Here is a 144179-nt window from a genome sequence, read left to right as displayed (position 1 = left end):
GGAGAGAGCAACAGCAATACAATCATATTAGGGGACTTTAATACCCCACTAACACCACTGGATAAATCCTATAAAGAAAAAATCAACAAATAAACACCAAACCTAAATGACTCACTAGATCAGATGGACTTAACTGACATCTTCAGAACATTTCACCCCAAGCCACAGAATATACATTCTTCTCAAGTGCCCATGGGTCATTTTCAAAGATAGACCACATATTGGGTCACAGGCAAAGTCTCTTCAAATTCAAAATAGAAATCATATCAAGCACCTTTACAGATCATAACGGCATTAAATTAGAAATCAACTACAATAAAAACAATGAAAAAAATCAAACACTTGGAGGCTAAATAGCATGCTATTAAGCAATGATTGGATTGCCAAAGAGATCAAAGAAGAAATAAAAAGCTTCCTGGTAACAAACAACAATGAAAACACAACAATTCAAAATCTATGGGAAACAGTGAAAGCAGTCTTGAGAAGGAAGTTCATAGCTCTACAGGCCTACCTCAAAAAAAAACAAGAAAAAGAGTAATAAATTATCTAACACTACAACTCAAAGAGTTAAGATGAAGAGCAACAAAAATGGCCAGCATAAGCAGAAGGAAGGAAATAATAAACATCAGAGTAGAAATAAATGACATAGAGGTAAAAAAAAAAATCAATGAAACCAAATGCTGGTTCCTTGAAAGGATAAATAAGATTGATGAACCTCTAGCCAGGCTCATCAAGATGCAAAGAGAGAGGACCCAAATAAGCAAAATCAGAAATGAAAGAGGTGAAGTAGCAACCGATCCCACAGAAATACAAATGATTATGAAAAAATACTTTGAGCAATTCTATTCCTTCTAACTGGACAACCTAGATGAAATGGATATATTCTTGGAAAAATACAAGCTTCAAGAACTCAATCAGGAAGAATCCAAAACTGGAATAGGCTGATAACTACCGAAGAAATTGAAGCAGTAACCAAAAATCTTCCAGTAAACAAAAGCCCTGGTTGGGATGGCTTCACATGGGAGTTCTACCAAGCATGCAAACATGAACTAAAAACGTATCCTCCTCAGACTATTCCAAAAAATTCAAGAGGAAGGCACACTTCCAGCTCTTTCTATAAAGCCAGCATTACCGTAATTCTAAAAACAGATAAAGAGACCACAAAAAAAAGAGAACTACAGGCCAATATACTGATGAACATAGATGCTGAAATCCTCAACAAAATTCTAACAAATCGGATCCAGCATTACATTAGACAGATCATACACCATGACCAAATGGGATTTATTCCAGGGATGCAAGGATGGTACAATATCCCCGCAAATTAATAAATGTGATACATCACATAAACAAATTGAGAGACAAAAATCACATAATCATATCCATTGATGCAGAAAAAGCATTTGACAAAATCTAACACCCTTTCTTGATAAAAACTCTCAACAAAGTGGGAATAGAGGGATCATACCTCAAAATAATAAAAGCCTTATATGACAAACCTACAGAGAACATCATATTCAATGAGCAAAAATGAAATTCATTTCCCCTAAGAACAAGAACAAGATAGGGATGCCCACTTTCATCACCCCTGTTCCATATAGTACTGGCAGTGCTAGCCATAGTGACCAGACAAGAAGAAAAATAAAAGGCATCCAAATTTAAAAAGACAAGATAAAACTGTCCTTATTCGCATATGACATGATACTGTACATAGAAAACACCAAACAATCTATCAAAGAAACTACTAGACTTAATAAATGAATTTGGCAATGTAGCAGGATACAAAATTAACACCCAGAAATCTATGGCCTTTTTATAAACCAATAATGAACTCACAGAAGGAGAAATTAAAAAAAACAATCCCATTTACCATTGCACCAAAATTATTAAGATACCTAGAAATAAGCTTAACTAAGGAGCTAAAAGACCTATATTCTGAAAACTATAGGACATTGAAAAAGAGATAGAGGAAGACGTAAACAAATGGAAGAACATACCATGTTCGTGGATTGATAGAATCAACATCATTAAAATGTCCATACTACCCAAAGCAATCTACAGATTCAATGCAATGCCCATTAGACTGAAGGGTCCCAGGTTTGATTCTGGTCAAGGGCACATACCTGGGTTGTGGTCTCTATCCCCTATAGGAGGCATCCAGGAGGCAGCCAATCAATTATTCTTTCTCATCATTGATGTTTCTGTCTCTCTCTCCCTCTCCCTTCCTCTCTAAAATCAATAAAAATATAATTTTTAAAAAACTCATCCTGGAAAAACCAAGTGTTATCAATTGTTTAGTACATACTGTAGATCCTAGCTGATTGACAGACTTTGCTGCCTTTTTCTCCCTGCAGTTGAGATAGGCCTCCTTGCCACACCAACAGGCTAAACCTCTTATTTTAATTTAAATACAAACTAATTCTCCATTTAGGCAAAAAGCATTTACGCTCTATCAACCCACATGACTCAGTATCCTAATGAAATGGTCTTTGAAATCCAACAAATTATTGTTGGAATGTCATTTCATTCCCTTTTGAGAATTGTTACTTCTGTAAACCATTTAATCTCTTTAAGCCCTAGTTTCCTCTTCTACAAAATGAGGGTAGAAATATCTATGTTAGTGTGTTGTTGTAAGGGTTTAATATGATTATGTATGTAAAGCAGAGATTCATAGATGTAGAAGGGTCTAGTTAAATATTAGTTCCTTTTATTAGTTCTCTTTTGCTCTCATCTTTTCTCCTTTCTTTGTCAGTTGCTGCTAGTGTCATACATCTCTCTACCTATAGTGTTTCAATCAAGTGGCAGTCTTTTTACAAATACTTTTCAGGATCTTAGAGATATCTTGAATGCCTTTTCCCACAAAATATATAATTTTTTCTGTGCCTATGGGTAGTTTGCTGATTCATTCAGTAAATATATTTTGAAGTTTTATATAGACACTATTTTAAGTTCTGTGAAAAAAACAGCATTCAACAAAGTAGACAAGTCCCCATACTTGTGATGCTTATTGGTCAATGGAAAAGTAGACATCAAAAATAATAATAATCTGACTCTTTCACCATCACCCCCCAAAAATTACAACTACTAACTGAATAGTTATGATAACAAGAATGGTGAGCCAAGGGTTTTTCCAGGGTCATGTCTTGTGATGCCAAAGAATGAGCTCCTCGAACCAGAAGATTTAAGCAAAAGTGTGGACAATTTATTACAAGCAGATTCAGACTCTCCAGTGGGGAAGGGGGCCAAATAATGGGTTGCTGGTGAAGCCTTATAGTTCCAGGGGTTTATATTTGCTAAAAGCCTGCTCTATGTCTACCTGTGTCACCATCTGATTGATTTCCTTATTGTTCTTGCCCAGCAAAGGACCTGGACTTTCCCTGCTTGTGTGTGTGTGCATCAGTACACCTTGTTGCTGCAGGCCCACCCTTGCTTCCCCATGCTTCCTGCTCTGTGTCCAAAAATATTCTATTATTTCAGCATGGTTGGTTTTTGTGATTAAGCTTGCTCAAACTGTCATGTCTGCACCTGCCTTTGTTTCCCACTGGACCCCTGCCCTATCTGCCTGCTTTTCAAGCTAACTTTTCTCAGTTATGATAAACAAAAAGTTCAAAGTCCTAAGAGAGGAATGCTTACCAAATTTGGGGGAGCTGAGTTGGGGTGATTATCAGGAATAATTTTTCTGAGAGGTAATATTTTGTTTTCCTAATATCTCAGGAATAAATGAAAGATAACCAAACAAAAAGGATGACTGAAGAGCATTCCTGAAGCAGAATCATTTGAAGAATTTAGAGGGAAGTGTCCCTAGTGTAAAGTGATGAAGGATTAGCACAGTGGGTAAAAAGAAGTAAGAATGTTACAGGTTATTTTAAGAATACACATAAATATGGAAGACATACATCTGGTCTATCAATTTTTTAACCTGCTTTCTATTGTTTTAGTGTGCACTAATTACAACATTTAAAATTCAGGATATTAATTTTTTTATAACCCCATAACTATAAGATTTGGCCACATTGGGCCTGCATTTCCACAGGAAGACAATAGATGAATATCACCAAGTAAACAAGGCATGAGCCCTCAGATCCAGCCCCAATTTTGTTACTGCTATGGTGAGTAAATTACCACCTTGCTTCTTGTGACTACATCTTGATATCTAGCTCTTCTGAAATATTTTCTAAGATAAGTGTCATCCTCCTGTACATCTAGCACAGGGATCTATGACTATGGCAAGCTCTCCAAGTTGCTATTTTCTACCCACCTATTGGGAGGTCCTGGCTATATTTATTTATTCTACCAAATGTTTTCTTTGACCATACTCTCCAGATATTCATTTGCCTTCCAGTGGATTTATAGTTCAGTAGTAGTCCAGTAATATACTAATCCCAGCCAACAGATATAACCACATCTGTCTTCCCATCCCTCTTTTCCATCTTTTAATTTCATTAGGCAATGAAACATCAGTTCTCAAATTATATTAGGTAGCTTGGATTCAATAAGCACTCTTTAAAAAAATAAATAAAACATATGAGGGGATGAGTTTGTGATAAACACCCAATTATTTAGAGCTCAACTATACAGTCCCCTCAGTTAACAAAATTTTTCTTAGTACTTTACTTCTACAAAAAAAGAAGCAAATAATGTGTTAAACACAAAGTTATATATTTCCAGAGGTATAGAGTTCAGTGTAGTCTCACCTTTTACAGTAATTTCTGAACAAATTTTCAAATAGAATAAACATTCAGAATGAAGGCTACAGGACGCACTACTAGTTCCCAGGTCATCAAAGAAATTACTGTTATATTCAATGCATTTCCTACATACCAAGACAAGAAAGTTCCTGGCCTTATGCAGAGTCATGTCCTAATTTTTTATGAATACAATGAAATACAGACTAATATATTTTACAGAGTTGCAATGTTAAAGTGAACCATAAAATTCAATCACCTAGGATATCCTAACATTTCTAGGAAAGTAAAGATTTTATTAACATTGAATCATTCTTTTAAAGGTGTTAGTAAGCAGGTATATGTCACATATACAGCATAATTTCTGGGATTTGATAAAGAAAGATTGTCTAACAGATTTCCCTTAGAGATTCACTGAAATCACTTCCTGTTTTGGTCTACATTGCTGTATTTGTTAGCATCCTACTCACAGCTCTTTTTCCTATTTTCCAGTGTTAATGGCCCAAACAGCATCAAAAGAGAGGCCCAAACTCCATCAGCTTTGTGTCCCTGGCCATTGTGGTTCCAATCTGTATCACTGCAGTCTTTATCAATTTGCTCAGCAATCCTGAGGTAACTGGGCATTTCAGGATTCTGCTAACATTTTGTCTCTTGCTACAAAGAGCTTTGGGGGGAGGAGGGATGATTATTCCAAATGGCATAACGGATGTTTTAGTCACTAAGTTTCTTGGGAGTTTAAATTAAAATAAAAATGATACACTTTGTACATGGATTTTCTTGTACTTAAGCCTTTAATGCCAGCTAAATAACAATGGGGGCCATTAAAGTAAAATTCAGCCTAAAGTCAATTGTATTACAAGCACTCTTAATGCTTGTACATTCTTAATGTAACAAGAAGACTGAAAGGCACTTAACTGGATACAGCTGTATGCAAATTTGCATTAAACTACTGAAGGTTAGAAAGAGACATTATTTTAATCCTGAAAAAACCACTAAGTATCTAGCATTTGGGTGTGTTAAGCTCATCTACTAATGATTCCCCCATTAAACCATAATAAAAATGTTTGAAAGTTGATCCAGCCTTTTGCACATGGTAAATAAAGAGACTGAAACTACAGCAGGCTCTTCCAAACCCAGCAAGAAAATTATTGAATATACACATTCTCATGCAGCTGTCACTCACCCCTGCTGTAGTATATATTTTGAGATAATTAAACAAAAATACATGCCATTTATCTAAAATTCATAAAGTTGCCTTTTGGGAATGTAGCATAAGCCATAGTCTGATTCAGAAAGCTATAATTCAATACACGGTGAATCAGGTTTTTACAGATAAAAGAAAAAAACCGTCACAAATAAAATTGTGGGTAGAAGTACAAAAGATTTGCCGATTATAAGTGTGGTCTTACAAGGAAGCACACAAAGTAATACCATTACCATTTTCAGCCACACTACATTATGCTACCTATAGTTCTCAAGCAGAAAGCTAAGGTGTGCCTACATGTATATGTAAAAATATTGTTTATTAAATCATGAGTTACATAGATAGTTTTCTCAAAAAACTGAAAAATATCTTATTACATACATAATAGGAAGTAAGAAATGGTCTGACAGAATGAATGAATCATTCCTTGCTGTGTTTACAGTCCTTAAGCAAGATAAAGGGACTCCTTGAACATTTGTAAAATGTTGTCAAGTTAAAGTTTATAATACCCTTAATTTCTTTTTTTATATACTTAATATATTTTGCACCATAAACTTCCAAATAAATATACCTCAAAATTAAACATTGCTTGACATAATAATATCCAGGTTAATCCATACTATTGCAAAGGGTAAGAGATCCTTTTTTACAGCATCATAGTATTATATTATATTACTAGCGATATTATATGCTAAGCGAAATAAGCCAGTAGGAGAAAGACAAATATCACATGATCTCACTTATATGTGGAATCTAATGAACAAAATAAACTGACAAACAAATTAGGTCCAGAAGCATTTGGAATAGAATGACAGATCACAGAAGGCATGAGAATGGAGGGGATGGGAAGAGATTATCCAAAGAACATATAGACGTAACCCATTGACATAGACAATAGTGTGGAGAAGGCCTGCGGTGAAGTGGGGACTGTGTGGAGGGGGGCAATGGGGAAAAATGGGGGATATCTGTAGTACTATCAACAAGAAATAAAAAAATAAATAAACATTGTTATTGCAATGGCCACTGTAAGTATAACCATTTTATTAATTGAAAACTGAAAGGTTTTTAAATGATTATTGATCTTGTCTGCATTGTTTTCTTGATTAATCCAAAATAAAAAGAAGAAAGAAAGAAAGAAAGAAAAAAGAAAAAAAGAAAGAAAGAAAGAAAAAAGAAAGAAAGAAAGAAAGAAAGAAAGAAAGAAGAAAGAAAGAAAGAAAGAAAGAAAGAAAGAAAGAAAGAAAGAAAGAAAGGTGTTTAAAGGTGTTAATAAGAAGGTAGATGGCACATATACAGCGGAAATAAAGAGGAAAAAAGAAAGGAGAAAGAAAGGAGAAAGAAAGAAAGAAAGAAAGAAAGAAAGAAAGAAAGAAAGAAAGAAAGAAGAAAGAAAGAAAGAAAGAAAAGAAGAAAGATGAAGAAAAGGTAAGGCAAAGAAAGGGAAGAGAAGACAAAGGAAAAGCATTCATTTATTCAACAAGTATTTAATTATAGCATACTATGTGTCAGGTGAAAAACAAGGGATGTGACAGAGACCACGCCATCTTGAAGACCAGGACTGCTTGCGACTATGACCCTAGCCTCACCACCACCCAATTTGGTCTCAGACGCAAGCTGGGACCCTACAATCACTCGGGACAAAGACCTGCAGACCCACAGACACCAAAACTCCAGACATCCCTTCCACAGATTACTATGAGTCACAGATCCTCTCCCACTCCCCGCCATCTCACTGCAGTTGCATAGGACCTGCCAGACCCCCTCCACACAAGCAGGCTTCCTGCCAGTACAGGGCGGCTGTACAACTTAACTTTGATTCTGGGCGCAGTGCGCACATGGTGGGCCTCCCACCGACACAGGGCGGCTGTGCAACCCGGCCCCCCACACAGACCGGGAACTCTGATTCTCTGTGCTAGAGGTAGCATTGAGCACCAGTGAATGACACTCGGTGCGCACACATGGAAACTCTGTTTCTCATCCTGCAGGCATGGGATCCCTGATTCTCAGTGCACACACACTGAGTGCCTATGACTGCAATTCTCAGTGCACATGCACACAGGGACCCTGATTCACGGTGTGAGGCCTCACAAAGGAAAAAGACTCTGATACTCAATTCTTGGCACATGCACATAGGGTCTCTGACTCCAGGTGTACACCCACAGAAACTTGTTTTCAGCATGGAGCATGCAGGGTCCCTGATTCTAGGTGTGTACACGAGGTGGTACTGAGCGCTGGTGACTCTGATTCTCAGGGTGCTTGGCTCCCACTGACCCACAGCAGCCACACGTCTTGGTGTCGGAGATCTTCAGTGACACACAGGTAGCATGATGCTCCAAATGCACATGACTCAGGCCCCAGCAGCTCGGCATTGGAACCTTCTGGTGATAGAATGGGGAGACAGCAAAACAATCCCTAGAGGAAAGAAAAAGAGGGATCTCCAAGAAAGGACATAAGTGAAACTGAGGCATGCAATATGACAGAAAAAATCATTCAGAGTAATGGTCATACAGTTCATAAACCAGATGGACGAGAAAATCAACAATCTATGCAAAAAGCAGGAAGAAATCAAAAGTGATATAACTACAATCAAAAACGCTATGGAAGGTTTCAACAGTAGACTAGAAGAAATGAAGGACCAAATTAGTGAGTTAGAAGAGAAGGTAGAGAAACAAGTCCAATCTGAACATCAACTGGAGAAAATAAATTTTAAAAAAAGCAGGAGGAGAGCCTAAGCGATTTTGGGACAACACGAAATGAAGTAACATATGTATAATAGGGGTGCCAGAAGGACAAGAAGAGCTGCAAGGATTAGAGAATGTATTTGAAGAAATAATAACAGAAAACTTCCCTGATGTGGGGAATAAAATAGTAGCACAAGTACAGAGAGTCCCAAGCAAGATGAATCACAAAAGACCTAACCAAGACACGTCATAATTACAATGGAAAATGTTAACAACAAAGAGAGAATTTTGCAGGCTGCAAGAGAGAGACAAAGAGTTACCTACAAAGGATCTCCTATTAGCTATTAAACTGATTTCTCAATAGAAACATATCAGGCCAGAAGGGAATGGAATGAAGTATACAAAGTAATGCAAAGGAAAGAACTGAATTCAATAATGCTCTATCCAGCAAGACTATCAATTAAAATTGAAGGGGAAATCAGGGGTTTTGCAAAAGAAAACAAAAAGGCTAAGAGAGTTTATCACCACCAAGCCAGCAATGCAAGAAATGCTAAAGGGAATGCTGTAAAAAGAAGAAATCCAAAGGGTAGAAGGAACACAGGCACAAAAAATAAAAATGGCTACAAACAATTATCTACCAATAATAACATTAAACATAAATGGATTAAATGCTCCAATCAAAAGACATCAAGTGACTGAATAGATAAGAAAACATGACCCATATATATGCTGTTTACAGGAGACCCAGCTCAGAACAAGGGACTTACACATACTGAAAGCAAAGAGATGGAAAATATCTATCAGGAAAATGGAAATGAAAAAAAAGCTGGGGTAGCAATACTTATATCTGACAAAATAGAGCTCAAATTGAAGACCACAAGAGACAAGGAATGCGACTTCATAATTCTAAAGGGATCAAGACAACAAGAGGATATAACTCTGGTAAACATATATGCACCCAATGCAGGTGCACCCAAATACATAAAAAAAAACTTCCGGAAAATATCAGGGGAGAGATTGACAGCAATAAAATCATAGTAGGAGACTTAATACCACATAAACATCATGGATAAATCCTCTAGAAAAGAAATAGCAAAGAAACAGCAACCCAAAAAACTCACTAGATCAGATGGACTTAATGACATCTTTAGAACATTCCATCCCAAAATACAGAATATACATTCTTCTCAAGTGCACATGGGACATTTTCAAAGATAGACCACATATTGGGACACAGACAAAGTCTCTCCAAATTCAAGAAGATTGAAATCATATCAAGCATCATCTCAGACCACAATGGCATAAAATTAGAAATCAACTACAATAAAAACAATCACAAAAATTCAAACACTTGGAATCAGAATAGCATACTATTAAAAAATGAGTGGGTTATCAAGAGATCAAAGAATAAATAAAAAACATCCTGAACACAAATGACAATGAAAACATAACAATCCGGGACAACCAAGATGGTGACATAGGTAAACACCTGAATTTGCTGCCGCACACAACCACATTAAAGCTACAACTAAAAGACAAAACGAATAGCATCCAAAACCATGGTAAGGCTGGCTAAGTGGAAATTCTACAACTAGAAGGAAAGATAAAAGCAATTGAGTCTGGTAGGAGGTGCAGAGGTGTGGAAGTGTGGAGGTACGGAGGCGTGCGTGAAGGGGCTGGCAGCTGGGAACGCTGTTGTCTTTTTCAACCAGGAGGGAGATACAAGCTCCCAACTGCTCTGAACTCCAGCTCCGGGTGAAAATTTGGGAAACCAGACTCATACGGAGAGAAACTGTACTGTCTGACATCAGACCGGGACGTGAAGGCGGCTTTCTCACAGAGGTGCTTGTAGCGGTCATTGTTCCTGCATGGGGCCAAGGGACACAGAACCCAGGACCTCTCTGAGGCAGTGCAGACTGGCAACCATTAAGGTTTTCTCTGTCCTAGTGATTCCCTGAGAACCCGCCTCACCCAATTTACAGCCCCACCCAAGCTGTGTGCAAAAGCTTTTGCATATGAATGGCCTGGCCTTTCTCTGCCTAAAAACTTGGCAGACTCAGTGAGTGCCAAAGCCCCACTGAAGTAAGAACTGCCCATAAGGGTGTCTCCAGCTAAGAAGTTCTCCCATTGTAGACACAACTGGCCCTCACAGACAATTGGCCTCGAGGTCAATTCCTCCCAGTGATACCAACAGCAATCAACGCTTGACTACAATAAGACTGCGCACACAGCCAACAAAGGGGTGCACCAAGAGTGTCCACCTCAGGTAATTAAGGAGGCTGAGCCACTGGGCCCTATAGGACACCTAGCATACAAAGTCACTCTATCAAAACAGAGAAGCAGCCAAAATGCGGAGACAAAGAAAGAGGTCACAAATGAAAGAAATGGAGGAAAGAAAACTACTGGATATAGAGTTTAAAACCACGGTTATAAGGTTACACAAGAATAGTCTAGAAACCTCCAAGAAATATAGTGAGACCTTCAAGGATATGAAAAAGGAACAATTAGAAATTAAGCATACATTGACTGAAATAAAGAATAATATACAGAGATCCAACACCAGACGATAAGATACCAAGAATCAAGTCAAAGACTTGAAATACAAAGAAGCAAAAAACACCCAACCAGAAAAGCAAAAGGAAAAAAGGATACAAAAATATGAAGATAGTGGAAGGAGCCTTTGGGACAACTTCAAGTGTACTAACATCCGAAATACAGGGTTGCCAGAAAAAGAGAGAGCAAGATATTGAAAACCTATTTGAAGAAATAATGACAGAAAACTTCCCCTACCTGGTGAAAGAAATAGACTTACAAGTCCAGGAAGTGCAGAAACCCCAAACAAAAGGAATCCAAAGAGGACCACACCAAGACACATCATAGTTGAAATGTCAAGGGCAAAAAACAAAGAGAGAATATTAAAAGCAGCAAGAGAAAAACAGTTAGCTACCTACAAGGGAGTACCCATACGACTGTCAGCTGATTTCTCAACAGAAACTATGCAGGCCCGAAGTGAGTGGCAAGAAATATTCAAAGTGATAAATAGCATGAACCTAAAACCAAGATTACTCTACCCACCAAAGCTATCATTTAGAAATGAAGGTCAGATAAAGAGCTTCAAAGATAAGAAAAACCTAAAGGAGTTCATCACCACCAAACCAGGATTATATGAAATGCTGAAGAATATTCTTTAAGAAGAGGAAGAAGAAAAAGGTAAAGATAAAAATTATGAACAACAAAGTGACCACAAATGAATCTAAAAATCAAGTGAATAAAAAATCTGATGAACAGAATAAACTGGTGAATAGAATAGTATCAGGGGCATAGAAAGGGAGTGGACTGAATTCTCAAGGGGAAGAGGGTGCAGAAAGAGACTGGACAAAAATCATACACCTATGGATGAGGACAGTGTGGGGTGGGGGGAGGCAGGAGGTGGGGTTAGAACTGGGTGGAGGGGAGCTATGGGGTGGGGAGAGGAACAACAGTAATAATTTGAACAATAAATATTTATTTTTAAAAAAAAGAAGAAGAAAGAAAACATGACAATCCAAAATCTTTGAGACACAGTGAAAAAAAATCCTGAGAGAGAAATTCATAGCATTATAAGCCTACCTCAAAAAAAAAAAAAAAAAAAAAAACAAGAAAAACTGGTAATAAACCATCTAACTCTGCAACTTGAAGAATTAGAATGAGAGCAACAAGAAAAGCCCAGTGTGAGCCAAAGGAAGGAAATAATAAATGACATAGATACCCCGCCCCCCCCCCCACAAAAAAAATATTAAAGATCAATGAAACCAAGAGCTGGTTCTTTGAAAGGATAAACAAGATTGATGAACCTCTAGCCAGGTTCACCAAGAAGCAAAGAGAGAGGAACCAAATAAAGAAAATCAGAAACAAAAGAGATGAAATAACAACAGACCCCACAGAAATGTGAAGAATCGTAAAAAAATAATATGAGCAACTCTCTCCAACAAACTGGTCAACCTAGAAGAAATGAATATATTCCTTGAAAAATAGGACCTTCCAAAAATCAACCAGGAGGAATAAAAAAATCAGAATAGTCCAATAACTATGGAAGAAATTGAAGCAGTCATCAAAAACTTCCAACTACAAAAGCCCTGGACCAGACGACTTCATGGGGGAGTTTTATCAAATATTCAAAGAAGAAATAAAACCTATCTTCCTCAGGCTATTACAAAGGATCCAAGAAGAAAGAGCACTTCGAAACTTTTTCAACGAAGCCAGGATTACCCTAATTCCAAAACCAGATAAAGACACTACAAAGAAAGAGAATTTCAGGCTAATATTCCTCATGAACATAGATGCCAAAATCCTCAACAAAATTCTACCAAATTGTATCCAGCATTACATTACAAATATTATAGACCATGACCAAGTGGGATTTATTCTGGGGATGCAAGGATAGTACAATATCAGCAAATCAATAAATGTGATACACCACATAAACAAACTGAGAGATAAAAAAAAAAACATATAATCATATCCATTGATGCAGAAAAAGCATTTGACAAAATGCTTGATAAAAACTCTCAGCAAAGTGGAATAGAAGGATCATATCTCAACATAAGAAAAGCCTTATATGAAAAACACACAACCAACATCATACTCAATGGGCAAAAACTAAAACCATTTCCCCTAAGTACAGGAACAAGACAGTAATGCCCCATCTAATCACTCGTGTTCAACATAGTACTCAAAGTACTAGCCATTGCGATCAGACAAGAAGAAATAAAAGGCATCCAAATTGGAAAAGAAGTAAAACTCTCCTTATTCGCAGATGACATGATATTGTACATAGAAAACCCAAAAGACTCCATGAAAAACTACTAGACTTAATAAATGAATTCGTCAATGTAGCAGGATACAAAATTAACACCTAGAAGTCTATAGCTTTTCTATACACCAATAATGAACTCACAGAAAAAGAAATTAAAAAAGCAATCCCATTTACCATTGCAACAAAAAAATTAAGATATCTAGGAATAAACTTACCCAAGGAGACAAAGGATCTGTACTAGGAAGTTTCAGGATGCTTAAAAAAAAAGAGAGAGAGAGAGATAGAGGAAGACATGAACAAATGGAAGAACATACTATGTTCATGGATTGGTAGAATCCACATCATTGTAATGTCCATTCTACTAAAAGCAATCTAGAAATTCAATGCAATCCCCACTAAAATACCAATGGCATACTTCAAAGACCTAGAACAAACTTTCCAAAAATTCACCTGGAAAAAAAAAAAAGACCCTAAATAACTGCAGCAATCTTGAGAAAGAAGAACAATGTTGGAGAGATCACAATACCAGGTATCAAGCTATACTACAAAGCCACTGTTCTCAAAACTGCCTGGTACTGGCACAAGAACAGACATATAGACCAGTAGAACAGTACAGAGAACCCAGAAATTGATACAAGCCAGTGTGCTCAATTAATATTTGACAAAGGAGGCAAGAACATACAATGAAGACAAGACAGTCTCTTCAATAAATGATATTGGGAAAATTAGACAGATACTTGCAAAAAAAATTAAACTTGTTTATTATGAAAATTTAAAGTAGGGGGTTAGGTAAGGTGTCCTGGAGGAGTGAAGGCAGAAGCAAGATTTAAAGATTAAGTGGGTGGAGAGGAAGAGCAGAGGGGTAAGTGGTGTTCCCCGCAAATAAAAGATGTGAAAAGGCCTTTGGCTGGTTTGAAGATTAAGTAAAGGAACTGAAATAAAGATAATATGGCATCAAATTATGTTACTATATAAGGCTAGATATGTAGGTCAATGTTAGGTTACAAAAGATTTTTGTGGGCCGTGTTCTAGGTCTTGGTCTTTATTCATTGGAATAAATCTGACTAATGGGAATCCATTGAAGAACAAAGTTTGTGTGTTTTTTTTCATTGAGGTAACATTTTTTTGTAACATTACATAAGTTTCAAGTTTGCAACATTATAATTTGACAACTGTGTATACTATATTGGCTCACCACCAAAAGTCTAGTTTTCATCTATTATTATACAATTGACCCCCTTTACCTGTTTTGCCCTCCCTTCATACCCCTTGCCCTCCAGTAACCAAAAATCTGTTGTGGGCTTCTATTGATGTGTTGTTTTTTTTTTATTTCTTTGTTTGCTTGTTTGTTCATTTGTTTTGTTTTTGTTTATATTTCACATATGAGGAAAATCATGCACTATATGTATTTTTATGTCCCACTTATTTAGCATAATACCCTCAAGGTCTATCCATATTTTCCTAAATGGCAGGCTTTTACCTTTTTATGGCTGAGTAATATTCTACTGCATTTATATACCACATTTTTTTCTATTCATCTGCTAATGAATACTTAAGTTGTTTCCATGTCTTGGCTATTGCCAATAATGCTGCAATGAACATAGAGGTGCATATATCTTTTCAAATAAGTGTTTTTGTATTCTTCAGATAAATGCCCTGAAGTCGAATAGCTGAATCATATGGCAGTTCTATTCTTAACTTTTTTGAGGAATCTCCATACTGTTTTCCATAGTGGCCGCACTAAATTAAAATCCCACCAGCAGTGCATGAGGGTTCCCATTTTTCGCATTTTCTCCAACATCTGTTGTTTCTTGTCTTTTTTGAGGTGGCATCTCATTGTGGTTTTGATTTACATTGCCCTAATAATTAGTAGTGGTTAGCATCTTTATATGTGCCTGTTGAACGTTTGTGATGGTAGACTATTTTAAGTAAGAATTTGACTCACCAGGACCCAGCCAGTGGCTCAGTTGATTAGAGCATCATCCCATACACCAAAAGGTTGTAGGTTCAATTCTCCTTCAGGGCACATACCTAGGTTATGGTTCAATGTTTCTTTCTCACATAGATGCCACCCCCTCTCTTTTTATCTCTCTCTCCTTTTCTCCTTCTCCCTTAGTCTCCTCTAAAATCAATAAACATATCCTCAGGTGAGGATTAAAACAAAGAAAAATTTGACAAACCAGTACGGATTTCCAAATAATATATCTAGCTATAGTGAAAGAAGACAAGAGTGACTATAAAAAGATTAGTTTGGGTCCTAACCGGTTTGGCTCAGTGAATAGAGTATCGGCCTGCAGACTGAAAGGTCCCAGGTTCGATTCCAGTCAAGGACATGTACCTTGGTTGCAGGCACATCCCCTGTAGGAGGTGTGTAGGAGGCAGCTGATTGATGTTTCTAACTCTCTATCCCTCCCCCTTCTCCTCTGTAAAAATCAATAAAATATATTTTTAAAAAAGATTAGTTTGGGGGAGAGACGGGAAATGTTTTTTTGTAATTGTTTACTAGAAGAGGAAGAAAAATAGATACATTGAAGAAATATATCAGAAGTAACATTGATAAGAATTAATGACAAATTGTCTTTGGGAGTTATGTTTCTGACAGGTATCTATAATAATAAAAGCATAATATGCTAATTAGACTGGGCATCCTTCCTGACGACCTTCTGGACAAAGCTGGGGCTGCAGTTGCGGGATCGAGGCAGCCACCATGGTTGCAAGGGAGGAATCCAGGCAGCCACTGTGGCTGTGAAGGCCTACTCTTGCATGAATGTTCTGCATTGGACCTCTGGTAATTATATAAGTGGTAATACATTCATTGACAATGAGAAAACTAGAAGGAATGGAGCAGAGAAGAAAAAACAGATTGAATTTGAGGTGTCTTTTGTTACACTGCTTAATAAATAAATTTAAAAGTATTAAGTTGCACATTATGAAATTTATATTAGTAATAATATAAATATCCCTATAAGTTCATTTTAAAAGGTGAAAATCAATTTAAAATATGTTCAACATCAAAAGATTTCCAACTACAGTCCTATATCTAGTCTAACCAATCAAGTATGAAGCTAGAATAAAACCATTTTCACACATCCAAATTCCCAAATATTCATTCCTTTAAAGATTCTTTAAAGAAGCTAATGGATTGGTGAGACTACATTGCACCCCTATGTTCATAGCAATATTATTTACAACTAGAGTCCCAGTGCATGAAATTCATGCACTGGAGGGTGTCCCTCAGCCCAGCCTGCACCCTCTCACAATCTGGAACTGCTGGCTCCCAATTGCTCACCTGCCTTCCTGCCTGATTGCCCCCTAATCACTCCTCTGCCAGCCTGATTGAGGCCTAACTGTTCCCCTACTGGCATGATCACTCCCAACTGCCCTACCCTGCTAGCCCAATAACACTCAACTGCCCTTTCCTGCCAGCCCAATCGCCCGCAACTGCCCTCCCCTGCAGGCTCAGTCCCCCCGACTGCCCTCCCCTGCAGGCCTGTTCGCCTTCAACTGCCCTCTCTTGCCAACCATCTTGAGACAACATGGGGCAGCCATCTTGTGATGACATGGGCATGGCCATCTTGTGACCACATGGGGGTATCCAACTTTTGACCACATGGCAGTGGCCATCTTGTGGTGACATGGGTGTGGCCATCTTGTGATCACATGGGGGTAGCCATCTTGTGACCACATGGGGGCGGCCATCTTGTGACCACATGGGGGCGGCCATATTGTGCAAGGTGTGATGGTCAATTTGCATATTGCCTCTTTATTATATAGGATAGCCAAGATCTGGAAACAGCCCAAGTGTTCATCAGTAGATGAGTTAATAAAAGAGTTGTGGTGCATTTACACAATGGAATACTACTCAGCTGTAAAAAGAAAAAGAAGGAGGTGGAGGAGGAGGAGGAGGAGCAGAAGGAGGAGGAGGAAAAAAATCTTCCTTTTTCAACAGCATGGATGGGCCGGGATATTATTATGCTAAGTAGTCATAGAAATACTAATACCATATGGTCTCACCTATATGTGAAATCTTTCTTTTTTAAATCTTTTTTTTAAATATATTTTATTTTTTTTTTACAGAGAGGAAGAGAGAGAGATAGAGAGTTAGAAACATCGATGAGAGAGAAACATCGATCAGCTGCCTCCTGCACATCCCCCACTGGGGAAGTGCCCACAACCCAGGTACATGCCCTTGACCAGAATCGAACCTGGGACCTTTCAGTCCGCAGGTCGACGACGCTCTATCCACTGAGCCAAACCGGTTTTGGCATGAAATCTAATGATCAAAATAAAGTGATGAATAAAATAGTAACAGAAGCATGGATACATGGAACAGACTTAACAGCTGTCAGAGGGGAGGGGTTTTGGGGGGACTGGATGAAAAAGGTGAAGAGATTAGCTAAATAGCAGATATGCATAACCCATAGAAGCAGAAAACAACATGGTGATGGCCAAAGGGAAGTGGATATGGAGGCTGGGTGGAAGTGGGCAAAAGAGAGGTAAATGGGAACATCTGTAATAGTGTCAATAATAAAATTTAACTTAAAAAACTCCTCTGATGTGCAATTAAGGGTTTTTCTCAAAGAACAGTTTTCCAAAATGATATTTTTACTTTTCTATTAGAAAGTTAACTGTTCACATTGATAAAAAGTTGCATCTACCATCTCTAAATTTTTGCTACTAAATATGGACTATGGATTCAATGTTTTAAGCAAATGTTTGTAAAAGAGGCAATGAAATGCCACAGACTTACCATATAGCATTTTGTGATGTTTCTCATTATTGAGACACAGTAGGACTATAGACCTTTGTATGTATTTAATAAGCTTATAGTGGAATCAAAAATAAAAATAAGTTAATGGAGAATGTGTTCTGCCAAATGGGGTATGAATCAAGATTGATGTAATTATCAGATTCAGAAAGAGAGGACCTAAACATAGAAAATAAATTATTTCCATGGGAAGTTTTTACAGAGCTTTTTTACAGCATGGAAATACTTGGCTGCATAAAAGTACTGGAGGTGCAAGGAAATTAAGCAAATAAAAAAAATAAAACAATTATTAACTCCAAGGTAAAAAACAAAAAAAGTTATATAATCAAAATGTAATGGGGATACTACTTGGTTCAAGAGTAAACAATATTTATAATAAGGGAAACAAAATTTTGTTAAATTAAGGAATGAATATTATGAACAATACTAGCAGCCTAATGTACGAAATCATGCACAGTGGGAGGGTATCCCTCAGCCCAACCTGCACTCTCTCCAATCTGGGCCTAAACTGGCAGTTGGGACATCCCTCTCAAAATCCGGGACTGCTGGCTCTCAACTGCTCGCCTGCCCACCTGCCTGATTTCCCCTAACTGCTCCTGCCTGCCAGCCTGATCACCCCCTAACCACTCCCCTGCCAGCCTGATCGAGGCCTAACTGCTCCCCTGCTGACCTGATTGCCCCCAACTGCCCTCCCTGCTGGCCCGGTTGCCCCTAACTGCCCTCCCCTGCTGGCCTGGTTGCTCCCAACTGCCCTCCCCTACAGGCCATCTTGTGGCAGCCTTCTTGTGACCACATGGGGGTGGCCATCTTGTTATCACATAGGGGTTGCCATCTTTGACCACATCAGGGTGGCCATTTTTGACCACATGGGGGCAGCCATCTTGTGAGATGGTGTGATGGTCAATTTGCATATTACATCTTTATTATATAGGATAAGCAAGAACCCATCTTTCTGAAACTATGTCAGAGCAATGTCCGGCAGACACATACACCTACTCTGTGTGATTAAACCTGTCTAGAGTGCTGAGAAACCATGAGCCCTAACCTTCCTTCCCTAGAAGTCACAAGTATCTCTTCTCCTCTCTACTCCATCTTGGGTGGCTGATGGGTCATTTCATTAAAGCTTGCTTTCTCTGCATTTTGTGAGAACGTCTTTACCTCTCCATAAAGTGCATCCCAGCTTCATTTCTAAACTTTGACTATACTATGCAATTGAAGAAAATGTGTTGTTAAAAAGACCAATACAGAAAACAGTTAACTCTTTGCTGACACTTCAGAATTTAGTGTTTGTTGTCCAACGTCCAACTGAATTGGAAGGAGTATTAACGAACCAACTTTCAAAAGAGGAAGTGCAGCAATGTGAGTGAACAGCAAAGACATTAAAGAACTAAGAAGAGGAGGAACTAGAGGAAAGAGACCTAATGAGGAGGATGTGGAAGACCCACCCTAAGAGATTAGAATTGAGTATCCTGTAAAGAGATGCTCTCAAAATCATGGCACTCTATGAGTATGTGTGGTTTAAATTATACCACTGAAACCTGAAGAAAAGAACTGGTAAAACCTTCTATATTTTGTGTATTTTTTTCAGGTTTTTGGTTTTTATTTGTATATATATATTTTATATGTATATATATGTATATATGTATATATATGTATACACATATATATACATATATATATACACATATATATACATATATATTCCTCCTTTTCTCCTTAATATGAGAACAATGGGGGAGACAAAATGGCAGCGGAATAGATGGATGTGTCCTGAGCCTTGTCCCAGAGCAAGTAGAATGAGCAGCTGAAACGAATAACATCCAACCTGAATTGACAAAGACTCAGTTGGGAGACAATTTGCAGCTGGGAAGGGCAGAGGACCCCAGAAGAAAGGTAAAATCATGGATCTAAGCAGGGGAGTCTGCCAAAGTTCTGAGCCCAGAGGGTCAGAGGGAATCCACACAGCACTGAGACATGTCCCTTGGGAAAGGCACATTGTCTGACTGTGGAAAGGAGTTCTGCAGGACTGGTGGATGGCAGGGGACTCTAGATCTGGGCCCACAGTCATGAAAGGCTGAGCCCAGAGAGGGCAGCCTGAAGGGCTGACCAACTGTGCAGTGCTGGCAGGACAGGAGCTCACAGAGGTGTAGCCTTTCCCTTCTCTGTGGCCTGTGTCTTTCTTCACTGAACCTAGTTCATGGGACCTTTTGGATACGGAAACTAACCCATGGCTGAAGTGTGGGAGAAGGTGCAGACTTGTGGAAACTGGAGAGAAGAGGGGATCCAGGAGAAGTGGCAGCAAGTCTGGTGCTGAGTCATACCTGAGCCCAGGACATGGGCAGAAATTTTGTCCTGAAGAGATAACCCCTACCTCCAGTATCCAGGCAACCAATACAGACACACCCAGATTCCACCCTGAATGGCACAAAAGATTTTAAAAAATCTAAATAGTCCTTGAGAGATAAAAGGGGCTGGCCTATGGAGAGACCTTCAGTCCCAGCAACAGGAACCTGAGAAACAGTACAATACAGAAGACTGGGATCTTAAGCCAGCCAAAGGAATGACACTTTACTTTTTCATTTTTATTTTTTTATCATTATTTTGTTATCTCTTTTTTTTCCTTCTTTTTTCTTTGTTTTCCTGTTTTCGTTTGTTGCCTTATTTTCTATTTCTTTTCCCATTATTTTTCCAATATTTTATTTTATTTTATTTTTATTTACTATTTTTTATTTATATACCATTTTGAAATCATTTTTTGTAAATTTATTATTATTATTATTATTATTATTATTTACTTCTCGTTCTCTTAATTCTTATCCACCCATCCCCTTTATACTTCCTCTATACTGACCTGAGGTCCTCCCCATATTCATCCAATTCTTAACTTTATTTTCTGTATATAAGCTCAACCTCTACAGATTCTTCTCCTACCCTCTTTGCTGGGTGTTTGGTGTTTGTATTTTTTGTTGTTGTTGCTTATCTATTGGTTCTGTGGTTATAGATAGATAGATATAGATTAGATATAGATATAGATATAGATATAGATAGATATATAGATATATATATATATCCTCCTTTTTCTTCATTTTTCTTTTCTCTCTTATCTTTTTTCTGTCTCTTTGATATCATTTGTGCTCTTTTCTCTCCCCTAATTCTCTTTTCTCAGGTGGTCACTTAGAGTGGGGTTATTATTGTCTTGAGTACATTCGTGCTTTGTTCCCTTTGTGTTGTGTCTTGTTGAGGTGAATTTTATCCTGTCTGGCCAGGTTCTAGAGAGCGAGCCACATAACCAGACACCTGGAGAGGAAACTCCATCCATGAACATGTCAATAACACCCCAGACCGAACTACAGAGGCATAAAGTAGGCGGCAGTGAGGAAGAGAGCGTGAGTCAGTGAGGGAGCAAAAGAGGAGTGTGTGGTCATATGGGCTGTGTCTGTGTGTGTGTGAGTGAGGTAGTTAGATCCTGCAATACCTTCTGGGGAAGGCTAACTAGGCTTGCCTAACTAGGCAGCCTCTACCATTGTAAACAGTATCAGGAGGCTGGATCGTCCTCAGAGGCCTAGCCTTTTTGAAGGGGAGAGCTTCTGTAACTGGGAGCCCAGGCTCACCTCCTCCCAGGGTGCCCTCAAATAACACCTGGGACTCTACAGCCATCACTTCCAGGGACCTGCTACCTCGACTGTGGTCCCACAGTCAATGAGTCTCCAGCCAGCCAAGGCACAGGCTCCTGTGAGTTCTAAAGCACACTCCCCTCTGACTGGCCCAACGCTTTAGCCCAGGGCACTGCAACCATGCAAGCAGCAGACACATGAGCAGCCCACTCTTGTCCAAGAGCAGGTCTAAGAGCAGCAGCCTCACATGGTCTGCCCCTGTCCAAGGAGCAGCAGCTGTGTGAGCGGCCCCCTTGCCCGTCCAGTGAGCAGCAACCACACGAGCAGTGCGCCCCGTCTGAGGAACAGCAGCCACATGAGCAGCCTGCCTACGACTGAGGAGCAGCAGCCCGTCCCTGTGCGAGGAGCAGCAGCTATGCGAGCAACCTGCCCCAGTCCGAGGAGCAGCAGCTGTATGAGCAGCCCACACCGGTACAAGGAACAGCAGTGCCGTGAGCAGCCCACCCCCATTTGAGGAGCAGCAGCAGCCTGAGCAGCCTGACCCATCTGAGGAACAGCAGCCACACAAGCAGACTGGCCACATCAAAAGAGCAGCAGCTGTGTGATCACCCCACCCCCATACGAGGAACAGCAGCACCGTAAGCAGCATGCCCACATTCAAGGAGCAGCAGTGGCCCAAGAAACCCACTCCAGACAGAAGAGCAGCAGCCACATGAGCAAACTGCCCACATTCGAGGAGCGGCAGGCCTGCACAGTCCGCACTAGTCCGAGGAGCAGCAGCCAAATGCAGCCTGCACCTGTCCGACGAGCAAGAGCTAGGTGAGTGGCCCATCCCCATATGAGGAACAGAAGCCGAATGTGAAGCTCAGTCCCGCCTGAGAATAAGCAGCTATCCAAGCTTCCCATTCCCTGTATGAGGAGCAGCAGCTGCACATGGAGCTCACTCCCACCAAAGGAGCAGCAGCTGCCCGAGTAGCTCGGCCTGGTCTGAGGAGCAGCTGCCACATAAGCAGACCGCTCACATCTGAGGAGCAGAAGCCCTGTGAAGCATGCACTGATCCAAAGAGCAGCAGCCACACACAACCTGCACCTGTCTGACGACCAGCAGCTGGGTGAGCAGCCCACACCCATACGAGGAGCAGCAGCCACACGTACAGCTCACTCCTGACAGAGGAGCAACAGCCACACAAGCATCCTGTCCCACCTCAGAGGAGCAGCAGCTGTGCGAACAGCCCGCATCTGTACAAGGAACAGCAGACCTGCAAGCAACTTGCCCCTGTGCAAGAAGTGGCAGCCTCACGAGCAGCTGGCCTCATCTGAAAAATGGCAGCAGCATGCATCCAGCCCTGATCCAAGGAGCAGCAGCCACGTGAGCAGACTGCCCCTGTCTGAGGAGCAGAAGCCATGTGAACAGCCTACTCCCATCCAAGGATCAGCAGCTGCACTCAGCACACCCCAATCTGAGGAGCAGCAGCTTAGTTATCAGACCACACCTGTCCAAGGAACAGGAGCTGTGCAAGCAGCCTCCCCCACCAGCCAAGGAGACATCACTGCTGTGAACAGCACTCACCAAAGAAGCCACTGCCAACTGAGGAGTAGCCGCTTCTGCAACCGCCCAAGGAGCAACCACAGCCCAAGGAGTCACTGCCACCTAAGAAGCAGCCCCTGCACCACTCTACATCTACATCAGTTAGTGAGAACAAAAATGGGTAGACAAAGATACCCCAAAAGGAAAGAAAAGGAGGAATTGCCAGATAAGCAGCTAAGAGAAACAGAGGCATACAATACGTCAGAAAAAGAATTCAGAATAAGGGTCATACAGTTCATAAAACAATGGATAAAAAATCGACAACTTGTGGCGGAGATAGATAAACCTGGGCAGGAAGGTAGGGAGGGAGAGAGTGTGAGAGCATAAGGAAGTGATAGAGGAGTGTGTGGACGTGTGTGGTGTGTGCGTATGAGCTAGGGACAGTTAGATTCTGCAGAACTTCTAAGGGTCTGCTAAACCGGTCAGTCTTAGGCAGTGGACCCTGCTCCCTGCGCGGACACTCTTGGGCAGACAGCATGGGCCCAGCAACCACGCCATCTTGGGAAACAGAGCTGCTTGAGACTAGGATTTTGGCCTCAGCACCACTCAGTCTGATCTCAGATGCATACCAGGACCCTGCAGCCACTGGGGACAGAGACCAGTGACCACAGCTACAGACCTGCGGACACCAAAAGTTCAGAAATCCCTGCGTTAAATCCATGAGTAACAGAGCCCATCACCCCTCCATGCAGGCTTGTGGGCAGCACCATAGTAACTGATAGACCCACCCCTTGCCTGGACCTCAGGGTTACTACAGGAACTTAAGCCTGGAAGTGTGCGAGCACCTTGGAACTGATCCCACATAGTGCCGGGTTAAGGAGTCCTGGGTTGTGAGCAAATGCACAAACACCGGGAACTGATCCTATGTGCACTGCCGGCATCAGAGCCCTGGGCTGGGAACAATCACATGAACACCGGGAATTTGTACCGTGTAGCGCAGGCCCATGGACCACGATACTCGGGGAAGGAGGCAGCACCAAGCACCAGTGACTTGACTGTGTTTTTTATCACTTGCGCCTGAGATCCCTGATTCCCTGTGCATTCATACTAAGAGCCAGTGACTCCAATTCTTGGTGCAAGGGCACACAGGGACCGTGATTCTCAAAGTGAGGTCGGGCGAAACAACAGAGATTCTGATATTGGATTCATGGGGAACTCTGACTCCTGGTGCATACTAGGGGGCGCTGATCTTCAACACGCTCCAGGGGGGTCTCTGTTTCAGCACGGTGCAGGCAGGGTCCCTGATTCTAAGGGCGCGCACAAGGCCACAATGAGCTCTGGCAACACTGACTCTGAGCGAGCCTGGTTCCCACCAACCCACAACAACAACACATCTTAGTGTCAGAGCTATTCAGTGACACTAGGGTGGTATGAGGCTCCCACTGCCCACGGCCCAGGCCCACGCAACTCGAGGTTTGAACCATCTGGAGATAATCAGAATGAAGAGACGATACAACACCCAGCGGAAAGACAATGAGGAGTCGCCAAGAAAGGAAATTAATGAAGTTGAAGCATGCAACATGACAGAAATAGAATTCAGAATAATGGTTGCACAATTCATTCACCGGATGGATGAGAAAATCGACAACCTATGCAAGAATCAGGAAGAAATGAAAAGTGATATAGCTACAATCAAAAACACCATGGAAAGTTTCAACAGCAGACTAGAAGAAGCAGAGGACCGAATTAGTGAGTTAGAAGATAAGGCAGAGAAACAAGCTCAATCTGAACAGCAACTGGAGAAAAAAATTAAAAAACAGGAGGAGAGCCTAAGGGAGCTTTGGGGCAACAGGAAACGAAGTAACATACGCATAATAGGGCTGCAAGAAAGACAAGAAGAACAGCAAGGATTATAAAATCTATTTGAAGAAATAATGACAGAAAACTTCCCAAATATGGAGAAGAAAAAAGTTACACAAGTATAGAGAGTCCCAAGCAAGATAAAACCCAAAAGACCCACACCAAGACACATCATAATAATGATGGCAAATGTACAAGACAGAGAGAATCTTAAAGGCTGCAAGACAGAAACAGAGAGTTACCTAGAAAGGATCCCCCATCAGATTATCAAATGATTTCTCAACAGAAACACATCAAGCTAGAAGCGAATGGAAAGAGGTATACAAAGTGTTGCAAAGCAAAGGACTGAATCCAAGAATATTCCATCCAGCAAGACTATCAATCAAAATTGAAGGGTAAATCAGGAGCTTTGCAGACAAAAAAAGGCTAAGGGAGTTTATCACAACCAAGCCAGCAATGCAAGAAATGCTAAAAGGAATGCTGTAAAAATAAGTATTATAAAGTTAAGATAGAACACAGGCATGAAAATAGAAATGAATCTAAACACATATCTGTCAATAATAACTTTACATGTAAACAGACTAAACGATCCAATCAAAACACATTGAGTGGCTGAATGGATAAAAAGACATGACCCATATATATGCTGTCCATAAGAGATACACCTCAGAAAAAGGGACTCACACAGGCTGAAAGTGAAGGGATGGAAAAATATTTTTCAGGCAAATGGAAATGAAAAAAAAGCTGGGGTAGCAATTCTTATATCTGACAAAATAGACCTCAAAGTGAAGACCATAACAAGAGATAAGGAAGGCCACTTCATAATGTTAAAGAGATCGATACAACAAGAGGCTATAACCCTTATAAACATATATGCACCCAATGCAGGAGCACCCAATTACATAAAAAAAACATCCTGGAAAATAACAAGGGAGAGATCAACAACAACATAATCATAGTAGGGGACTTAAACACACCACTGACATCACTGGATAAATCCTCTAGACAAAAATTCAGCAAAGAAACAGCAATCTTAAATAACTAACTAGATCAGATGGACTTAATTGACATCTTCAGAACATTTCACCCCAAAGCCACGGAATATATGTTCTTCTAAGTGGACATGAGACATCTTCAAAAATAGACCACATATTTGGTCACAAGCAAAGTCTCCCCAAATACAAGAAGATTGAAATCATACAAAGCATCTTCTCAGATCAAAAGGGCATAATATTAGAAATAAACCACAATAAATACAATCCAAAACACTCAAACACTTGGAAGCTGAATAGCATGTTACTAAATAATGCTTGGGTTACCAGTGAGATCAAAGAAGAAATTAAAAAACCTGGAAACTAATGACAATAACAGTACAACAACCCAAAATCTATGGGACACAATGAAAGCAGTCCTAAGAGGGAAGTTTATTGCACTACAGGCCTACCTCAAAAAACAAGAAAAAATGATAGTAAATCATTTAACTCTACAACTCAAAGAAGTAGAAAGAGAAAAACAAAAAAAAAAGCCCAGAGTGAGCAGAACAAAGGAGATAATAAAGATCAGAGCAGAAATAAATGACATAGAGACCGAAAAAAAAAATACAAAAGATCAATGAAAGCAAGAGCTGTTTCTTTGAAAGGATAAACAAGATTGATGTGCCTCTAGCCAGGCTCACCAAGAAGCAAAGAGAGAGGACTCAAATACACAAAATCAGAAATGAAAGAGGTGAAATAACAACAGACCCCTCAGAAATTCAAAGAATTGATAAAAAAAAAAAATACTATGAAAAACTCTAACAAACCTGACAACCTGGAGGAAATGGGCATATTCCTAGAAAAATACAATCTTCCAAAACTCAATCCAGAGGATTCTAAAAATCTCAACAGGCCAATACGATGGAAGAAATTGAAGCAGTCATCAAAAAGCTCCCAGCAAACAAAGGCGTGGGGCCAGATGGCTTCACAGGGGAGTTTTACCAAACATTCCAGGAAGAACTAAAACATATACTCCTCAGACTCTTCCCAAAAATTCAAGAAGAAGGAATACTTCCCAGCTCATTCTATGAAGCCAGCATCACTCTAATACCAAAACCAGATAGACACAACACAATGAAAGAGAATTATAAGCCAATATGCCTCATGAACGTAGATGCCAAAATCCTCAACAAAATTCTAGCAAATCGGATCCAGCAATACATCAGGAAGATCATACACCATGACCAAGTAGTATTCATCTCAGGGATGCAAGGATGGTACAACATCACAAATCAATAAACGTGATTCATCACATAAACAAAATGAGAGACAAAAACCACATAGACATATCAACTGATGCAAAAAAAGCTTTTGACAAAATTCAACACGCTTTTTTGATAAAAACTCTCAACAAGGTAGGAATAGAAGGATCATACCTCAACATAAGAAAAGCCATATATGACAAACCCACAGCCAACATCATAATCAATGGGCAAAAACTAAAACCATTTCCCCTGAGAACAGGAGCAAGACAGGGATGCCCCCGCTCACCACTCCTATTCAACATAGTACTGGAAGTACTAGCCATTGCGATGAGACAAGAAGAAGAAATAAAAGGCATCAAAATTGGAAAAGAAGAATTAAAACTGTCCTTATTTGCAGATGACATGATACTGTACATAGAAAACCCTAAAGACTCCATCAAAAATTATTAGAGTTAGTAAATGAATTCGGCAATGTAGCAGGATACAAAATTAATGCCAAGAAATCTATGGCATTTCTTTACACCAATAGTGAACTTACAGAAAGGGAGACTAGAAAAGCAATCCCATTTATGATTACACCAAAAAAAATAAGATACCAAGGAATAAACTTAACCAAGGAGGTAAAAGACTTCTATGCAAAAAACTACAGGACAGTGAAACAAGAGATAGAGGAAGACATAAACATATGGAAGAACATACCATGTTCATGGATTGGTAGAATCAACATCATCAAAATGTCCATACTACCCAAAGCAATCTATACATGCAATGCAATCCCAATTAAATTACCAATGGCATATTTCACAGATGTAGAACGAATGTTCCAAAAATTCATCTGGAATAAAAAAAGACCTCAAATAGCTGCAGCAATCCTGAGAAAGAAGAACAAAGTAGTTGGAAACTCAATACCAGATATCAAACTGTATTACAAAGCCGCTGTTCTTAAAATATCTTGATACTGGCACAAGAACAGACATATAGATCAATGGAATAGAATAGAGAACCCAGAAATTGACCCAAAGAACTATGCCCAATTAATATTCGACAAAGGAGGCAAGAGCATACAATGGAGTCAAGACAGTCTCTCCAATAAATGGTGTTGGGAAAATTTGACAGATACATGCAAAAAGATGAAACTAGACCACCAACTCAAAAAATAAACAACTTCACAAAAATAAACTCAAAATGGATAAAAGACTTAAACATAAGACTGGAAACCATAAAAATACTAGAGGAATCCATAGGCAGGGAAATAGCAAACATATGTTGAAGGAATTTCTTCTCTGATAATGCTCCTAGAGCAATGGAAACTAAGGAGAAAATAAACAAATGGGACTACATTAAAATAAAAAGCTTTTGCACAGCAAAGGAAACCATCAACAAAACAACAAGAAGACCTGCTGCATGGGAGAACATATTTGCCAATGATATCACCGATAAGGGTTTAATCTCCAACATTTACAAGGAACTCATGAAACTTAATAATAGTAAGATAAACAATCCAATCAAAAAATGGGCAATTGACCTAGATAGACACTTTTCGAAAGAGGATATACAGAGGGCCGAAATACATATGAAAACATGCTCAAAGTCACTAATTATAAAAGAGATGCAAATCAAAACGACAATGTGGTATCACCTCACACCTGTCAGAATGGCTATCATCAACAAATCAACAAACAACAAGTGTTGGAGAAGATGTGGAGAAAAAGGAACCCTTCTGCACTGCTGGTGGGAATGCAGACTGGTGCAGCCACTGTGGAGAACAGTATGGAACTTCCTCAAAGAACTAAAAATGGAACTCCCATTTGACCCAGTGATCCCAGTTCTAGGAATATATCCCAAGGAGCCAGAAACACCAATCAGAAAGGATATATGCACCCCTATGTTCATAGCAGCATAATCCACCATAGCTAACATCTTGAAACAGCCTAAGTGCCCATCAGCAGATGAGTGGGTTGAAAAACTGTGGTACATGTACATGGTGGAATACTACGCTGTGGTAAAAAAGAAGGAACTCTTGCCTTTTGCAACAGCTTGGATGAAACTGGAGAACATTATGCTAAGTGAAATAAGCCAGTCAGAGAAAGATAAATACCACATGATCTCACTCATTTGTGGAATATAGAGAACAGCATAGACTGATGAACAGGGACAGATCCAAAGACAGAGAAACAGCAATCAGACTATTAATCCCCAGAGGGAAAGTAGGGAAGGGTGGGGGTAAGGGGAAGAGATCAACCAAAGGACTTGTATGCATGCATATAAGCCAAACCAATGAACATGGACAACAGGGGGATGAGAGCAGGAGTGGTGGGCAGTGTGAGGATGGGGTTTAATGGGTGGGAATGAGGACACATTTGTAATTCCTTAACTAATAAAGAATTTAAAGATTTTTAAAAAAAGAATAAGGAAAAAAAGGTACAAGTTTATTTATAATATTTTCTTGAGATTATCTCTATTCCTTTTCTATGCTTGGACATATATAACACACATATTTTATAAAAACAAGAATATGACAAAAATATTGCTTTGTAATATGCTTTTCACCTGATATATTGTGAACATATTTTTATATTAAATCTTTATCATTGTTATTAAATTCTTTGTTGACATTGAAAAAAATTGACAACTTGTGTAAAAATCAACAAGAAATGGATGAAAATAATCAATAACTTATGTAAGAATTAAGAAGAAATGAAGAGTGATATAGATGCAATAAAAAACACCATGGAGGAGGAGAACCAAGATGGCGGCATAGGTTAACGCCGGAGTTTGCTGCTTTGAACAACTACTTCAAAAGTGAAACTAAAAGTCGGAACGGACATCACCCAGAATCACTGGAACGCTGGCTGAGTGGAAGTCCTACAACTAGGAGGAAAGAGAAATGCATACGGACACTCAGAGGAGGCGCAGTGCTGAAGTCAAATTCTGAGGTGCGGAGTGCGTGGAGCGGGCTGGCGGCGGAGGGCGTGGTTGGCGTTTTCAATCGGGAGGGAATCGCAGACTCTGAGCTCCAGATCCGGGCGAGTCTTTAGGGACCCAGACTCAAACGGGAGAAGCGGGACTGTCTGGCTTCAGTCAGAGCGAGTGCAGCTTTCTCTCCGAGCTTTGCAGCGGGTGCTGGGACTCAGAGAGGCAGAGCCCCTGGGGACAGGACTGAGAGCCACCATAACTGCTCTCTCCGGCCCACCCTGTTGATCCTGTGCGAACCGCCCCGCCCAAGCCCTGCACAGAGGCATTTGCCGGATAGCCTCAGGCAAACGCCAGATTAGCACCACCCTAGAGGACGGAAGTTCTCTCACTGCTGACACAGCTGATTCTCATAGCCACTTAGCCTGGAGGTCAAACCCTCCCTGGAATTAGCTACAACAATCAAGATTTAACTATAAGACCACGAACAAAGACCACTAGGGGGTGCACCAAGGAAGCATAACAAAATGCGGAGACAAAGAAACAGGACAAAATTGTCAATGGAAGATATAGAGTTCAGAACCACACTTTTAAGGTCTCTCAAGAACTGTTTAGAAGCCACCGATAAACTTAATGAGATCTACAAGAAAACTGAGACCCTCGATGTTATATTGGGGAACCAACTAGAAATTAAGCATACACTGACTGAAATAAAGAATATTATACAGACTCCCGACAGCAGACCAGAGGAGCGCAAGAATCAAGTCAATGATTTGAAATGCGAGGAAGCAAAAAACATCCAACCGGAAAAGCAAAATGAAAAAAGAATCCAAAAATGCGAGGATAGTGTAAGGAGCCTCTGGGACAGCTTCAAGCGTACCAACATCAGAATTATAGGGGTGCCAGAAGATGAGAGAGAGCAAGATATTGAAAACCTATTTGAAGAAATAATGACAGAAAACTTCCCTCACCTGGTGAAAGAAATGGACTTACAGGTCCAAGAAGCGCGGAGAACACCAAACAAAAGGAATCTAAAGAGGACCACACCAAGACACATCATAATTAAAATGCCAAGAGCAAAAGATAAAGAGAGAATCTTAAAAGCAGCAAGAGAAAGAAACTCAGTTACCTACAAGGGAATACCCATATGACTGTCAGCTGATTTCTCAACAGAAACTTTGCAGGCCAGAAGGGAGTGGCAAGAAATATTCAAAGTGATGAATACCAAGAACCTACAACCAAGATTACTTTATCCAGCAAAGCTATCATTCAGAATTGAAGGTCAGATAAAGAGCTTCACAGATAAGGAAAAGCTAAAGGAGTTCATCACCACCAAACCAGGATTATATGAAATGCTGAAAGGTATCCTTTAAGAAGAGGAAGAGGAAGAAAAAGGTAAAGATACAAATTATGAACAACAAATATGCATCTATCAACAAGTGAATCTAAGAATCAAGTGAATAAATAATCCGATGAACAGAATGAACTGGTGATTATAATAGAATCAGGGACATAGAAAGGGAATGGACTGACTATTCTTGGGGGGGGGGGGGAAAGGGGTGTGGGAGATGCAGAAAGAGACTGGACAAAAATCGTGCACCTATGGATGAGGACAGTGGGTGGGGAGTGAGGGCGGAGGGTGGGGCGGGAACTGGGAGGAGGGGAGTTATGGGGGGAAAAAAGAGGAACAAATGTAATAATCTGAACAATAAAGATTTAATTAAAAAAAAAAAAACACCATGGAAAGTTTCAACAGTAGACTAGGAGAAGCGCAGGACCGAATTAGCAAATTAGAACACAGGGAAGAAAAACATACAAACTGACCTGCAATTGGAAAAAAAATTAAAATACAGGACAAGAGTCTAAGGGAGCTATGGGACAACATGAAACAAAGCAACATATGAATATTAGGGGTGCCAGAACATCAGGAAGAGGAACAGGGGTTAGAAAACCTAGTTTAAGAAATAATGTTAGGAAATTTCCCTGACCTGGGGAAGCAACAAGTCACACAAGCACAGAGTCCCAAACAAGATGAACCCAAAAAGACCCACACCAAGACACATCATAATTACAATGGCAAATGTTCAGGACAAAGAGAGAATCTAAAAGGCTGCAAGAGAGAGACAAAAGATACATGAAACGGATCTCCCATAAGATTATCAAATGACTTCTCAGCAGAAACACATCAGGCCAGAAAAGAAAGGAAGGAAATTTACAAAGTGATGCAAAGCACAGGAATTAATCCAAGAATAATTTATCCTGCAAGACTATCATTCAAAATGGAAGGGGAAATACGGAGCTTGACAGACTAAAAAAGGCTAAGGGAGTTTATCATCACCAAGACTATAATGCAAGAAATGCTAAAGGGACTGGTGTGGAAAGAAGAAATAAAGAGCTAAGAAAGAAAACAGACACAAAAAATAAAAATGGCTACAAATAAGTACCTTGCAATAATAAATTTTAATGTAAATGGACTAATTGCTCCAATCAAAAGACATCGAGTGGCTGAATGGATAAAAAAAACATGACACATGTATATGCTGTCTAAAAGAGACCCACTTCAGAATAAGGGACTTACAGAGACTGAAAGTGAAAGGATGAAAAAATATATTTCAGGCAAATGAAACTGGAAGAAAAGCTGAGGTAGCAATACTTACATCTAACAAATTAGACCTCAAAGTGAGGGCCATAACAAGAGATAAGGAAGGCCACCACATAATACTAAAGGGATCAATACAACAAGACAATATAACCCTGATAAACATATATGCACCCAATGCAGGAGCACCAAATACATTAAAAAAAAATACTCCTGGAAGATATCAAGGGAGAGAGCGACAACAATACAATCATAGTAGGGGACTTTAATACACCACTGACATCACTGATTAAACCCTCTAGACAAAAATCAGCAAAGAAACAGCAGTCCTAAATGACTCACTAGACCAGAAGGACTTAATTGACATCTTCAGAACATTTAACCCCAAAGCCATGGAATATACATTCTTCACAAGTGCACATGGGACATTTTCAAAAATTGACCACATATTGGGTCACAAGCAGTCTCCCCAAATTGAAGAAGATTGAAATCACATCAAGCATTTCCTCAGACCACAATGACATAATATTAGAAACAAACTACAATAAGAACAATCAAAAACATTCAAACACTTGGAAGCTGAAAAGCATGCTATTAAACAATGATTGGGTTACCAAAGAGATCAAAGAAAAAATTAAAAACATCCTGAAACTAATGACAAAAAAACACACTACAATCCCAAATCTATGGGACACAATGAAAACAGTCCTGAGAGGGAAGTTCATAACTCTACAGGCCTAACTCAAAAAAAAAAAAAAAGGTAATAAATCATCTAACACTACAACCCAAAGGATTAGAAAGAGAGCAACAAGAAAAGCCCAGAGTGAGCAGAAGGAAGGAGATAATAAAGATCAGAGCAGAAATGAATGACAAAAGACCAAAACAAAACAAAACAAAAACAAAAAACACAATACAAAAGATCAATGAAACCAAGAGCTGGTTCTTTCAAGAATAAACAAAATTGATGAAACTCTAGCCAGGCTCACCAAAAACCAAAATAAAAAAAATAAGAAATGAAAGAGGTAAAATAGCAACAGAACCCACAAAAACAGAAAGTATTGTTAAAAAATACTATGGACAACTCTATTCTAACAAACTAGACAACCTGGAGGAAATGGACATTTTCCTAGAAAAATACAACCTCCCAAAACTCAATCAGGGAGAGTTTAAAAATCTAAATAGGCCAAAAACTGTGTAAGAAATTGAAACAGTCATCAAAAAGCTTCCAGCAAACAAAAGCCTGCGGCCAGACAGTTTCACGGGGTAGTCTTACCAAACATTCAAGGAAGAACTAAAACTTATCCTCCTCAGACTATTCCAAAAAATTCAAGAGGAAGGAACACTTCCAAGCTCATTCTATGAAGCCAGCATCACCCTAATACCAAAACCAGATAAAGACAACACAATGAAAGAGAATTATAGGCCAATATCCCTCATGAACATAGATGCTAAAATCCTCAAAATAAATTCTAGCAAATCAAATCCAGCAGTACATCAGGAAGATCATGCACCATGACCAAGCAGGATTTATCCCTGGGGATGCAAGGATGGTACTATATCCACAAATCAATAAACATGATACATCACATAAACAAATTGAGAGATGTAAATCACATAGTCATATCAATTGATGCAGAAAAAGCATTTGACAAAATCCAACACCCTTGTTTGATAAAAACGCTCAGCAAGGTGAGAATAGAGGGATCATAATTCAACATAATAAAACTATATTTGACAAACTCACAGCCAACATCATACTCAATGGACAAAAACTAGAACTATTTCCCCTAAGAACAGGAAAAACAGGAATGCCCACTTTAACCACTCTTGTTCGATATAGTACTGGAGGTATTAGCCATCGCAATCAGACAAGAAGAAGAATTAAAAGGCATCCAAATTGGAAAAGAAGTAAAATTGTCCTTATTCACAGATTACATGATTCTGTACATAGAAAATTCTTAAGACTCCATCAAAAAAATATTAAACTTAATAAATGAATTTGGCCATGTAGCAGAATACAAAATTAACACCAAGAAATCTATGGCATTTCCATACACCAATAATGAATTTACAGAAATATAGACTTAAAAAGCAATCCCATTTATCATCACACACAAAAAATTAATATACCTAGGAATAAACTTGACTAAGGAGGTAAAAGGCCTATATGTGGAAGACTACAGGACACTGAAAAAAGAGATAGGGGAAGACTGAAACAGATGGAAGAACATACCGTGTTCACGAATTGGTAGAATCAACATCATCAAAATGTCCATACTACCCAAAGCAATCTATAGATTCAATGCAATCCCCATTAAAATACCAACAGCATATTTCACAGATCTAGAACGAACTCTCCAAAAATTCAACTGCAATAAAAAAAGACCTCAAATATCTGCATCAATCCTGAGAAAGTAGCTGGGGTCTCAATACCAGATAGCAACCTGTATGACAAAGACACTGTTCTCAAAACAGCCTGGTACTGGCACAAGAACAGACATATAGATTAATGAAATAGAATAGAGAACCCAGAAATCAACCCAAACCACTATGCTCAATTAATATTCGACAAAGGATGCATTAACATACAATGGAGTCAGGACAGCCTCTTCAATAAATGAGGTTGGGAAAATTGGACAGATACATGCAAAAAAATGAAACTAGACCACCAACTTACACCATACACAAAAATAAACTCAAAATAGATAAAGGACTTAAACATAAGATGGGAAGTCATAAAAATATTAGAGGAATCCACAGGCAGCAAAATTTCAGTTATATGCCGAAGCAATTTCTTCACTGATACTTCTCCTAGGGCAAGGGAAACGAGAGAGAAAATAAACAAATGCGACTACATCAAAATAAAAAGCTTTTGCACAGCAAAAGAAACCATCAACAAAACAACAAGAAAGCCCACTGCATGGGAGAACATATTTGCCAATGTTATCACTGATAAGCGTTTAATCTCCAACATTTACAGGGAACTCATACAACTTAAAAAAAGGAAGATAAACAACCCAATCAAAAAATGGGCACCAGACCTAAATAGATACTTTTTGAAAGAAGACATAAGGTAGACCAAGAGACATATGAAAACATGCTCAAATTCACTAATCAAATGAGAGATGCAAATCAAAACAACAATGAGGTACCATCTCACACCTATCAGAATGACTATCATCAACAAATCAACAAATGACAAGTGGTGTCAAGGGTGCAAAGAAAAAGGAACCCTCATGCATTGCTGTTGGGAATGCAGACTGGTGTAGCCACTGTGGAGAACAGTATGGATCTTCCTCAAAAAACTAAAAATGGAAAAAGAGCGGAAGATGGCGATTGGCAGGAAGGTAGGCAGGGAAAGTGTGTGAGAGAGTGAGGGAGCGATAGAGGAGTGTGTGGATATGTGTGGTGTGTGTGTGTATAAACTAGGGACAGTTACATTCTGCAGGTCTTCCAAGGGCTTCCAAACTGGACAGTCCTTGATGGTGGAGCCCCACTTCCAGCGCGGACACTCCTGGGTGGCCAGTGCAGGCACAGAGACCACGCCGTCTTGAGAAACAGAGCTGCTTGAGATTAGGATCCTGGCTTCAGTACCACCCAGTCTGGTCTCTGGACCAGACCTTGCAGCCACTGGGGACAGAGAATCTAGTCCACAGCTACAGACCCACAGACACAAAGAATCTAGACATCCTGGCCACAGATTTCTGTAAGTAACAGATCCCATCCCCCTCCCCGCAGGCTTGTGGGCAGCACCATAGTAACTGATAGACGCCCGCTTGCAAGGGTTTGCAGTGCCACTACAGGAATTTGAGCCTAGGAGTGGGTGGACACTCAGAATCTGTTCCCTGCAGTGCCGCTACAGGAATTTGAGCCTGGGAGCGTGCCGACACTGGGAATTTGTTCCCCGCAACACAATCGGGCGACCAAACCAGAAGCCCATGCAGGGTGGCAGTGCCACCTGACTTCGATTCTTGGCAAGTGCTCGCTGAAGTCTGCTTTCTGCAGCACAGGAGCAAACCTCCTGCAAACACAGTGCTACTGTGCAACCCAGTCCCCCAAGCTGAATGGGACCCCAATTCTTCAGGCCGGAGGCAGCACTAAGCACCAGTGACTTGACTCTGTTTCTTATCATATGTGCCTGGGATCGCTGATTCCAAGACCATTCACACTAAGAGCCAGTGACTCTAATTCTTGGTGCATGCGCACACAAGGATGCTGATTCTCAGTGCAACGCCGCATGAAGCAACAGAGACCCTGATACTAGATTCTTGGGGAACTCTGGCTCCTGGCACATGCTAGGGGGCTCTGATTTTCAACACACACCAGAAGGGTCTCTTTTTCGGTGTGGTGCAGGTGGGGTCCCTGATTCTAGGTGTACACAAGCCACACTGAGTGCTGGTAATGACTCTGGGCGAGCCTGGTGCCCACCAACCCACAAACAGCCACGCATCTTAGTGTTGGACCTCTTCAGTGACACTAAGGTGGTGAGAAGCTCCCACTGCACATGGCCCAGGCCCATGCAACTTGACCTTTGAACCTTCTGGTGGTAGTCAGAATGGGGAGATGACACAATCCCCGAGGAAAGAAAATGAGGAGTCACCAAGAAAGGAAATCAGTGAAATTGAACCATGCAACGTGACAGAAAAACAATTCAGAATAATGGTTGAACAATTCATTCTCCAGATGGATAATAAAGTCAACAACCTATATTAAGAATCAGGAAGAAATGAAAAGTGATATAGCTACAATCAAAAACACCATGGAAGGTTTCAACAGTAGACTAGAAGAAGCAGAGGACTGAATCAGTGAGTTAGAAGATAAGGCAGAGAAATAACTCAATCTGAACAGCAACTGGAGAAAAATATTAAAAAGGAAGAAGAGAACCTAAGGGAGCTTTGGGACAACAAGAAACGAAGTAACATATGCATAATGGGGCTGGAAGAAAGATAAGAAGAGCAGCAAGGATTAGAAAATCTATTTGAAGAAATAATGACAGAAAACTTCCCAGATATGGGGAAGAAAAATGTTACACAAGTATAGAGAGTCCCAAGCAAGAGGAATCCTAAAAGACCCACACCAAGACATGTCATAATAACAATGGCAAATGTTCACGACAAAGAGTGAACATTTTAAAGACTGCAAGAGAAACAGAGAGTTACCTAGAAAGGATCCCCCATCAGATTATCAAATGATTTCTCAACAGAAATACATCAAGCTAGAAGGGAATAGAAGGAGGTATACAAAGTGTTGCAAAGCAAAGGACTGAATCCAAGAATATTCCATCCAGCAAGACTATCAATCAAAACTGAAGGGTAAATTAGGAGCTTTGCAGAAAAAAAAAAGGCTAAGGGAGTTTATCACAACCAAGCCAGCAATGCAAGAAATGATAAAGAAAATGCTGTAAAAAGAAGAAATAAAACGGTCAGAAAGAACACAGGCACAAAAATAGAAATGACTACAAACAAGTACCTTGCAATAATAACTTTAAACATAAAGGGACTAAATGCTCTAATCAAAAGACATCAAGTGACTGAATGGATAAAAAGACATGATCAATATATATGCTGGTTACAGTAGACCCACCTCAGAACGAGGGACTTACACAGACTGAAAGTGAAGGGATGGAAAAATATCTTTCAGGCAAATGAAAATGTAAAAAAGAGCTGGGGTAGCAATACTTATATCTAACAAAATAGACCTCAAAGTGAAGGCCATAGCAAGAGATAAGGAAGGCCACTTCATAATACTAAAGGGACCCATACAACAAGAGGATATAACCCTGATAAACATATATGCACCCAATGCAGGAGCACCCAAATACATAAAATAAACTCCATGAAGATATCAAGGGAGAGATAGACAACAATACAATCATAGTAGGGGACTTAAACACACCGCTGACATCACTGGATAAATCCTCTAGAATAAAAGTCAGCAAATAAATAGCAATCCTAAATGTCTCACTAGATCAGATGGGCTTAATTGACATCTTCAGAACATTTCACCCGAAAGCTACGGAATATATGTTCTTCTCAAGTGCACATGGGACATTTATAAAAATAGACCACATACCCTAACTAGTTTGGCTCAGTAGATAGAGCTTCAGCCTGTGAACTCAAGGGTCCCGGGTTTGATTCTGTTCAAGGGAATGTACCTTGGTTGCGGGCACATGCCCAGTAGGGAGTGTGCAGGAGGCAGCTGATCGTTGTTTCTCTCTCATCGATGTTTCTAACTCTCTATCGCTCTCTCTTCCTCTCTGTAAAAATATCAATAAAATATATTTTTAAAAAATAGACCACAAATTGGGTCACAAGCAAAGTCTCCCCAAATTCAAGAATATTTAAATCATACCAAGCATCTTCTCTGACCACAATGGTATAATACTAGAAATAAACTATAATAAAAACAACCCAAAAAACTCAAACAATTTGAAGCTGAATAGCATGCTACTAAATAATTACTGGTTTACCAATGAGATCAAAGAAGAAATTAAAAACATCCTGAAAACTAATGACAATAAAAACACAACAATGCAAAATCTACGGGACACAATGAAAGCAGTCCTGAGAGACAATTTTATAGCTCTACAGGCATACCTCAAAAAGCAAAAAAAAAATGATAGAAAATCATCTAACTCTACAACTCAGAGAATTAGAAATAGAGCAACAAGAAAAGCCCAGAGTGAGCAAAAGGAAGGATATAATAAAGAACAGAGCAGAAATAAATAACATAGAGACCAAAAAAAAAAAAAATACAAAAGATCAATGAAACCAAGAGCTGGTTCTCTGAAAGGATAAACAAGATTGATGAACCTCTAGCCAGGCTCACCAAGAAGCAAAGAGAGAGGACCCAAATAAACATAATCAGAAATGAAAGAGGCAAAATAACAACAGACCCCACAGAAACAAAAAGAATTGTTAAAAAATACTATGAACAACTGTACTCCAACTAACTAGACAACCTGGAGGAAATAGACATATTCCTACAACAATACAGCCTTTCAAAACTCAATCAGGAAGATTCTAAAAATCTCAACAGGCCAATAACTATGGAAGAAATGGAAGAAGCCATCAAAAAGCTCCCAGCAAACAAAAGCCCGGACCAGATGGCTTCTCAGAGGAGTTTTACCAAACATTCAAGGAAGAACTAAAATAATTCCTCCTCAGACTATCCCAAAAATTCAAAAGGGAGGAGCACTTCCAAGCTCAATCTATGAAGCCAGCATCACCCTAATACCAAAACCAGGTAAAGACAACACAATGAAAGAGAATTATAGGCCAATATCACTCATGAACATAGATGCTAAAATCCTCAAAAAAAATCTAGCATATCAGATCCAGCAGTACATCAGAAAGATCATATACCATGACCAAGTAGGATTTTTCCCTGGGATGCAAGGATGGTACTATATCCACAAATCAATAAACGTGATACATCACATAAACAAATAGAGAGATAAAAATCACATAGTCATATCAATTGATGCAGAAAAAGCATTTGACAAAATCCAACACCCTTACTTGATAAAAACTCCCAGCAAGGTAGGATTAGAAGGATCATACCTCAACATAATAAAAGCCATATATGACAAACCCACAGCCAACATCATACTCAATGGTCAAAAATTAAAATCATTTCCCCTAAGAAAAGGAACTAGACAGGGATTCCCATTCTCACCACTCCTGTTTGACATCGTACTAGAAATACTAGCCATTATGATCTGACAAGAAGAAGAAATAAAAGGCATCAAAATTGGAAAAGAAGAAGTAAAACTGTCCTTAATCGCAGATGACATGATACTGTACATAGAAAACCCTAAAGACTCCATCAAAAAATTGTTAGACTTAATTAGTGAATTTGGCAATGTAGCAGGATACAAAATTAACACCAAGAAATCTATGGCATTTCTATACACCAATAGTGAATTAACAGAAAGAGAAACTAAAAAAGCAATCCTATTCACCGTCACACCAAAAAATTTAAGATACCTAGGAATCAACTTAACTAAGGAGGTAAAAGACCTATATGCGAAAAACTATAGGACACTGAAAAAAGAGACAGAGGAAGGCATAAACATATGGAAGAACATATCGTGTTCATGGATTGGTAGAATCAACATCATCAAAATGTCCATACTACCCAAAGCAATCTATAGATTCAATGCAATCGCCATTAAAATACCAACAGCATATTTCACAGATGTAAAGCGAACATTCCAAAAATTCATGTGAAATAAAAATAAAGACCTCGAATAGCTGCAGCAATCCTTAGAAAGAAGAACAAAGTAGGTGGGATCTCAATACCAGGTATCAAGTTGTATTATAAAGCCACTGTTCTCAAAATTGCCTGGTACTTGCACAAGAACAGACATATAGATCAATGGAATAGAACTGAGAACCCAGATATCAACCTAAACCACTATGCTCAATTAATATTCGACAAAGGAGGCAAGCACATACAATGGAGGCAAGACAGTCCCTTCAATAAATGGTGTTGGGAAAATTGGACAGATCCATGCAAAAAGATGAAACTAAACCACGAACTTACACCATACACAAAAATAAACTGAAAATGGATAAAGGACTTAAACATAAGACAGGAAACCATAAAATTTTAGAGTAATCCACAGGCAGCGAAATCGCAAACATATGCTGAAGGAATCCTTTTTCACTGCTGGTGGGAATTCAGACTGGTACAGCCACTGTGGAGAACAGTATGGAGTTACCTCAAAAACTAAAAATGGAACTCCCATTTGATCCAGTGATCCCACTTCTAGGAATATATCCCAAGAATCTAGAAACACCAATCAGAAAGGATATATGCACCCCTATGTTCATAGCAGCACAATTCACCATAGCTAAGATTTGGAAACAGCCTAAGTGCCCATCAGCAGATGAGTGGATTAAAAAACTCTGGTAAATCTACACAATGGTATACTACACTGGGGTAAAAAGAAGGAATCCTGGCCATTTGCAACAGCATGGATAGAACTAGAGAGCATTATGCTAAGTGAAATAAGCCAGTTAGAGAAAGATAAATACTACATGATCTCACTCATTTGTGGAATATAGTGAACAACATAATCTGATTAACAAAAACAGATCCAGAGACAGAGAAACATTGATGAGACCATCAAACCTCAGAGGCAAGGTAGGGAGGGTGGGGGTAAGGGGAAGAGATCAACCAAAAGACTTATATGCATGCATATAGGCCTAACCAATGGACACAGACAATACAGTTTGAGATCATGAGGGGGGGTATGGGGGTAATGTAGGGATAAGGATACATATGTAATAACTTAATCAATAAAGAAATTTAAAATAATATGAGATCAATGTATGGCTTTGACTACTGATTTTTCAGGTTTCCAAGTAAGTTCCACCTGGTCCACAATACCTTCCATATCACTTCAAGTTCTCACAGAGATACTGTCTGCCCTCATACTTTAACACTTCATTCTTCATTAATCACTCTTTTGTCTTAAAGTTTTTCATGCAAAATTCTTATGAGGTCCTAAAGTTTTAATGTTTTTGCATTTTCCACAAATATTAACACAAAGCTAAGTACCTCAAGGCCCTGGGTAGACATTTTATAGTTTGATGTTAATGCACATACACAGCAACCTACCACATGCCTATGTCTATAAATTGTGTTCAACCCATTATAAAAGTACTCTGTATGTATACATATTTACATATATCTACACTAATAAAAGAAAAACATGCAAATCGGTGTCACTCCACTACGACCACCAGCCAATCAGAGCAACTATGCAAATTAACCCAACAAAGATGGTGGTTAATTTGAATAAGCAGGCATGGAAAGAAGACTGAAGGCTCCGGCGGGAGTGAAGACTGAAGACTGAAGACTGAAGACTGAAGTCTGCAGACTAAAGACTGAAGAGGCTTGGCTTCTCCACTGTGGCCGGACCAAAGGCCTGGGTCCCAGGTGCCGGAGAAAAACTGGTGCCGGCAGCCAGGGGAAGGAAGGCCTATTGTGCAAATCTTCGTGCAACAGGCTTCTAATATATATATATATATCACAGGGGCAGGGAGTCCCTCAGCCTCATCTGTGCCCTCTCACGTTCCGGGACACCTCTGGGGATGTCCAACGCCAGCAGTTAGACATCCCTCTTCCAATCTGGGATGCTGCATGCATCAGTGACCATACTTTTTATACATGTGAAAGACATCTTGCTGTTGCATGGGCAGCTACATCTTTTTGCCCTGATTATAAAAAGTAGTACATAACATGATCCTTCTGAAGCAATAGTACCATTTTCCCCATCTTATGGGTGGAAAAACTGAAGCAGAGAGAAGTAAGTAATTGTCTTTGTCACACAGTTATAAGTGTCAGAATCAGGCTGACCACAAAATGTATAAGCTAGAGTCCATGCATGTCATCACTGCAACATCCTGTTTTTTCAGTGTTAGCCTTGCCAGGTTTTAATTTTTAAATCTAAGAGACTGTCCCCAATATATAGGGTAGGGTCCCTAGGCCTGGCCAGAGATCAGAACTGATCTGTGGGGCAACTGGAGGGGTGATCAGGGTTCCCCACTGGCACCCATCTTGTCTGGTGGCCTGGCACTGCCCACTGGCTGGCCTCACACCCGACCACCACTGGTTGCCTCCCTCTGTAGGGCGACCAGTGGGCCGAGCAATCGGGAGGCACCCGCTAGCACCCACCTTGGCTGGTGGTCTGGCTCCACCCTCTCACCAGCCCCCACTGGGCCAGTTCCTGCATTGAGTGTCTGGCCCCTGGTGGTCAGTACACAACATAGTGACCAATCCTTCTGCCAGTCATTCTCTGGTTCAGTTGATTTGCATATTAGGGTTTTATTATATAGGATAGTCTTTTTATATATATTATCTTAATAATTTTTAATATTTTTTAGTATGAATTTTAAATTAATATTTAAATTGTTAAACTTTCAAGAATTTTGCAAGTCAATGTTAAAACACAGCCATTAAAAATTAAGTTGTTTTTAAATATAAATTACCTTATATATTTAAAATTATCAAAATAAATTTTCTTAAAGACAAAGTTAATAAATACACAAAATCATCCTTGCCTAGTTATTTGCCACATTTTACTAATATCTTGATCTTCAGTTTATTTACATCTATCATATCACTAGGGTGGAAATAAATAATTGTGCTCAACTGGGCATCCCTTCCCAACTCTGCTTTAAGTACATCATATTGGTGGCTTGAAACTGGCTAAGGTGGAGTGTTCACACCATGAAATTTTTTTAAATGCCATAAAATAGGCCTTTTTATTTTGTTGATTTTAATGTTTATGTTGTCAAATGCTGATTAAAATTAAAAGTATAACATGTCTATAACCAAGACATTGTGCATAACACATAAAATTGAAGAAATATTCTTTTAATTTTTAAAAGTTTTTATCTTATTCAGCAAGAACGTTGCCTAACAAGGGAGTTCCAATATTTTCATCATTGGTTCATTTTTGTCTTACCATAAACAAAAATATCAACTAAGAGTCATGGAAAGATATTTGTTCATCAGCTGCAACTGTAGTGTGCCTGCAGATAAGAGTTCAGCAAAAGTTAAAGAAATCATTCTGTGAAAATCAATTGGCTATATAAAATTTGTAATAAAGAATATTGCATATTTTATTATTTTTAAGTTGTGCATTATATATTCTTTATATCTAACAACTTTATAATATGTGTATATATGTATAGATATACATAAATTTTTTATAAAACAAAATTTTAAATTTATAATGAAATAAATGTATATATGTTTATACACATGCACATGAACTTTTTCATGGAACAAGTTATTAAACATTTTCCAGCATAGTACGGCGTAGGATAATTGTTTACCATGAAATTCCCAGGACTCAATCCCTCAGATTCTAAACCAGTGCATCTGGGGTGAGGCCCAGGAATCTTTTCTTAAAACATTTCTTTTCTACAGTATGAGCCTTAGGTATGATTAAGGAGAAGAGAAAAATAACAGAATGAAATATATCTTGTTTGAGTTTAGAAGAGTTCTAGATATCAGTAAATGCTTTCTTTAAGAAGAAATCTACAGGTACCAATAAAAGGGGTTACATTCTCTCTTTGAGGATGGAAAATAATCTATGTTCATGATTTTCCACTGGGTATTAGACAAAGAAAATCTATTTTGTAAATTAAGATTAAAATATTTTTCTTCAAAAAATGCTTATTTCCTATATTATTCATTTAACACTGCCACTGCAGTCAAAACCAGTATGAAAATAAGAAGCTATTTCAGAATTATTCGTGAAATATGAATGTTTATTAAACTGTTTTTTAAGATTTTTAATTGATTTTTAGAGAAAGAGGCGGAGAGAGGGATGGAGAGAGAAATATGAATGTGAGAGTAAGACATCAGTTGGCTACCTTCTGCATGCCCCCTACTTGGAATCAAACCCAAAACCCAGGCATGTGCCCTGACCAGGAATTGAACTGCCAACCTTTCCCTGAACTAACAATGCCCAACTAAGCCACACTAGCCAGGCCTATTATAAGGTTTTTTAAATATTATTATTCTAGAAAACTAATACTATTGACAGTTGTTTTCAACCCTAAGGTAAAGATAGATCACAGAATGTTGTACTAAAGTATTCTCTATTCAGAAAACTTACCTATAACTCACCATTGAAATTTATAACTTCCATATTTCTAATTGCCCCTTTACTATTTTATCAATATTTCCACTCCCATAGTGAAAAATATTTTGAAACTTTTTCTCCTGGTTTCATGATGTGATAACCTTAGATTATGACAATCTAAATGACTTTATCCATACACATGGGTTTTGAAAACAGTTCTAAATAAATCATCTAGTCATTTCTGATGAGAAGCCATTAGATATCCAATTACTGATTCCATTCAACTCTGCTACTCCCTTTTATGTGTTTACATAAAAATCCCTTGTAATGCTATGTTCTTATTGTTCAATAGTTCCCTGCATATAAATGTAAAGAAGGGAATAGTGAGCCTGCCCAGAAAGGCCAGCAAAAACATTTAAATGGATAAAGAAAGGTATTGATACACTTACCAGAATTCTTACAAAGAGATGGACAGTAACTCATCAAGTAAATTCAAACCTATTTCTTCACTTCTCCCCAAAATAAAAGGCACATACTGCACCTCCATAACTAATGTTATACATTCACTGTCCCAATGAATTGCACATGGGAACATAATCATTATTTGGATGAAATATAACATAGTGGCCTTGCTATGATTAGATGCAGTTACCTTTAAAAGGCCAGATTCTCTGATTCCAACATGGGGCCCGCAGGACTGGAGTGAGGGAGAAAGAGTAGGGGATGGAGGGAGTGAGAGAGCATTTGTAGACGTGTGTGTGTGTGTGTGTGTGTGTGTGTGTGTGTGTGTAGAGGGGGGGGCAGTCTGATCATGCAGGAGTCTCGAGGGAGTGTGGTTCAGGCTCTCCTGGCCAAAGAGCCCCTGCTACTGCCACGAGCACTCATTGGGCATAGCTGTGGCTCAGAAACCACAACGCCATCTTGAAGGGTTTACAAGGTCCTCCGTGGAAGGAGGCTGCCAGGTGCAGCAGTGGCTAGGCAGCCAACCTTGCTACCATTAGGACTCACCATGGCTTGAGCCCGAAATCACATGCACCCCACCTTGTGCCCACAAAGATCACAACCAGCACTCTCATGCCTGCAACAGATTCTGGCAGGGCCTTTGTGCTCCTGGCAACACATCCAGCCTGAAACCGTGTGCCTGGCAGGACACAGTGCCACCACCCTGCGACCACCACTGACGTGTCAGGGCTCTTGCCCTCTGTGTACTCACCTACTGCCACTGCTACTGTGCTGCCACTGAAGCCCTAGAGTCCAGTAGCTGGGCTCCAAAGCCAGGCTTCTGGGGCAGGAACTACATTGAAAGCCATGAGATGGATGTAGCTTCCCCTGACCTGAACCTATTGAACTGAGGACCGGAGGAGACTGAAGAGGCTGCAGATCTGTAGGTGAGACTAGAAGGACTGGGACTGAGAGAGGAGGCTTCCAGGACACTAGCTGTGCAGACTGCAGAGTGAATGAAGCAGTGGAAGCTTGGGGCTGAAGTCTCTGGATAGAGTAGCACTAGCGCCTGTCATGCTGCAGCCTGGGAAGCTCCTCTGACCAGTAGGAAGGACCACACAGTGGAGCTAAGGGCCAGCATACATAGGAGGGGTCTGAAGAACACACTTAACATTCAATCTGGGGGGCCTTCTATTTCTTGGAGGAACTTATGCAGGTGAGCAGAAAGGAGGCTGGTTAGTAGGTCCAAGAATATCGACCCTGCCCTCCTAGAATTCAGGAGAGGTCTCCTCTTTCCATTCAGCAAAACAGCTGCTTCTGACTGACCTTCAGTGACTGAACATAAGGGGGAACACCCTGGGGCATGAAATCTGTGCCCCTGCAAGTGACAGAGAGGAGGTGTCAGGAAACCAGACAGAATTGAAGCATTAGAAGGAGAAGAAGGGCCCACACCCTCTTCTGCAAGCCTCTGTTGCCACCCCCAATATGTGTTTGATCAAACCATCCCAGTCAAGAACAAGAAACCTTCATAAAGCCCAGCTCCATGGGGGAAGGAAGTAAAGCTTAGAACAGGGTCAATCAAGGCATGGGGCTCGAGGCAGACCCAGCCACTGGGCTAAAGAGTCCCCACCTACTGGACTACTAAGGGCTTCAACTCCTTAGACCTCAATCAGGTTGCTCAGGGCCAGAAAAGGATAATAACTCAGAATGACCTGCAGAAGAGCTTCCAGGGGGTCCAGGATAGACCAGATTCAACAACATCACAGCAAAATCTAGTGAGCTACACAAAGAGTGGACCCAAAGATTTTTTAGTGTGTGATTATGTGTGGTTTTTTTTCTTTTCTTTTCTTTTCTTTTGTTTGTTTTTTGGTGTGTGTGTGTGTGTGTGTGTGTGTGTGTGTGTGTGTATGAATTCTTTTGTTTTTTGTTGTTTGCTTGTTTTTCCACTTTTTAAAATTCTTCTCTTTTTCTTGCATATCTCTAATTTCTCTTTTCCCTTTGATTTGATTCTACTTTTATCTATTCTTATTATTATAAACTAGAGGCCCGGTGCACGAATTCATGCACAGGTGGGTTCCCTCAGCCTGGCCGGCGATCAAGGCCCATCAGGGGGCTGGCTGGCTGTGGGGAGGGGTCATGAGAGGTTGGCTTGTGGGAGGGTAGGGGCTGCAGTAGGTTGGCTGTGAGAGTGCACTGACCACCAGGGGCCAGCTCCTGCATTGACTGTCTGCCCCGTGGTGGTCAGTGTGCATCATAGCTACTGGTTGATGGGTTTTTCCAGTCATTCTGGTTGTTGGGTCATAATGGTCACTTAGGATTATATATATATATAGATTTTTCTTATTTCATTTTGTTTTTCTCTTTTTTCTCATTTTTCCCATTTTACATTTTCTATTTATATCTTATATCCATTATCACTACATTTTAAATTCATTATTTTATGTGACTTCTTTTCTGTTTCCTTTTATTTTTTCCTCTTATACTAGTTCTTTTAGCTTCCTCTTTGCTTCCATATAGCCATTTCTTCCTCTTTCTCTCTTTTCTTATATCCCCTGTAAGTCTTTGTGTGTATTTTACTATTCAATTTTGTTTGTTTGTTTGTTTTGCTTTGCTTTTCTTTCTCTTCTTTTTTCTTCTTATTATTTCCTGTTGTTGTTGCATTGAGTAGCTTGATGTTTGTGGTATTTTTGTTTTGGTCCTATTTTGTCTTATTCTGTTCTGTGAGCACCTGTATAATAGCTGGAATGACAATGTTGGCATTGAATCATACTGGCAGCCAGTAGGAGGGGAGACAGCTCTCACAAATGGGACATCAACAATCAAGTCCCAAGTACAACAGGAGAACCCAAATAAGGCATACAAGGGGTATTCCTAGAGAATTCAGCTAAGGTGAACAAAGAGACTGCACCATTTGACTCCTCAAGACACTTTCAACATAAAACTCCCCCACAAAGACTGGGAGGCATAACAGTTCTAATACATAGAAGCAAAAGAAAACAACTAAACTGGGGAGACAAATAAACAAGCCCCAAATGAAAGGGGAAAAAAAAGGAATCTCCAGAAAAAGAATGAAATAATATGGAGACAAACAACCTATCAGACATAGAGTTCAATGCAATGGTTATAAAGATTCTTAAGGAAATTAGTGTAACTAAAATAGCATATAAAGGGAAACAGAGGCCATGAATAATAATCCAACAGAGAAGGAGACAAAAGGTGGCTTAATAGGCAGGCATGTCCCTAGCCTTATCCTGGAGCAGATAGAAGGAGCATCTAAATCAAATAACATCCACCTGGAATTGGCAAAGTAGACGCAGCTGGTGAGACAATTCACAGCCAATAAGTGCAGAGGCTGCCTGGAGAATGGTAAGATCGGGGATCTGGGCTGGAGAGAGTTGCAAGACTTCCAAGCTGAGAGGGTCAGAAGGAAGCCACACAGCACCAAGTCCTTCTCCCTTGGAGATAGGCATAACATCTGACTATGGAAAGAAAATCCACAGGGCTGCTGGTAGAAGGGGATTCTAGATCTAACTCTACAGCCATGAGAGGCTGAGCCCAGAGTGGGCAGCCTGAAGAACTGCCCAAGCCACATGGTGCCAGGGGAGAGAAACTCGCAGTGGTACAGTTGTTTTCCCTCATTTTGGTCTTTGCTTTTATTTGTAAAACCCAGTTCATAGAACATTTCAAATACAAACACTCACCTGTGGCTGAGGTGCAGGTGGAGGTGTGGACTTGTGGAGTCTAGACAGAGGCTATGGAGAAGACAGGTTCGGGAAGAGGTGACCAGAAGTCCAGCACTATGACATTCCTGACACTCTAGACCTAAGCAGCCATTTTCTCCTGAAGAGGTAGCCCCTCCCAGCAGTCTCAAGACAACCAACACAGCCACACCCAGACTACACCCTGAATGATACAAAGGAGACAAAAAATCTTAATAGCCCCTAAGTGCCCTCAGGGACTGGGTTGAAGAGCGGCCTTCCAGTCCTGGAAAGCGATAACAGCAACTTCCCTAACTATAGCCCTGTCAGAAACTGCCGCTTGAGACATTAAGATTGACAGTGGGCAGACAGACTAAGTGGGCAGATTGGTCTTGCCTGCTGGCAGTCAAGGCAGTGGAGATAGACATAATAGGGGAGTTGGAACTTCAACATGGTGCTGATTACCTAACAGGAAACTGAGAAGTGCCAGACAGTACAGAAGAGTGGAATCTTAAACCAGCCCCCATGGGGCATTAAAACTTGGCTGAAACCAATCACACTTCCCTTTTTAAAATTTTATCTTTTATTTAAAAATTTATTTAATTTTATTTGGGTTTTTTATTTGTTTCTTTATTTTTGATTTTTTTATCATTATTTTTTCATCATTCTATTTTTATTTTTTATTGTTATTTTATCTTTTTTTATTTCTCTTTTCTTCTTATCCACTCATCCTCTTTCTATCTCCTCTATACTGAACTGAGGCTCCCCCCCCACCCATATTCATTCAATTCCCTAACCTTAATTTCTGTATATAAGCTCTGCCTCTACAGATTCTGTCCCCACCCTCTCTTCTGGGTGTTTGTTGTTTGCATTATTGGTTCATCTGTTTGTTCTGTGCTGTTTTCACCATATATATTTTTTCTTCCTTTTTCTTCTTTTACTTTTCTCTCTTACCATTTTTTCATTCCTCGATATCATTTTTGCCCTCTTTTCTTTCCCCTAATTATCTTTTCTCTGGTGCTCACTAATATTGGGGTTATTGGTGTTAGGAGTACATTAGTCTCTTGTTCCCTTTGTGTCATGTCTTGACAAGCTGTATTTTGTGCTGCTTGGTCAATGTGGTAGAGAGCAAGCCACATAACCAGACACCTTGAGAGGAGACTCCATCCACAAATGGGACAATAACACTCAAGACTCAACTACACCAAAAAAACCCAAATATCCCAAGTAGGAGGCATCCCTAGATTGCCAAGCCCAGAAGAGCAGGGAGATTGCATCACTGGGTCCCACAAAACATCCATTATATATAAGAAACTTAAAAAATATGGGTGGCAGAGCAGTTTGATCTGACATGTAGAAATAATCACAAAGGAACAGCAAAAATGGAGAGACAAAGGAAAAACCCCATTTGAAAGAAGAGGAGGAAAAAACAGAAAAGGAAAGAAATGAAATCGAGGCAAGCAATTTGTCAGACAGAGAATTAGGAGCAGTGGTTTTAAGGACACTGAAAAGGATGGAAGACAAATTCATATGTGTAAGAATCAAGAGGAAATGAAGAATGACATAGCCACAGTACAGAGCACAATGGAAGGCTACAACAGTAGACTAGAAGAAGATGATAAAATCATCAGTGAGTTAGAATAGCAGTTGCCAACCTTTTGAACCTCATGGACCACCAGTGGTCCACAGACCACAGGTTGGCAACTGCTGAGTTAGAAGACAAGGTAGAAAAAACCACCCAAGCATAGCAGCAACTGGAAAGAAAGCTTAAAAAACAGGAGGAGATCCTAAGGGAGCTTTGGGAGAACACGAAATTAAACAACATCCACATAATAGGGGTGCCAGAAGGAGGAGAAGCTGAGCAAGGAACAGAAAACCTGTTTGAAGAAATAATGACAGAAAATTTCCATGATGTTGAAACTACAATTGCCGTACAAGTCCAAGAAGCACATAGAGTCTCAAACAAGATGAACCCAAAAAGATTAACAAGACACATAATTAAAATGGCAAACATCAATGACAAAGTGAAAATCTTAAAGGCTGCCAGAGAGAGACAGAAAGTTACCTACAATGGATCTCCCCTTAGATATCAATGGATTGCTCAACAAAAAAACATCAGGCCAGAGGAGAATGGAATGAAATATACAAAGTTATGTAAAGAAAAGGAATGGATCCAAGAATACTATACCCAGCAAGGATATCATTCAAAATTGAAGGTGAAATCAGTAGATTCACAGACAAAAAAGGGTTAATGGTGTTTATTACCACCAAGCCAGCAATGCAAGAAGTGCGAAATGGACTGCTGTAAAAAGAACAAATAGAAAGAGAAGAAGGAACACAGGCAAAAAAAGAAAAATGGCAACAAACAAGTACCTACCAATAATAACCTTAAACATAAATGGATTAAATGCTCCAATCAAAAGACCAAAGGTAGCTGAATGCATAAGAAAACATGACCCTTATATTTGCTGTCTAAAGGAGAGCCACCTCCGAACAAAGTACTCACACAGATTGATAGGGAATGGATGGGAAAAAAATTTCAGGCAAATAGAAATGAGAAAAAATCTGGGGTTGCAATACGTATATCTGACAAATAGACCTCAAAGTGAAGGCGATAACAACAGATAAGGAGAGCCACTTCATAATACTAAAGGGAGTAATTCAACAAGAGGATATAACTCTGGTAAACATATATGCACCCAATACAGGAGCACTTAATACATAAAAAATATTTCTGGATAATATCAAGTGAGAGATCGAAAGCAATACAATTATAGTACAGGACTTTAATACCCCATTGACACCACTGGATAAATCCTCTAAACAAAAAATCAGCAAAGAAACAGCAATCCTAAATGACTCACTAGATCTGATGGACTTAATTGAAATCTTCAGAACATTTCACCCCAAAGCCACGGAATATACATTCTCCTCAAGTGGACATGGGATATTTCCAAAGATAGACCACATATTAGGACACAGGTAAAGTCTCTTCAAATTCAAGGAGCTAGAAATCACATCAAGCATCTTCTCATATCAAAATGGCACTAAATTAGAAATCAACTACAATAAAAATAATCCAAAAAAATCAAACACTTGAGCGTTAAATAACATGCTATTAAGCAATGATTGGTCTACCAAAGAGATCAAAAAAGAAATAAAACAAATATGAGAGAAACCAAGATGGCGGCATAGGTTAACGCTGGAGATTGCTGCCTCGAACAACCACTTCAGAGATATAACTAAAGGACAGAACAGACATCATCCATAACCACAGGAAGGCTGGCTGAGTGGAAATTCTACAACTAGGAGGAAAGAGAATATCATACCCAGACTCAGAGGAGGCGCAGTGCTGAAGTGAAATACTCAGGTGCGGAGTGCGCGCGCGGAGCGGGCTGGCGGCGGAGGGCTCGGTTGTTGTTTTCAATCGGGGGGGAGTTTCAGACTCTGAGCTCCAGATCCCGGCGAGTCTCTAGGGACCCAGACTCAAACGGGAGAAGCGGGACTGTCTGGCTTCGGTCAGAACTCGAAGGCAGCTTTCTCTCCGAGGTTTGCAGCAGTTGCTGGGACTCTGAGAGGCAGAGCCCCTAGGGACGGAACTGAGAGCAGCCATAACTGCCCTGTAGATCCCCGGGGACCTGCCCCACCCAAGCCCTGCGCAGCGCCATTTGCTGGATAGCCTCAGGCAAAGGCTAGATTAGCACCGCCCTAGAGATCCAGCACAGAAGCTCTCCCACTGCAGACACAGCTGACTCTCATAGCCAGTTAGCCTGGAGGTCAAATCACCCCTGGTATTACCGACAACAATCAAGGCTTAACTACAAGACTGCGCACAAAGACCACTAGGGGGTGCACCAAGAAAAGATAAATAAATGCGGAGACAAAGAAACAGGACGCAAATGTCAGAAATGGAAGATATAGAGCTCAAAACCACACTTTTAAGGTCTCTCAAGAACTGTCTAGAAGCTGCCGATAAACTTAGTAAGGCCCTCGAAAAGACTGGTGAGACCGCCGATAAATGTAGTGAGATCCTCAAGAAATCTAATGAGACCCTCGATGTTATGATAAAGAACCAACTAGAAATTAAGCATACACTGACTGAAATAAAGAATATTATACAGACATCCAACAGCAGACCAGAGGAGCGCAAGAATCAAGTCAAAGATTCAAAACACAAAGAAGCAAAAAAACACCCAACTGGAAAAGCAAAATGAAAAAAGAATCCGAAAATACAAAGATAGTGTAAGGAGCCTCTGGGACAGCTTCAAGCGTACCAACATCAGAATTATAGGGGTGCCAGAAGATGAGAGAGAGCAAGATATTGAAAACCTATTTGAAGAAATAATGACAGAAAACTTCCCCCACCTGGTGAAAGAAATAGACTTACAGGTCCAGGAAGTGCAGAGAACCCCAAACAAAAGGAATCCAAAGAGGACCACACCAAGACACATCATAATTAAAATGCCAAGAGCAAAAGACAAAGAGAGAATCTTAAAAGCAGCAAGAGAAAGAAACTCAGTTACCTACAAAGGAATACCCATACGACTGTCAGCTGATTTCTCAACAGAAACTTTGCAGGCCAGAAGGGAGTGGCAAGAAATATTCAAAGTGATGAATGCCAAGAACCTACAACCAAGATTACTTTATCCAGCAAAGCTATCATTCAGAACGGAAGGTCAGATAAAGAGCTTCACAGATAAGGAAAAGCTAAAGGAGTTCATCACCACCAAACCAGTATTATATGAAATGCTGAAAGGTATCCTTTAAGAACAGGAAGAAGAAAAAAAAGGTAAAGATACAAATTATGAACAACAAATATGCATCTATCAACAAGTGAATCTAAGAATCAAGTGAATAAATAATCTGGTGATCATAATAGAATCAGGGACATAGAAAGGGAATGGACTGACTATTCTTGGGGGGGAAAGGGGTGTGGGAGATGCAGAAAGAGACTGGACAAAAATCGTGCACCTATGGATGAGGACAGTGGGTGGGGTGTGAGGGGGGAGGGTGGGGCGGGAATTGGGAGGAGGGGAGTTATGGGGGGGAAAAAGAGGAACAAATGTAATAATCTGAACAATAAAGATTTAATTAAAAAAAAATAAATAAAACAGATCCTAAATTTATGGGACACAGTGAAAGCAGTCCTGAGAGGGAAGTTTATAGCTCTACAGGTCTGCCTCAAAAAAACAAGAAAATCATAATAAATTATCTAACCTGCAACGTAAAGAATTACAAAGAGAGCAATAAGAAAATTCCAGAGTGAGCAGAAGGAAGGAAATAATAAAGATCAGAGAGGAAATAAATGACATAGAGACCAAAACAAACAAAACAAAAAAGAAATACAACAGATCAATAAAACCAAGAACTGATTCTTAGAAAGGATAAACAAGATTGATGAACCTCTAGCCAGGCTCACCAAGAAACAGAGAGAGAATCCAAATAAACAAAATCAGAAATGAAAGAGGTGAAGTAACAACTGACCGCACAGACATACAAAGGATTGTAAAAAATAAATAAATAAATACTATGAACAACTCTACTCCAACAAACTGGACAACCTTGGTAAAATGGACATATTCCTAGAAATATACAAGCTTCCAAAACTCAAACTGGAAGAACAAAAAACCTGAATAGGCCAATAACTACTGGTGACATTGAAACAGTAATCAAAAAACTTCCAGAAAACAAAAAAGCCAGGGACCAGAAGGCTTCACAGGACACTATTATTAAACATGCAAAGAAAAACTAAAACCTATCCTCAGATTATGCCAAAAAATTCAAGAGGAAGACACACTTCCAAGCTCTTTCTATAAGGCCAGCATTACCCTAATCCCAAAACCAGATAAAGACAACACAAAGAAAGAGAATTACAGGCCAATATCCCTGATGATGCTAAAATCCTCAACAAAATTCTAGAAAATCAGATCCAGCATTACATTAGAAAGATAATACATCAATGACCAAGTGGGATTTATTTCAGGTATGCAAGGATGGTGCAATATTCAGAAATCAATCAATGTGATACACCACATAAACGGAGAGACAAAAATCACATAACCATATCAATTGATGCAGAAAAGGTATTTGACCAAATCCAACATACTTTCCTGATAAAAAATTTCATCAAAGTGAGAATGGAGGGATCATACTCAACATAATAAAAGCCTTATATGACAAACCTATAGACACCATCATACTCAATGGACAAAAACTACAACCTTTTCCCCCTAAGAACAGGAATGAGACCAGGATGTCCACTTTCACCACTCCTGTTTGACAGAGTACTGGAAGTGCTAGCCATAGCAATCAGACAAGAAGAGGAAATAAAAGGCATCCAAATTGGAAAAAAGAAATAAAATCGTCATTATTTGCATATATGATATTTTACCTAGAAAACCTCAAAGACTCCATCAAAAAACTACTAGAACTAATACATGAATTCGGCAATGTAGCAGGATATAAAAGAAACACCCAGAAATCTATGGCTTTTTTATACACAAATAATGAAATCACAGAAATAGAAACTAAAATTTTAAAAAAAAAAATCCCATTTACCATTGCAACAAAAACATTAAGATACATAGGGATAAATTTAACCAAGGAGATAAAAGACCCATACTCAGAAAATTTCAGAGCACTGAAAAAAGAGATAGAGGAAAACATAATCAAATGGAAGGATATAGCATGTACATGGATTGCAGAATAAACATCATTAAAATGCCCATACTACCCAAAACAATCTATAGATTCAATGCAATCTCCTTTAAGATACTAACGGCATACTTCAAAGTCTTAGAACAAACTCGCCAAAGCTTCATCTGGAAAAAAAAATGACCCCAAATAGCCACAACAGTCTTGGGAAAGAAGGACAAAGTTGGAGGGATCACAACACCAGATATCAAGCTATGCTATAAAGCCACTGTTCTCAAAACTGCCTGATACTGGCACAAAAACAGACATAGAGAACTCAGAAACTGACATAAGACAGTATGCTCAATTAATATTTGACAAAGGAGGCAAGAACATACAATGGAGTCAAGACAGCCTCTTCAATAAATAGTGTTGGGAAATTTGGATAGATAGATGCAAAAAATGAAATTAGACCACTATCTTACACCATTCACAAAAATAAACTCAAAATGGATAAAGGACTTGTTGTCAGAAGGGAAACCATAAAAATCTTAGAAGAAGCCATGGGCAGCAAAATCTCAGACACGTGCTGAAGCAATATCTTCACCGATACAGCTCCTAGGGCAATGGAAACTAAGGAGAAAATAAACAAGTGGGAGTGCATCAAAATAAAAAGCTTCTGCACAGCAAAAGAAACCATCTACAAAACAACAAGAAAGTCCACTGCATGGGAGAACATATTTGCCAATGTTATCTTCGATAAGGACTTAATCTCCAAAATGTATAGGGAATTCATACAACTTAACAAAAGGAAGATAAACAATTCAATCAAAAATGGACTAATGACCTAAATAGACACTTTGCAAAAGAGAACATACAGAAGGCCAAGAGACATATGAAAACATGCTCAAAGTCACTAATCATCCAAGAGATGCAAATCAAAACAACCATGAAGTACCATCTCACACCTTTCAGGATGGCTATCATCCACAAATCAACAAACAACTGCTGGAGAGGATGTTGAGAAAAAGGGACCTTCTTGCACTGATTGTGGGAATGCAGACTGGGGCAGCCACTGTGGAAAACAGTATGGAGTTTCCTGGAAAAATTAAAAACAGAACTTCTAGTTGACCCAGTAATCCCACTTCTAGAAATATATCCCAAGAAATCAGAAACACCAATCAGATAGGATATAGACACTACTATGTTCATAGCAGCACAATTTACAATAGCTAGGACTTGGAAATAGCCTAAGTGCCCCACAAATGACTGGATTAGAATACCATGGTACATCTATACAATGAAATACTATGCTGTTGTAAAAAAGAAGGAATTCTTACCATTTGCAACAGCATCGATAGAACTGCAGAGCATTATGCTCAGCAAAATAAACCAGTCAGAGATAGATAAATATCACAGGATCTCACTCGTTTGTGGAATATCATGAACAACATAAACTGACAAACAAAAAGTAGAACCAGAGACATAGAAGCATCAAACAGACTGTGCAATCTGTGAGGGAGGTGGAGGGTGAGGGAGTTGGAGATCAACCAAAGGACTTGTATGCATGTATATGAGCATAAGCAATGGACACAGACAGTAGGGGAGTGAGGGCATGTGCTGGCGGGTGGGAGTGGCCATGGAGAGGCCAATGGGAGAAAAGGAGACTCATGTAACACTTTACATAATAGAGAATTTAAATTAAAAAGTAAAAATAAATAGGTATGAAGAATGATATATCTGACAAAGAGAACACACTAGAAGGTATTAAAAGTAGATTGACCCTGCCACTGTCAGTGATTGAGAGTTGACCTCTGAATCAGGAGTACACAGTTCAATTTCCAGTCAGAGCACTTGACTGGGTTGTGGGCTCAATCCCAAGTGTGTGGCATGCAGGAGGTGGCCGGTCAATGATTCTCTCTCATTATTGAAGTTTCTAGCTCTTTCTCTCCCTCCTCCTTCCTCTCTGAAATCAATAAAAAAAAATTTTGAAAAAGATTGCATGAAGCAGAGAATAGAATCAGCTATTTGGAAGAAAAGGTAGAAGTAAATACCCAAGATTTTACTTCAGGAGAGAAGAAAAATGGCAGCCGAAAATGCAGACATGCCTTGCACCTTATGCTGGAGCAGATAGAAGGAGCAACTAAATCAAATAACATCTACCCAGAATTGGAGAATTTCTAGCCAGGAAGGGCAGAGGAGGCCTGAGAATGGTAGGATCAGGGATCTAGGCTGGAGAGAGATGCATGACCACCAGGCCAAGAGGGTCAGAAGGAAGCTGCATGGCACCAAGTCCACATCCTTTGGGGACAGGTGTAACATCTGACTGTGGAAAGGAAGTCCACAGGGCTGCTGGCAGCTGGGGAATCTAGTTCTAAGTCCACGCTGTGAGAGGCTGCACCCAGAAAGGCCGCCTGAAGAGCTGTCCAAGCCATGTGTTACTGTGGGGAGAGAAACTTGCACTTGAGTGGTTGTTTTGCCTCTGTTTTGTCTTAGTTTTATTCACTAAACTCAGTTCATAGGACCTTTCAATTACAAACACTCACCTGAAGCTACAGTGCAGTTAGAGGTACAGATTTGTGGAGCCTGGGGAGAGGCTGTGAAGGAGAGCAGGGCAGGGAGAGGTACCCAGGGATCCAGCAATGAGACATTCATTACGTTCCAAACCTAAGCAGCCATTTTCTCCTGAAGAGCCATCCCCTCCCAGCAGCCTCAAGGCCACTAATACAGCCACACCCAGCCTACACCTTGAGCTTTACAAAGAAAACACAGACTCTGAATAGCCCGAAAGAGCCCTCAGGAAGTGGGTTGAAGGGGGCCATTCAGTCCCTGAAAGCAATACAGCACCACACCCACCTAAAGCCCTGTCAGAAACAGATGCTTGAGTGATTAAGATTGACAGCAGGCAGATAGGCAAAGCGGGCAGATTGCTCCTCTTGCAGCCAAGACTGTGGAGAGCTGTGGATCACTTGGAACTTCAACACGGTGCTGACTACCTAAAAGGAAACTGAGAATTGGCAGACAGAACAGAAGAGTGGGGTCGTAAACCAGCCCTCGCGGGCCATTAAAACTCAGCTGAAGCGAATGATACTTCTCTTTTTTATTTTTTATCTTTTATTTCAATTGTTTTCTTCTCTTATCTTTTTTTTTCTATTATTTTTCTTCATTCTATTTTTATTTTTTATTGTTTTATTTTATCTCATTTTTTTAATTTTTTCCTCCCTTTTCTTCCTCACTTTTCCCTTTTTCATCCTGTTTTCTCTTCTCCTGTCCCAGCTTTAGTTTTTCTCTTTCATTTCTTTTTACCCCTTGTCAAAAATTGGTATTCTTTATCTGCTTTATTGACATATTATTATTATTGTAGTCTCCATTGGCTTACTCATATAGCTAATTTCTTCTCCCCTGCTCCAAGTCCATGCACCCTTCTCTTTTCTCTTTCTTCCATATTCAATTTTTTTATGCTTTTGTTTTTCCTTTCCTCTCTTGCTCTCTTCTTCTCCTAATTGTTTTAGTTTCACTCACTGAACTCAAGCCTATCTGCTCTCTCTTCTATTCTCCTTTTCCAAAAATAAATGAATTAATAAATAAATAAACTTTAAAAATATTTTGTTGTTTTATCTTTTTATTTTTTATATATATTTTTTCTTCTTATCTACTCACTCTCTTTATACCTTTTCTATACTGAACTGTGGTCCTTCCCCTATACATCCAATTCCTTAACCTTACTTTCTGTATATAAGCTCTGCCTCTACAGAGTCTGTCACCCCCTTTTTCTGCGTGTTTGTTGTTTGCATTATTTTGGTTTATTTATTTTTTTTGTGGTGTTTTCTCCCCATAATTTTTTTCTTCTTTTTCTTTTCTCTCTTACCTTTTTTTTCCTTTTCTTTTCTTTTTCTCAGTATCATTTTTTTCTCTTTTCTCTCTCCTAATTCTCTTTTCTCTGGTGGTCACTTTTGTTGGGTTTATCGATGTCACGAGTATATTCATGTTTTGTTTCCTTTGTGTCATGTCTTGTAGAGTTGTACTTGTGCTATTCAGTTAATGTGTAGAGAGTGAGCCACATAACCAGATACATGAGAGGAGACTTCATCCACAAATGGGACAATAGCACTCAAGACCAAACTACACCAAGAGAACCCAAATATCCCAAGTAGGGGTAATCCCTTGAATACCCAACCCAGATGATTTGCGAGATTGCACCACTGGGTCCCAAAACACCAATCAGACAGAATATACATACCCCCTAAGTTTATAGCAGTGCAATTTACAGTAGCTAAGATCTGAAAATAGCCCAAGTGCCCATCAGTAGATGAGTGGATAAAAAAGCTGTGGGACATTTACACAATGTAATACTATGCAGCTATAAAAAAAGAGGGATCTCTGCCCCTTTGAGCAGCATGGATTGACCTAGAGAATATTGTGCTATGTGAAATAAGCGATTCTGAAAAACACAAATATCACATGATCTCACTTATTTGTGGAATCTAATGAACAAAATTAAAAGAGCAACAAAATAAGACCCAAAGCATGGAGTCATGGAACAGATTGATATATCTTGTTGTGGGGATTGGAGGATGAGAAGAGATAAACCAAAGAACTTAGATACTTACTAGATGCCCGGTGCACAAAATTCGTGCACTGGCGAGGGGGGTCCCTCAGCCCGGCCTGCACACTCTAGCAGTCCAGAAGCCTTTGGGGGATGTCCGACTGATGGCTTAGGCTTGCTCCCCACAGGGAGTGGGCCTAAGCAGGGAGTTGGACATCCTTAGTACTGCTGCAGAGTCATGAGAGGCTCCTGCTACTGCTGCTGTGCTCACCAGCCATGAGACTGGCTTGTGGCTGAACAGAACTCCCCCTGTGGGAGCACACTGACCACCGGGGGACAGTTTCTGCATTGAGAGTCTGCCCCTGGTGGTCAGTGTGCGTCATAGTGACTGGTCATTCTGCAATTTGGTCAATTTGCATATTCGCCTTTTATGCCTGTAGGATTGGGCCAAAAACAGCTTTCCAACATTGCCCAAGGGGTCCCGGATTGCAAGAGGGCACAGGCCAAGCCAGGGGACCCCACCAGTGCACGATTGGGACAAGGGAAGGATGAGGGAGGTTGGCCAGCAGGGGAAGGACCGTGGAAGGGCTCCAGGGTATGTCCAGCTCATCTCCCTCAGTCCCAATAGGCCGGACCCCAGCAGCAAGCTAACCTACCGTTTGGAGTGTCTGCCCTCTGATGGTCAGTGCACATCATAGAGAGCAGTTGAGTGGCCTTTGCATATAATTAGCATATTATGCTTTGATTGGTTGAATGGACAACCAGACGACCAGACACTTAGCATATTAGGCTTTTATTATATAGGATTTGCATAGGCCATGGACATGGGAAATATGTTGGTTGGTTGAAGAGCTAGTGGGGAGGGGTTGCAAGGAGGGGGGTATAGGGAAGAAAAACAGGAGACATCTGTAATACTATCAATAATAAAAATATATTTATATAAAAAAACAATAAATAAATAAATAAAAGGCCACATTCTCTCATTTTGTAACATAAAAGAAAATTTCTATATCAATTACAAGAGAAAAATGAATGATTTCAGACATCATTAAGTAGATCCTATTTCCTGACATCCTCACTTCTGGGAGCCTTTGAAAATCAAAATATGATGAATCTTCACATAGAAGAAGCCAAGCAGGTTCATCATTTTATCTGTCCTAAAACATCTAATTCAAAAGTAACCAGCTATGTTCACAGCAGGGCTTAGAAGATAAATTAATTCAAAGGCCTTAGCAACCTTACAATAATTAGAATTAAACTTTCCTTGTCAGAAAACCTTTAAGTAAGGTAAAATTTAAATTAAAAAATGTCTCTGTGAAAATTTTGAAATTAATAAGCATAATTCATTTGTGATAATAAAGACAATTTGAGTTTTTGTAATTAAATAATCGAATGAAAAATTATTAAAAATATTTTTTTCTGCATGTCTCAAAAGTTGAAAAATCATGCTTAAGTAAGAAGTTCTGTGTTTTCCACTTGTGATAAGTTGTATCTTGGTCATAATATTAATATATTTCTAATCATTAAATTTTTAATATAATAAAAAAAATTTAATATATTTATTTAGTTACAATTTCTTTAATACACTATTAAGCACACAGAATAAGAAGTATGGTTAAACATTTATAAGTCAAGTGATTATTTGGAGGTTTAAATTACATATATTTAGAAGACAGTATTATTTTTATAGTCCTAGAAATTAATGGATTACTTTCCCACTGTTAATTACTTACAAAGAAAAATCATCAGAATAATTTGTTAATATTAACTTTCTTTTTGTTTTACTCTCTTATTTGATAAGAAGAAAAGGACTTTTGAAAATATATGCACACATAAATTTTATTATAGATAATAATTAATAAAAAGGTAATTTTAATGTACATTATCCAATTTTATATTTTTCACTTATTTGATTAGAGATGTAAGAATTTAAACTCATCGTTTGTCTTAATGTTAAGGTATTTTTTAGAAATATGTTTTAAATATTTTTTGGATCAAATGAAGATGTCTCACCTACTCTTACTAGAGCCAAACCTATGATTTACACACAGTTTAATTATTCAGATGTTTATTATGTTCTACATAATGAAATTTGGACCCTCATATTTTCTTCCTACATGCTTGATGCAGGCTGCAATTATAGCCACAGATATCTGTTTATTTGATAAATTTTGCATCTTCTGCATAGTTTGATAAATATGGAAATAAGTCAAAACCTACTTTATATACAGTAATTAAAGTGAAAAATCTAGTCATGATGCAAATCCTTAATTGGACTCCAGGAGAGATATGCAGAATTTCTCTTTAATAATATGGGATGACTGGGGACAGAAAAACAAAGCACACTAAAATATGGTTTAGAAGCACAATTAATCACAAAACAGAAAACAACCAATTTAGCATAGCTCATTCAGTGACTCTCATGGCTCAGGTAATGTTCTTTTAATCATCTGGCTCTAATATTAAGGTTGTGTCATGTGCATCCGAAACAAAATACAATATATATGCTGATCTTCAGTGTGAAACATGTTCTTTGGTCTAATTTGTAAACAGAACCCTTTCATAACACAATGCTTGGACTACTCGATGACATGTAAGTGAATGATCAAAACGGCATAAAATGGTTTTAACTGAATTCTTTAAATATATTCATTCTTTAGAAATAAGAAAATAAATAAATAAATAAATAAATAAATAAATAAATAAATAAATAAGTAAGTAAGTAAGTAAACCTTCAGAGCTCATGATAAATAGGTGGTTTCTAATAAAGTGGAAACAACTAGCCAAGGTATGCTTTAGGTTTATGACAATAGGAAGGATATACTTATTAAGCAAAATTAACTTACTGCATGCACCCTGAGATGGTACAGATGTGGCTGGAAAATAAAAACATCAAAGTAATCTACCACCATAAGTATTTGTTCTCATGAACTCCTTTAATCGGGTAAAAATTAGCCATAGCTGTCCCCTAATTTCATTGTAAAGATATTATTTTCCATGTAGGTTATTATAATGCTCCATAAGGTAAGATTATATGAATCAGTTTTAAAAGAATATAAATTAAATTTATTGTGCTACTTTGTTTAAAAAGAAATCCCATTATTCTGTTCTTCTGTAGAAAATGTCTCTGCAACATGTTAAGCAAATGAGAGTAGTGCATTAGAATTTGGATATGGTCCCTCTCCAAATTTATCCTGAGTTGCTGAAGTATATAAAAAATACCCTTGTGTTTGTGTCCTGAGAGGACCCACACAAAAAAGGTGTATACCTCCATGCCTCATAGACACTCGACATAATCACAAGGATCATTTTTCTGTTCCCCAGATGTGTCCATCAGGAGAGACCATGACTGCAGCCTCCATGCTGAGAGCAACTGAAATCAGAGAAGCTTGATGTCCAGTATTCGTCACTGCAAAACTTTCTAACCAAGATGCCTACTTTCCCAAACAGATGAAAGGAAGCAGACAATTGAGTTTAGATGGAGTCTTGTCCTTGTTTCCCAAGATGAACTGACATCTCCATGAGGCACCTGCCATAAAACTTAAAGGCTTCAAGGAGGCTGCCCTTTGATGTCTTTTAATGACAGCTGGACAGCCTTTGATGTCCTCCTATAGCACACGTTCTAGTTTGCAAACTGAAGCACAGTTTAATAGCAAACAATTTCTATACCTTATCAAGGCAATGGTGATGTTGCTCATCTCTAAAACACTTTTGCAACATGCAAAAATGTATTTTGCTTTTATATGTACACAAAACATGTATATTTAATTGTAATTGACCTGATAGTATTAATATCTAAACTTACAATGGAAAATGTATTTATTGTGTAAATTTCACATTGGCCAGAATGCTTTTCTAATGTACTAACAACAATAATAATAATGTCCTGATTCTTTCAGATAAATATAAAACCTTTAGAAGTAAATGTGCTATATTTCACTATTATATACTCAATAACATTCAGAAATATTTAAAAGATAGATATGTGCTTTCTTATTTACTGAGTTTTTGCTTCCCCACTTCCATTATAATTTGGCTAAAAAACTATTTACATTGTTTTCTCTTTTAATTTCCCATTTTCCAATGTCAAATGTTCCTAATCTCAAATTCTGGAAATATTAATTGCAGAATAAAGGTAATTAAATCTTTTTCATGCCTTTAGACAAATTTATAATTTATATTTTTCTGCAGTTCAAATTAAATGTGATCGTATACCTGGACTATTCCTGTGGTGATCATAAAAATAAAAGGCAAGAAAATAATGTCTCTCAGTATGCCTAGAAGGCAAATTTCTAGTTGCATTAGATAGATGCTTTTGAATTACCTACATCCACTTGATTTTATCAGATGAAAATAAAACTATGATGTATTAAAAAATGCATCTGCATTATTTAGGGAGCAATCAAATAATACAGGGTAATTCCTTGGTAATTAGTCATTTAATTCATTTGCTATTTTAAACCAAAATTACTTTATTGGTCACATACTGTAGAAATTGTTTAATTACTAAGAAAGTCTAACATAGATTTAATTTTTAAATGTCATATAGAATTGCCTTAAGATTCCATAATATTTAAAATATGATAGAACTACAAAATGTGATAGGTCTTTATTGTCAAGATAAAATTATCTCTCCCAAGTCTAAAAAACTTATTACTGAAATTTAGCCTACAGTGATGTATTCCTATAGAGAGAAATTTATTTGGAAGATTATTACAAACATTTATAGATTTATAGTTTACTAGCAGTTGTTTTTGTTTGTTTGTTTTTTGTTTTTTCCATAGCAAAAGAATCTTAAAGTTTCACTCTGCCTACTAGAGTGATTGTGTTACTAGTCATATAGCTCTTTATTAGGTGCCTATATGGCACACATACCTATGCTGGAGGTACTATTTTAAACTTTTTAAAGGGTAAAATTATGTCTCCCTTTTAAAAGCCCAATAGATTATTGCCATCATTGCCAAAATATGGGGACAGGGCAGAGAGAGGAGAGAGAGAAGAAATTAGTAAAACAATATTTCTTGGTTTTTGACAATAACACTGACACCACAATGTGGAAACAATCTTAGCCTTCTCTTTGGAATGCATAGGCTTAATTGCATGTTATAAAGCCATTTTTGATCCTGTGAGGCTTCAAAAATGCCTATAAATTATTATTTCTCTTTAAATAATTTATAGAAAGATCAACAAACCAGGCATCTTAAATTCAAAATGTGTTATTTTTAAGAAAAAAAATATAGGTTGAGTATTTATCTAATATCCCTTACCATTTAAAATATCTTAGAGGTTTTAAATATCAAAAAGTGAATACACAAAACTATATAACATATGGTTAACACATATAACTAGCATTTATACCTCAACATGTTACATGCCAATTATAACCAACAAAATAGCCTCTCCTCTTCTTACAGGTTACAAATGCATATGAGATTGTCAAGTTTTAAACAACAGATAAACACACACACTCCATAAAATGTGATAACAGAGGATTCTAGAAGTTTCATGATCTGAAATAAAAACTATTGTTCTCTAAAGGCATGCTTTACAAAAGCAAAACAAAAAGCTTTCATTTTCTCCCCAGCTATCCCCACCATCCACAATTTGGGTAGTTTGTAAAAAATGTGTTAATTATTTCATAAATTTCTAAAGCTATGCTTTGAGCCAAACTCAAAACTCTTTTGTCACTTCCCTTCAAAATATTTCAAATTTTGAAAATGGAATCTAATTCATGTAGTACCAAAATTTGATTGCTATCTTTCAATATTTCTCTTTCATATTTTACCATATGAGCAACTAAATTGAAGAAAAAACTATTCCCTTGCTCATCATAATATTACAGTTCTACTAGGAGTGGTAGTTCCCTTTCATTGAATCTGGAAATGTTAGGAATCCTAAATCTTATACAAACTGTTCCTGCTAAATGTCCATCTCCCTGGTACAATAATGAAGGTGGTGCACCACCACCATCACCCCTCAAAAAAAGTGAATTCTATAGTTCTGGGTGAAGCATAAATTCAAGCCACATAATTTCAATCATTATTTCAGGAAAGAAGACGTATATTTTACAGCCTAAAGATGTCATTATAAAACATGTTGCCATGAAATGAAATTAAGCTTAGTATTACTTCAGGATATAAAATACATATTACGACCATGAGTGATGAAAATGTCTCTTTCTAACCTTACAATCCAACAAGCATATATGCCCATAATTTATACTCCTAGATATTCTCTTGAGAGAATAATAATAAAACTAGTAAACCTTCTGTGGCACTTTCTGTGTGCCAAACACTGTGCCATTCATTTCATCCCCAGTCATCCTTTCTCAACTCATTTTAACTTTGGACAATAGGTGGAAATCACTACTCATATATGATAAAGAAGGCAACTGAAGCACAGAGAGATTAAGTACTTTACCCCAGGTTACAACAGTCAGTAAGCAAAAGTATATTGAGACAGTGCTTAGTTGGTTTCCTGGATCAGAAAAATGGGCATAAGCTTCTAAGAGGGCCTGTAGGCAACTAGACATTTTTAGCTTCAATCTCCAAAGAAGGGAGATAGACCTCCCATGAAAGAAAGGGGGAAAGTCAGAAAGAGAAGGCCAATGAAATTGGAGTGAGTGGCCACTAACCTCCTAGTCAGTCAGATGCCCTAAGAACCAACCTTTTTTTTTTAAATATATTTTATTGATTTTTTACAGAGAGAAAGGGAGAGAGATAGTTAGAAACATCGATGAGAGAGAAACATCGATCAGCTGCCTCCTGCACACCCCCCACTGGGGATGTGCCCACAACCCAGGTACATGCCCTTGACCGGAATCGAACCTGGGACCTTTCAGTCCACAGGCCGATGCTCTATCCACTGAGCCAAACCGGTTTCGGCAGAACCATCCTTTTTAAATGGAAATGATCAGAGAGTTCGGCCTCCGTGATATAAAAGCCTCTCTTTTCCAACTATGGGTGATACTATGAATAATGAGTGGGTATATGCCATGAGTCACCAAGAGACAAACACTGAAGCACTGGCTCAGCTCAGGATGAAAGCCACGATGGGACAGAAAAGGCTGGAGCAGCATGGACAGACAGCTCAGTAGTCATGAAATGCCTAGTGACAACTGCATGAGACAGACATTCAGTAGTGGGAGCAAACACATTCAGTACAGAAAAGGAGAAGCAAACAAACTTGTAAAGATTTGTACTGAGAGTAACAAAGCCTCAGTCTGATAATTAAATGAGTGTGAGACTCCAAAACTCAGCCCCAAAAACCACAAAAGGGCAGATTCACGCCAAAGAAATGGAAGGTATGTGAAAAAAAAAAAAAAAAAAAAAAAAAAAAGCTGATGGAGATAGCAAAAGGCCATAACTTAGCCATCATCAGAAAATATTTACCCACTCCCATGTGGGAGCAGGTAATGTGGTCAGAGAAAGGGTTGCCCTGGCACAGTCTCTATTAATTGTAATATCTGATTTCATAAATTGTAAATGGAGTAAAGAGATTTTCCACAGAGCCATTAGAATGTTCTCTAGACAATCTGTTTTTAATTGTAAGTTAACGAACCTCAATAAGGAGTTTCTTATATTCAACTAGCTAAATAAATCTGGATCTTAATAAGAGGCTGGACACTGGACAAATGCGTAGAAAAAGATAATCCAGTTTGCCTATTTCTCACAGACTGATGGAGAAGGGTGAAAGAGACCAAACAGTGCAAAGACCCTTGGTGCTTCCTGGCCTTGTAGAGTAAATTACCAAGTTTATGCTTTCAGTTTATTCTCCACTGAGCATAAGAATACCTGGTATGGGGTATAAGATAAGAGCATAACAAGATAAGTATGCTGATTACAATTAAGTAAATACTTGTGCAAATTGAGATAGGATTATTGTTTGAGCTTAAATTCCTTTGAGCATTTTCCTTTTGCTATCTTCACCCTGCTTATTATTTTTCTTCTTTAGTTTTCTTTTATCAGTCCCTTTTTGTTTTTATCACCCTTAAGGATTTCTCTCCTCTAGATATGATTCATAACAGCCTGACTACTTCCCTCCCTGCTCATCTATGTCAAACAAATAGACCAGTGGATAAAAAAGCTATATATATATTGCAATATTACTCATCCATAAAAAAAGAACAAATTCTTACCATTTTTGACATCATAGATGGACCTAGAAGGTATGATGCTAAGTGAAATAAGTCACACAGAAAGGAAAATACCATATAATTTCACATATATGTGGAATCAAAAGAACAAAATATGCAAACAAACAAAATAGGAACAGAGGACAATAGACACAGAGAACAAACTGATGGTTGAGAGATGAGAGGGGGTGGGCAAAAAGGGTGAAAGGATTAAGAAATCCAAATTGGATAGGAAAAAAAGATGGTGGCTGGCAGGACAGAGGTGAGGAATAGGAAGTGAGTGAGAGGATGAAAGGAGAGTGTGTGGATGTGTGGTGTGTGTGTGTGAGTGAGTGAGGGACAGTTAAATCCCACAGGAGCAGCAGAGGCTGGCGGACCAGGCTCTCTGGGACAGGGAGAGACTACCACTGCTGCGGACACTCCCCAGACTGCTGGACTCCAGCACAGAGCCCACGCCATCTTAAAGGGGAGAGCGGCCTCTTCTAGGAACTCATCAGCACCACCACCCAGACAGGCCTTGGAGACTGCCCTTGACCCAGCAGCCACTCCAGCCAAAATCCTGCTGCCCCACCCGCAGACTCACAGACACTGGGATCTCCACCTCCAAAGGAGCACACCACCCCCGCAGCAGTAAGTGCAACCTCCCCCATCCCCAGCTGCAGACCTGCAACAACGCATTCGCGCATCTCTAGGTCTCCGAGGCACACCACTCCATAGACTTCTCTTGGGAGTCATGTAAGCCCCAGCTGGGTGTGATTTTGTACAGACACAGATGCACTGCCCCCCAGTAGAAATTCTGAATTACTTCTGCCTGAATAACTGCCCACACACACCCAGCAGTGCAACTTTAGTGCCAGGTCCCTTTACCACCAGGGCCCCTCAGAGTGTGCACAGTTGCTCATTCCCCCTGAGCCCATCTATCCACAGGGCACTTTGAGAAGCCGCAGTGAGTCTCCACTGGGTACGATCTTGGATGAATAGCAACGCACTCCCTTGGGCAGTAGAAATTCTGAATTCACCCATCCTGAATACCTGCCCCCAAACACCTCAATTAAGCGTGCCAGGGCCCTTCAGAGTGCTTCAGTGTACCTTCTCTAGCAAACTCAATGAGGGTGCTCCTGTGTGCCACCACTGAGAACACGCGCCTATCCACCACAGGTGCATCAGCAAAAACTGAGTTACCCCACCCCACAGCTGCAGAACTCTGGACACGAAAGTTGCATGCTTTTCCAGCGTGCAGGTCTCCCAAGACCACTGCTCCACAGGCAGCCCTGGGGTCCCGCCCTGAGCCCTGATGGACACGCACTTAAACAAGCAGGAGTGCACTGCTAAATGTAGAAACACTGAATTCCCTATTCTGGGATACCTGGCCACAGACACTGTAATCCAGTGGCTTCAGTGCCAGGGCCCTTCAGAGTGTGTCAGTACATCCTCCTGGCAAACATACCACAGGTGCCCCTGTTAACTGCCACTGGGATCGCCAGTATCCAACCAAGGAGGCAGCACCTAAAGCTGACTCTGCCCACTCCACAACTACAGAACTCTGGAAACCACAGTCACACCTTTCCAGAACACAGGCCTCCGGAGCCCCACCACCACAACAGACAGTTCCTGGGTGCCACTGTGAGTCCCCGCTGGGCACGCATGATTTCCACCAAGGGATCAAGACAGGAAAAATTGGGACACCACCTGGACGGCTGCTGACTTCTAGATCTCTCAGTTGCACCTTTCCAGCTCACAGGCCTATATCAAGAGAACCCAAATAGCTCAAGTAGGGAGCTATACTAGACTACCAAGCCCAGGAGGCCTGAGAGGTCACACCAGTAGCACCGTACCCAAAAGAAGCTGGGTAGCAAAGCAATCAGAGCTACAATCAAAACATTACAGCAAAACATGGAAAGACAAAAAAGCAACCCACAAATGAAAGAAAAAGAGGAATCACCAGAAAGGGAGTTAAATGAAATTGAGGCTACTAACTTATCAGAGAAAGAATTCACAGTAATGGTTATAAGGATGCTCAAACGGATGGATGACAAATACACACAACTCAATGAGAATTATAAGGAGCTGAATGAGAATGTCACCAACATGAAAAAGGAACCAAGAGGAGATGAAGAATGACATAGCTGCAATAAAGAACACAATGGAAGACTTAAATAGCAGACAAGAAGAGGCTGAGGACCGCATCAGTGAATTAGAAGACAAGGTAGGAAAAAGCACACAAACACAGGAGCAACTGGAAAAAAACTTAAAAAGCAAGAGGATAGCCTGAGGGAGCTTGGGACAACACAAAATGAAACAACATTCACTTAATAGGGGTACCAGAAGGAGAAGAGGAGAAGCAAGGAATAGAAAATCTGTTTGAAGAAATAATGACAGAAAACTTCCCTGATACTGGCAAGAAAAACAACTACACAAGTCCAAGAAGCACATAGAGTGCGAAACAAGATGAACCACAAAAGACCAACACCAAGACACATCATAATTAAATTGGCAAACACCAACAACAAAGTAAATATCTTAAAGGCTGCCAGAGAGAGACAGAAAGTTACCTACAAGGGATCTCCTCTTAGAATATCAGCTGACTTCTCAACAGAAACACACCAGGCAAGAAGGGAATGCAATGAAATATACAAAGCGATGCAAAGCAAGGGAATGAATCCAAAAATACTATACCCAGAAAGGCTATCATTCAAAATTGAAGTTGGAATCAGGAGCGTCACAGACAAAAAAGGGCTGAGAGTTTATTACCACCAAGCCAGCAATGCAAGAAATGCTAAAGGGACTGCTGTAAAAAGAAGAAACAGGAAGACAAGAAGAAACACAAACATTAAGAATAAAAATGACCATAAACAAGTACTTTCCAATAATAACATTAAATGTAAATGGATTAAATGCTACAATCAAAAGACACAGGGTAGCTGAATGGATAACAAAACAAGACCCATATATTTGTTGTCAGCAAGAGACCCACCTCAGACCAAAGGATTCACACAGACTGACAGTGAATGGATGGAAAAAAATTTTTCAGGCAAAGGGAATTGGGAAAAAAGCTGGGGTTGCGATACTTATATCTGACAAAATAGACCTCAAAGTAAAGGCAATAACAAGAGATAAGAAAGGCCACTACATAATATTAAAGGGAGCAATTCAACAAGATGATATAACTCTGGTAAACATATATGCAACCAATACAGGAGCACTTAATACATAAAACAACTTCGGGAAGATATCAAGGGAGAGATCAATAGCAATACAGTCATAGTAGGGGACTTTAATACCATACTGACACCACTAGATAAATCCTCTAAACAAAAAATCAGCAAAGAAGCAGGAATCGTAAATGATTCACTATATGAGATGGACTTAATTGACATCTTCGGAATATTTCACCCCAAAGCTTCAGAATATACATTCTTCTTTAGTGCACATGGGATATTTTCAAAGATAGACCATATATTAGGACACTGGAGAAGTTTCTTCAAATTCAAGAAAATAGAAATCATAGCGAGCATCTTCTCAGACCACAATGGCATAAAACTAGAAATCAACTTCAATAAAAACATTGGAAAAAAATCAAACCTTGGGAGGCTAAATAGCATGCTATTAAACAATGACTGAGTTACCAGAGAGATCAAAGAAGAAATTAAAAGCATCCTGGAAACAAATGACAATAAAAACACAACAATCCACCTTAATGCAACAAACAAGACAACCTGGAGGAAATGGATATATTCCTAGAAAAATACAGTCTTCCAAAACTCAATCAGGATGATTCTAAAAATCTCAAAAAGCCAATAACTATGGAAGAAAGTGACGCCGTCATTAAAAAGCAACCAGCAAACAAAAACCCAGGGCCAGACTGCTTAAAGGGGAGTTTTATCAAACATTAAAAGTAGAACTAAAACATATCCTCCTCAGACTATTCCAAAAAATTCAAGAAAAAGGAACACTTCCCAGCTCATTCTATGAAGCCAGCATCACCCTAATACCAAAACCGAGTAAAGAAAACACAATGAAAAAGAATTATAGGCCAATATCCCTCATGAACATGGATACCAAAATACTCAACAAAATTATAGCAAATCAGATCCAGCAGTACATCAGAAAGATCATACACCATGACCAAGGAGGATTAATCCCGGGGATGCAAGGAAGGTACAATATCTGCAAATTAGTAAACGTGATACTCCACATAAACAAATTGGGAGATTAAAATCACATAGTCAAATCAATTGACACAGAAAAAGCATTTGACAAAATCCAACACCCTTACTTGAAAAAAACTCTCAGCAAGATAGGAATAGAAAGATCATACCTCAACATAATAAAAGCCATATATGACAAACCCACAGCCAACATCATGCTCAATGGACAAAAAACTAAAACCCTTTCCCCTAAAAACAGGGACAAGACAGGTTTGAACACTCTCAACACTTCTGTTCAATGTAGTACTAGAAATAATAAACATTGTGATCAGACAAGAAGAAATAAAAGGCATCCAAAATGGAAAAGAAGTAAAACTGTCCTTATTTGCAGACATGATACTGTACATAGAAAATGCTAAAAACTCCATCAAAAAATTATTGGACTTAATAAATAAATTTGGCAATGTAGCAGGATACAAAATTAATGCCAAGAAATCTATGGTATTTCTTTACAACAATAGTGAACTTATAAAAAGAGAAACTAAAAAAGCAATCCCATTTACCATCACACCAAAAAAATCAAGATACCTAGAAATAAACTTAACTAAGGATGTAAAAGACCTCTACCCAGAAAACTCCAGAACGTTGAAAAAAGAGATAGAGGAAGACATAAACAGATGGAAGAACATACCGTGTTCATGGATTGGTAGAATCAACATCATCAAAATGTCCATACTACCCAAAACAATCTATAGATTCAATGCACTCCCCATTAAAATACCAATGGCATATTTCACAGATCTAGAACGAACGTCTGAAAAATTCATCTGGAATAAAAAGACCTCGAATAGCTGTAGCAATCCTTAGAAATAAGAACAAAGTAGGTGGGATCTCAATACCAGATATCAAGCTGTATTACAAAGCCACTGTTCTTAAAACAGCTTGGTACTGGCATAAGAACAGACATATAGACCAATGGAATAGAATAGAGAACCCAGAAATCGACCCAAACCACTATGCCCAATTAATATTTGACAAAGGAGGCAAGAGCATACAATGGAGTTAAGACAATCTCTTCAATAAATGGTGTTGGGAAAATTGGACAGATACAGGCAAAAAGATGAAACTAGACCACCAATTCATACCATACACAAAAATAAACTCAAAGTGGATAAAGGACTTAAACATAAGACAGGAAACCATAAAAATACTAGAAGAATCCACAGGCAGTTAAATCGCAAGCATATGCTGCAGAAAGTTCTTCACTGATACTGCTCCTAAGGCAATGGAAACTATAGGGAAAATAAACAAATGGGACTACATCAAAATAAAAATCTTTTGAACAGCAAAGGAAACCATCAACAAAACAAGAAAGACAACTCCGTGGGAGAACATATTTGCCAATGTTATCACTGATAAGGGTTTAATCTCCAACATTTGCAGGGAACTCATACAACTTAACAAAAGGAAGATAAATAATCCAATCAAAAAATGGGCAACAGACATAAATAGACACTTTTCAAAAGAGGATATACTGAAGGCTGAAAGACATATGAAAACATGCTCAAAATCACTAATTATATGAGAGATGCAAATCAAAACGACAATGAGGTATCATCTCACACCTGTCAGAATGGCTATCATCAACAAATCAACAAAAAAACAAGTGTTGGAGAGGATGTGGAGAAAAAGGAACCCTTCTGCACTGCTGGTGGGAATGCAGACTGGTGCAGCCACTGTGGAGAACAGTATGGATTTTCCTCAAAAAACTAAAAGTGGAACTTCCATTTGATCCAGTGATCCCACTTCTAGGAATATATCCCAAGAAAACAGAAACACCAATCAGAAAGGATATGTGCATCCCTATGTTCATAGCAGTACAATTTACAATAGCTAAGATTTGGAATCAGCTTAAGTGCCCCTCAGCAGATGAATGGATTAAAAAGCTTTGGCACATCTACACGATGGAATACTATGCTGCTGTAAAAAGGAAGGAACGCCTACCTTTTGCAACAGCATGGATGGAGCTGGACAGCATTATGCTAAGTGAAATAAGTCAGTCAGAGAAAGATAAATATCACATGCTCTCACTCTTTTGTGGATTATAATGAACAACATACACCGATGAACAAGAATAGATGTAGAGACAGAGAAGCATTGATCAGATGCTCAAAACTCAGAGGGAAGGTAGGGGAGGGTGGGGATGAGGGGGAGAGATCAACCAAAGGACTTGTATGCATGCTTACAAGCATAAGCAATGGATGTGGACAACAGGGGGTGAGGGTGAGGGCAGGATTGGTGGGAGGAGGGGACATTGGGGTGATAAGGACACATTTGTAATATCTTAATCAATAAAGGGGGGAAATGTGGTATAACAAAAAAAAAGAAATACAAATTGGCATGCACCTGTCTGACAAGTAGAAGCTGGATGAGTGGCCTGCCTCCCTCCAAGGAGCAATAGCCACTCATGCAGCTCGCTCCTATCCAAGGAGCAGAAGCCATGCCAGCAGCCCATCTCCTGTCCTAGGAGCAGCATCCACGCAAGCAGACTTCCCCCGTATGAGGAGCAGTAGCCCTCTAAGCAACCTTCCCCTCTTCAAAGAGCAGAAGCCTCACAAGCAGCCCACCCCATCTGAGAACAGCAGCAGCGTGCAGCCAGCCTCGATCCAAGGAGCAGCAGCCATGTGAGCAGCTTACCGCTGACTGAGGAGCAGCAGCTACATGAGCAGACTGCCCACATATGAGGAACGGCAGCCCTGCGCAGCCCACACTGGTCTAAGGTGCAGCAGCCACACACAGTCTGCACCTGTCTGATTAGCAACAGCTGGGTGAGCATCCTGCACCCATCTGAGGAGCAGCAACCGCACATGCATCTCAGTCCTGTCTGAGGAACAGCAGCCATGTAAGCAGCCCATTCCCCATCTGAGGAGCAGCAGCTGTGCAAGCAGCCCGCACCCATACGAGGAGCAGTAGCCCTGTAAGCAACCTTCCCCTGTCCAATGAGTGGCAGCCTCACGAGCAGCCCGCCCCATCTGAGGAACAGCTGCAGTATGCAGCCAGCCCTAACCCAAAGAGCAGTAGCCTCGTGATCAGCTCATCCCTGTTCAAGGAACATTAGCTTTGAAAGCAGCCTCCCCTACCAGCCTGAGAAGACAACACTGCTGCAAACAGCATCCAACCGAGGAGCCACTGAGAACTGGGGAGCAGCCACTAGCATGACCACTGGCAGTCCGAGGAACCACTGACACCCAAGGAGCAGCTCCTGCATGACTCAACATCTAGATCAGTTGGTGAGACCAAAAATAGGTAGACAAGAAACCCCAAAAGAAAAGAAAAGGAGGAAGAGCCAGAAAAACAGCTAAGTGAAACAGAGGCATGCAATATGTCAGAAAAGAATTCAGAATAAGGGTCCTAGAGATCATAAACTTAATGGAGGAAAAAAAATCAACAAGTTATGTAAGAATAAGGAAGAAATGAAGAGTAATATAACTGCAATAAAAAAAAAAACATGGAAAGTTTCAACAGTAGAATAGAAACGGAGGACTGAATTACCGAATTAGAAGACAGGGAGGCAAAACACACCCAAACTGAACTGCAATTGGAGAAAAAAATTGAAAGGCAGGAGGAGACCCTAAGGGAGCTATGGGACAACATGATATGGAGCAATATATGAAGAATAGGAGTGCCAGAACAACAGAAAGAGAAACAAGGGTTAGAAAACCTATTTGAAGAAATAATGTGGAGTAACCAAGATGGCGGTATAGGTAAACAACAGAGATTGCTGCCTCGCACAACCACTTCAAAAATACAACTAAAAGACGGAACGGACATCACCCAGAACCACAGGAAGGCTGGCTGAGGGGAAATTCCACAACTAGAAGGAAAGACAAAAGCATACCGAGACTCAGAGGAGGTGCGGTGCTGAAGTAAAATACAAAGGTGCGGAGGTGCATGCGGAGCAGGCTGGCAGCTGAGGGTGCGGTTGTCGTTTTCAATAGGGAGGGAGTCTCAGGCTCTGAATTCCAGTTCTGGGCGAGTCTCTAGGGACCCACACTCAAAAGGGAGAAGTGGGACTGTCTGGCATCGGTTGGAACTCGAGGGCAGCTTTTGCTCAGAGGTACTTGCAGCGATTACCAGGACACTGAGAGGCAGAGCCTCTGGGGATGGGACTGAGAGCAGCCATAACTGCTTGCTCTGCCCACCCTGTTGATCCCCTGGGACCGCCCCCCCCCCAAGCCTTGCAGGGTGGCATTTGCTGGTTAGCCACAGGCAGAGGCTAGATTAGCTCCGCCCTAGAGATCCAGGAGAGATGTTCTCCCACTGCAGACACAGCTGATAATCACAGCCAATTGGACTGGAGGTCAAATCCCTCCCAGTGTTACCTACAACAATCAAGGCTTAGCTACAACAAGACTGCATGCAAAGACCACAAGGGGGTGCACCAAGAGTGTCTACCTCAGGTAATTGGGACAGTTAGCACAGAAAGCCACTCTATTGACACAGCAAAGCATAAAAAATGCCGAGACAAAGAAACAGACCACAAATGACAGAAATGGAGGAAAGCAGGATGCTGGATATAGAATTCATAACCACACTTTTGAGGTCTTCCAAGAGTCTACTAGAGACTGCCAATAAACTTAATGAGACGTACATGAAATCTAATGAGACCCTCAATGTTGTGATAAAGGCCCAACTAGAAATTAAGCATACTCTGACTGAAATAAAGAATATTATACAGACTCCCAACAGCAGACCAGAGGATCACAGGATTCAAGTAAAAGATTTGAAATACGAAGAAGCAAAAACACCCAACTGGAAAAGCAAAATGAAAAAAAAAATCCAAAAATACAAGGACAGTGTAAGGAGCCTCTGGGACAGCTTCAAGTGTACCAACATCAGAATTATAGGGGTGCCAGAAGATGAGAGAGAGAAAGATGTTGAAAACCTATTTGAAGAAAATGACAGAAAACTTCCCCCACCTGGTGAAAGAAATAGACTTACAAGTCCAGGAAGCACAGAGAACCCCAAACAAAAGGAATCCAAAGAGGACCACACCAAGACACATCATAATTAAAATGCCAAGAGCAAAAGACAAAGAGAGACTCTTAAGAGCAGCAAGAGAAAGAAACTCAGTTACCTACAAGGGAGTACCCATACGACTGTCAGCTGATTTCTCAATAGAAACTTTGCAGGCCAGAAGGGAATGGCAAGAAATATTCAAAGTGATGAATACCAAGAACCTACAACCAAGATTACTTTATCTAGCAAAGCTATCATTCAGATCTGAAGGTCAGATAAAGAGCTTCACAGATAAGGAAAAGCTAAAGGAGTTCATCACCACCAAAACAGCATTATATGAAATGCTGAAAGGTATCCTTTAAGAAGAAGAAGAAGAAGAAAAAGGTAAAGATACAAATTATGAACAACAAATATGCATCTATCAACAAGTGAATCTAAGAAGCAAGTGATTAAATAATCTGATGAACAGAATGAACTGGTGATTATAATAGAATCAGGGGCATAGAAAGGGAGTGGACTGACTATTCTTGGGGGAGAAAGGAGTGTGGGGGATGGGGGAAGAGACGGGACAAAATTCATGCACCTATGGATGAGGACAGTGGGTGGGGAGTGAGGGTGGAGGGTGGGGCGGGAACTGGGAGGAGGGGAGTTATGGGGGAAAAAAAGAGGAACAAATGTAATAATCTGAACAATAAAGATTTAATTAAAAAAAAAGAAATAATGTCAGAAAGCTTCCCTGCCCAGGGAAGCAAAAAGTCACACAAGCACAGAGAGTCCTAAATAAGATTAACCTGAAAAGACCCACACCAAGACACATCATAATTACCATGGCAACGGTTCAGGACAAAGAGAGAAAATTACATACAAGGGATCTCCCATTAGATTATCAAATGATTTCTCATCAGAAACACATCAGGCCAGAAAAGAATGGATGGATATTTAAAAAGTAATGCAAAGCAAGGAATTGAATCCAAGAATACTCTATCCAGAAAAGCTATCATTCAAAATTGAACGGGAAATAAGAAGCTTCAGAGACAAAAAAATAATGGGGCGGGGGGTGGGTAAGGCAGTTTATTACCACCAAGCCAGCAATGCAAGAAATGCTTAAGGGACCAGTGCAAAAAGAAGAAATAAAAAGCAAAGAAAGAAAACAGGCACAAAACATAAAAATGGCTACAAACAAGTACCTTGCAATAATAAATTTAAATGTAAATGGACAAAATGCTCCAATCAAAAGACATCAAGTGGATGAATGGTTAAAAAGACATGACCCATATATTTGCTGTCAACAAGAGACACACCTCAGAATAAGGGACTCACACAGACTGAAAGTGAACGGATGGAAAAATATCTTTCAGGCAAATGGAAATGAAAAAAACTCTGGAGTATCAATACTTATTTCGGAAAAAATAGATCTCAAAGTGAAGGGCATAACAAGAGATAAAAAAAAGGCCACTTCATAATACTAAAGGGATCTGTACAAGAAGAGGATATACCCCTGATAAACATATATGCACCCAATGCAGTAGCACCCAAATACATAAAAAAAAAAAAACCCTGGAAGATATCAAGGGAGAAATCAAGAACAATACAATCACAGTAGGGGACTTCTTTAATAAACCACTGACATCATTGGATAAATCCTCTAGACAAAAAAATCTGCGAATAAACATCAATCTTAAATGACTCACTAGATGAGATGGACTTAATTGCCATCTTCAGAACATTTCACCCCAAAGCCACAGAATATACATTCTTCTCAAGTGCACATGGGACATTTCCAAAAATAGACCACATATTGGGTCACAAAGTCTCCCCAAATTCAAGAAGATTAAAATCATACCAAACATCTACCCAGACCACAATAGCATAATATTAGAAATAAACTACTACAATAAAAACAATCAAAAACACTCAAACACTAGGAAGCTGAATAGCATGTTATTAAATATTGATTGGGTTACCAATGAGATCAGAGAAGAAATTAAAAACATCCTCGAAACTAGTAACAATGAAAACAAGACAATCCAAAACCTATGGGACACAACGAAAGCAGTCCTGAGAGGGAAGTTTATAGCTCTACAGGCCTACCTCAAAAACAAGAAAAAATGGTAGTAAATCATCCACCTCTACAACTCAAAGAATTAGAAAGAGAGCAACAAGAAAAGCTCAGAGTGAGCAGAAGGAAGGAGATAATAAAGATTAGGGCAGAAATAAATGACATAGAGACCAATATATATATATATATATAAAATATCAATGAAACCAAGAGCTAGTTCTTTGAAAGGATAAACAAAATTGATGAACCTCTAGCCAGGCTCACCAGAAGCAAACAGAGAGGACCCAAATAACAAAATCAGAAATGAAAGAGGTGAAATAACAACGGATACCACAGAAATACAAAGGATTGTTAAAAAATACTATGGAAAACTCTACTCCAAAAACTAGACAACCTGGAGGAAATGGACATATTCCTAGAAAAAAAACAACCTTCCAAAACTCAATCAAGATGAATCTACAGCCCGAACCAATATGCTCAATTAATATTTGACAAAGGAGGCAAGAACATACAATGGAGCCAAGATAGTCTCTTCAATAAATCGTGTTGGGAAAATTGGACAGATATATACAAGAAAATAAAACTAGACCACCAACTTACACCATACACAAAAATTAACTCAAAATGGATAAAGGACTTAAATGTACGACAGGAAACCATAAAAATTCTGGAAGAATCCAAAGGCAACAAAATCTCAGACATATGCCAAAGCAATTTCTTCACTGATACAGCTCCTAGGGCACTTGGAACTCAAGAGAAAATGAAGAAATGGGACTACATCAAAATAAAAAGCTTCTGCACAGCAAAAGAAAACATCAACAAAACAACGAGAAAACCCACTGTGTGGGAAAACATATTTGCCAATGTCATATCTGATAAGGGCCTAATCTCCAAAATTTATAGGGAACTCATACAACTTAACAAAAGGAAGATAAACAATCCAATCAAAAAATGGGCAAAGGACCTAAATAGACACCTTTCAAAAGAGGACATTCAGAAAGCCAAGAGACATATGAAAACATGCTCAAAGTCACTAATCATCCGAGAGATGCAAATCAAAACAACAATGAGGTACCATCTCACACCTGTCAGAATGGCTATCATCAACAAATCAACAAATGACAAGTGCTGGAGAGGATGTGGAGAAAAAGGAACACTTGTGCACTGCTGGTGGGAATGCAGACTGGTGCAGCCACTATGGAAGACAGTATGGCGTTTCCTTAAAAAACTGAAAATGGAACTCCCATTTGACCCTGTGATCCCTCTTCTAGGAATATATCCCAAGAAACCAGAAACACCAATCAGAAAGGATATATGCACCCCTATGTTCATAGCAGCACAATTCACCATAGCTAAGATCTGGAAACAGCCTAAGTGCCCATCTGTAGATGAATGGATTAGAAAACTGTGGTACATCTACATGATGGAATACTATGCTGCTGTAAAAAAGAAGGAACTCTTACCATTTGCAACAGCACGGATGGAACTGGAGATCATTATGCTAAGTGAAATAAGCCAGTCAATGAAGGAAAAATACCACATGATCTCACTCATTCATGGATAATAGAGACCATTATAAACTTTTGAACAATAATAGATACAGAGGCAGATCTGCCTCAAACAGATTGTCAAACTGCAGCGGGAAGGCCGGGGAGGGTTGGGGGGCAGGAGGTAGGGGTGTTAGAGATCAACTAAAGGACTTGTATGCATGCATATAAGCATTACCAATGGACATAAGACACTGGGGGATAGGGGAGGCTGGGGGACTGTAAAAATAAAAGAAAAAAATAAAATAAAATAAAATAATAATAAACAAAAAAATAAAGAGTAAAAAAAAAAGACGAATATAAAAATCTCAATAGGACAATAACTATGGAAGAAATTGAAGCAGTAATAAAAAGCTTCCCGCAAACCAAAGCCTGAGGCCTGACAGCTTCACAGGGAAGTTTCACCAAACATTCAAGGAAGAACTAAAACATATCCTCCTCAGACTATTCCAAAAAATTCAAGAAAAAGGAACACTTCCCAGCTCATTCTATGAAGCCAGCATCACCCTAATACCAAAACCAGAAAAAGACAACACAATAAAAAAGAATTACAGGCCAATATCCCTCATGAACATAGATGCCAAAATCCTCAACAAAATGTTAGCAAATCGGATCCAGCAGTACATCAGTACAAGTAAGATTTATCCAAGGGATGCAAGGATGGTACAATGTCCACGAATCAATAAACATGATACTTCACATAAACAAATTGAGAGAAAAAACCACATAGTCATATAAATTGATGCAAAAATGCATTTGAAAAAGTCCAACACCCATTTTTGATAAAAATTCTCAGCAAGGTGGGAATAGAAGGATTATACCTCAACATGATAAAAGCCATGTATGACAAACCCACAGCCAACATCATACCCAATGGGCAAAAACTAAAACAATTTCCTTTAATAACAGTAACAAGACAGGAATGCCCACTCTCACCACTCCTGTTCGAAGTAGTACTAGACGTATTATCCATTGCAATTAGACAAGAAGAAGAAATAAAAGGCATCCAAATAGGAAAAGAAAAGTAAAACTGACCTTATTTAGAGATTATATGATATTGTACATATAAAACCCTAAAGACTCAATCAAAAAATTATTAGACTTAATGAATGAATTTGGCAATGTAGCAGGATACAAAATTAACACGAAGAAATCTATGGCATTTCTATACACCAATAGTGAACTTACAGAAAGAGAGACTAAAAAAGCAATCCCATTTACCATCACACCAAAAAAATCAAGACACCTAGAAATAAGCTTAACTAAAGATGGAAAAGACCTCTACTCAGAAAACTACAGGACACTGAAAAAAGACATAGAGAAAGACAAACAGTTGGAAGAACATACCATGTTCATGGATTGGTAGAATAAACATCATCAAAAGGTCCATACTACCCAAAACAATCTATGAATTCAATGCACTCACCATTAAAATACCAACGACAAATTTCACAGACCTAGAATGAACTCTCCAAAAATTTATCTGAAATAAAAACAACACCCCGAATAGCTGCAATGATTCAGAGGAAGAACAAAGTAGGTGGGATCTCAGTACCAGATATCAAGCTGTATTGCAAAGCCACTTTCCTCAAAGCTGCCTGGTACTGGCACAAGAACAGACATTTAGATCAATGGAATTGAATACAGAACCTAGAAATCTACCTGAACCAATATGCTCAACTAATATTTGACAAAGGAGGCAAGAACATACAATGGGGTCAAGACATTCTCTTCAATAAATGGTGTTTGGAAAATTGGACAGATACATGCAAAAATGAAAGTACACCACCAACTTACACCATACACAAAAATAAACTCAAAATGGATAAAGGACTTAAATATAAGATGGGAAACCATAAGAATACTAGAGGAATCCAAAGGCAACAAAATCTCAGACATATGCTAAAGCAATTTCTTCACGGATACAGCTCCTAGAGCATTGGAAACTGAAAAGAAAATAAACAAATGGGACTACATCAAAATAAAAAGCTTCTGCACAGCAAAAGAAACCATCAACAAAACAACAAGAAAGCCCACTGCATGGGAGAACATATTTGCCAATGTTATCACCGATAAGCGTTTAATTTCCAACAATTATAGGGAACTCATACAACTTAACAAAAGGAAGATAAAAAATCCAATCAAAAAATGGGCAAAGGACCTAAATAGACACTTTTCAAAAGAGGACAGTCAGAAAGCCAAGAGACATATGAAAACATGTTCAAAATCACTAATCATCTGAGAGATGTAAATCAAAGCAACAATGAGGTACCATCTCACACCTGTCAGAATGGCTATCATCAACAAATCAACAAAGTACAAGTGCTGGAGAGGATGTGATGAAAAAGGAACACTCGTGCATTGCTGGTGGGAATGCAGACTGGTGCAGCCACTATGGAAGACAGTATGGAGTTTCCTAAAAAAGTTAAAAATGGAACTCACATTTGACCCAGTGATCCCACTTCTAGGAATATATCCCAAGAAACCAGAAACACCAATCAGAAAGGATATATCCATCCCTATGTTCATAGCAGCACAATTTATAATAGCTAAGATTTGGAAACAGCCTAAGTGCCCATCAGCAGATGAATGGATTAGAAAACTGTGGTACATCTACACAATGGAATACTATGCTGCTGTAAAAATGAAGTAATTCTTACCATTTGGAACAGCATGGATGGAACTGGAGAACATTATGCTAAGTGAAATAAGCCAGTCAATGAAAGAAAAATACCACATGATCTCACTCATTTATGAATAATAAAGACCATTATAAACTGATGAACAAAAATAGACACAGAGGCAGAGTAGCATCAAACAGACCATCAAACTACAGTGGGAAGGCCTGGGAGTGTTGGAAGGCGGCGGGGAGTAGGGGGTAAAGATCCACTGAAGGACTTTTATGCATGCATAGAAGCACAACCATTGGACACAAGACACTGGCGTGTAGGGGAGGCCGGGGGAAGGTCATGGAAAAAAAAAAAGTAGACCTATGTAATATTCTTTGTAATACTTTAAGCAGTAAAACAAAGTGGGGGGAAAAAAGAAATACAAATTGGTAGTTACAAAATATCATGGGGATATAGCGTACTGCATTGGGATTATAGTTAATATATATAATATTGTAATAACTATGTATGATGCCATGTGGGTACAGAAAGTATCAGGGAGATCACTTGTAAAGTATATTATTGTGTAACCACTGTGCTGTACATCTGAAACTAATACAAAATAATATTGAATGCCAAGTGTAATTTTAAAATTTAAAAGAAATTCTCAGGTCACGAGGTTGAAGGAAGATGGCGGCAGTGTAGGCCGAACTTTCTTGCACCTTCTCCCAGAGCCAGACTGGAAATAAAACTAAATTGGGGAACATTTCCCCAGAATGACTACCTGAGGTCCACTTGAGCACGAGACTTATAACAAGGAATGGCAGAAACCATCTGAAGACTGGTAGGAAGGGCAAAGTTGCAAGAAGGACTGCTCAAGGTTCCACAGTTGCAGACCAAGAGTGAGGAAAGATATCTTGTCTGTTGCGGGGGGGGGGGGGGGGGACAGGATTCCCAGAGAAGATCCAAGCCTGGAACCCAGGCACCAGAGCCAAGAACAGCACCCATACAATATCCAGCTATGAAAGGGGGCAAGACTTCTGGCCACTGTTGGGGAGACTAAAGCTGGTCTGAGATAAAGACTGTTTTTGTTTTTTTTTTAATCCGAAGGCACAGGATTTTCATTTGCAGCTACTCACCTGAGGCTTCAGGGGAAGGAGGGCAGTGCAGGCTGAAGTTGCTAAGGAGATGCTGAGGTGGAAAGCACTCGGGGGAGACATGGAGAAGCAGCAACCAGGAGACCTGCAATTGGTCGTACTCCACAAAACCAGCGTGGCCATTTTTCCTGAGAGGCCCCTCCCAAAAGCCACAGCTCAGGAAAGAGCAAATGACCCATCCTAGGAGATATAGCTCACCCACCCACAGGAAACCAGTTTGCCACACCCTGCATTTTGACCCCTACAAAGGAGACAGCAGCAGAGGCCAACTCTATGGGTTTGAACAGTCACAGGAAGCATTAGTGAGTGGTTTGGGGGATGGGGACATCCACCACACTGTACTGAGAATCTGACTGGTGCTTCCCCCTCATGGGAGAGCTGATAAAAACTCCCAGTTTCCGGCAGATCCCTCCCGACTGCATACGAGGATCTGCGCCCAGCTGAAGACAGGGAAATATTCTGGGACACTCTCAGAAGAAAGCTCTGAGACAGGAAACCACTCTCTCCCTTTACCTTGAAATCCGAACAGCATCTCCTTCTCATGGGAGACCGAGAGGTCTCATATTCTCCATTTCATGAAAAGCCTTTTCAGAAAAAAATCTTTTCAATGATTAAGACTGACAGTTGGCCTACATGTGAAGGCAGGCCTAAATGGAGCCTAGGGAACTTGGGAAACTTTTCTGACCCATCCATGAGCCCTGTGCTGATAACAAACCAGCCTTAGAGTGCAGCTTGGCCTCACCTGTGGCCAAGTCCTATGAAGGTAAACACAAACTGTGGTTCACTTACAGGTTAGAACAGTTTGCTGAGAGCCGAATATGGACAACTTCTGACAGTGATTGGCACCAAAGTACCTTCCAAGAGGCCTAGAAATGACAGACAAAATAGTCAACCTCAGTCAACAAAGACCAAGATCCAAAGGGAGCTCCAAACAGGAACTAAACTCTACTGAGATAAATGCCATTTCACTTATTTTTTTTTTAATTTTCAATTATCTTCTTTATTGCTTTATTACTTTTGCCTCTTTTTTCTTTAATATCCCTAATTTTCCCTTTTCTTTTCTTCTGTATTTTTTCCTCTGTTTCCTGTTTTCTCTTCTTTTTTCCTTTTCTTCTTTTTGGTCTTTCTTAGTTATTCATAATTATTTTTCTGCCTGTTTTATTTATACTATGTTCCTTCCCTCATCCTTTATTATTTTCTTTCTTTACACTCTGCCCTTTCATATTTCTTTTTTTTTAAAGGCTTTATACACAAATTCTGAGCTTTATAAACATGAATTCTTTTTTTATTATTGCTTAAAGTATTACAAAGGGTATTACATATTTCTTTTTATCCCTCTTTTTTTCTTCTCATATTTTTTTTCTTTTACTATTCTCATTCTCTTTCCTAATTCTCTTTTCTTTTGTGGTGGCTTTTATTGTTGTTATAGAGGTCTTTTGTATGGTATGTTTTTTGTTTTGTTTCTTGTTTTGTTATGTTGTGGTTTGTTTTGGCCTGTCAGCACCTGCACAATAGCACAAATGATGTACTCGGGGTGAGCCTCACTTATGAACAGGACAACAACAATAAAGAACCAATTACAACAAGACAGCCCAAATAACCCACCAACAGGACATTTCTAGATCATCCAGCTCAGGAAATAAAAGTGACTGTACCACAGGATCCTACAGAACACTTACTACATAAGGCCATCCTACAAAGACTGGGAGGCTTAGCAGTTTGATATAATAAATAGAAACAAATACAAAGGGATAAAAAAATGTGGAGACAAAGAAAAAGCCCCAAATGAAAGAAAAGGAGGAATCTCCAGAAAAAAGAGTTAATGAAATAAAGGCAAACAATTTATCAAATATAGTGTTCAAAGTAATGGTTATAAAGATGCTGAAGGAATTCAATAAGCATTCCAAGGAACTTAGTGGGAACTACAACAGCATGAAACAAGAAATAGCAACCATAAACAAGAACCAGGGAGAAATGAAGAATAGCATAGCTGACATCAAGAATACACTGGAAGGAATCAAAATCAATAGAATAAGGAAGAAAGAATCAGTGATTTGGAAGACAAGGTAGAAAAAAATCTCCCAATGAGAGCAACAGAAAGAAAAATGAATTAAAAAGCAGGAGGATAATATAGGGCAAATTTGGAACAACATGAAATGTAACAATATCTACATCATAGGATACCCAAAAGGAGAAGAAATTGAGCAAGGAATAGAGAACCTGTTTAAAGAAATAATGACAGAAAATTTACCTAACGTGGTAAAGGAAAAAGTCACACAAGTTCAGAAAGCAGCAGAGGTTTTGAATCAAGTTGAATTCAAAGAGACCCAACATAGAAGGACACATCATCTTTAAAATGGTAAATATTAAAGACAAAGAAACTTAAAGACAGCAAGAGATAGAATGTTACGTACAAGGGTGTACCCATTAGAATATCAGCAGATTTTTTTTTTTTACAAAAACTTTAGGCCAGAAGGGATTGGCATGAAGTATTCAAAGTAATGAAAAGCAAGGACCTGAACCCAAGACTACTCTATCCAGCAAAGCTGTCATTTTAAATTGAAGGTGAAAAAAGACCAAAAAAAAAAAAAAGGCTAAAGAAGTATCACGTCAAAGAGAACCAAGATGGCGGCATAGGGAGTAGACCTGTGCATGCTGCCTCCCACAACATCATTGAAACTACCAACTATAAGACAAACAACCACCATTCAGAACCATGGGGAAGTTGGCCCAGTGGGAGTTCTACAACTGGAAGGAAAGAAATAAGTGCAGTGAGACTGAGTAGGTGCTACAGAGGCACCAAAAACAGAGGTACACAGTCGCGTGCCAGGAGTGGCTGCAACTGGATGCGCAGTTTTTTTTCAATCGGAAGTGGTTACGAACCCTCGAATCCTCTGGGCTTGCTCGGGGCGGGTCTCTGAGGCCCAGACCCCAGAGGGAGAGGCAGCGCAGGCTTGCAGCAGTCAGAAAGCAAGCAAGGCTCTGGCATGCAGCTGCTCGTTGGCACTGGGGATGCGAAGTCCGGGTGTCCCAGAGAGGCGAGGAGCCGCAGAGACGTCGCCATTGCTATTTGCTCCACCCTGGCGACTCCTGAGACCCTGTCCTACTCAATTTACATTCCCATCCAGGCTGTGCCAGAGGCACAAGAGAAAACGCCTGTGCTTTTACAAACTCTCGAATCCACTGAGCTGGTTCAGGCGGGATCATGAGGCACCAGACCCTACAGGGAGAGGCGGCACAGCTGAGCAACCGTCAGAAAGCAAAGAAGGCTCTGTCGAGCAGCTGCTTGCCAGCACTGGGGGACGTGAAGCCCCAGTGTCCCAGAGAGGCGAGGAGCCACGAGACACCACCTTTGCTATTTGCTCCACCCTGGCGACTCCTTGAGACCCAGCCCTAATCAATTTACATCCCCATCCAAGCTGTGCCAGGGGCACAAAAAGACCCACCTACGCTTTTGCAGCCTAACCCAACAAATTGCAGACTTCAACTCCTCGCACCCATGGGAGACACACTCAAGAAGCAGACCCAGGAGAACCAAGATGGCAGCATAAGGTACAGACCTGTGCATGCTGCCTCCCACAACAACATCAAAACTACCAACTATAAGAAAAACAGCTATCATACGGAACCATGGGAAAGCTAGCCCAGTGGAAGCTCTACAACTGGAAGGAAAGAAAGAAGAGCATTGAGACTGAGTAGGATGTGCAGAGACACCAAGTACAGAGCCCAACCTAACAAACTGCAGATTTCAACTCCTTGCATAGAAAGAAGAGCATTGAGACTGAGTAGGATGTGCCGAGGCACCAAGTACAAAGCCCAACCCAGCAGGCTGCAGATTTTGGCTCCTCACATCCGGGAGGGACGCACTCGGGGGGCGGAGTCGGGTTCAGGGCAGGCCGGAACCGCTGTACCAGCAGGCACACAAGCACGCCCACCGGCTCCAGTCTCGAGTGGGATGCTGGGGGAAGGCAGACGGGCAGTCTGTGCACTTGGTGGAGGGCAAAGTCTGAGCAGGCGTACTGGATGTTCAGCCACCAGGAACACCTGGAGATTTTGTCTGGTGGGGAGCCGCCCGTCAGGGGACAGAGTGACAAACTTCGTGTTTCCCCGGTGAGGCTGGAACGGCCCCAGTGAGGTCGGGACGGCCCAGGTGAGGCCAATACAGCCCTGGTGAGGCCGGGACGGCCCCGGTGAGGTCGAGACTGCCCCGGTGAGGTCAAGACTGCTCGGTGAGGTTGGGAAAGCCCTGATGAGGCCAAAACGGCCCAGGTGAAATCGGAATGGCCCTGGTGAGGTTGAGATGGCACCGGTGAGGTTGGGACTGCCCCATTGAGGTTGAAGCGGCTCCAGTGAGGTCGGGACGGCCCCGGTGAGGTTGAAACAGTCCCAGTGATGCCAAGAGGGCCCCGGTGAGGTTGGGATGGATCCAGTGAGGTTGGGACAGATAATGGGGACCAGTATAGACTGATGAACAGGGGTAGATGCAGAGGCAGAGCAGCATTGAACAGACTGTCAAACTTCAGTGGGAAGCCTGGGGAGGGTTTGTGAGGGAGGTTAAGAGATCAACCGAAGGACTTATATGCATGCATATAAGAATAACCAATGGACACAAGACACTAAGGGGTAGGGGCCAGGGGAATGTCAAGGGGGGGGGGGGAAGGAGACATATGTAATACTCTTTGTAATACTTCAAGAAATAAAAATTATTTTTAAAAAAGTATCACTTCTTTTAGAAGAAGAAGAAATGGAGAGAGAGAGGAACACAAGTATAAAGAAATAAATGGCAATAAATAAGTACCTATCAATAATAACCTTAAATGTAAATGGAAAAAAATGCTCCAATCAAAAGATATAAGGTAGTTGAATGAATAAGAAAACATGACCCATATGTATGCTGTCTACAAGAAACCCACCTTAAAACAAAACATTCACACAGACTGAAAGTGGGGGAATGGAAAAATATATTCTATGCAAATGGAAATGAAAAAGTGCTGGGGTATCACTACTTATATCTAATAAACTTCAAAACAAAGACCAACAAAGACAGAGAAGAATACTGAATAATACCAAAGGGATCAATCCAACAAGAAAATATTATCCTTGTAAACATATACACACCTACAATAGAAGCACCTAAATATATTTTTAAAAACTCTTGGAAAACTTTGAAGGAGAGATTGATAGCAACACAATCATAATAGGGGAATGCAACATACCACTGACATCACTGGATAGATCTTTTAAACAAAAAATCAACAACAAAACAGTGGCCTTAAACAACACTAGATCAGATGGATTCAATTGATATTTACAGAAAATTTATTCCCAAAGCAGCAGAATACACATTCTTCTCAAGTGCACATTGATCATTCTCAAAGATAGACCACATGTTAGGACAAGAAATAAGTCTTAACAATTCAAGAATATTGAAATAATATCAAGCATCTTCTCAAATCACAATGTCATGAAACTAGAAATCAATTACAATAAAAAAAGCACTAGAACATATGGAGATTAAGTAGCTTGTTATTAAACAATGAATGAATTACCAATGAGATCACGGTAGAAATAAATTTAAAAAAATCTTGGAAGCAACCGAGAATGAACCACCCAAAATCTATGGGACACAGAAAAAGTAGTTCTGAGAGTGAAGGTCATAGTATTACACACCTACCTCAGGAAACAAGAAAAATCTCATATAAACAATATTGCCTTACAACAAAAAAATTTAGAAAGAGAACAACAAGAAACCCCTGAGTATGTTGAAGAAAGGAAATAATAACTATCAGAGTGGAAATAAATGACATAGAAACTAAAAAAGTAATATAAAAAAGTTAGATCCAGAGACATAGAAGCATGAAACAGACTGTCAAATCTCAGAGGGAAGTTGGGGGTGGGTGGGTGGGAAGAGATCAAACAAAAAACTTGTGTGCATATATGCATAATCCATGGACACAAAGGATGGTAAAGGACAATAGGGTGGTAAAGGCCTGGGACAGGGGGGTGAGGGAGGACTAGAAAGGGTCAATAGATGAAAAGGAGGGACATATGTAATCCTTTCAATAATAAAAATTTTATAAAATAAAAAATAATTAAATTTTAGAAAGTAATGAAATCAAGGGCTGCTTCTTTGAAATAATGATAAACAAGATTGATAAGCATTTAGTCAGACTTATCAAGAAACAAAGAGAGAAGACCCAAATAAATAAAATCTATATATATAAAAGCCTAAGCTACCATTATGACCAAACAACCAAAACAACTGATCAACCAATCACTATGATGCGCACATACCACCAGAGGGAAGATGCTCAATGCAGGAGCTGCCCCTGGTGATCAGTGCTCTCCCACACTCAACCAACCACAGTCGGCCAACCTCCCATGGTCCCTTCTCCTGGCCAGCCAACCTCCCGAGGTCCATCCCCCCAGCTGGTCAACCTCCCTCAGTCCCTCCCCCTGGCTGGCCAACCTCCTGCTATCCCTACCCCAGTCCCTCCCTTCAGCTGGCAGGCCCCAATCTACCCAGCCCCTATCAGCCTGGCCTCAATCAGCCCTGATCACTGGCCAGTACTAGGGCCTCACTCATGCATGAGTTTCATGCACCGGGCCTCTAGTCAGAAATAAAAGAGGTGAAGGAACAATTGACATCACAGAAATACAAATGATTGTTAAAAAAAAAATACTTGGAACAACTATATGCAACAAAGTGAACAACCTGGGCAAAATGTACAAATTCTTAGAAACACATTCTGCCAAAAGGAAGAATCAGAAAACTTGAATAGGCCAATAACAACTAATGAAATTGAAGCAGTAATTAAAAAAACAAAAACAAACAAAAAAAAACCTCCCAGTAAACTAAAGGTCTGAAATAGATGGCTTCACAGTTTTACCAAGCATTCAAAGAATTAACACCCATCCTCCTCAAACATTTCCAAAAACTTAAATAGGAAGAATAGGAAGAAAGATTGCAAAGCATTTTTCATGAGGCCAGCATTACCTTAATTCCAAAACCAGACAGATGCTACAAAGACAGAAAATTATAGGCAAATAATGAACATAGATACTAAAATCCTCAACAAAATATTAGGAAATTGGATTCAGCAATACATTAAAAAGATTGTACATCATGACCAAGAAGGATTTATTCTGGGGATACAAACATGGTTCAATATCTGCTTATCAATAAACATGATACACCACATAAACAAAATGAAGCATGAAAACTATATATCAATAGATGAAGAAAAAGCATTCAACAAAATCCAGCACCCATCCTATATAACAAAAGGCTAATATGCAAATTGTCCCTATGACCGGGACTTTGACCAGGAGTTTGACCAGGGTTTGGGGCTGGCCGGCCAACAGACCATGGCCCCTCCCCCTGGCCAGCCCCACCCCCAGAGAGCCTCCCCCCCCCCCCCCGATATGGGAGAGGGCTGGCTGGCCAATCACCTGGAGCCCCTCTCCCATCCAGCCCTGCCCCTGATCAGCCCAGATCGAGATGGGCTGGCCAGACCCCACCCATGCATGAATTTGTGCACCAGGCTTCAAGTTTATGATAAAAACACTGAACAAAATTGGACTACAGGGATCATACCTCAACTTAATAAAGGCCATAAATGACAAACCTACAGCCAATGGGCAAAAACTGAAAACATTTCTCTAATATCAGGAACAAGACAAGCATTCCACTTTCACCATTCTTATTCAAAATAGTATAGGAGGTCCTAGCCACAGCAACAAAAAAAGAAGAAATAGAAGGCATCCAAATTGGAAAGGAGAAAGTAAAACTGTCATTATTCAATGATGACTTGATACTGTTCATAGAAAACCCTAAAGACTCCACCAAAAACTGCCAGATATAATGAATAAGTTCAGCAACGTAGGGGGATGAAAATTAACACTTGGAAGGTGTTGGCATTTTTAAACACCAATACTGAACTCTCAGAAAGAGAAATTTAAAAAATAATAATCCAATTTACTATTGCAACAAAAAATATAAAGTACCTAGGAATTAATCAAGGACATAAAAGATCTGTACTCAGAAAACTATAGTACATTGAAAAGGGAACTAGAGGGAGATACAAACAAGTGGAAGCAGTGTTCATGGATTGGAAGAATTAACATCATTAAAATATCTATATTATCTAAAGTTATGTTCAGGGCTCACTTCACCAGCACATATACTAAAATTGGAATGATACAGAGAAGATTAGCATGGACACCTACACAAAGATGACACACAAATTTGTGAAGCATTCCATATTTTTTTTATATATTTTTTATTGATTAAGATATTACATATGTGTACCCTCTACCCCCCCCCCCCGCTCATCCCCTCACCCCCCTGTTGTCCGTGTCCATTGGTTAGGCCTATATGCTTGCATATAAGTCCTTTGGTTGATCTTTCCCCCTTGCCCCCACCCTCCCCTACCTTCCCTCCAAGGCCCAACCGTCCAATCAATGCCTCTTCATCTCTGGATCAGTCCTTGTTCATCAGTTTATGTTGTTCATTATATTCCACAAATGAGTGAGATCCTGTGGTATTTATCCGCTCTCCAGTTCCATCCATGCTGTGGCAAATGGTAAGAGTTCCTTTTTCTTCTTCCTCTTCTTAAAGAATACCTTTCAGCATTTCATATAATGCTGGTTTGGTGGTGATGAACTCCTTTAGCTTTTTCTTATCCGTGAAGCTCTTTATCTGACCTTCCATTCTGAATGATAGCTTTGCTGGATAAAGTAATCTTGGTTGCAGGTTCTTGCTATTCATCTCTTTGAATATTTCTTGCCACTCTCTTCTGGCCTGCATGGTTTCTGTTGAGAAATCAGCTGACAGTCGAATGGGTACTCCCTTGTAGGTAACTGACTGTCTTTCTCTTGCTGTTTTTAAGATTCTCTCTTTGTCTTTTGCTCTTGGCATTTTAATTATGATGTGTCTTGGTGTGGTCCTCTTTGGATTCCTTTTGTTTGGGGTTCTCTGCGCTTCCTGGACTTGTAGGTCCATTTCTTTCACCAGGTGGGGGAAGTTTTCTGTCATTATTTTTTCAAAAAGGTTTTCAATATCTTGCCCTCTCTCTCCTTCTGGTACCCCTATAATTCTGATGTTGGTACGCTTGAAGTTGTCCCAGAGGTTCCTTACACTATCTTCATATTTTTTGAATCTCTTTTCTTTTTTCTTTTTCGGTTGGGTATTTTTTGTTTCTTTGTATTTCAAATCTTTGACTTGATTCTTGGGATCCTCTTGTCTGCTGTTGGATCTCTGTAAATTATTCTTTATTTCAGTCAGTGTATGCTTAATTTCTAGTTGGTCCTTTTTCATGTCCTCCATGGTCTCACTATACTCCTTGAGGGATTCATTAAATTTATTGGCAGTTTCCATAAAATTCTTGAAAAACCTTATAAACGTGGCCTTGAACTCTATATCCAGTCGTTTGCTTTACTCCGTTTCTGCCATTTGTGACCTGTTTCTTTGTCTCTGCATTTTGGCTGCTTCCCTGTGTTGATAGAGTGGCCCTGCGTGCCAGGTGTCCTGTAGGGCCCAGTGGCTCAGCCTCCCCAGTTACCTGGGGTGGACACTCTTGGTGCACTCTTGGTGCCTTGGTTGTTGTAGGATCACTGGGAGGAATTGACCTCCAGGCCAATTGGCTGTGGGAATCAGCTGTGTCTGAAGTGGGAGAATGGTCCCCCTCTGACCACTGGGTACAGTGGCTCCTGGATCTAAGAAGGTGCTAATTCAGCCCCTGCCTGAGGCCACACAGCAGGAGCCACGAAGAGGCTCAGCTGTGAAGCAATGCAAGCCGCTGCGGGGCCTTGGGCCTTCTCTTGGAAGTTCCGGGTCTGCCTGGCTGGGCTGTAGTTAGGTACATTCACATGGAAAAGCCTCTGCCGCAGCCTGGGTGTGGCAGGGTCTCAGGGAGTCAAAGGGTGGAGAAAGCAGCTATGGTGATTCTCCACGCCCGGAGTCGCGCGTCTCAGTGTCCCGGTAACGGCTGCAAGCACCTCTGAGGGAAAGCCGCCCTCAAGTTCGCCCGCTGCCGCCTGACAGACCAGCGTCTCCCCGTATGAGTCCTGGGTCCCCAGAGACTTCCTGGAACCGGAGTTCAGAGCAGTCTGGAGCTTGTGATTAAAAAAGACAGCCGCGTCCTCAGGTGCCACCCCCTTTCCGTGCGCGCGAGCCGCCGCCGTACCTCTGCACTTCACCTCCGCAGCTCCTCTGGCTCTCAGCGTGCTTTTCTTTTCTTCTAGTTGTAGAAATTACACTCAGCCAGCGTTCCTGTTGTTCTGGACGATGTTTGCTCCGTCCTTTGGGATATTTTTCAATTGTTGTGTGAGGCGACTATTTCCCAGTGTTTATCTATGCCGCCATCTTAGTTTCTCTCCAGCATTCCATATTTTTATCAAATGATTTCTCAATAGAAACACATCAGGTCAGAAGGAAAAGGAAAAGGAATGAAGTATACAAAGTAATACCAAGCAAGGGACTGAATCCAAGAATACTCTATCTTCAAGGCTATCCTTCAAAATTGAAGGGGAAATCAGGGCTTTGCAGACAAAAAAAAGGCTAAGAGAGAGAGAGACAAAATGTCGGTGGTATAGAGGGACGTGCCCTGAGCCTTGTCGCGGAGCAGATAGTGTGAGCAGCTGAAATGAGTAACATCCAGCTTGGATTGGCAAAGGAGACTCAGCTTGGAGATGGTTTGCAGCCGGGAAGGGCAGAGGATAGGTAAAATCAAGGATCTGGAAAGGAGAATCTGCTGGCCCTCTGAGCACTGAGGGTCAGAGGTAATCCACATGGCACAGGCACTGAGCCACAGCCCTTGGGACAGGCACAGTGTCTGACTGTGGAAAGAAGGTCCGCAGAACTGCGGGACTGCAGGGGACTCTACATCTGGGACCACAGTCAGGAAAGTCTGAAGAGGAATGCTGGCAGAAGAGGAGCACGCAGAGGTGCAGCCTCTCCCCATCCTGGGGCCTGTGTCTTCCTTCATTGAGCCTAGTGCATAGGACCTTTTGGATACAGACACTTACCCATGGCTGAAGTGCAGGAGAAAGTGTGGACGTGTGGAATTTGGGGAGAGAAGGGGTTCCAGACGAAGTGTCAGCAAGTTTGGTGCTGAGTCATGCCTGAGCCCGGGACCTGGACAGTTATTTTGTCCTGAAGAGATAGCCCCTCCTTCCGGTATCCAGGCAACAAATACCACACCCATATTCCACACTGAATGGTACAAAGGATTAAAAAAAAATCTAAATAGTCCCTGAGACTCCAAAGGGACTGTCCTAAAGAGAGAGCATCTGTCCCAGCAATGGGAACCTGAGAAAGAGTACAGTACAGAAGACTGGGATCTTAAGCCAGCCAAAGGAACATTTTACTTTTTCATTTTTATTGTTATTTTATTATTATTTTCTTATCTCTTTTTTCTTCTTTTTACTTTGTTTTCCTGTTTTTGTTTGTTGCTTTATTTTCTATCTTTTCACATTATTTTTCCCTCACTCTACTTTATTTTATTTTTATTTCCTATTTTTTATTTTTATACTATTTTGAAATGAATTTTTTGTAAATTTATTATTATTTTTTATTATTATTTTCTTCTTGTTCTCTTAATTCTTATCCACTCATCCCCTTTCTACTTCCTCTATACTGACCTGAGGTCCTCCCCATAGTCATCCAATTTTTAACCTTATTTTCTGTATATAAGCTCAGCCTCTACAAATTCTGCCCCTATCCTCTTTGCTGAGTGTTTAGTGTTTGTATTTTTTTTGTTGTTGTTTATCTATTGGATATATATATATATATATATATATATATATATATTCTCCTTTTTCTTTGTTTTTCTTTTCTCTCTTATCTTTTTCTCTCTTTTAAATATCATTTGTGCTCTTTTCTCTCCCCTAATTCTCTTTTCTCATGTGGTCACTTAGAGTGGGGTTATTGGTGTCGTGACTATATTCATGCTTTGTTCCCTTTGTGTTGTGTCTTGTCAAGGTGATTTTTATCCTGTCTGGCCAGGTTCTATAGAGCGAGTCACATAACAAGACACCTGGAGAGGAAACTCCATTGACAAATGGGTCAATAACACCCCAGACCTAAATACAGAGGTAGGAAGAAGACGGCAGTGAGGGAGAGAGTGTGAGTGTGTGAGGGAGAAAAATGGAGTGTGTGGTCATGTGGGATGTGTGTGTGTGTATATGAGTGAGGCACAGTTAGATCCCAAAGGATCTTCGGAAACAGGCTAACTGGAATTGCCTAAAGAGGCAGTCTCTGCTACTGTAGTAAACAGTACTGGCAGGCTGGTTCATCCTCAGAGGCATAGCCTTTTGATGGGGAGAGCTGATGTAACTGGGAGCCCAGGCTCACCTCCACCCAGGGTGCCCTCAGATAACACTTGGGACCCCACAGCCACCCCTGCCAGGGACCTGCTACCTCAGCTGTGGTCCCATGGTCAACGAGTCTCCAGCCACCCTGGATGCAGGCTCCTGTGAGTTCTGAATCATGCTCCACTCTGACCGGTTCAACACCTTAGCCAAGGGCACTGCAACCATGCAAGCAGCAGACACATGAACAGCCCACTCTTGTCCAAGGATCAGCAGCCCTGCGAGCAGCCTGCCCCAAGCCTAAGAGCAGAAGCCTCATGTGGCCTGCCCTTGTCCAAGGAGCAGGAGGTGTGTGAGTGGCCAGCTCCCCCATGTGAGGAGCAGCAACCACACAAGCATCCCAGCTCCCATCCAAGAAACAGCAGCTGCAAAAGAGGCCCCCACCTGTATGAGGAGCAGTAGCCCTGTAAGCAACCTGCCCCTGTCCAAGACAAGGCGACCTCAAGAGCATACTGCCCCATCTGAGGAACAGCAGCAGCGTGCAGCCAGACCCAATCCAAAGAGCAGCAGCCATGTGAGCAGTCCACCCCCATCTGAGGAGCAGAAGCCACTTGAACAGCCTGCTACCGCCCGAGGACCAGCAGCCATGCTCAACCCACCCCCATCTGAGGAGTAGGAACCTCGGGATCAGCCCACCCTTGTCCAAGGAACAGCAGCTATGTGAGCTGCCTCCCCCACCAGCCAGAGGAGACACCACTGCTGTGAACAGAAATCAACAGAGGTGCCACTGCCAACTAAGGAGCAGCCCCTGCAGGACTCAATATCTAGATCAGTTGGTGAGACCAAAAATGGGTAGACAAAGAAACCCCCAAAGGAAAGAAAAGAGATATCACCAGAAAAGGAGCTAAGTGAAATAGAGGCATGCAATATGGCAAAAAAATAATTCAGAATTAGGGTCATACAGTTCATAAACCTGATGGAGGAAAAAATGAACAACTTATGTAAGAATCAACAATAAAAGGATAAAAAATTTAATAACTTCTGTAAGAATCAAGAAGAAATGAAGAGTGATATAGCTGCAATAAAAAAAGCACCATGGAAAGTTTCAACAGTAGACTAGGAGAAGCTGAGGACCAAATTAGCAAATTAGAAGACAGGGATGCAAAACACACCCAAACTGAACTGAAATTGGAGAAAAAAATTAAAAGGCAGGAGGAGACACTGAGGGAGCTATGGGACAACTTGAAACAAAGCAACATACGAATAATAGGGGTGCCAGAATGACAGGAAGAGGAACCAGGGTTAGAAAAACTATTTGAAGAAATAATGTCAGAAAAATTCCCAGAGGTGGGGAAGCAAAAAGTCACACAGCACAGAGAGTCCCAAGCAAGATGAACCCAAAAAGACCCACACCAAGACACATCATAATTACCATGGTAAATGTTCAGGACAAAGAGACAATCTTAAAGGCTGGAAGAGAGAGACAGAAATTTGCATACAAGGGATCAACTGTTAGATTATCAAATGATTTCTCAACAGAAACACATCAGGCCAGAAAAGAATAGAATGAAATTTAAAAAGTGATGCAAAGCAAGAGACTGAATCCAAGAATAGTCTATCCAGCAAAGCTATCATTCAAAATTGAAGGGGAAATAAGAAGCTTCACACACACAAAAAGGCTAAGGGAGTTTATCACCACCAAGCCAGCAATGCAAGAAATGCTAAAGGGACTGATGTAAAAAGAAGAAATAAAAAGCTAAGAAAGAAAACAGGCACAAAAAATAAAAATGGCTACAAACAAATACCTTTTAATAATAACTTTAAATGTAAAGGGAATAAATGTTTCAATCAAAAGACATTGAGTAGCTGAATGGATTAAAAAAACATGACCTATATATATGCTGGCTACAAGAGACCCACTTCAGAATATGGGACATACACAGACTGAAAGTGAAGGGATGGAAAAATATCTTTCAAGCAAATGGACTGAAAAAAAAGCGGGGTAGCAATACTTACATCTGACAAAATAGACCTCAAAGTGCAGGGCATAACAAGAGATAAAAAGGCCACTTCATAATACTAAAGGGATCGATACAACAAGAGTATATAACCCTGATAAACATATATGCACCCAATGCAAGAGCACCCAAATACATAAAAAAAAACTCCTGTGACATATCAAGAGAGAGATTAACAATACAATCATAGTAGGGGACTTTAATACACCACTGACATCATTGAATAACTTCTCTAGACAAAGAAACAGCAATCCTAAATGACTCACTATATCAAATGGACTTAAATGACATCTTCAATAGATTTCACCCCAAAGCCACAGAACACACGTTCTTCTCAAGTGAACATGGGATATTTTCAAAACTAGACCACATATGGGGTCATTAGCAAAGTCTCTCCAAATTCAAGAATATTGAAATCATATCAAGCATTTTCTCAGACCACAATGGCATAATATTACGAATGAACTGCAATAAAAATAATCCAAAATATTCAAACACTTAGAAGCTGAAAAGCATACTATTAAACAATGTTTGGGTTACCAAAGAGATCAAAGAAGAAAGTATAAACATCCTGGAAACTAATGGCAATGAAAACACAACAATCCAAAATCTATGGGACACAATGAAAGCAGTCCTGAGAGGAATTTTAACCTCTACATGCCTACCTCAAAAAACAAGAAAATATGGTAATAAATCATCTAACTCTACAACTCAAAGAATTAGAAAGAGAGCAACAAGAAAAGCCAAGACTGAACAGAAGGAAGGAGATAATAAAGGTTAGGGCAGAAATAAATGAAATTGAGACCAAAAACAAAAAACAAAAAACAATACAGAAGTGCAATGAAGCCAAGATCTGGTTTTTTGAAAGGATAAACAAGATTCATGAACCTCTAGCCAAGCTCACCAAGAAGGAAAGAGAGAGGAACCAAATAACAAAATCAGAAATGAAAGAGGCAAAAAACAACAAACCACACAGAAATACAAAGGATTGTTAAAAAATACTATGGACAACTCTATTCGAACAAACTAGACAACCTGAAGGAAAAGGACATATTCCTAGAAAAATACAACCTTCTAAAACTCAATCAGGAACATTCTAAAAGTCTCAATAGGCTGATAACTATGGAAGAAATTGAAGCAGTCATCCAAAAGCTTCCAGATAACAAAAGCCTGGGGCCAGACGGCTTCACGGGGAAGTTTTACCAAACATTCAAGGAAGAACTAAAGCCTACCCTCCTCAGACTATTCCAAAAAATTCAAAAGGAAGGAACATTTCCAAGCACATTCTATGAAGCCAGCATCACCCTAATACCAAAACCAGATAAAGACAACACAATGAAAGAGAATTACAGGCAAATATCTCTCACGAACATAGATGCCAAAAATCCCCAACAAAATCTTAGCAAATCAGATTCAGCAGTACATTGGAGAGATCATACACCATGACCAAGTAGAATTTATCCCAGGGAATGCAAGGAAGGTACAATATCCACAAATCAATAAACGTGATACATCACGTAAACAAATTGAGAGAGAAAAATCACATAGTCATATCAATTGATGCAGAAAAAGCATTTGACAAAATCCAACACCCTTGCTTGATAAAAACTCTGAGCAAGGTGGGAATAGAAGGATGATACCTCAACATAATAAAAGCCATATTTGACAAACCCATAGCCAACATCGTTCTCAATGGGCAAAAACTAAAACCATTTATCCTAAGAACGGGAACAACAGGGATGCCCACTCTCAAAACTCCTGTTTGACATACCTGCCCTCAGACACCTTCGTCATGCAGCTTCAGCACACGGTCCCTCAGAGTGCATCAGTGAGCCACTCTGGCAAATGCACTGCAGTTGCCCCTGTGAGCCGCCACTGGGAGTGTGTGGATTCAACCATGAAAACAGCAGCAAAAACTGAGACTTCCCATCCCACAGCTACAGAACTCTGAACACCACAGTCGCAACTTTCTAGAGCTCAGGCCTTCTGAGCCCCACCACGCTGACAGACGGTTCCTGGGTGCCTCTGTGAGCACCCACTGGGCATGTGTGAATCCAACCAAGGGCACAAGGCAGCAAAAATTGGGACGTCCCCCTGCTTCTGACTTCTGGACACCGAAGTAGCACCTTTCCAGCTTGCAGGCCTACATCAAGATAACCCAAATAGCTTAAATAGGGACCTATGCTAGATTACCAAGCCTGGGAGACCTGAGAGATCACACCAGTAGCACCATCCCTAAAAGAACCTAGATAGCAAAGCAGTTGGATCTAGGACACAGAAACAATTAAAACGTTACAGCAAAACATGGGGAGACAAAAAAGCAACCCACAAATGAAAGAAAAAGAGGAATCACCAGAAAGGGAGTTAAATGAAATTGAGGCTACTAACTTATCAGAGAAAGAATTCACAGTAATGGTTATAAGGATGCTCAAATGGCTGGATGACAAATACACACAACTCAATGAGAATTATAAAGAGCTGAATGAGAATGTCACCAACATGAAAAGGAACCAAGAGGAGATGAAGAATGACATGGCTGCAATAAAGAAGACAATGGAAGGCTTAAACAGTAGACTAGAAGAGGCTGAGGACCACATCAGCAAATTAGAAGACAAAGTAAGAAAAAAACACTAAAACACAACAGCAATTGGAAAGATCATTTAAAAAGCAAGAGGAGAGCCTAATGGAGCTCTGGGACAACACAAAATAAAAAAACATCCGCATAATCGGACATTCCTCTCCACAGAAGGAGAGGAAGAGAAGCAAGGAATAGAAAACCTGTTTGAAGAAATAATGACAGAAAACTTACCTGATATTGGCAAGAAAAAAACTATGCAAGTCCTAGAAGCACATAAAGTCTCAAACAAGATGAATCCAAAAGACCAACACCAAGACACATCATAATTAAGTTGGCAAACATCAATAACAAAGTAAGAATCTTAAAGGCTGCCAGGGAGAGACATTAGAATATCTCAACAGAAACACACCAGGCCAGAAGGAAATGGAATGAAATATACAAAGTGATGCAAAGCAAGGGATGAATCCAAGAATACTATACCCAGCAAAGCTATAATTCAAAATTGAAGGTGGTATCAGGAGCTTCACAGACAAAAAAAAAGGCTAAGAGAGTTTATTACCACCAAGTCAGCAATGCAAGAAATCCTAAAGGGACTGCTGTAAAAAGAAGAAACTGAACGGCAAGAAGAAACACAAACGTAAGCATAAAAATGGTGAGACAATTCACAGCTGCGATGTGCAGAGGACACCTACAGAAAGGTAAAATCAAGGATCTGGGCTGGAGAGAACTGCGAAACCTCCAATCCCAGAGAGTAAGAGAGAAACTGCAGTGCACCAAGCTGCATCTCTTGGGACAGGCACAGCATCTGACTGTGGAAAAGAGGTCCGCAGGACTGCTGGTGGCAGGGGATTCTAGATCTGGGTCCACAGTCTCGAAAGACTGAGCCCAGAAGGGCCAACCTGGAGGGCTGCCCAGACCGCATAGTGCCAGCAGGAGAGGGGCTCACAGAAGCACAGCTCTTTACCCTCTTTGTGGCCTTTGCTTTTCTTTGCTGAACCTAGTTCATAGGACCTTTCGGATACAGACACTCACCCGTGGCTGAGGTGCAAGAGAAGATGAGGACTTGTGGAGTCTGGGGAGAGGCTGGGGCGAGGAGAGGGCCCAGGAGAAGCAGACGTGTGTCTGGCTCTGATTCATACCTGATGCATGGGACCTAGGTAACCATTTTCGCCTGAAGAGATAGCCTCTCCCTGCAGTCTCCAGGCAACCAATACAACCAAACCCAGACTATGCCCTGAGTGCTACAAAGGAAAAAAAAAAATTGAATAGTCCCTGAGACCCCACAGGGACTGGCCTAAAGAGAGGTCTTCAGTCCCAGAAACAGGAAACTGAGAAGCCACTGTCAGTACAGAAGAGTGGGATCTGAAACCACCCAAAGAAACCACACTTCACTTTTTCATTTTTATTTGATTTGATTTGATTATTATTTTGTTATCTCTTTTTTCTTTTTTATTTTCTTTTTTCATTTACTTTATTTTATTTCTTTTAGCATTATTTTTCCATAATTCCAATTTATTTTATTTTTTATCCTAATCTTTAATCAACTTTAAAAAATTTTTATTATTGTTATTATCACTTTCTGCTCTTTCTCATTCTTCTTATCCGCTCATCCTCTTTCTACTTCCTCTACACTGAATTGAGGTCCTCTCCATATTCATCCAATTCTTAACCTTACTTTCTGTTCATAAGATTCTGCCCCCAATCTCTTTACTGGGAATTTGGTTTTGTATGTTTTGGTTTACCTGTTTTCCCTCTGGTGTTTTCTCACCATATATATATTTTTTTCCTTTTTCTTCTTTTTCTTTTCTCTCATACCATTTTTTTTCTCTCTTCAATATCATTTGTGCTCTCTTTTCTATACCCTAATTCTCTTTTCTCTGGTGGTCACTTATACTGGGGTTATTGGTGTCATGAGTACATTCATGTTTTGTTCCTTTGTATCGTGTCTTGCCAAGGTGAATTGTATCCTGTTTTTGGCCAATGTGCTAGAGAGCAATCCAAATAACCAGATACCCAGAGAGGAGACTCCATCCACAAATGGGTCAATAACACTCCACACCAAACTACAGAGGCAGGAAGAAGGTAGCAGTGAGGGAAATGCATGACTGAGTGAGGGAGCAAAAGAAGAGTGTTTGGTCGTGTGGAGTGTGTGTGTGTGTGTGAGTGAGGCACAGTTAGATCCCACAGGGCCTTCAGGGGCAAGCTTACTGGGCTCGCCTAACTAGGCAGCCTCTGCTACCATTGCAAATAGTCCCAGAAAGGGCTTGTCTTTTTGAAGAGGACAGCTGCTGTGACTGGGAGCCGAGCCTCACCTCTACCGAGGGTGTCCTCAGATAACAAATGGAACTCTACAGCCAAACCTGCCATGGACTGGCTACCTCATTTGTGGTCCCATGGTCACTGAGACTCCAGCCACCCCAGGCTCAGGCGCCTGTGAGTTCCGAAGTGCGCTTACCTCTGACCAGCCCAATACTTTACCACAGGGCCCTGTGACCAACTGAGCAGCAGACAAGTGAGCAGCCCACACCTGTCTGAGGAGTAACAGCCCTGTGATCAGCCTGCCCCAGGCCAAAGAGTGGCACCCTCATGTGGCCTGCTCCTATCCAAGGAGAAGTAACTGGGCAAGCAACCTGCCCCCATCCAAGGACCATCAGCCTTGTGAGCAACCCGCCCACATCCCAGGAGCAGCATGCCCCAAACTGAGGAGTGGCAGCCCTGCACTGCCAGACTCCATCTGAGGAGCAGCAGCTGTATGCACCCTGCACCCATTGGACAAACAGCAGCGGTGCAAGTGGCTCGCCCCCATCAGAGGAGCAGCAACTACACATGCAGCTTACTCCCATCTGAGGAGCAGCAGCTATGCAAGCAGCCTGCCCCTCATCAGAGGAGCAGCAGCTGTGCAAGCAGCCTGTCCGAATCCGAGGAGCAGAAGCTGTGTGAGCAGCCTCCCCCCATTAGCCAGGGGAGCCACCACTGCTGCAAAAAGCACCCACCAGAGGACCTGCTGCCAACTGAGGAGCAGCCACTGCTGCCACCACCCGAGGAGCAACTGCTGCCCAAGGAGCCACTGCCACCCAAAGAGCAGCCCCGCACAACTCGACATCTAGATCCTTTGGTGAGAACAAAAATGGGTAGACAAAGAAACCCCCAAAGGAAGGAAAAGGAGGAATTGCCAGAAAAGCAACCAAGTGAAACTGAGGCATGCAATATGTCAGAATAATAATTCAGACTAAAGGTCATACAGTTCATAAACCAGATGGATGAAAAAAAATCAACAATTTATGTAAGAATCAAGTAGAAATAAAGAGTGATATAGCTGCAATAAAAAACACCAAGGGAAGTTTCAAAAGTAGACTAGGAGAATCAGAGGACCAAGTTAAATTAGCAAATTAGAACACAGGGAAGAAAAACACACACAATCTGAACTGCAATTGGAGAAAAAAATTAAAAGACAGGAGAGTCTAAGAGACCTGTGGGACAACATGAAATGAAGCAACATATGAATAATAGGGGTTCCAGAACAACAGGAAGAGGAACAAGGGTTAAAAAACCTATTTGAAGAAATAATGTCAGAAAACTTCCCAGATGTGTGAAAGAAAAAAGTCACACAAGCACAGAAAGTCCCACACAAGATGAACCCGAAAAGACCCACACCAAGACACAACATAATTACCATGGCAAATGTTCAGGACAAAGAGAGAATCATAAAGGCTGCAAGACAGAGACAGAAAGTTATGTTCAAGGGATCTCCGATTAGAATATCAAATGATTTCTCATCAGAAACACATCAGGCCAGAAAAGAATGCAAGGAAATTTATAAAGTGATGCAAAGCAAGGGGCTGAATCTAAGAACACTCTATCCAGTGAAGCTATCATTCAAAATTGAAGGGGAAATAAAGAGTTTCACAGACCAAAAAAAGGCTAAGGGAGTTTATCACTACCACACCAGCAATGCAAGAAATGCTAAAGGGACTGATGTAAAAAGAAGAACTAAAAAGTGAAGAAGGAACACAGGCACAAAAAATAAAAATGGTTACAAACAAGTAACTATCCTATCTAATAAAAGAATGATATGCAAATTAACCATCACTCTATCACAAAGATGGTGGTGCCCATAGCCACAAGGTGGTGGCACCCAGTCCCCTCAGCCCAGTTGCTGAAGTGTCCAGGCCTGTTGGCCAGGCAGGTGGTGGGGGAGGCAGGGGGAGGCCAAGGGGCAGAGCTGGTGATCAGAGGGGGCAGAGCCTGTGATCAGAGGGTGCTGAGGGTCTCCTGCCCAGGCCTAAGGCCTCGGCTAGAGGCCTTAGGCCTGGGCAGGGAAAGAGCTGGTGATCAGAGGGGGCAGGGGTGGAGTCAGCAACCAGAGGGGGCAGGGTCGGAGCCGACTCTAAGGGGAGAGGGAGCAGGCCTAAGCTGTCACTAGGACATCACCTGAGGGCTCCCGGTATGTGAGAGGGGGCAGGCTGGGCTGAGGGTACCCCAGTGCACAAATATCGTGCACCGGGCCCCTAGTCAATAATAAATTTAAACATAAACAGACTACATGCTCCAATCAAAAGACATCGTGGCTGAATGGATAAGAAAACATGAACCATATATTTGCTGTCTACAAGAGACCCATCTCAGAACAAGGGACTCACACAGACCAATGGAGAAGGGATGGAAAAATATCTTTCAGGCAAATGGAAATGAAAAAGAAGCTGGGATAGCAATACTTATATCTGACAAAATAGACCTCAAAGAACAAGAGATAAGGAAGATCACTTCATAATACTAAAGGAATCGGTACAATAAGAGGGTATAAACCTGATAAACACCCAATGCAGGAGAACCCAAATACAGAAAAACCTCCTGGAAAATATCATGGGAGAGATTGTCAACAATACAATCATAGTAGGAGTTTTTAATACACCACTGACATCACTGGATAAATCCTCTATACAAAAAATCAGCAAAGAAACAGCAATCCTAAATGACTCACTAGATCAGATGGACTTAATTGGCATCTTCAGAACATTTCACCCCAAAGTCAAGGACTATACAATCTTCTCCAGTGCACATGGGACATTTTCAAAAAGATACCATTACTGGGTCACAAGCAAAGTCTCCCCAAATTCAAGAAGATAGAAATCATATCAAGCATCTTTTCAGACCACAAAGGCATAATATTAGAAATAAACAACAGTAAAAACAATGAAAAAAAATCAAACACTTAGAAGCTGAAAAGCATGCTATCAAACAATGGTTGGGTTACCAAAGAGATCAAAGAAGAAATTAAAAACATCCTGGAGAAGATGGAGGTGAGGGATAGGAAGTGAGTGAGTGAGGGGATGAAAGGAAGAGTGTGTGGATGTGTGTGGTGTGTGTGTGAGTGAGTGAGGGACAGTTAAATCCCACAGGAGCAGCAGAGGCTGGCGGACCAGGCTCTCTGGGACAGGGAGAGACTACCACCGCTGCGGACACTCCCCAGACTGCTGGACTCCAGCACAGAGCCCATGTCATCTTAAAGGGGAGAGCGGCCTCTTCTAGGAACTCATCAGCACCACCACCCAGACAGGCCTTGGACACCCAGCAGCCACTCCAGCCAAAATCCTGCTGCCCCACCCGCAGACTCACAGACACTGGGATCTCCACCTCCAAAGGAGCACACCACCCCCGCAGCAGTAAGTGCAGCCTCCCTCTCCTCAGCAGCAGACCTCCACATTCGAGCATCTCCAGTGCACAGGTCTCTGAGGCACACCACTCCATAGATTTCTCTTAGGAGTCACTGTGAGCCCCAGCTGGGTGTGATTTTGTACAGATACAGGCGCACTGCCTGCCCCCCCCCCCCCCCCCCCGTAGAACAGTAGAAATTCTGAATTACTTCTGCCTGAATAACTGCCCACACAAACCCAGACGCGCAAGTTCAGTGTCAGGGCCCTTCAACACCAGGGCCCCTTAGAGTGCATCAGAGCTCAGTGCCAGTGAACTGCACTGCCACAGTTGCTCACTCCCCCTGAGCCCATCTATCCACAGGGCACTTTGGGAAGCCGCAGTGAGCCTCTGCTGGGCCCAATCTTGGACTAATAGGAATGCACTCCCCCTGGGCAGTAGAAATTCTGATTTCACCCATCCTGGATACCTGCCCAAAAACGCCTCAATTAAGAGTGCCAGGACCCTTCAGAGTGCTTCAGTGCACCTGTGCTAGCAAACTCAATGAGGGTGTGCCTGTGTGCCACCACTGGGAACACGCACCTATCCACCACAGGTGCATAGCAAAAACTGAGGTTCCCCACCCCACAGCTGTAGAACTCCAGACACTACAGTTGCATGCTTTTTCAGCATGCAGGTCTCCTAAGACTACCGCTCCACAGGCCGCCCTGGGGCGCCCCTGTGAGCCCTGCTGTACACGCAGTTAAACAAACAGGGAGCACTACTGGGTTGTAGAAATGCTGAAATCCCTCTTTTGGGATACCTGCTCACTCACACTGCAATCCAGTGGCTTCAGGGCCAGGGCCCTTCAGAGTGAGTCAGTACAACTTGCTGGCAAATACACTACAGGTGCCCTGGAGAACTGCCGCTGGGATCACATGTATCCAACCACGGAGGAAGCAGCAAAAGCTGAGTCTGCCCACCCCACAACTACAGAACTCTGGACACCACAGTCAATCTGTTCCAGAACGCAGGCCTCCAGAGCAATACCACCACAACAGATGTTTCCTGGCTGCCATTGTGAGTCCATGCTGGGCATGTGTGATTTCAACCAAGGGCACAAGACAGCAAAAAATGAGACACACCATCCAGGGCTACTGACTTCTAGACACCTCAGCTGCACGTTTCCAGCTCTCAGGCTTACATCAAGAGAACTCAAATAGCTCAAGTAGGGAGCTACACTAAACTACCAAGCCCAGGAGACCAGAGAGGTCACACTAGTAACACCATACCCAAAAGAATCTGGGGTAACAAAGCAATCGGAGCTACAATCAAAACATTACAGCAAAACATGGAAAGACAAAAAAGCAACCCACAAATGAAAGAAAAAGAGGAATCACCAGAAAGGGAGTTAAATGAAATTGAGGCTACTAACTTATCAGAGAAAGAATTCACAGTAATGGTTATAAGGATGCTCAAACGGATGGATGACAAATACACACAACTCAATGAGAATTATAAGGAGCTGAATGAGAATGTCACCAACATGAAAAAGGAACCAAGAGGAGATGAAGAATGACATAGCTGCAATAAAGAACACAATGGAAGACTTAAATAGCAGACAAGAAGAGGCTGAGGACCGCATCAGTGAATTAGAAGACAAGGTAGGAAAAAGCACACAAACACAGGAGCAACTGGAAAAAAACTTAAAAAGCAAGAGGATAGCCTGAGGGAGCTTGGGACAACACAAAATGAAACAACATTCACTTAATAGGGGTACCAGAAGGAGAAGAGGAGAAGCAAGGAATAGAAAATCTGTTTGAAGAAATAATGACAGAAAACTTCCCTGATACTGGCAAGAAAAACAACTACACAAGTCCAAGAAGCACATAGAGTGCGAAACAAGATGAACCACAAAAGACCAACACCAAGACACATCATAATTAAATTGGCAAACACCAACAACAAAGTAAATATCTTAAAGGCTGCCAGAGAGAGACAGAAAGTTACCTACAAGGGATCTCCTCTTAGAATATCAGCTGACTTCTCAACAGAAACACACCAGGCAAGAAGGGAATGCAATGAAATATACAAAGCGATGCAAAGCAAGGGAATGAATCCAAAAATACTATACCCAGAAAGGCTATCATTCAAAATTGAAGGTGGAATCTGGAGCTTCACAGACGAAAAGGGCTGAGAGTTTATTACCACCAAGCCAGCAATGCAAGAAATGCTAAAGGGACTGCTGTAAAAAGAAGAAACAGGAAGACAAGAAGAAACACAAACATTAAGAATAAAAATGACCATAAACAAGTACTTTCCAATAATAACATTAAATGTAAATGGATTAAATGCTACAATCAAAAGACACAGGGTAGCTGAATGGATAAAAAAACATGACCCATAAATTTGTTGTCAGCAAGAGACCCACCTCAGACCAAAGGATTCACACAAACTGAGAGTGAAGGGGTGGAAAAAAATTTTTCAGGCGAAGGGAAATGTGAAAAAAGCTGGGGTTGCGATACTTATATCTGACAAAATAGACCTCAAAGTAAAGGCAATAACAAGAGATAAGAAAGGCCACTACATAATATTAAAGAGAGCAATTCAACAAGATGATATAACTCTGGTAAACATATATGCACCCAATACAGGAGCACCCAAATACATAAAACTACTTCAGGAAGATATCAAGGAAGAGATCGATAGCAATACAGTCATAGTAGGGGACTTTAATACCCCACAGACACCACTGGATAAATCCTCTAAACAAAAAATCAGCAAAGAAACAGCAATCCTAAATGATTCACTAGATCAGATGGACTTAATTGACATCTTCAGAATATTTCACCCCAAAGCTTCAGATTATACATTCTTCTCCAGTGCACATGGGACATTTTCAAAGATAGATCATACATTAGGACATAGGAAAAGTTTCTTCAAATTCAAGAGAATAGAAATCATAACAAGCATCTTCTCAGATCACAATGGCATAAAACTAGAAATCAACTGCAATAAAAACATTGGGAAAAAATCAAACCTTGGGAGGCTAAATAGCATGCTATTAAACAATGACTGGGTTACCAGAGAGATCAAAAAAGAAATAAAAAGCATCCTGGAAACAAATGACAATGAAAACACAACAATCCAAAATCTATGGGACACAATGAAAGCAGTCCTGAGAGGGAAGTCATAGCCCTACAGGCCTAACTCAAAAAAACAAGAAAAACTGGTAACAAGTCATCTAACCACACAACTCAAAGAGTTAGAAAGAGAGTAACAAGAAAAGCCCACAGTACCCAGAAGGAAGGATATAATAAAGATCACAGCAGAAATAAACGACATAGAGACCAAAAAAATAAAAAAATAAATAAAAAAGATCAATGAAACCAAAAGCTGGTTCTTTGAATGAATTAACAAGATTGATGAATCTCTCCACAGGCTCACCAAGAAACAGAAAGGACCCAAATAAACAAAATCAGAAATGAAAGAGGTGAAGTAACAACTGACCCTACAGATATACAAAGGATTTTCAAAAAATACTATGGACAGCTCTTCTCCAACAAACTAGACAACCTGGAGGAAATGGACAAATTCCTAGAAAAATACAACATTCCAAAACTCAATCAGGAAGAATCTAAAAATCTCAACAGGCCAATAACTATGGAAGAAATTGAAGCAGTCATCAAAAAGCTTCCAGCAAACAAAAGCCCAGGACCAGACGGCTTCACAGTGGAGTTTTACCAAACATTCAAGGAAGAACTAAAACCTATCCTCCTCAGACTACTAAAAAAATTCAAGAGGAAGGAACACTTCCAAACTCATTCTATGAAGCCAGCATCACCCTAATACCAGAACCAGGTAAAGACAACACAATGAAAGAGAATTACAGGCCAATATCCCTCATGAACATAGATGCCAAAATCCTCAACAAAATCTTAGCAAATCGGATCCAGCAGTACATCAGAAAAATCATACACCATGACCAAGTAGGATTTGTTCCAGGGATGCAAGGATGGTACAATATCCGCAAATCAATAAACGTGATACATCACATAAACAAATTTAAAGAAAAAAACCACATGGTCATATCAATTGATGCAGAAAAAGCATTTGACAAAATTCAACACCCATTTTTGATAAAAACTCTCAGCAAGGTGGGAGTAGAAGGATCATACCTCAACATAATAAAAGCCATATATGACAGGCCCACAGCCAACATCATACTCAATGGACAAAAACTAACACCATTTCCCCTAAGAACAGGAACAAGACAGGGATGCCCCCTCTCACCACTCCTGTTCAACATAGTACTGGAAGTGTTATCCATTGCAATTAGGCAAGAAGAAGAAATAAAAGGCATCCAAATTGGAAAAGAGGAAGTAAAACTGTCCTTATTTGCAGATGACATGATATTATACATACAAAACCCTAGAGACTCCATCAAAAAGCTACTAGACTTAATACATGAATTTGGCAATGTAGCAGGATACAAAATTAACCCCAAGAAATCTGAGGCATTTCTATACACCAATAGTGAACTTTCAGAAAGAGAGATTATAAAAACAATCCCGTTTACCATCGCACCAAAAAAATTAAGCTACCTAGGAATAAACTTAACTAAGGAGGTAAAAGACCTGCATGCAGAAAACTACAGGACACTGAAAAAAAGAGATAGTGGAAGACAAACAGATGGAAGAACATACCATGTTCATGGATTGGTAAAATCAACATCATTAAAATGTCCATACTACCCAAAGCAATCTATAGATTCAATGCACTCCCCATTAAAATAGCAACGGCATATTTCACAGACCAAGAACGAACTCTCCAAAAATTCATCTGGAATAAAAAAAGGCCCCAAATAGCTGAAGCAATCCTGAGAAAGAAGAACAAAGTAGGTGGGATCTCAATACCAGATATCAAGCTGTACTACAATGCCACCATTCTCAAAACAGCCTCGCACTGGCACAAGAACAGACATATAGATCAATGGAATAGAATAGAGAACCCAGAAATCAACCCAAACCACTATGCTCAATTAATATTTGACAAAGGAGGCATGAACATACAATAGAGTCAAGACAGACTCTTCAATAAATGGTGTTGGGAAAACTGGACAGATCCATGCAAAAAAAAAAAAAAATGACACTAGACCACCAACTTACACCATACACAAAAATAAACTCAAAATGGATAAAGGACTTAAACATAAGATGAGAAGCCATGAAAATACTAGAGGAATCCACAGGCAGTAAAATCAGACATATGCTGAAGCAATTTCTTCACTGATACAGCTCCTAGGGCAATGGAAACTAGAGAGAAAATAAACAAATGAGACTACAACAAAATAAAAAACTTTCGTACAGCAAAATAAACCATCAGCAAAACAATGAGAAAGCCCACTGCATGGGAGAACATATTTGCTAATGTTATCTCTGATAAGGGTTTAGTCTCCAACATTTACAGGGAACTCATACAACTTAACAAAAAGAAGATAAACAATCCAATCAAAAAATGGGCAAAGGACCTACATAGACACTTTTCAAAAGAAGACAGAGGGAAGGCCAAAAGACATGAAAACTTGCTCAAACTTGTCAGTAATTATTTGAGAGATGCAAATCAAAGTGCCAATGCGGTACCATCTCACACCTGTCAGAAGAGCTATCATCAACAAACCAACAAATGACAAGTGCTGGTGAGGATGCGGAGAAAAAGGAACCCTTGTGCACTCCTTGTGGGAATGCAGGCTGGTGCAGCCACCATGGAGAACAGTATGGAGTTTCTTCAAAAAACTAAAAATGGAACTCCCATTTGACCCACTGATCCCACTTCTAGGAATATATCCCAAGAAACTAGAAACACCAATCAGAAAGGATATATGCACCCCTATGTTCATAGTGGCACAATTCACCATAGCTAAGATTTGGAAACAACCTAAGTGCCCATCACTAGATGAGTGGATTAGAATAGTGTGGTATATCTATACAATGGAATACTACACTGCTGTAAAAAAGAAGGAATCCTTACCTTTGCAACAGCATGGATGGAACTGGAGAGCATTATGCTAAGTGAAATATGCCAGTTAGAGAAAGATAAATATCACGTGATCTCACTCATTTATGGAATATAATGAACAACATAAATTGATGAACAAGAAACAGATCCAGAGACAGAAAAGCATCTATCAGATGCTCAAACCTCAAAGGGAAGGTAGGGGAGGGTGGCGGAGAGATCAACCAAAGGACTTGTCCTAACCAATGGACACAGACAACAGAGGGGTGAGGGCATGAGTGGGGGTGGGGGCAATGGGGGACTAAGGACATATATATAATACCTTAATCAATAAAGAAAGTTAAAAAAAAGCTATGGTATTTCTACACAATGGAATATTATGCCACTATAAAAAAGAAGAAACTTTTACCATTTGCAACAGCATGGATGGAACTGGAGAGCATTATGCTAAGCAAAATAAGCCAGTGGGAGAAAGATAAATATTACATGATCTCACTCATATGTGGGGTATAATTATCAATATAATTTGATGAACAAGAATAGATCCAGAGACAAATGGTAAGGGATGGGGGGCTAGAGAGCAACCAAAGGACTTGTATGCATGCTTATTAGCATTATTAATGGACACAGACACTGTGGTGGTTGGGGCTTGATCAGGGTGGGAATGGCTGGGGCAGGGTTGGGTCAATTAGGGAAAAAGGAGACATGTGTAAAACTTTAGACAATAAAAACAAAATAAAAAATAAAATTAAAAATAAAGTAACCTTCAACACAATCCCTATTAAAATACTAATGACATATTTCACAGATATGGAACAAATATTCTTAAAATTTATATGGAACCTAATACCCTGAATAGCCACAGCAATCTTAAAACTGAAGAACAAGGTTGGAGGGATCACAATACAGTGTATCAAACTATACTACAAAGCCACTGTAATTAAAACATCCCAGTACTGGCACAAGAACAGGCACATAGACAAGAGGAACAGAGCAGATACCTATGCCAATATGGCCAATTTTTATGGTTAATATTTGACAAAGGAGGTAAAAGTGTACAATGGAGTAAAGATAGTCTCTTCAATAAATGATGTTGGGAAAATTGGACAGCTACAAGCAAAAAATGAAACGAAGAAAAAATTAACAAATGGGACTGCATAAAAATAAAAGGCTTCTGCAAATGCAAATTAAAACAACAATGAAGTGTCACCTTCCACCTGACAAAATAGCTATCTTCAATAAATAAATAAAAAGCAAGTACCGGTGAAGATATGGAGAAAAGTGTACCTTAGTACACTGCAGCCACTTTGGAAAACATCATGGAAATTTCTCAAAAAATTAAAGATGGATCTACCATATGACCCAGTGATCCCACTTCTGGAAATATCCTACAAATCCCATAACACCAATCAGAAAGAATATAAGCACCACACTCGCCAGGCTCACCTCCATTCTTTCAAATATATAATGTATTGACATTTTTTCTGAGGCTCTCATTATTTCTATCATCACACTATTTTCAATATAGCTTTTAAACTTTATTTAGAAAAGTTTGAATAATTAGATGACTATAATGCATAACTCTGAATTTTTTTAATTGATTGACCATGTGAAATCAGTGTAAGTATGGAAATTGTGTAAACATTAGTGGAAAATAAATTATTTCAAAGACCATATGTTTTTAAATTCTAAGAAAAGTGAGTCAAAATGTACTTTAAATGCAAAAACCAACATGTCATGATTTATCCTACTTAAAGAAATATTATATGTTGAACATAAAACCTGAAGAATTTAGAATTCTTATGAAGTGAGTATTAAATTACTGTCCTATTTATTATTCTACTAGAGGACCAGTGCATGAAATTTATGCACTCAGGGAGGGTGGCCCTCAGCCCAGATTGGGAGAGAGCGCAGGCCAGACCAAGGGACCCCACCAGTTCACAATTGGGGCCAGGGAGGGACGCAGGAGGTTGGCCAGCCAGGGAGGGACTGTGGGAGGGCTCCAGGGCATGTCTGGCCCATCTCACTCAGTTCTGATTGGCCAGACCCCAGCAGCAAGCTAACCTACCAGTTGGAGCGTCTGATCCCTGGTGGTCAGTGCACATCATAGCAACTGGTTGATTGGTTGACTGTCTGGCCCCTGGTGGTCAGTGCACATCAGTTGAGTGGCCTTAGCATATCATTAACATATTATGCTTTGATTGGTTGAATGGACGACTTGACATCTGGACACTTAGCATATTAGGCTTTTATTATATAGTAGAGGTCTGATGCATGAAATTCGTGCAGTCGGTGTGGGGGGTGGAGGTCCCTCAGCTGGCCTCTGCCCTCATGCAGTCAGGGAACCCTGTGATCAATCACCTCACAGAGGGTGGCCTAAGCCTCCCTCTTTGGGGCAATCCCAGAGCCTCCCCAATTGATTGCCCTGCTGGCCGGTGGCCTGGATCTCCCTCTGCCAGGTGATTGTGGGGCGGTGGCAGGGACCCCTGACCAATCGCATTGCACTTGCCTTGGCTGGCCTGGTGCCAGTGCCTCTCATAGCGTGGTTGTCCGGATGGTTGTTCTGCTGCTTGGCCATTTGGTTGATTTGCATATTGCACTTTTATTATTATAGAGGATTTTGTTGTACTTCTTTCAAAGTAGAAATAGCCAACCAGGACTGGGATTTCTAAAAAGTTATTCTCTATGGATTTTTTCTCTAGGTAGGTTAGAAAAATTGAAAGATATTTTAGGAATTAATCCCAACCTAAATATACCATTTGAATAACAAAATTATCAATATATGTATCAAGAAAATATGATATTCCTTTTGTATATTCAACTATAAATATACTAGATATAATGTCTGGTATTTTTACATGGCCTTGAAATTTAAGCCATAAAACTTTGAAATGATTTCTGTCCATTTTTTTAGAAAGAAAAGTGAGTTGAAAGGAGAAAATATAGGTCATAGTTCGATTCCCTGTCGGGGCATATGCCCAAGCTGCAGGCTTGATCCCCAGCAGGGGGGTGTGCAAGAGGCAGCCAATCAATGATTTTCTCTCATCATTAATCTCTCTCTCTCTCTCTTCCTTCTTCTCTCTGAAATCAATAAAAACATATTTTTTAAAAAAAAAGAAAGGAGAAATTATAATTCTGAATATGAGAGAAATTTTGTACAAGGTGATTTATAATTAAACTGGAACCAAGACAAAATATTAAGCTTATCACCCTATTCTGGTTTAAAAGTTCATGGAAATATATACCATGAATGAAAAATTATTGGTTAAAATATAATTTAATGTCACACTGAAAATTAAACTACAGATTATATCTAAGAGAAAAACCTATGCAAAAAAATAATTTCAGTTGTATCCACAAGGTTATAAAAAGAAATGGTGCTCAATCTGATTTTACTAAATGTGCATTTTTCTGCTCTAGTTTCCAAAAGATGACAACCAGAGGCCTCCAGCAGTCTCAGGTGTGCCTTTTGAATTATGGCAAATTTATACTTCCAACACACCCAGACCACAATCCCAAGACTAACACCTAAAGTCAATTACAGTTAAACTGCAATAAATTCAAAGGTGGCAAGGAGAGATATATATTGCAATTCTCTTAAATAGAAGCTCCATTTCAACAAAACTTGGCTCTGCAAACTAGATTTTATTAGATTGAAGACATTGATTCCAGAACAAACATGTCTACCATTTAGAAGACTGTTTCACTAAAAAATGTTAGTTTATTTTCTATTTAAGGAATGGTTTTGACAAATGCTATGCTTATGGATTATCTTAGTGTGTTGATGCTTATTTATTTGGATGGAGGAGGCCCTGAGACATAGCTCATTAAATATTGTAATACTAGAGGCCCGATGCACAAAATTTGTGTAAGGGGCTCAGTCCTCACAGCCCCAGTGGGCCCTCACAGCCCCACAGAGCCCCTCACAGTCCCGGCTTCATCTGGAAAGTCATCCAGACAGTCGTTCTGCTGTTTGGTCTAATTAGCATATTAGCTCTTTATTATATAGGATGTAACATTTTAAATACTCAGCTAATGTTGGAAGTAATTAACATAGCTCCATGTCTCTAGAGGAGATTTCAGAGAAACAATCGTTCTTGGTGAGCTGAAGAGGCAGAAATCTGTGTTGATCAGGGATTGTTAGGTATTCTGAATAAGGTCACCCTCCTGCTGATTAAAACTGCATCAACTACCTTAGCTGGTTTGGCTCAGTGGATAGTGTATCGGCCTGGGGACTGAAGAGTCAAGGTCGATTCCACTCAAGGGCACATGCCAGGGTTGCGGGCTCGATCACCATTAGGGGGTGTGCAAGAGGCAGCTGATCAATGATTCTCTCTCATCATTGATGTTTCTATCTATCTCTATCTCTCTCTCCTCCTTCCTCTCTGAAATCAATAAAAATATATTTTTTTTAAAACTGCATCAACTGGAAAACCTGGGAAAGACGTTTCCAACTGCTACCCAAAGTAGTCAATCTGCTGGTGAAAGGCTGGCTACAAGCCAAAAAATTGTAAAGTCACATATACCCAATTTCCAATGATACTGGTTTTGGTTTTTTGTTTATTACTTATACTACCATATAGGTAATTATGAGAACCATTTCTATAAACTCCATACACAGTATTCTTATCCCTGGCATTAGAAATAGCTGTCGCCGAAACCGGTTTGGCTCAGTGGATAGAGCGTCGGCCTGCGGACTGAAGGGTCCCCGGTTCAATTCCGGTCAGGGGCATGTACCTGGGTTGCGGGCATATCCCCAGTGGGAGATGTGCAGGAGGCAGCTGATCGATGTTTCTCTCTCATTGATGTTTCTAGCTCTCTATCTCTCTCCCTTTCTCTCTGTAAAAAATCAATAAAAAATATATTTTAAAAAAAAAAAGAAATAGCTGTCTACAACCTCTTACTTTTACCTTTAAAATTTAGATTCTTGGAGTGGTTGCCAAACCTCATGATTAGGTTTACATAGTGAGAAATAAATTATACAAACTGAAGGTAACCATAGAGGAAGATGCACTTTCCAATTTTGTTTTAACATGTCTGTAGATGAATTTTTATTTTTCGTATTATGTTAAATAAAGACCTCACAAGAACATTTTATTCTTCTATTTTGTTTTCCTTCATGGGAAATGATAGTAAACCAAGGTATGTAAATGACATCTCTATATCTCTTAAATATATCTCTTTATAAAATGGCATCTTTATGATTTAATAGTTTTGTTTAAAGCATTAATAAGCTATTTAACAAAGATTGGAGTTTGAATGAAGACTTACTGTTGAAATCAACAAGTTTGTGGGGTTTTAAGTTGTGAAGATATAAATTCATACATTATCTTTCTGCATGAGGGATGTGCAAAAGAGGAATTAATTTAAAGATGTTAGAAAAGGATAGGAAAGAGATAAGGTTAATGATGGCATGAGGAAAACCCAAAAGGGTTATCAGTAGTTCATTTCTACTGTAGGGAGATGAAATGGACAAGTAGGAGAATTCTTGATAGAAGTGGGAAATAAAAAGTCAGAGGGGCCTGGTCAGCATGGCTCAGTTGGTTGAGCATCATCCCATGCACTGAAAGGTCACTGGTTCAATTCCTGGTCAGAGCACATACCCAGGTGGTGGTTCAATCCCCAGTTGGGGAGCGAGCTGAAGGCAGTTGATCAACGTTTCTCTATCTATCTATCTATCTATCTATCTATCTATCTATCTATCATCTATCTCCCCTCTCTTCCTCTCTCTCTAAAAAAAAATCAATAAAAACATAATTTTTTTTTAAAGTCAGAGGGTGGTATAGGTTTACTATTATTCCCATAATCAGAAAACATCCCCCATGCCACCAACACTAACATATATGTGGCAAAAATTCATATTTTACAGTTTTAGTCTGATCTATAAACTCCAACACACTCTCAAAAAACTGAGTTTTAAAAAGAAGGGGTTCAACTATAAGTGTTTAGCCTTTATTTGTTACTAGAATTCACCTTTTTTCCCAAAAAATGACGTCTTTTTGCCAACATATTAAATATTTTTTTGCAAACGTATTAAATCTCTACTGTGCTAATGTACTCACTTCCTATAATTTGCACTGCATTACCCCAAATTTGTCTTTACTCTGCAGAAGTACTTCATGAAGATTCTCATTGTTTGCCAAGAAATTAACTCTCAAGAACAGGCAGAGGTTCCTATACAAGTGCTAATGAGCTCTTGGCTCCTGCACACAGCAATCTCACCACTGCAGCTCTCACACCACAGCATTAATAATTATTTAACACCATTAGTGATGCTTCCTAGATTGAGGACAAAACTCTCTAATCCTCAGCTCCAGTAGTTCTCAAACTCTGGCATGTTGGGCAGATTTCAGAATCACCTGGGTCTCTTCCTAAAATATAGATGCCAAGGCCCCTTTACCAAAGATTCTGATGCTATGGAGCTGGGGTGAGTCCCAGGAGTCTGCATTTTAATGAATCATCCCTACCTGTAATTATAATGCAGATAGTTTATGGATAAGGTTTACCCTGGACCATTCCAGTGTCTTCTTACTGTCTTAACATGATTACTAACAGGATCCCCTTTTATTCTCAAAGTATCCTTGCTTGAACAAAGATTGGACCCAACATTATATCACCCACATGAATTACATTTTGAGGCCCTTATTCTACACTGGTAAGGACAGAAAGTGGCCCTTACCAATTTCTAAGTCACGTTATCACAACTGTGCCCATTCATTTGACAATGATTTTTAAATGCTTACTATCTGTTGTTGCAGGCCCTGGGACAAAGAGCAATTAAGGCATGTAGTTTATATTTTGTAAGAGTGTGGGGAGTCAGATAATAATCAGGGTAGCAAAGATAATGTCAGATAGAAAACTCTGGGACAAAACTGAGACAGGAACAGGCCTGGAGAATACTGTGGGTGGAGAGCAAGGCAGACAGAGTGGGCAGGGAATGCATGGCTGAAGAGATGATTCACGGGCAAAAATCCTAAAGCATAAGAAGCAGCATAAGATGCAGCATAAGAAACAGAGAACATGTATTTAAGAAACAGTGCACGAGTCAGTGTGACTGAAGGGCAGAGTGAGATAAAATGAAATCAGAAAAATAATAATCATAATGACAATGCTCCATGAGCCAAGCACAGTTGTAAACTCTTTATATATCTTGATGCATTTCATATTTACAATAACCCTATGAGGGAAATACTATTTTTCCCATTTTACAAGTGAGGAAACAAAAACCTGGAGATTTAAGTAACTTGACCAAAGATCCAAGGTAGCAAGCAATGGAGTCAGGATTCAAAGCCAAGCAATCTGGATCCAATGTCTATGGTTGCAAAACATTTTCAATGATGATGAGGAGGAGGAGGATAGTATTATCAGAAAATTGAGTGGGTAGAATTTCTCCATTGGTAATGGAAGTGGGGTTCTTGGGGTGCCAAGAATTAAGAAATAAGAATTTCCAGAGGCCCCCACAGGAGGATGAGATGTCATAGACAGCTTTATTTGCATGGAATTATATCCCTTGGTTTCCAAAGTTCCACTTTCCTTAAACCAGTCCTGGAAAAGGTGTAGCTGGGGATTCAGCAAAGATAAAAGCAAAGTCAGTGTCCAGAGTTTCTGTTCCATGGTGGAGCTAAATCTAGCATAGCATCAGACTAATTCCAGTTCATCATTCATTGTGTGTGGGGTCCACATGGCTGTGGGCCATGTAAGTGAATACAGGGGAGTATGGCCCTACAACAAGAGATCCAGGAGAGTGGACAAGCAAGAGAGGCAAGAGAGAGGAGCTTAAATATCAAATCTTCCCCTGCTTGCAGTGGCCATGCTTATATGCCTACTCTGGCCAATATCCTGTTCCCAGATATGACTGACAAACACCCTTTCCACATCACCTAGACTTTACTGGGCATGCATCTATATTACAGCTTTCTGGCTCAAATGGCATGCCTATATTATCTAACCTTCCCTTTGTTCCTTTCCAGTTAATTAATAACTGGGTTAATTATAATGGTATCATTAGCATTATTAATAATAGCTACTTTAAATGAGTGCTTATTATTATACTATTTTAAAAGTATATTTCAGTTATAATTTCATCTCACTCTTACAAAGACCTTTGTAAGGTAGGTATTATTATTTTCCCTAGTTTACTTATTTAAAATCTGAGGCAAAATGAGTGGCTTATAACATGCACATGGTCACAAGTCAGCAAGTCTTAGAGCAGAAATAGATCAAGAAGAGCTTTGCAAACCAGAAAGATCATATCAACTTGGAAAACTTCAGCCTTTTTCCATACACATTTTTACTCCTAAAATAAAGAACCTAAATGATTTTTCAGTAATTTTCCTGTCTTTAATACATATTTAAAGTGAAATTCTAGTATTAGTTTTAGAGTCTTGTAAACCACTCAAGATTCCTTTTTGAAACATCTAAATTCTTCTTTGCTACTGAACTATCACACTTTATGGGCTTCCCTGTTCTTCTGTGGCATAATCTCATGTTTCTACACTATGCTTTCTAACTCTGTGTTTTGCTTTCAATTTGCCATTAAACTATGCATGATTTGTGTCAGATAGAAACTTCCTTTCCTTTACAAAGACCAGATCTTTATGTTTCTATGGTTTAATTTAAAAATTTACTGAAACCCTATCCTCTGCAAAGAGGATAAGAGGCCCAGTTATTAAATCTCCAAGTATGGAGCAGTGGAGGGACACATAGCTGTGTATCACAAATACAAAGCATAATGAGAGAAGTGACCATTTGATACTGTTGTATTAACCTGATTATTATCTAACAGAAAAGGAGTTAAAGGGAAGACTAAAATAGACATGCCATTTACACAGCTTTGCCGAAAAGCTACATTTAACAATGTCCAAGTCTGTTCCCCACTCATCCAAGGGAGAAGGGACTGGACAAAGGAATTTAGATGCATGCCCAATAAGGTCTGAGTGAGATGAAAAGATGCCTATCATGCTTGCCCATCAATCACACCTGAAAGCAAATCATTGTCCAGGATGGGTGGGGCCACTATGTGTGCGGAATCTAAATATATAAAATTATAGACAAAGAAGCCACTCTCTCTTAGCTGGGCCCTCTTAGAACTCGTGCTACAGGGGAACCCTCCCCTGCACTTCACGTGGCTCCCCTGCTCCACACATGAATTAATGGACTTTAATCAGGCCCAAATGCTAAATTACACCCTACTGTAATATGAAACAGAAGCTCTGGATACTGGCCTTGTTTCTGACCCTACTAAAGTCCCAACTACACCTTTTCCAGGACTAGCTTAAGGAAAAAGGGACTTTGGAACCCAAAAGATATAACTTTAACCAGATAAGGCCTTCTTCCACATTCCAACCTCCCATGGAGATTTCTAAAAATGTTTCTTTCAGCAGCACCCTGAGAACCTCACTCTCCCAAATGACAAGAGGGTTTCATCCACCAATAACACCTGTACTTCTATGCATTCCATCAGCCCACAAACCCCATCCCTACACTCCCACACCATCATCACAAAGCACACCATTTTCTCCACATTAAAAAGAAAACTGTAATTGTTTTGTATTTGCTTTTCCCTTTTAAGTTGTTTATAAAATCAATGTAAAATGAACATCAACTACAGAAAATGCTGGGGCTGAGAACCATAGTATTATGCCTTCCACCCTTGAAGGAAAAGCTCTAGGAATGGCTGGAAAAACAAAGTGCATAGAGTGATTGTATGTTTGCTAATTCCAGAATTTTTTCAAACCTGATGATTTCTAAAGTTGAATGCCCAGAAAATACATACAATCATCTAATTAGCTTCCTCATTGTGATTTCACAAATAATAATAAATCTGAAGCACAGAGAAGTTATGTGACTTGTTCAAAGTCACACACATTAAATAGTAATAGTAAGAATACAAGAATAAACGATGAGCAGAATATCATCTTCATAAGACAAAAAGATGGCAATTTGTTAATCTGTATTGAATCGCAAAAACATGGGAATAAATGCACCCAGAAAAAAATTCTCCAAAACAAAGCAGAAGCAGATTATACTTGATCTAATCAAAATCTAGCAAGTGTCCTGGAGAAATCATCCAGCTTTAAATTTTCAAAAACCATTAGTTGTCAAATTAGGTGGAAGATGAAATAAAAAATCGCCTTTTGCTGAGATCTACTGATAAATTTAGTCAATTTTGTTGTTTAGCAGTGCATAAAGTCCTTCCACTTACCATTTGACAAATTTGAAGGAAAAAAACACACTTGCTGCAATCAAGTGAAGTATGTTATTAATGGTTCTGAACAGATAGATAGGATTGCCTCATCCTGAGGCAATTAAGGCTGGAAAGAAAGTGTGCTTGAAATGTCTGAGGACTGGTTTCTTGGAACAGATGATCTACCTAGAATGGGCATTGTTTGCATAATTCTGAATTGCTCAGTACATTTCCTCTTTTTAACAAATCACTCCTGAATTCAGAGGTCTTCCTTTTTTAAAAACTCTAGCTCAACTAAGAGTCACCCAAAAAAGCTGGAGATTTTATGAAGGAAAAATAGAAGCCAAAAAATAACCAGCATAAAAACACTTCACACCATCAAGCTTGGAAAAAAAAGTTGAGACAAACTATTGAAAGAGAAAACATAATGAAAATAAAAGCAAAATGTTCAGCCAAAACTGGTTTGGCTCAGTGGATAGAGCGTCGGCCTGCGGACTGAGAGGTCCCGGGTTCGATTCCGGTCAAGGGCATGTACCTGGGTTGCGGGAACATCCCCAGTAGGAGATGTGCAGGAGGCAGCTGATCGATGTTTCCCTCTCATCGATGTTTCTAACTCTCTATCTCTCTCCCTTCCTCTCTGTAAAAAGATCAATAAAATATATTAAAAAAAAAAAAAAGCAAAATGTTCAGGTGCTTTTGCAAGTTGAATCACTTTGAGCCTTGCAACTCAGTCTCAGATTACTTGTCTTTCAAGACAAGTAAATTGCAAAGCAAAGCACTTGTGAATCACTGAGGCCAAATGTTCTTGGAAGGGAAAACTTACTGTTTTCTAAATATAATAATATAGGTAAACAGAATTCAATTCAATGTCCAGTTTTCTATTTTATGTTATTCCTCCAGGAACCTTTTATTTACCACACACACACACACACACACACACACACACACACACACCAGCACAAGATTATATCAGGTGGTTTTAAGTGATCTCTCAAAGTGTCCTGCACTCCTCTTATCCTACCAAACATCACACATTATTGCTATTGCTTGTATAATTTACTGCATTTCCTTGTGTTTAAGTATAGTCAGCATTAAGTTACAGAATACCAAATAAAATATTTAAATAGTAAGGATATTTATTATCTATTTAACATGAAGGTTGGAGACAGGGTGTATCAATATGGTCACCAAAAAAAACAACCTCTTTCCTTCCTCTCTATTTTCCTCAGCTAATCAACTACTCCTCTTTATCAAAAGTGGCTACAGCATTGCTCCAGAGCAGGGGTCCTCAAAATTTTTAAACAGGGGGCCAGTTCACTGTCCCTCAGACCATTGGAGGGCTGGACTATAGTTTTAAAAAAAAAAAAAACTATGAACAAATTCCTATGCACACTGCACATATCTTATTTTGAAGTAAAAAAACGAAATGGGAACAAATACAATATTTAAAATGAAGAACAAGTAAAGTTAAATCAACAAACTTACCAGTATTTCAATGGGAACTATGGGCCTGCTTTTGGCTAATGAGATGGTCAATGTCCGGTTCCATATCTGTCACTGCTAGTCGTAACAAGTGATGCAAGTGTGCATCAGTTAGTCTAGATCTGGTTGGGGATTTCAGATGTTTCATTCTGGAAACAGGCTCTCCTAACTTTAAAAAAAAAAAAAAGGCCCTACTAACTGCAAAATAAAAAAAAAATAGACCTCCTAACTTCAAAAAAAAATAAATCCTAACTTGTTCTTACCTCAGTCCTCAGGCAGCAGCAGGCTCTGCACAGGCAAGCTCATGACTCGTCTGACCACACCCGAGACTGAGAGGAGGAGTCGAGAGACAGAGAGAAGGAGGGGAGTCGGAGAGTGTGGCGCACATTCCACGCATGCACACTGCCAGCCCAGGAGGAGTCAGCTGTTAAGCAACAGGCAGCAGCAGCAAAAACACCCAGCGGGCCGGATAAATGTTTTCAGCGGGCTGCATGTGGCCCGCGAGGCGTAGTTTGAGGACCCCTGCTCCAGAGAGTTGGAACCCAATTGATCAAATACATACTGAGTGGATAACTTTGTATCCTGGTTTGTCTAAGGAAATTCCTCTTTACTCCCATTGCCCAGGCATAATTATGCCTTTCATACTCAAACATGTCTCTGAATGAGAAATTATATGGTTACTCTCTTGGATGTCATGGAAAAGGTTTCTTCATTCATTGAGTCCTCGTTTTCTTTACAAATGAAGATGATATCTTTTCAACGAGGTCCATATGAGAATTAAATGGGATGTGTTATGTAAAGTGTCCAATATCTGATTGATCTGAAATGGATGACAGCTCTCTTTGCTGTTATTGTTTTTTATGTCGTTTGTTAATCCATATGCAATTACTTGCCTTCTGGTTTGTTGAAGCAGTAGGTCAGACAACGTTTGTCACAATAATGTCTGTTAAAGTGACTGGGTATAACAACTTCAGCACCACATTCAGGTGAAGGGCACTCCCAAAGAAGGTGACTAATTTTGCCATTCTCACCCACTTTTGGTATTAAAACTGCCTCACTATCCAAGATGAATGAAAGGAGGAAACGTTTTCACATACATATATCTGCTTCTTCAGTGAGTTTAGTAACTTGTAATCCAATTCACTACACAATCTATCCACATTTTCTAAATATTATCCAAATGCAACATTTTCTGGAAGGGGCCACTAGTCATTATGGGCAGAATTAACTAATTCCTTCCTGTATTCTGATGCTTTAGGCCATATCTAAGTAAAATCAAGTCAGTCTGTTGCATTGAAAACGTCAAATACAGCCTCTCTGTGGCAGTATCATGTGATCCTGATATCTTCCACTTATTTTATAATCCAATTTTAATTCTGGTGTGTTGTTTTTTTTTGTTTTTTTTTAATTTAGCATCCTAATTAAAGTGTGCCAACAGCAATAGGGATATATTTTCCCAGTAACAAAAAATACCTGGGAAAAATTTCAGCAGCATCTAGGTTGTACCATCAACTAGAATCATATTTTATAGTGGGATAAAAGCACATTAAAAAGAAATAAAAACCAAGGCCTGGCAGGTCTGTCTGGCTCAGTTGGTTGAGCATAGTCCAGTGCACTGAAAGGTCACTGGTTTGATTCCCAGTCAGGGCACATACCCAGGTTGTAGGTTCAATCCCTGGTTGGGGTGCATGCAGGAGGGAACATATCCATGTTTCTTTCTCACATAGATATTTCTCTTTCTCTCCTTCTCTCTCTCAAGAATAAAAAATCAATAAAAACATATCTGGGGGAAAAAAGGCTGAAGTAAGCTGGTGACCTGGGATAAGCAAAATTCTCAATTCCCAAAAGATTATGTAAACCCCAAATACAGGAATTGATGTAAATACTCCCAATTTAGTTTGAGTATTAAGAAGGCCAGGCTAATTCTCAAGCTAACAGAGAGGACATTTGAGGGGCAGCATATTGATTATCTTTCCAAATTTCCATCCCCCAGAATGGGGCAACAAATTTCTATTATATAAGGCAGATGTTGGCAAATGCCTGACTGTTTCATAGGCAAAAAAAACCCCCAGCATTTTCCCAACCCAAACTATATATTCTAAATAGTTTTCTTGGTTTATGAACACACTATATTACTGAAGCATCAAAATTATCAGCACTTATTTATTTCAAATAATAAACCATTTCCCCACACTATCATAAAGAGCCCTTTGTATAACCATTAATTTATCAAATATTGTTTATCCCAACATTTCTCTGGAAAAATGATCTAATTGGGGGAGGGGGGAGATTTACCTTTGTCAGTTTAAAAAGTAGGAATAGGACCAATATATGATTTTTAATGCAAAATTTTACTAATTTGGTCAGTCGTTACAAAATGAGTTACAATCTAGGCCACAAAAGAGCTTTTACTCCCTAAATTACATACAGAAATATAAAATGACAATAAAGTATATATTTTAAGTTTTGAGCTACTAAGTATATAGTATTTGGATAATTTATTCTGTTAAATTGTACTTCAAAATTCTACCTGCTGAGTGTATATTGTCCTTTTGCAAGCCCTATCTATATGTATATTCTGGCACTAATCTTTGTTCTTATGGCTTCTAAAAGCTCTTTTCATGTATGGAATCATAATTATCAATGGACTAAGGACTGAGGTCCTCTTTCTCTCTCAAATTAGAGCCTACTAAAATAGTGTCTACCCTTATCTTACCGACTGCACCCTTATTCCGAGGTTTCCAAAATTAAATAGGTTTCTGGTGAGTAATTTGGTCTTGCAGTCCTTAAGAAATGCAGTCCATACTCAAGACTTTAATTTCATTGTTTTCATTGGGAGCTTTTGTTTGGAGGCATGCGCAGGTACAATAAAGTTCTGATAGGCACAGGTTTGCCTTTCAAAGAAATTACAGGTATCATTAATGTAGATCATCCCATAAATAAAAGCTAGAGGGAGATCAGAAGACCTAGATCTGGCCCTGGACTAGCTAGTTATGCTTCTTAGAATCACTTCATTTTCAAAAGTCTCATTTTCTTCATCTGTAAAATGAAGCACCCTCTCTAATAAAAGAGAAACATGGTAATTAGCGTACGTCCACTACCCTTCCCATTGGCTAATCAGCGAGATATGCAAATTAACTGCCAGCCAAGATGGCGGCCGGCAGCCAGGCAGCTTGAAGCTAACATGAGGCTTGCTTGCTTCAGTGACGGAGGACTCCAACATTCCCCGCCTGCCGCTGCTGGCCTCTGAGCTTGCAGTTTGAAACATTGTTACAAATATAGAAGCTAAACAAAACCCCAGAAACCTGCTTTCAGCCAGCCGGGATCTCAGAGCTGGAGTTGAAACAGTGTTTCGATTACAGAACCCAAACAAACCAGATACCTACTTTCAGCAGTGGAGGCCTAAGAGCTGGAACCAAGCCTCAGAGCTAAAGCTGGCCCAGAATTAAAAAAAAAAAAAAAAAGAAAGAAAGGAAAAAAGGAGCGGTTGGGAAATTCAGTCACCTGCCAGCCTGAAAATAGCCCTCAGCCCCTCACCCAGACTGGCCAGGCACCCCAGTGGGGACCCCCACCCTGAAGGGTGTGTGACCAGCTGCAAACAGCCATCATCCCCTCATCCAGGCTGGCCAGGCACCCCAGTGGGGATCCCCACCCTGATCCAGGACACCCTTCAGGGCAAACCAGCCAGCCCCCACCCGTGCACCAGGCCTCTATCCTATATAGTAAAAGGGTAATATGCCTCCCAGCACTGGGATCAGCAGAGCCGCGAGGCCTCCTGGCACTGGGATCAGCGTGACAGGGGGCAGCGCCCAAACCCCCTGATCGCCCTGCGGCTCTGTGTGTGACAGGGTGTGGTGCCCCAACCCCCTGATCAGCCCTGCTCTGTGTGTGACAGGGTGTGGCACCCCCCCCACACACACAGGCCCTGCTCTGTGTGTGATGGGGTAGAGCCATAACCTCCCCATTGGCCCTGCCCTGAGTGTGACAGTGGTGGTGCCCCAACCCCCTGATCGGCCCTGCTCTGTGTGTGACAGGGGGGCGGTGCCCCAACCCCCCTGATTGGCCCTGCTCTGTGTGTGACAGGGGGTGGCGCCGCAACCTCCCCATCGACCCTGCCTTGAGTGTGACAGGGGGCGGAGCCCCAACACCCCAATCAGCCCTGCTCTGAGCCCAACCAGGGGCTGCACCTAGGGATTGGGCCTGCCTTCTGCCACCCGGGAGCAAGCCTAAGCCAGCAGGTCGTTATCTCCCAAGGGGTCCCAGACTGCGAGAGGGCACAGGCCGTGCTGAGGGACCCCCTCTCCCCCCCCCCCAAGTGCACAAATTTTTGTGCACCGGGCCTCTAGTCTGATATAAGTGACATTTGGAATTCCACCAAAGACATGCCTCTTACTGCTCCTGAAGTTGCTTAAATGAAAACAAATCCTCTAGATTCTCATAATTTGTTTTAGCCAACTTTGATGTTACCTTTTTCACTACATCCTTAAATATAGATGTATCCCTTATAATTCTTTCAGGCATTATTAATTTTATAAAAGTTCTCTAAATGGTTATTTTAATATAATAAAATAAAACCATGAATATCTCTAAGTCTCTACCTATAATTCTCTCAGAGGGTGTAAAATCATCCTCTTGATTTAATATGTGTATATACACACATATATATGCTATGTAAATATGAACAGAGCTCATCAGAATGATTTCATATGTGAAATCATTGTGTTTTTTCTTAACTTTCAACACTATAAAAATTTGGGAAAATATTTGCTCTTTTAGAACCAAAAGGGCTTGAGTACTCTTTCACATGTTATACACAGATGTTTAGCTCATAGGGTTTACCATGACTGAAAAAGATGTTGAAGTAAGCACCTAAAAAACAAACCTGGAGCTTATAAAAGGCTCCCAGCTCCCAGGAATGCAGTTGTGCTGGCTACACCCTTGGTTTTGCCACTGAGGATTTCAATGCAGGTTGGCACATGTTCTGAGATACCAGTTTTATCTCCAAATCATGTGTCCAGTGTGAGGCAAATATCACTGCAGACAATGTGAATACACTGATTGTGGTAGCTTTTATTTTTAATTCCATAGTTGTATTATAAGACAACAACATGTATTTTTAAAGATTTATTAAGCTAACTAAGTTAGGAAAATAGTTAAGATATTGCTATAATGAAAGAGGTAATTGTGAACAAATACTTCCCACATTTACAAAGCATATACACATAAAATCTATTCCCAGGCGGCTGCAATATAATATTATGTTTTTTAATTAACCAACATAATAAAGGTGTGATTCAACCAATATCTAAATCAAAGCTCCTGCAAGAGAAGCTTATTTAATAAGACAGCAGAATATCTAAAATTTGAAATCTAAAATGATCATTAGAGAAAGTATCATACATTATATCAATCTTATGCCTTAACATATAGTTAATTTTATAATTTGTTACTTGGACTAAATAAGTTTATAAAGACTATCTTTTTAAAGTACCTTTACTTTTGTAAAATGAACAATCTATAATATAAAAAAGGTTTTAACGTCTTTTAAATTTGCTTCAATCTGTGCATGTGTATATACATATTTGTGTATGTGTATGTAGTTATATACAGATGCATATATAAAGCTAATATTTTTTTAAACATTGGCTATTTAATTATTATATTAATTTAATTCACATTTATACTTCATAATATAAGGCAATAATACAAACTTTTTATTCTCACCTTAGGTGGTTAAGGTCACACACCCAGATTTCCAATATAAGGTTTGTTGATATTGAAAGCAACAAATATTACAGAGAAATGTTTCCTTTGGGAAAGAAATTATAATTAACTTCCCATCCTGATCACTAAGCATACCAGGACACTTGCCTGAAGTATTCTCTTAGACTACCTATAAGTTTAGACAATTATGTGTATTCTTTAACAGTCTGACCAACCACAGAGTAAAGCCCATGCATATTTAGAAAACTTTATTTGCCCTGTTGTCCTCATTCCAATTGCTGTGCTGTGATTTTGCCTTGAAATTTTCATAAGAGAGAGGGGATGTATAAGCTAAAAAAACAAAACAAAACAAAACAAAACAAAACAAAACAAAACAAAAAACGGCATATTAAGCCATTACAAGCAAAGTTTTTGTAGGAAATGTGAAAAAATGTATGGATAGAAAATCATCTATATTAATAACCAAATAATGGTTTTACTCACTTGTTGAAATATAAAACAACAATAATAATATAGAAAAATAATCTGAGTCTCTGACCATAACTGTGGACCAGAGCTTCATGACATTTCAGGACCTACGGATATTTATTGTATTCAGGAAACAGCATTAACAACTAACATTGGGAATAAAAATAACTTATAGTCAAGGAACCATGCTACAAACATACTTAGAAAAAACTAAACTTATCCTAATATTAAAGGAGAATTATAGAGGTAAAATTCAGAGGAAACTACTGATATCAATAGAAAAAAATATATAAACCATTATATAATTCTAGGAATTAGATCATTCATTCAAAATGAATATATCTTACTTTTAAAAGTGATGATAAAGGGGTTGGGTATAAAAGCTTCAGAGGTTATGTAGATTATCAGGATTTCTCATAAAAATTTAGAGGAGTTTCAACTGAACGGGAAATTATATACAGAAAAGTTTGGGAGGAGTGCTGGCAATCAATGCAAAAACTTTATAGACTCAAAAATAAACAACTTCTGCTAGGTCTTCCAGGTTTATTAAATGTGAGATTAGAACCATTTTCCCAATTTAAATTCTTACTCTAGAGGAAGCATATGTTATGGTTCTTGTACTCACTTTGCAGTTTCTGTGGAACCTAGGTACTTTGTCAGGGGCTCCCTAAGGATGCTCAAGCCTTCAGCCAGGCAGGATTTCATAGCTAACCACTTTCCAAAGTCACTGACTCAGTTGACATTCCATACAACCCTCATATTTTCTAATTCTATGTTACTTACTCTGGTGCTTCCCCAGCCACCTCTATTTTTATGTTTGCATGTATAACATCTTTTGAACTATATTTTCGGTTGGTCTATATACCTGTGTTACACAGGGGTTTATATTCATGCTTGTGACTAGGAAAAAGGTCACTGAAAAATGCAGAGTATTGTTAATTGTGGGACCCAAAACCTATTAACTCAAGGCATCTTGACTATTTTGACTGAAACCTTCGTGTGTTGATAAATCACTTTCCTGAAGAAGGAACACCATTTAGGAACTTGCTTCTCTGGAACTACTTCAGAAGAATTTTATCTCCACCAACCTCTCACCCCATTGCTATCTCTGCTCATAAAAAACTGATTGCCTTGGGCTCATGAATAAATAAATATACATAAGTCCTCTGGGGAAATGTTTGTGTACACTTTTAGTGAGTGTCCTGTGGAGTTTTTAAAGCTGGAGGGGATAAACTAATTGAATACCAAAGCATCTATATTTTATAAGAAAATATTTCTAACAATCTACAAAGACTCAGTTTTCAGTACTAATGCTCACTCAAGCCCTTAGCTTCTATAAATTTCAAAGCCTATATACATTCTTCCAAGTTACTTTCATAGAGGGCTAGTATATTGTGAATTTTGCTAATGTAAGAATATATTTAAGAAGAAACTTAATCAGCCAAATTAGGTGTTATTCCAATGTTTTAATGCAGGGTTTCCATATGAACTTATGAAGTTTGGAGGTAATTACAGACAGATATTTCTTTTTTGAGAACACCATCTAAATCTAAAACTCCCTATCCTGAAAATACAATTGCAGTCCTATTCAAATTAAAGTAGATGGAAATGAATTATTTGGTTTTGAATAGGGAATTGATAGTAAGTAGATATCATAAATAATTGCAGCTGGGTGGCCAGCAGAATCATTCTGAGTTAAAATCCCTGCTTTTTGCTACTCAGTCAGGAAGTTATATCTGAGATTAATTTAATTGTATTTTTATTTGAAAATTGATCTAATTCTTCACCTAGAGATTATAAAGGTCTTTACATTTTCCTCATTTATTCCCAAATTTTGAGAACCTGTTTGACTGAAAAGGTTTACATAATCAACAGGACAACACAGAAGACATTCATTTTCTGAAAGGTTCTGTCTCCCCAAGGCTCCCTCTGATGGTCCCCAAGCTTTTCCAAACAATTCTCTGGGCAGTTCAAGCTTTTTGCCTTAAGTACAAAAGCTTTCAAGGAATCACAACAAAACTTAGCAAAGCCACTTTGCTTCGACTCCAGGGAGGTGGGAAAAAAACCCTGTTGTCCCTCTTTTCCTCCCTTCAACCCTTTTTTCTAAAATCTTGACATTCACCGGTAGGAAACGTGGGCTAATTAAGCAGGCACCCGGCTGCAGTTTTCAGGTGGCAGCTATCCCCGCAGCCTTACCAGCGCTCGGAGATGAAATCTGGTACAGGCCGCCGTCTGGCCGCCGCACTTGACCGCGTAATTACTTGTCTAAAGTTACATTATCCGTGGAGCTCCTTGCATAATGCAAGCATAATTAGGCCCACGGTGTTCCCTTTAAAGGCATGATTTTGGAAAGGGAGGGGGTGTGCATTTACCTCGGAACTTTGCTTGGAGAGCAGCTTCCGGATGAGCTGAAAATGATTACAAACAGATTTGTAACATGGAGAATTTGCACCGTGAAGAGTTCAAAAAGTTTGTGCTCTTGCCAACCGAAGCTTTTCAAACTTGCTTCGCCCCTGTTTGTCTAATCATCTGAAACCTGGTGTCACAGACTCACATTCAAGAACCTCTGGCTCTTTAAAAAAAAAAAAAAAAAAATCCACCTAGGAACTCTCCTCGCATGCATTTCTAATAGTCAAAATACTGACTCTGAACTTGAATCTTATCCCTTCGATTTAGCCACCACGGTTCCTAGTAGAGGACTAGGGCTGAGTCACGCCTTCTGCTCAGATCTCCTTGCCCCAGATCTCAAAACCTACTCCAGCAGAGTTTGGCCCTTCAAAGTCACCATGCAGAGGGACCATTCTGGCACTGAAGCAAACAAAAAAACAAAACAAACAACAACAAGGGGGGGGGGGGGAAGAAACTAGCTTTGAGGTGAAACAGCACACTTGGCCCAGTGGAGAGAAGGTTGGAGTGTTTTTTATGTCTACATATTTTTTGTGATTTTCTTATTTATATAAATGTAGTACAGGTGATGTAGAAGAGATGGTCAAGAAGAGGTTAGAAATGACATTACAAAGAAGCCATTTTGTCTTGGCTGGTCAGTCAGGGTTGGTCATTTGCTAGAGTTGGAGCTTAAAGAGTTCCACTCTGCATCATCCAAAATTGTTTGTAGATACACTTCAAAAATAAATACATATATATTTCTAGCCTAGTATATATCATCTAATGTACCATATAATGGTATATTGGTCCCTACATGCAATCTTGTCGTCTCAACATACAATATAGTTCTCAAAGGGCAACACACATCTAGTATATTTATCACCATATATACATATATATCCTAATAACATGTACCACACATACAAATACACATATTACTTAATGTATTCTTGTAATAGAAAGAAATGAAAGTTTATGGATATATACGAAATACAATGATATGTATTAGGTGAGATAAATATATAGAAATATATATATAAATGTGTGTTTATGTAAATGTTACACTTATGGGCATAAGTTAGATGATGTATATTAGATACCAGGGTCTGCTTTGAAGCTGCATTCCACTACCTTTCATCGGTTGTTGAAATGCCTGTGGTCACCATAAACAGGAAATGGAGCAAAGAATGGTTTTTCTATTGCCCACATGCTCCAGCACTATCTATCACTCCAGTGGTGATGGAAAGGAAATCCTTGTTCAAATCGTGGACCACGGGCTTCTGAGCCAAAAGATAGAACTCCTATTCCAGCGGAGGCTCCGACAGCCCAGCCCGGGCCAAGGGAAAGCTCTGTGGAAGTTCAACTCCAACAGCTGGGGGATGGGGTGTTGGACGGGAGAGACTGGCTATGGAACTCTAACTTCAGGAAGTCATTAAGTCTCTTAAATTAGCTCTGGAAAATCACCCCTCACCTAGGCCGGCTTACCTAGGGGTTGGGAGGAGCAAGAGGCTCCCACTCTCAGGGCTTCGGGGAATAAATACTCCATACTTGCTCTCCCTGGGGCTCCCAGTCCCCTTCCTGCAGATTTGGGACCTTTGGAAACACTTGTCTCCAGGCCTCCGCCAGAGATTCTTTGGGAAATGCAAAGGAGAATTAAGATTATTTTCCTAGTATTCAAGTTCCATTCTGAGTGTTCTTAACTTTGGCCTTTTCTAGGAGCTAATAATAGTTAGATTATGCCAAACGCTCACTCCCAGGAAACTTGACCACTCAGAGGGACTTGGACAACGGAAAAAAATTGTTAATTTTAAGAGATGTTTGAGAAAAGAGAGTTGGGTGGGGTCGGTGTTACACTAGAAAAATTCAAGCATGAACCCTCCTAGCCTCAGCGTGATCAGTCTCCTGGCACGGGATGGAGGGATGGCATTTCCTTAACCAATCTGAGCGCTTCCCCCCACCACTTGCCAGGCGCTGGGCTATTAAGAATGTGCGAGTTTCTGCGCGGTATTGAGAACATATCCTAATTCCATAAGAACCTGGTGGAAAGAATTTGATGAATGCGTCTAATTGGTTTAACTCGCTATCCACGAGAAGAAAAGCTCCGTCATTAGACTTAATTAAGTTTTTTTTAGGTAGCTGACTTTAATAATCTAGAAACCGTAAAGTCCAGCACTATCATCTGCGTCATTTTAATTGCCCTTCTTATTGTTGGTGGTGTGGCAAAGTTACCCAATATTTTCCCATAACCTTTTTAACTCTTAGGATAAACTTTTGAGCGGGACAGGTGTGCATTCAACCCAGAGAATAAGCGCAGCATTTTCTAAGTTGAGGCTGAGCCAGCACGGCTTCCAGTCTCAGCCTCGCTCACCCCGGAGTGCCAGCTGTTTGACGAATTTGGACAACTGCTTTAGGAATGATTTTCACCAAACAGAAACAAAAGCCTACAACTTGCAGATAAATGTTCTGAAAGAGGGCTGCTGAAAAGCTCTACACACGGGACGATATTCGGAGGTTCATTCATGGCCCCCATGTACATCTGCCCACAGGACCCACATCCCCTCCCCACCTGGCCAGAACCACAGACTCTCAGGTTCATTCCAAAGTTTTCTTTTAACTCCTACAACTTTCCTGGTTGGAAAACTGGAAGACGGGCTTCCTGGAATCCAGTAAGTTGATTTGATGCCCAGCCCCCACCCCAAGGCGAATCACTCACACAAGCGCGGGACCAGAGCCTAGGTCAGAATGCCTAAAGCTCATGCATTCTTCTGGTTAATTAAACTTTGATAATTAAGCTGCCTTGGGCCAGGAAGTCAATACTTTCTCCAGCACCTATATGTCAGAAACATAGTAACTTCCCCTACTCAGAACTCTCCACTATTTCCTCAGTCACTAAAAAAAAAAAAAAAAAAAAAAAAATGTTTAATCCAATTTCTAGAGCATTAATGAAGAGATGGTAGAAGCTTGAGTCCTTGAAATCCTTGAGTCCTAGTCAACCATCCTAAGGCTTTTTTTTTTTTTTTTCAGCAGCAATATCCTGATAACATTTTATTATTTTGGCATGATTTTTTCCCCTCCAATTTTCTAAATGTAAGTGTTTGCTAAATAAAAAGGATAAGAAAGAAGCCAGATGAATGCTTGTATTCTCTAATCTCTGGGACACAGTTGTTATTGAAAGGGGGATTTAAGGTTTTTTTCTCTAAATATCAAAAAACAAAACAAAACACGATAATGAGGGTATTAGTGCCAAACACCAAGAGAAGAGCAGCCAATTCCTCCCTCCCCTCAGAGCATGGAGGCAGGTGGCTATTTGGCAAGTACCATTAGCCACAGCTCTGAATTTGGGCACCTCTAGGGGTTGAGGTAGCTTAAGTTTGGCTCTCTGAGGATCTGAAGCTCTGTTTATTTTGGGCTCAGTGAGGGCCTAAAAGGTAGGCCCCAGGCAGCTGGACAAACCTCCTAATTGGCCACTGAGGCCATAATTCTCAGAAGTGTGTCCCACAAGTCACTCTGAAGTGGGAGCCACAGAGTGCAGAGTGCTTTGGGTGGAGATGGGTCTGGACGCTGTAAAAGGCCTCTTTTTAGGAATCACCTTCTTACTTCATCATATGCTAGCTACTTTGGAAATGTCCCCTCAGCCGACACCCCTCCCTAGGGCTCCAGGCTTCAAGAGGGAAAATTCATTTCACCCCAAGCAGCTCAGGCTCCACAGCACAGGCTGAAGTCCAGGGTAGTTCTGGGAGAGTGTGAGCCTGACTAAACCCAGGCCTCACCTTCCCCATTACCCTTCCCCAGTGTTTTCACTACCCACCACCAAGGGTGGGGGAAAGCAGATATCCTTGGGGGACAGGGTGTTGGAATTTCAGGTTTCACCCTAAGCAAAAATGCAGGCCTACAAGGAGCCACCCAGGGGGTCTAGCCCTTGGCACATTTCTGTCTGGCCCCCTGAGTAAGCCATCAAAACCCAAGCCAATCCCCTCCTACCCAATCTCCTCCTACCCAGAAGCTCACAAAAGGTATTGCTTTAGCCCCTGGCACCCATCTTCTGTCATCAGACACATGCAAAACTCCAAGACTAATAACTGGGGATTAAAAACAGATTCCCTCTTTAACATGATCATTTTTGCTTTCAGTTTTATTTTGATTTCCAACCTCCTTTTCTTCTGTTCTATGATGATGTTCTTCCCACCCCTATTCTTGGGAAGAGAGGGGCCTTTTTTCATTTCCCCCACTATCCTGCAGACTCAGAACTTTTTTGCACCCATGCTCTGTCACTGAAGGAAAATGTATCTGGAGGCTGGTTGGGCTGCTGAAGGAGAGACAGAAGAGAAGGCCCAGCAGTGGGGGTGGGGGGTGGAGCGGAGGTGGGGTGGAAATACATTCTGCTAGCCCTCATCTGTTTTTGTGCACAGAGTTGGTGGCAGGTAATAACAGTCTCCAGTCCTGGCCAGACAATAGAAGGCTGGACAGCTGCAACTGCTACAAAGGAAACCCTCAGCCCTTCACTGTTTACTTAGTGTTGGGCCTGACTCCAGGCCATTTGAGGCCTGTACAGATGCTGATCCCACCCTAGGAACTGGCTTTCTCTCCTCCCTGGTCTGCACGGGCCCACATGTGTTTGCAAACAGCTTAATTGACATCTCTAACATTCATCTGCTAGTGTTGGCTTTGGAGAAATCGAAGGGGAAACAGGTGGGGCAAAGGCACACAACCGCTGGAGGTTTGACTTCCCACACACATGTCCCCCGGCTGATTATCTTCGCTTCTTTCCGGAGGAAGCTGAGAGTCTCCAGCTTTTGAAAATTTACTCTTTTAATATCCCAGCCACAAGATCCAGAAGAAGCAGGACAGCAAGCCCACAGGCCTCTCAGAGGATAGGGCATCCCTTCTCAGAGCGCAGAGGTCACGTATGCCAACACACACATGTTGCAGGCCAGGCCAGAGAATTCTCTGTGCATGTGGAAGAGACATTCATCTAGAACTGTTCCTGATCTATTCTTTTCCATGGTCTTCTACTGATTCACTCAGGAAACCCATCCTTGAATTTCCAACTTTCCTTAGGTTTAAAAAGAAAAGTGGAAAGTCAGGTAATCTTTCCTGCCATGAGTATCTAATCAAAAATAAACAAAAAATAAACAAACACAAAACACTTAGAATTTGTTTCTTAGATGTGCAAATTGAGGAGCTATCAGGCAAGGAGATGCCTTATTTAACTGTGTTCCCCTCAGTGTCTTCCCCTTTAGGGGACCCTCCTCTGGAGCTGCCAGGAACCCACATCTGCAAAGACAACTGCTGGGGCTGCCCCCAAATCCCCCACCCAGGATGCCCTATACCCCACACCAGTCCACATCTAGGCTTAAAGAGCTTGCTGTCTTCCCATCACACCAGAACTGCCACACTGAGCCATTAATAGTGTCCTGAGCTTAATTTGGTGAATCAAGAAGTGGTGTCAGCCTGACACCACTTCCCTTCACCTGATTTCAGAGTGTCTCATTTTTCCTAAGTGTCCCTCTAGGACTGAGGGTTGGGATGGGTTTTTCCAGATAGTCTTTCTGTGAGGAGGGCCCAGCTGATACCTCCACTGAAACTGGCTGGAGAAAATGGTTGGAAACCCAGCTAGGCCAGAGGAAGCTCGCTCCTGGTGTGCCCACTCCCCCTTTCATTCCCCTTCATGACATTGTTTGCAATAATGGTCTAGTTCAGAGATGAGGAGGCCAACATCTCCCTTGCAATGGAAACAGGGGACTGAATAAAGAAGAAAAAAAAATACTTTGTAGTCTGCATCGTCCATCTTTAATTCAGAGATGCATCATACTCCAGGGAGCTCTGTCTTTGATCTCTTTGCTTTTTTTACACCAGATCTGTTATGGACTAAAATTCCTAGGTTTTCCATAGAAACATCTCCATTCCTTCAGAATATTGATGTGTTCTTCTTCCTGGGGGTTATGATATGGTAAATCAGATTCAGAAAAGAAGGGACAATGCCAGTATTCATGGGCCTTCCCCTCCCTCTCTCTCACATTTTCTCTTCTCTTTCCCTCCTTCTTTCATTCCTTCATTCATATTCATTTCTCTGGCTCTTGCTCTCTTTCTCTCCCACCTCCCTTCATTCCCTCTTCCTTTCCTTCTGCCTCATTTTCTCTCCTTGTTCTTGGGAACTGAAATAGGGTTGTGATTCTTCTCTTCTCAAGCCCTTTCAAGTGCCTTCAACTTTGGCGGCAGCAGCTGTAGGTTGCGTTGCCATGGAGACTGTACTGTGCAGCTGCGGTGGCCACATCTCCAATCCCCCAAACAATGTGCAGGTTTCTCGCCCTTTTCTGAGCACTTTTCCCATCTAATGAGGCTAGTGGCTTCAAATGGGCGCTGCATCTTGACACGACAACAATCCCTATCCCCGTCTCTTTTGCCCTCTCTCCTGTGTTTCCTTCCTCCCAACACATCTTTGATCTATTAAAAATCAAAATAACATAGTCACAGAGGAAAGTTAGATTTTGTTGTGGCTGCCACTCCACAAAATGGGGCTCTTCCAACAGAGTGTGTTAGAACCAAGGTCTGACAATGCTGACCCTAAATCAATTGTACCTACATTTCAAACTATACAAGAGGATGCAAATTATAACCAAACCCATTCTGTCCCAACCTGTCTGTAGCTAGGAGATTCTGATGGCCAGAGGTGCCTCCAGTCAGGGTACAAGTGCAACATGGTTGAGATCAGGGTTCTGAAGAGGCCCTTGTAGAGGAGCCACAAGGACCCAAAGTTAGAATAGCTATTCAAATGTAGGTCATCTTACAATGTCCCTGCGTGGCACTGGGCTCTGCCCTGATCTGGATACACTTCAGCTTCTTCCACAGTACTTGGCATACAGCAGGTGATCAGTAAATAATTGCAGCTTGTTCTAGCTGCTAGTACACTGCCAAATCCTCCTCTAGGGATCTAGAGAGGGGAAATGGTTACACACTAAAAGTCAAGAAACAACCAACAGCAATATTTTGCTGTAAAGGCAAAGTTGGGGGAAATGCCAAATCATCTGTAAACAAACACTAAATTCAGTGTTGTTGTTGTTTTTTTCCAAAGTGACAGTAATACTAATATTATCATTATGTCATTTGCTACAATATATTTCTGATGAGACCATCTCTGAGCCAAAACATATCTGGTCCATCATACTAAAGCCAAGACCATTGTAAGATCCTCAACCTTTAGTACTTGGAGCATTTCTTTAGGTAATATATTCAGCACCTACACCTTAAATATAGCAATAATATTAATTGAATTGGTTATACCTGGGTCTAATACTCAGATGACACGTTTAGAGATTGATTTTGTCCTATTGAACTTTTTCTTAAGATAACAGGAAATGTAAATAGATTTGTATTACATTCATCTCAATTTCAAGTTAATATAAAAAAGTGGATTTTATATACTTCAAAAATCTATTCAGTTTGTATTCAACATTAAATATTCAATCTCATTTATAACCTCTTACTTTTCCATATTAAAAAGCTGCAATTTAAAATAAAGTTAAGTAAAAGTTGGAATTTAAAATAAAATAATATACAGACATAAAATGGGAACAGGAAAGCAAGACCAACTTGAAACCTTTAAAATCTCGTCAACTAGGTAGTTTTGGTAGTGTAATATCTACCCTAACATTTCTCAAGGAGTTGATGTGATGATAATCCCTTGAAACATTTTAGCAATGTCTAATGTTTTTTTTGCTAGAATGCAACTAAGAAAATGTGCTAACAAATGGACATTTGACAAGATTAAGTTTAATGTATACTAGTAAACCAGGATAAAAACGATGCATTAACAAAATTCTTGTTATTTTTATATACAAGACTATAAGATAAATGTGTTAATGCAATTACATTTTTCCTAATGCATATTAGAACACCATAATTATTTGAAATATGAGGAGAAAATAAAAATTTTCAAGTATTGAACTGCTTTTTGCTAAGGATTTGTGAATATGGAAAAGGTTGTATGAACTCTGGCAAAGGTCTCAGAACTCGAATCCCTAGATTCTAATCTCTAAAGGCAGACTACAAATTTCTGCCTTGGTCATGAAGCCTGGGGGGCGGGGGAGGATGACATTGGCAAAATCATCTGCAAGACAAATGTGTAGACACACTTGGCACAGGTGGCCAGGCTTTAGAATTTATATTGTCAAATAAACTCAAATAAAAAATGAAAAAAGCTTTTGGCCAGCATCATGACTGATGAAACATATTATATAGACACACACGTACAAATGTTGAACTTGAGGGATTTTAAATTTTTCCTTTTTATGTTTTTCCTCACTATACCCATAACTTTGAAGTTCAAAATAAAGTAAGAAAACCAGTCCATAAAGAATTGAAAAGGCAGAACATAAACTGGCCAAAAGTTTCTGGGCCACCTTCTAGTTTTTAAGAAGGACTGAAGGAGGAGGTCTGTGAGGACTCTTCAGAAGCAGATGGAGAAGGAACAAAGAGTAACCATGGTAACTACTACCCAGGCTAGAAAAGGTAATTCTTAGGGCCTGGATCCTCCTGTCCATTTATAATGAAGTCTAACCATAAACGTAGTCAGCAAACCCTCTTTCTCTCTCTCTCTCTCTCTCTCTCTCTCTCTCTCTCTCTCTCTCTCTCTCACACACACACACACACACACACACACACACACACACACGAACACACAACCTAAGATTCAAAAACAAACCTTCTTAGAGTAATTAGCATTTTGAGAAATCCAAGACCCAATCCCCTCAATTCTATACATCATTAGCCTCATAAAAAAAAAATGGTGAAAACTAGGAAAAGACTTGTCCTAGACAAAATCTCCTTTCTTTCTTCCTTTCTCTCATGGTAAAAGCTCTAATAATGGAGATGATTTGGTTATTTTCTGAGAAACCAAATATGCATCAGAATGAATTCACATTTCCAAAGTACAGGGTTGGGCAAAAGTAGGTTTACAGTTGTGAGCATGCTAACAGAGTTTATTCTTGTATTGTTATTTATTTATTAATTATTGTATTTTTATTTTTTTATTTTTTTCCTTTTAGATATCTTTATTTTTTTAGAGCAGACTTAGGTTCAGAACAAAATTGAGTAGAAATTACAGAGCTCTCTTCCTCAACTCATGCACATCCTCCTCCACTATGGACATCCCACACCAGAATGGTTCATTTGTTACAACTGATGAACCTACATTGACACATCATACACTTCCAAAGTCCATAGTTTACATTAGGCTTCACTCCCTGTTGTACATCCTAAGGGTTAGTACAAATGTGTAATGACACATAGCCACCATTATACTGTCAAACAAAATAGTTTCACGTGCCTAAAAATTCTCTCTGCTCCTATCATTAATTCATCCCTCTTCCCTAACCTCTGGCAACCACTGTTCTTTTTCATTGTCTCTATAGGTTTGTTTTTTCAAAATGTCACTAATTATTATATTTTTCGTATGAACAACTGTTAACCTACTTTGCCCCACCCTGAATTTTCTAACTTGGGAACATTTTAGAGACTGTTTCCATCTAGGCAGCATCATTCCGCTATTGAACTTTGATGTTCTTTGAACTTTCCTCTGTCTTCTAACTGTACAATAGGATTACTTCATACTACTGAGACGTCATTTAAATTTCTTCAAAATGTGGTTCCAGAGCAGCAGCCTCAGCACCGCCTGGAAGCCTGTTAGTAATGCAAGCTCTCAGGTCCCACCTCAAGTCCACTGAACCAGAAACTCTGGTGATGGGCTGAGCAATTTCTGATTGTTTTGTTTTGTGTTGAGCAGACTCTGGGTAATTGTGAAGCTTGAGCAAGCTGAAATCCACCAGTTTATAGGACCCTACCACCCACCCTGCTAATGGAAATGTTACACTTATGAGTTTTTGTCCCTAACTCTTCAA

Source organism: Myotis nattereri, assembly GCF_964212035.1.
Source record: "Myotis nattereri genome assembly, chromosome: 3".
In the NCBI taxonomy this organism is placed as follows: domain Eukaryota; kingdom Metazoa; phylum Chordata; class Mammalia; order Chiroptera; family Vespertilionidae; genus Myotis; species Myotis nattereri.
The sequence above is the reverse complement of the archived record's forward strand: the minus strand, read 5'-3'. Positions refer to the sequence as shown.